At 39.6% G+C, this 144,179-nt stretch overlaps 3 protein-coding genes and 1 pseudogene across 3 annotated transcripts; 2 read left to right on the top strand and 2 right to left on the bottom strand.

Moving 5' to 3' along the window:
- Nucleotides 1-9,257: 9,257 nt before the first annotated feature.
- Nucleotides 9,258-10,104, top strand: LOC110123886 (nuclear transport factor 2). The gene has a single exon (XM_070462311.1). The coding sequence runs from the start codon at nucleotides 9,309-9,311 to the stop codon at nucleotides 9,690-9,692; it is 384 nt and encodes a 127-aa protein (XP_070318412.1). The 5' UTR covers nucleotides 9,258-9,308; the 3' UTR covers nucleotides 9,693-10,104.
- A 35,740-nt stretch (nucleotides 10,105-45,844) lies between these two features.
- LOC139033337 (NADH dehydrogenase [ubiquinone] 1 beta subcomplex subunit 1 pseudogene) lies at nucleotides 45,845-46,019 on the bottom strand (annotated as a pseudogene).
- Nucleotides 46,020-50,007: 3,988 nt separating this feature from the next.
- On the top strand, nucleotides 50,008-61,350 carry FRMD7 (FERM domain containing 7). Its single transcript, XM_020872177.2, has 7 exons — nucleotides 50,008-50,144; nucleotides 50,689-50,836; nucleotides 54,823-54,918; nucleotides 56,251-56,414; nucleotides 57,806-57,874; nucleotides 57,993-58,068; nucleotides 59,144-61,350. Exons 1-7 carry the CDS (start codon nucleotides 50,008-50,010, stop codon nucleotides 60,236-60,238), a joined length of 1,785 nt encoding a protein of 594 aa, XP_020727836.2. The 3' UTR covers nucleotides 60,239-61,350.
- An 839-nt stretch (nucleotides 61,351-62,189) lies between these two features.
- Nucleotides 62,190-129,208, bottom strand: STK26 (serine/threonine kinase 26). The gene is made up of 12 exons (XM_020872181.2): nucleotides 129,103-129,208; nucleotides 128,853-129,000; nucleotides 84,487-84,717; nucleotides 74,295-74,351; nucleotides 69,439-69,547; nucleotides 69,191-69,348; nucleotides 68,152-68,337; nucleotides 66,899-67,047; nucleotides 65,732-65,825; nucleotides 65,273-65,335; nucleotides 65,054-65,190; nucleotides 62,190-63,970 (listed from the first exon to the last, which is right to left on the bottom strand). The coding sequence occupies exons 2-12, from the start codon at nucleotides 128,892-128,894 to the stop codon at nucleotides 63,946-63,948; spliced, it is 1,251 nt and encodes a 416-aa protein (XP_020727840.1). The 5' UTR covers nucleotides 128,895-129,000; nucleotides 129,103-129,208; the 3' UTR covers nucleotides 62,190-63,945.
- Nucleotides 129,209-144,179: the final 14,971 nt, after the last annotated feature.

The following is a 144,179-nucleotide window of genomic DNA, read 5'->3' as shown; positions in this document are numbered from 1 at the left end:
GAAAACCTGTGGGGTTTCAGGGGGTGGGGGGTGGTGGGTAGAATTATGCAGTCGTAATGAGAACTTCAGGAAGTAATGACAAGTATAAAAGAGAAAAATAGGATAAGAGACTATTTAGTTTGATTTAGTACTTATAGTTCAGGGTTCTTCATATAATTCCTAGCTACATGATGATTGCGTACAATTATACCTCATCTCTTCAAGAAAGAACAAATGTATTAAGCACATCATTTGGGGCTCATCTTCCAGTATCTTAAGAGATGTACATTTTGGTGTCAGAATTTATGTATGAGCATTTGGAAATGTTCTACAATTTTATTGGAATCAAAGCCGCTATTTGCTCTGATATTTACATTAGCTACTAACAAGGAACAAATAGTTCACTTTCTTTGAAATTCCTACAAAATGTTGGCTGTTTTCTTTTATATATTACGTGACAACTGCTGTTGGGTGTGGGGGTAACCCATTTTTCAAATAAGTATTTCATTTTTATTTGAATCATGTGCTTTGTGGGTGATGGTTGCATGGTTTCAGCTGCTGTTTGGCTGTCTCTTCCTTTCACTTTTATTTGCAAAAGGCATTTCTAAGTCCATGGACCTGAATGATTTGTTTTTGTAGCAAATAGCTTCCATTAGAGGTATGAGGCATTTCCTATTCTTTCTTGGAACCATATTTAAGGGGTGGAAAATGTCTTTTGAGTAGTTTATCCATTTGCAGGCTGGTGGTGTATGCTTGCAGTGCTCTGGTACCTGAATTAGGGAGCTGGGGATTCAAAAGACACTGCTTTAGGCTAAGTTTTTAATAATAGATACTTCAAGCAACTCAAAGAGAAATCTTTGACAAAAAGTGACAGAAGGCCTTTCTGAATGTACAGTTCAAATGCAGATCCAGTTAAATGGGGGTGAGGGGTGGGAGGCACAGTACTATAGTGTCACAAAATTCACCTTCCGAGGAGCTGGTTCTAGCAACTTGAAGCCAGCATGATTTGGCTTGAAGTCAGACTGTCTCTTTCCAGCTGCAACACATTGTGCTCCTTGGGAAGATAATGGCAGAGATTTGATACCCGGCAATTCGGGTGTCACAACATCTGATCCTGTTCGCTCTGTGGCGGGTTCCTCTGTAAGTAGCAATCGTGGCGTTACCGAGAGTGGCAGTAGCACTAACGGCAGTCCCTCGGGCAGCTTTGTCTTGAGGGAAATGGAGCCTTCAGTCAGCTTCCAGCCATCCAACAGGATCTCTCTCCTTAACAATAGTAGACTGACAATGAAAATGATGATGATGATGGTAGCAGTAGTAGTGGGTCCTCAATGAATGCCACTTTAAAATTTAAAAAGCAATTTCACCTCCATTAGTTCATTTGATCCTCCATTCCACCCTGTGAGTGAAAGTAGGCAAAAGATGAATCTTTTCCAATTTTGCAAATTAAGAGAAAGGGGCTCAGGGAGCTCAAGTGACGCGGGCAGGATTACATAGCATAGAAATGCAGAGCCGGGGCTTCAATCCAGGGCTCTTCCTATGAGCCCACGTACAACTGGATCTGAAGACTCATCTGTCAGTAGCTCTCTGTTGTTGTTGTTTGGTCACTCAGCCATGTCTGACTCTTTGCGATCCCACGGACTGCATCCCACTAGGCTCCTCTGTCCATAGGATTTCCTCAGGCAAGAATCCTGGAGCAGGTTGCCATTTCCTACTCCAGGGGATCTTTCTGATCCAGGGATCGAATCTGCATCTCCTGTGGGTTCTTTAACACTGAGCCACCTAGGAAGTCCCAGCTGTTCTCTAGTCCTGTAATATTGCCATTGCATGTTAGTTTCCATGGCCCTTAAAGGGCATAGAATTTGGCATACAATGAGCCTTTGATAATTGTTACCAACCAACTGGTAGATCCTTATTTCTTTGCCCATAGATGAGGAGCTACATGAGAAAACGATTCCTAGAGCTCAGGGAGACCATGGCATGAATCTTTTAATTGATTCAAAAGTTCACAAAGCAACCTAAACCTGTTATCTTTTATGAGTATCCTAGGATGAAAAAAATGCTTGGAACCATAGTGACAAGAACCGTTAGCAGGTAAGGATAGCCACATGGAGGGGCTTTTGATACAAAAATTGACTGAAGCCTCAAGAGGCATGGGTCAGTCCCAGGGACAATTGTTCTTCAAGATAAAATTTAAGAAAATAATTGGCTTCATGGTGGCGGGGGAGGGGGGGGGGAGTGATGGCATCTTGGGCATTAGTGTTGATTTTATAGAAAGTACAGTAGTAGAAATATGAAAAGCACACATGATCAGATAGAATAAGGTCACCTGGATTAGACTAATTGACATCCAGAAGCCTTTATTCCACTCTTACTAGCATCATCTATATGAATTTGCTGGTGTCTAGGATCTGGCCCTGAACTACAGCCTCAGGAGCCTTATTTGTCAGCACTCCACAAGATCTGAAGTCAGACAACGATATTTTAAAATCAGGAGGCCAGTGTTACCATTTATGGTAGGATTTGGAACACTAGGGTCCTATCATCAATTACATAAGATGCTTAAGGACAGAAGAGTCAGATTTAAAGGAACTGGATTTATGATCTAGTTTGATGGCTTGATAATGAATCCATCTCCACAAAGGCCCTGTCATTGACACCTTTTAGTCACTTATTCATTCGTTTAGTCATTTCATTAACGAATTACTGTTGAGGTTCTAGTATGTTCCAGGCCCTGTTCTGGGCACAGTCGACTCTACAATATGAGCAAGGGAACACTCTCGCCTGGGCAGTGCTGGCTGGGAGCTGCCAACTTGAGCTTCACTGATTCCTCCTCCTTTCATTGCATGGTTGAAAAACTCCTTTTGTGATTGACCTGTTTTTAATTTGCTAATGCCTTCAATTAGATTACTGGGAAGAGTGTCTGGTCCCTGAAATGTCCTGGTTTTTTGAAGTTTGTTTGCATATGTGTAATCTGAGACACTGGGTGTTGATATTTATAGATGAACACTGAGATTATTAGTCAACCTTTTCCTTTCTGAATTTCCAAGAGTGTTTAGGGGATGCAGGATAGATATGGGATTCCAGAATTGCTGGAATGTGCCCACTAAAGTTTAATCCAATGAAGAAAATGTATTTAGTAAAAACCTCATTTTACTTTTCTAGCCAATATATTTGATAAAACTGACCATTGTTAAATAGCAACAGCATGTTTAGTCCAGAATGATGATGGGATTGGGTAAACAGGAGGATAAACAGAATAAGGTAATGATTTTAGAAATAATTGACGATTTTAGTATAAATTCAGTTTGCCTCTTCAACATGGGGACTATGACTTTTCTGGATAGAAAAAGGGAAGATAAGACCAAAGCTAGGGCTTTTGAGCTCTCAGAAAGAATAGAAGGTCAGGTTTCTAGCTTGACTAGGAACCCTCCTAATACTCACACATACCAGTAGCAGTAATGAGTGTCCTCGAAGAGTGATCTCATTTTAAGCCTGAACTGTTTGCTTATATGAGGTTTAGATAGAGTTTTCAAAACAATAATCCAGTCACCATAGTTGACACAGTTCTGTCTGATATGCCCCCTGCTTGCTGCAGTTCTCTCTTTGTAAAAGCATAGTGAAGGGGAAGAACAGCTGTTGTTTGTGAATTTCCAAAAGTACATTTTACTTTGATGGTTTTTGGAAGCTAAAGTCAAAATAAGCCATTTGAAACATCTCAAGTCTTACACTTACCTGACTTACACTGCCAGTACAGTGAGCGTACTGGCCAGCACAGTGGGTACCTAGTGGCTTCTCGGTGGGAGAACATAGTGAGCCAGTTCACTCCATGCCCCTGGGAGCCCAGCATAGAGGCCACCAGGCCTCATTTTCTGAAAGACGCAGAGGGGAAGCGTTGCCAGGACTGAGCCAGGACTGCCAGGACTCCTATTCAAGCTAAATAAGCAAGCCAAGAATCGCCTACTGATTTGTTCTTATTGGTAGTGGTATTTACACTTGGGATATTTGTCCAGGAGCTGTTTTTTGCAATTTGTAATGAGGAGGGAGCTTTTGTAGTTTTGTCAAGAACAAACTAGATACCCCTCCCCTTCATAAAGCAAAGCTCTTCTAACACGAATGGAATGGAATTGCTCTAGTGTAGTAAAATGTACCTGGATTTGGGGTTACAGAAACTGCCCCACTTTAGGTGTGTGATCTTGGGACAGTCACTTAACCCCTTATCTCCCAGAGTTGTTGTGAGGAGTGATATAAATGATATATATCTGGAGTCCGATATAGCAAGGCAAATTTTGACTCTGCTGCTTACAAGCTGTGTGAACTTGGGCAAGTCGCTTAGCATCTCAGGCTTAGTTCTGTCAACTCTAAAAACTTGGACTTGGGGTATCAGGAAAAACTTTCCAAAGAATATACCATTTAAGTTGCTGAGTAGGAACTAAGGAGGTGAAGAATGGGAGCTAGGGGGAAGGGGGTTGTATGGTGGTTATACAAAAGAAAGATTGAAGACCAATGTGCAAAAGAGAACATGGCCCTTTCATAGAAAAAAAAAAGGTCTCTGTGAGCAAAGAATGGAGTGTGGACAGAAAGATGGGTAGTAGCTTAAATTCAAGTTGAAGCAGAGGTAGTCAGCAGCTAGATCATTTGGGTCAAGTAATATATATATATATGAAGTTTGAGCTTTATCTTGAAGATGATAGAGAATCAACAAAGAGTTTAAGAAACTCAAAATGGGGCTATTAGCATCTGATAACTCACTAATTTGTGCATTTCCTTGCTCATATAATATTTAATGAAATATGTTCTAAGTGTTGGAGATGCCAGGTAGAATTGTAGTACTAATTTCAAGTTCAGTGGCTCCAATTTTAGATAACCAACCTCTGTCCTAAAACATGTGCCCAAACATCAAAATTCTGGCCTGATAAGGAATTGTGGAGACAGGAAGGATGGATACAAAAGACATTAATGACATAGAATTACTAGAAGCATTTGATGTCAGCCTGGATACAGGAGATGAGTTGAGGAGTCTAGATGACATCCAAATTTCTGGCTCAGATAATGGTTTGAATGAGTGGCCCTCATCCACCAAGAAAGAGAACAGAATAAAAGGAGAAAGTTTAGGATGGGCAAGAAGTTTTGGATTTATTCATGGGAATATTCATGGGAATAGGGAAAGAGAAATATATCTGGAGCTGCACAGATCTGAGTTCTAGTCTTTGCTCTAACAATTGTAAAATTTGTTCTAATTGTAAAAAAAGATTTTATTGAAGTCTAGTTGATTTATAATGTTGTATTAATTTCTGCTGTACAGCAAGTGATTCACATGTATATATATATGTATATATATGCATATATACATATATATATACACACATATATATTCTTTTTCATTTCTTTTCCATTATGGCTTATTACAGATATTGATTATAGTTCACTCTGCTATACAGTAGGACCTTGTTATTTATCCATCCTATATATAATAATTTGCATCTGCTAATCCCAAACTCTCAATCTATCCCTCCCCAACCTGTCTCCCCCTAAGCAACCCCAAGTTTGTTTTCTAAGTCTGTCTGTTTCTATTTCGTAGACAAGTTCCTTTGTGTCATATTTTAGTTTCCACATATAACTGACATCATATGCTATTTGTCTTTCTCATACTTTGCTTAGTATGACAGTATCTAGGTCCATTCACATTGCTACAAATGGTATTATTTCATTCTTTTTTATGACTGAGTAGTATTCCTCTGTGTATATATCATATCTCTTTTATCCATTCATCTGTTGATGAACATTTAGGTTGTTTGCATGTCTTGCCAGCTCTAACAGTTTTAAGATGTGGAACATCATGAGTCACTTCACCCCCCTAAGTCTGTGTACTTAGCACCAAAATTGTAATAATCATAGCATGTACCTCATAAATGCATTGTAAAGATGAATGAAATACCAGAAGTAAGGTTCCTGACACAATAATGTGCTCAGAGCATGTTAATTCCTCTCTCCCTTGCTTTCAGAGCTCTTCATTTCTATGCTTTGCAAACCAACAGAGAACAGTCTTTCATTCCCAACTTGAAGTTTCTTTTGCTAAAACTTGTTGCAGCCAACCTCCAGGCAAAATAGAATTGTGTTTCACGTGGTTTGCTCTTCCTCCGTGGCTTCCTGAGGTTATTATCCTGCTTTTCTGAGCAGTTTTCCCTTTTCTTAGTCAGCATCCCCAGGAGATTTGTTCTTCCCCCTTGGAGTCATTAATCCTATGAGGGTCCATGAAAACTGTCTAAAGTTACCTAAAATAATGGTGGGTTTCCTTTAAGGAAGCAGATGGAAACAGCTAAGTCCTTTATCTTTAATGACATTTAAAAAACATTTTTTAATTTGATACTTTAAAAAAAATTTGAGGTCCATTTTTAAATTAAGGCATAGTTGATTTACAGTATTATAGTTTCACATGTACAGCAGTGATTCAAAATTTTATAGATTATACTCCATTTAGAGTTATTATAAATATTGGCTATATTCCCTGTGCTTTACAATATATCCTTGTTGCTTATTTTATACACAGAAGTTTGTGCCTCTTAATCCCCTACCCCGTCTTGCCCCTCATCCTCTTCCTCTCCCCACTGGTAACCACTAGCTTGTTCTCTGTATCTGTGTCTGTATCTCTTGTGTTATATTCATTAGTTTGCTTTCATTTCTAGATTCTACATACAAGTGATAGCATATAGTATTTGTTTTCTCTCTGACTTATTTCACTAAGCATAATGCCTTCCAGGTCTATCCATGTTGCTACAAATGGCAAAATTTCATTCTTTTTCTTCTACCTGAGTGGTATTCTATTTGTGTGTGTGTGTGTGTGTGTGTGTACGTGTGTGTGTGTGTGTGTACACACCACATCTTCTTTATCCATTCATCTGTTGATGGACACTTAGGTTGCTTCCATATCTTGGCTATTGTAAATAATGCTGCTATGAACATTGGGGTGCATATGTCTTTTCAAATTAGTGTTTTTGTTTTCTTTGGATGTATACCCAGGAATGGATTTGATGGATCATGTTCTATATTTAGTTATTTGAGACACCTCAGTGTTTTTCATAATGGTTTCATCAATTTACATTCCCACCAACAATGTTCAACTGTTTCCTTTTCTCAATATCCTTGCCAACATCTGCTATTTCTATTCTTTGTGATGACAGCCATTCTGACAGGTATGAGGTGATATATTTTTTATTTTTCAGTTGCTAAGTCATGTCTGACTCTTTGCAACCCCATGGACTGCAGCATGCCAGGCTTCCCTGTCCTTCACTATCTCCTGGAGTTTGCTCAAATTCATGTCCATTGAGTCAGTGATGCTGTCTAACCCATCTCATCCTCTGCTGCCCTCTTCTCCTTTTGCCTTCAATCTTTCCCAGCATCAGGGTCTTTTCCAATAAGTTGGCTCTTCACATCAGGTGGCCAAAGTATTGGAACTTCAGCTTCAGCATCAGTCCTTCCAATGAACATTCAGGGTTGATTTCCTTTAGGATGGACTGGTTTGATCTCCTTGCAGTCCAAGGGAACTCTCAAGAATCTTCTCCAGCACCATAGTTTGAAAGCATCAATTCTTTGGCGCTCAGCCTTCTTTCTGGTCCAACTCTCACATCCATACATGACTACTGGAAAAGCCATAGCTTTGACTATACAGACCTTTGTGGCAAAGTGATGTCTCTGCTTTTTAATACACTGTCTAGGTTTGTCATAACTTTCCTTCTAAGGAGCAAACATCTTTTAATTTCATGGCTGCAGTCACCATCTGTAGTGATTTTATTGGTTTTTTAAATGTTTTTTGATGAAGTTTAGTTAATTTATAGTGTTGTGTTACTTTCAGGTATACAGCAAAGTGATTCAGTTATACACACACACACATATATATATATATATTCTTTTGGCTTCTTTACCATTATAAATTATTATAAGATATTGAATATAGTTTTCTATAAGTAGGTCCTTGTTGGTTATCTATTTTATATATTTTATATATAGTAGTGTGTATATGTTAATCCCAAATTCCTAACTTGTCCCTCTCCCAACTTCACCTTTGGTAACCATAAGTTTATTTTCTATGTCTGAGTCTGCTTCTGTTTTGTAAATAAGTTCATTTGTATAATTTTTTTAGATTCCACATATAAGTGATATCATATGATATTTGTCTTTGTCAGTGTATCTCATTGCTATTTTTTTATTTTTATTTTTGCTTTTATTTCTTTTATCTTAGGAGACTGATCTAAGAAAATATTGAAATGATTTATGTCAGAGCATTTTTGCCTATATTCACTTCTACAAGTTTTACAGTTTCATGTCTTATATTTCCAGTCATTGTGAGTTAATTTTTGTATGATTCAGCAATTCCACTCTTGGGCATATATCTAGAAAAGAAGAAAACTCTAATTTGAAAAGATGCATGCACCCCAACATTCACAGCAGCACCATGCACAACAGACAATACATGGAAGCAACCCAAATGTCCATCAACAGATGAATGGAGAAAGTTGTGGTATGTCTACACAGTGGAACATTACTCAGCCATAAAAAAGATGAAATAATGCCATTTGAAACAACATGGATGGACCTAGAGAATATCATACTAAGCAAAGTAAGTCAGCCAGAGAAAGACAAACATCATATAATACCACCCATATGTGGAAGCTAAAAAAGGATACAAACTAACTTATTTATAAAACAGAAACAGACCACAGACATATAAAACATGATAACTTCCATGTTATCAAAGGGGAACAGGGGAAGGATAAATTAGGAGCTTGGGATTAACAGATACACACTACTATATATAAATAGATAAACAACAAGATCCTACTATATAGCACAAGGAACTATATTCAATATTTTGTAATAATCTATAATGGAAAAGAATATGAAAAAATTTTTATATATATATGTATATATATACATATATTTATATACACACATATCACTCTGGTGTACAGCAGAAATTCACACTGTAAATCAACCATGTGCATGCATGTTAAGTAATTTCAGTCATGTCCAACTCTTTGCAACCCTCTGCACTGTAGCCCGCCAGGCTCCTCTGTCCATGGGACTCTCCAGGCAAGAATACTGGAGTGGGCTGTCATGTCTTCCTCCAGGGGATCTTCCCGACCCAGGGACTGAATACTTGGTTCTTATGTCTCCCGCATTGGCAGGCGGGTTCTTTACCACTAGCGCCACCTTAATGTGCACAGTTAATATATTCAGTAACCCATGAGAGATTAGAAAACTTCAGTCCAGGCCACCGCTGCCACCATTGTGCCAGCCCCTTGGGTCTCAACGAGGCCGGGTGACGCTCCAGAATGGGAGACAAGCCAATTTGGGAGCAGATTGGATCCAGCTTCATTCAACATTACTACCAGTTATTTGATAATGACAGAACTCAACTAGGCGCAATTTATATTGATGCATCATGCCTTACGTGGGAAGGACAGCAATTCCAGGGGAAAGCTGCCATTGTGGAGAAATTGTCTAGCCTTCCATTCCAGAAAATCCAGCACAGCATCACGGCGCAGGACCATCAGCCCACACCAGACAGCTGCATCATCAGCATGGTTGTGGGCCAGCTCAAGGCCGATGAAGACCCCATCATGGGGTTCCACCAGATGTTCCTATTAAAGAACATCAACGATGCTTGGGTTTGCACCAATGACATGTTCAGGCTTGCCCTGCACAACTTTGGCTGACCTCCTCCCAGCCAGGCACTCATGCTGTTTCCTCCTCCCTCCTCTTCCCGATACTATTCACACTCCTCCAGATGCTCCAAATATCATTCACAAATGAGCAGGGCCGCGGTGGGCGTGGGCGCAGTGCGCTGCTGCTACCGAGGTGTTGTGCATGATGTTTGGACGCTAGACTAGTTGCATCTGACAGGAGAAGTTTGTGTTGTACCAGCGCATGCCTTGGAAAGACTTAAGTAATGCAAAAGGTTGTCTTTTTTTTTTTTTTTTTAATCTACTGACAAGTTGCTCTAGTAACCCAAAGAAGTGAAGGAGAAAGCAGCTGCCTCACCGCCCAGATATTGATTTGTTCAGATGTTTCAATGCCTCATGATACAATAAAACCACGAAAATTTTCTTAAAAAAAAAAAAAAGAAAACTTCAGTCCATTTGGAAAGGTAAAAAATGAAAAATGCAAGTGTCTCTGCCAAAGGAGAGACTTTTTCTACATACTGTATTTAGGAATTCTTTTTACATCTACATTTAAATTTCCTTCATTGTGGAAAAGAGTTGCACAGTATTAAGTGAACTTAACTAGAATTAGCTTTAACTGAACATATTTGCCCATGCACAGGTCTCAGTGTATGTAAGTCTAGCTCAGACTTTCACAGATTCAGGATTACGAAACCCCTTTAAGCCCCTAAATTGTAACACCCCATGCTCTCAGTTGTGATTTTAATTTCAATCCACTTTGCAAAGTGTCCTCATTGCTGTTTTGATTAGCATTTCCCTGATGATTAGCAATGTTGAGCATCTCTTACATGCCTGTTGGCCATCTTTACATCTTCTTTAGTAAAATGTCTATTCAGGTCTTCTGCCTATTTTAAAAATTGGGTTGTTTGATTGACTTATATTAAGCTGTATGAATCATTTGTATTTTTTGAATATTAATCCCATATGGCCAAATCATTTACAAATATGATTTTGCATTTTCTTTTATTCTGAATTTCATTTTGTCCCTGGTTTCCTTTGCTGTGCAAAGAACTTTCAAATTTAACTGGTCCCACTTGCTTACTTATTGTTTTGTTTCCTTTTCCTGAGGAGACAGATCAAAAAAATATTGCTACAATTTATGTCAAAGAGTATTCTGTATGTTTTTGTCTAGCTAGGAGTTTTATGGTTTCCTATCTTACATTTAGGTCTTTAATCCATTTTGAGATTATTTTTGTATATGGTCTTAGAGAATGTTCTAACTTTATCCTGTCATATAGCTGTCCAGTTTCCCCAGCACCCCTTATTGAAGAGACGATCTTTTCTCCCTGAAGTAGGAAATGGCAACCCACTCCAGCATTATTGCTTGGAAAATTTCCATGGACAGAGGAGCCTGACAAGCTACAGTCCATGGGGTCGCAAAGAGTTGGACATGACTGAATGGCTGAGCACACACACACCCATCTTTTCTCCATTGTATATTCTTGCCTCCTTTGTTGTAGATTAATTGACCATAAGTGTGTGGGTTTATTTCTGGGCTCTCTATTCTGTTCCATTGATCTATGTGTCTGTTTTTGTTTTTGTTTGTTTGTTTTTCGCTAGTACCATACTGTTTTGATTATTGTGACTTTGTAGTATAGTCTGAAGCCAGGGGAGCATGATACCTCCAGCTCTGCTCTTCTGACTCAATCTCGTTTTGGCTATTTGGGGTCCTTTATGTTTCCATACAAATTTTCAAAATTATTCGTTCTAGTTCTGTACAAAATGCTATTAGCATTTTGATAGAGGTTGCATTGCATCTGTATGTTGCCTTGGATAGTATGGTCATTTTAACAATATTATCTTTTCCAATCCAAGAACGTGGTAAATCTTTCCATCCATTTTTGCAGTCAACAGTATTGTTCATCAGTGTCTCATAGGTTTCTAAGAATAGGTCTTTTACCTATAGGTAAGTTTGTTGTTTTGGTGCAGTCATAAATGTGATTGTTTCATTACTTTTCCTAATATTTTGTTGTTAGTGTTAGAAATGCAACTTTATGGGTAAAGTTCATTGACAAGTTTTAATAGTTTTTTGGTGGCATCTTTAGGATTTTCTATGTATAGTACCATGTCATCTGCACACAGTGTGTCTTGATGTGGGCCTCTTTGAATTGATCATGTTCGGGGCTCTGTGTTTCCTTACATCTGTTTCCTTTCCTATGTTAGGGAAGTTTTCAGCTATTATATCTTCAAATATGTTCTCTGCCTCTTTCTCTCTCTCTTCTTCTGGAACCCTTATAATGTGAATGTTAGTATACCTGATGTTGTTTTAGAGGTCTCTGAAACTGTCCTCATTTCTTTTCATCTTTTTTCTTCTCAGCTTCAATGATTCTCTTTCTTCCAGCTCACTGATCCATTCCTCTGTATCATTTAATCTACTAGTATTTCCTCACAGTTTATTTTTTATTTCAGTTATTGTATTCTTAATCTCTATTTGGTTGTTCTTAATATTTTCTAACTCTGTTAAAAACTCTTAACTTCTTGATGTTCATCCATTTTTCTTCTGAGTTCTTTGATCATCTTTATAATTACCTTGAACTTTTTCTTGGATAGATTGTCCATTACCACTCCAGTTAGTGCTTCTTCTGGAATTTTGTCTTGTTCCCTCATTTGAGACATGTTCCTCTGTTACCTCATTTTGCTAACTTGCTCTTTATTTCTATGTATCTGATAGGTTGGTTATGTTTCCTGATCTTGGAGAAGTGCCTTTTATAGGAAACATCCTTTTCATCCAAGCAGTGTGCTCCTCTCTAGTCACCAGAGCTATATGCTCTAGGGGTGCCCCCATGTGGCTGCATGCATCCTGCTGTTGTGACAGGTTGACTATGATGGATAGTCTGGTAGGTGTGGCTAGGCCTCAGTCTGGTTCGTTGCCAGGCTTTGCCTTGTGTGGAGGCTACTGTTTGCTAGCTGGTGGGGCCAGATCATAAGATGGCTGGCTATGGAAGCCCTGGGGCCCCAAAGCTAGTGCTGGCTCACTAGAGTCAGGGTCCAGGAGATCCTAGGGCTGGTGCCTGCCCAGCCAGATCCTGGGGCTAGTGCTGGCCCACTGGTAGGCAGAGCTGAGTCCTGGGGTCTAACTGCAGGGTCCAGGGCTCCCAGAGCTGGTGTTGGCCTACTGCTAATTAAGGCCTGGGCCCATTTGGTTGTAGCACTACTGCTGGTCTGTTGGTGGGTGAGCTGTGTTGACAGGCTGTGGGGCTACGGTTGTCTGTCTGCTCTTAGTGGGTGCTACTGGTCCCAAGGCTAGAACTGGCTTGCTCAGGGCTGATGACCCTGAAGTTGGTGCCTGCCCCACTGGTGGGTGTGGAGCTGGGTCCTGGGGTCTCTGGCTGCAGGGCTCAGAGGGTCTCAGGTCTAGTACCTGTGCACTGGTCTGTGAGGCTGAGTCCTGGGCTCTCTGGTTGATAGGGCCATATCCAGGGGTGGCTGTGGTCTCAGCTTGCTTGTTGGTGAGTGGGGCTGTGTCCCCACCCAGCTAGTTGCTTGGCCTGAGGCATCCCAGTACTGGTGTCTACAGGTTGGTGGGAGTGGGCAGGGCTGGGTCCTGAGGCTAACAAGCCAGAGGGAGGATTTCTAAATGGCATTTGCCAGCACCGGTGTCATGTAGTAGGAGGACTTCCCAAAACATGGATGCTGGTAGTATCTATGTCCCCAGGGTGAGCTCCAGTTGCCTCCTGCCTCTCTGGAGACTCTCCAAGATCAGCAGGTGGGTCTGACCCAGGCTCCTTTCACATTACTGCTTCTGCCCCAGGATTCAGAGCATGTGAGATTTTGTGTGCACCCTTTAAGAGTGGAGTCTATTTCCCACAGCCCTATACTTAGTGAAGTGAAGTCGCTCAGTCGTGTCCGACTCTTTGTGACCCCACAGACTGTAGCCTACCAGGCTCCTCCGTCCATGGAATTTTCCAGGCAAGAGTACTGGAGTGGGTTGCCATTTCCTTCTCCAGGGGATCTTCCGACCCAGGGATCGAACCCAGGTCTCCCACATTGCAGGCAGATGCTTTACCATCTGAGCCACCAGGGAAGCCCTACGGCTCTCCTGAAAGTAAGTTCTGCTGGCCTTCAGAGCCAAATGTTCTGGGGGTTTGTATTTCCAGCCCAGAACCCCAGGGCTGGAGACTCCAAAGTGGGACTCAGACCCTTGGCTTCTTGGGGAGAACCTCTTCAATTGTAATTATCCTTATGTTGGCGGGTTGCCCATTTAAGGGTATTGGTCTTGACTATGTTGTGACTCTACACTTCCTATCTGTTTCAGTATGGTTCCTTCTTTATATCTTTAGTTATAGAAGATCTTTTCTGGTAGGTTCCAGTCATTTTCATCAATAGTTGTTCTATAAATAGTTGTAATTTTGGTGTGCTCATGAGAGGAGGTGAGCTCAAGGTCTTTCTACTCCACCATCTTGGCCTCTAGACCAGTCTGTTTAACTACATTTTTAATTACTCTGTGGTAACTACTCATAATAACACTAACACAGTTAATAATAATGATAGTGATAATACTACTGACTAATAATCATAGATAGTATTTATCAAGAGCATATGTTCTAGGTGAATTTTTCATGCACTATTTCATGTAACATTCACACAAATCAACTGAGTGGGAAAAAATCAAATGAGTGTCACTATCTAGGGTAGTTCCATTATCTGTCTATGTCCTGGGCTTTCTCATCTACTAAATGGAAATAGTATTAGTATCCACTCTATAAGATTTTTAGAAAGGTTAAATGAATTAATATGTAAAACACTTAGAACAGTGCTACTAAGTGCTATGAAGGTGTTTGCTATTCTGATGCTTTGTAGAATTTAGCTCCAAATTTAGGTGGTGAATACACATTCCTGATGCTTATGTCCAAGCAGCAATATCCCAAGCTGATGAGGCCTAAAATATTGTTTTTATCTTTATTTTACAGGCATGTAAACCATGGTGCAGAGAGATTGAGTTATCCAAGTTTACATTACTGTTTCAATTAATGAGTGAGCTGGGGTTCAAGCCCTAGTCTGTCTAGTTTCAAAACCTAGCTGAACAGAAACAAATTCACAGACATAGAAAACAAGTTTATGGTTCAGTTTAGTTTAGTTCATTCGCTCAGTTGCATCCAACTCTTTGCGACCCCATTGGACTGCAGCACACCAGACTTCCCTGTCCATCACCAACTCCTGGAGTTTGCTCAAACTCATGTCCATTGAGTTGGTGATGCCATCCAACCATCTCATCCTCTGTCATCCCCTTCTCCTTCTGCCTTCAATCTTTCCCAGCATCAGGGTCTTTTCCAATGAGTCAGTTCTTCGCATCAGGTGGCCAAAGTATTGAGTTTCAGCTTCAGCATCAGTCCTTCCAATGAATATTCAGGACTGATTTCCTTTAGGATTGACTGGTTTGATCTCCTTGCATCAAAGGGGAAAGGCGAGAGGAGGGATAAATTAGGAGTTTGGGATTAACATATATACACTACTATATATAAAATAGATAAACAACAAGGACCTACTGTATAGCACAGGGAACTATATTCAATATCTTGTAATAACCTATAATGAAAAAGAATCTGAAAAAGAATATATATATATATAACTATGCTTTGATTTGTTAAAAAATAAAAAAAGAATTGTTTGAAATTATGCATTTAAAACTTTAGGTTTGTATTGTTAATTATTAAATATATATATATATATATATATATATATATATATATATATAACACACATTTTGGAATAAATTCACACTTTGCAAAAAAATTAAAAACCCTGACTGGTCACTGGTTTGGTAGTAGGCTTGTGACTTGAGGGATTGCTATAATGTGTTGTGAAGCTTCCTAGTTTTCTAGGACATGATAACATATCCTCCAATTCCAAGCTGTCTGCCCCACACTAGGTTGCTCAATCACTGTGGGATGACAGACTGACCAACAGACTGACCATACCAACTCATCCCCACCCCTCTGCCTGTGCAAAGTACTCCAAGCAAAGGAGCTTCTGAACCACATCAGAAAAGAAACATCCTGGAATCATAATGTCCAAGGCTAGCCAATGTTGGCCATTTCTTTGCCAGGGATTTATTTGTCATTGCAGGGGGCCCCCCTGTCTGATGAATGCCTTTGTTTAAATTCCTGAGTTTGCTTTGCCCCTCACAGCCTAAGGTTTGTTGATTCAGAGAATAAATTGAAGTGAGAAAGAAAGAAAGTGCTTGTTCTTTGTCTGGCCAGTGGCCAGATGGAGCAGTGGGCCAAATGTGGTTTAGGTGTCACCTGTCACACCTTCTAGGGGCCTTATATCTTCATGGTCGTCTGGCTGCCAGGCTGCCCTCCTGATGCTTGAGATCAGAGAAGAGGCCTGGACTCAAGCCTTCCTTCACTCCACCCCTCTCATTCCCTTTCTCTTCCCAGCCCCACAGCTGACAGGAAGAAGGAGTCTGAAGCCAAGAACATTCGAGGTGCTGGGGGAGGGGACTGGGGAACTGTCTTTGGAGCCGGGTGGGAGGCAGTTGGGTCTTAGTTCAAGTCTGCACTCGCGGGAATCTCTGTGAAGAGTTTCAGGTAGCTGGGGCCTTGCCACCCCTTCAGCTGAGGCTCCCTACCCTGGAGCTAGAGCTCTCTGCAGAGCTTCTCTCGGAATGAAACTTGCTTGAGGGCAAGATTCTTCTGGATTGTACAGGAGTTTCTCTCTCTCTCTTTTTTTAAAATTTAATGTTTTATTTTGTATTGGGGTACAGCCAATTAACAATGTTGTGATAGTTTCAGGTGAACAGCAAAGGGACTCAGCCATACATATACATGTATCCATTCTCCCTCAAACCCCCCTCCCATCCAGGCTGCCACATAACATTGAGCAGAGTTCCCTGTGCTATACAGTAGGTTCTTGTTGGTTATCCATTTTAAATATAGCAGTGTGTATATGTCCATCCCAAAACGAATTTCTCTCTTTTTATTAAATGTCATTTACTCTGTATTTGCATCCTTATTTGACCTGTCACAAATACAATATATTACAGTAATAAGAGATTGTGGTTTAAGACAGTGAAGTCCGATTGCAACTTAGAGACTAAGAAATTCTTTAAACTGGCTGAGCTGAGTCCAGTGTCTTGGGGTCAAAAGGGCTTGACTTGAGGGGCAGAGCCACCCAGGAGGTGGCCGGACTGACCCAGCAATTTCCTAAAAGGACCCAGAGCATGTTATCCCAACAGCAGAGAGCAAGGCTGGCCTTTGTGATTCTGGGTGCCACTAAGCAATTGTGTGCCAAACTGTCAGAAGTGGAAAAACATTTGGTTAGACCAGTTCTACTGCGGAGAGATCCACCCTGAACAGATCACTGGCACCACAGGAGGTAGGGAGGAATTGGCCAATGAGATGCCAGGACAAGGCACCACAGGGAAGATCTGCTGACGGTTGCAGAGCTCAGGAAGGATGGAAAGTGACAGGCGTCCAAGGCAGAGCTAGTCTGGGGGCTGTTGAACTCTGTTGTATAGCTTGTCTGTTCTAAACACAGCTGCTGTGCAAAAGCTACAATTATTACCCCCACAGAATCTTACTGCAGCCTTCTTTTCTTTATTCCCTGTCTTTCTCCTTACCCAATTCCTCCTTGACTTCTGGGTCCAAGGTGTGGGGCCAGAGAGGGGAGGTCTGTCTGGGCGAGCTGACCCCAGGCCCTGGAAGCACTTAGGCATGGCGCCTTACCACTAATCGCTGGGCTTAGCTGTCTTAAACAAGAGGTCCTTTGTCCTCTGAGATTCCTTCTATGATGACGAAATTCACCTTTCAACAGACTTAAGCAAAGACAAAAGTTCTCCAGAAATTCACACTCAGAATATTTTAAATGATTTCACAAGATGGGTCACAAAGTTACTGTCAATTACCTTTTTATCGCTATGAGATACCATTTTCTGACCTCCACTCCAGAATTTCCAGTTACATTATTTCATACAATCATTAGTTAATAAGTGTGTTAAATAGGTATGACTACCCTGCTTCATTCATTCGTCACTCATTTAACAAGTTCCTATGAGCCCTCACTGCTTCCACACACTAGGTTGGCTAATGAGGATGCAAAGAAAAATAAGAAATAGTACCTGACCTCAAAGACCTCATAGTCTAGTGGAAGAATCAGAACATAAAATCATGTACACTATAGCACAATGTATACAAATAACAGTGGCAAAGAGTGTTTTAATGGCATAACAGGAGAGGGGCACCTAACCCAGACTGAAGTGTGTTGAGGGAATAGTTAGACAGCTTTTTTTTGAGGGAGATGATGTCTAACCTGAGCCCTAGTGACAGGTACTAATTATTCAGATGTGTTAGGGGAATGGAAGGGAGCAAAGTTGAAGGTTGGTCCAGACAAAGGTAGAGTTACAGGAAAAGGTCTGTGGAGATGCTCGATCTGATCAGATCTTAAAACTGAGGACAGAGAGTGCTATGAGCGAGCTGAGAGACTGAGCCATGAGATGGGAGAGATAAGCATGGGCCAAGACATAAAAGGAATTTTTTCCTTATGAAGAAATTAAGAATCAGCAAGGTTAACTATGAGTCCATGGTCATACAACTGCAAGCAAGTACTTGACTTAGGAGAGCTCCAGCTCTTTCCCTTACAGCCTGCTGCCTCCAGGCTTCTGATATCCAGTAGGAAAAACCTTTCACTGCTTTCCCAAGCAAGGCCCATCACTGTCATGAATCTTTTCCATGATATTTGTCTGTATTTCAGTATTTAATTCTGATTTCACACAGAAATAAAACATCTTAGTATTTAATTAAAAGTCTCAAACAACTGGCAGTACAACCTAAATAAGCTAAGGGGTTCAATTTTGGGAAAAACTTATCCTAAGGAAATGATTAAGGTTGTGTACAAAGATGGATGTACATCTTTGTGTACTAAGCTGTTTATCTTAGTGTTGTTTGCAGTAGCTCAAAGGAGAAAACAATTTACATCCCATAAGGTAGTTTCCCATACACTAACAAATGATAATGTAAATAATATAATACTAAGTTTTTTTTAAATTGGTCACCCAAAATGTGGCTGTGTGTTGAGAACTATCTCAATAATTCTTTATCTCAATAAAGCTTTACCCTAAGGTTCTAATACTGTCTGTCTCTTGATAGATGGGATTATAAGCACTTTAATTCTTTTTCTTGCTTTTCTGTCTCTTTTTTACCCTGATTTTTCAATGAGCATACTTAACTTTCTGAATGAGGGTTAAAGCTCAGAAACAAAACAGTGAAAGAAATTTCACTTAAAAATGGCTGCCATATAAGCAGTCAAAATAGAGGCTCCTCTCAAAATGGTGCCTGTTCTCAAATATCAACTCCATTGCCCACTATCCCACAATTACTACTCAATTCCATTCCAACCTAAACAGCAACGATAATAGCTAACATATATCAAAAGAATGTTTATCATTTACTAGGCACTAATATGGGCCTTCGCCCATGGCTCAGCAGTAAAGAATCTGCCTGCAGTGAAGGAGATGCTGGAGATGTGAGTTTGATCCTTGGGTTGGGACGATCCCCTGGAGGAGTGCATGACAACTCGCTCCAGTATTCTTGCCTGGGAAATTCAATGGACAGAGGAGCCTGGTGGGTTATAGTCCATGGGGTCGCAAAGAGTTGGACATGACTGAGTGAGCACACAGGCATTAAAATAAATTTCACATGTACTAATTCATTGAAACCCTCAATGAAGTAGGTGCCATCACTATCCCCATTTGACAGATTAGCAAACTGGGCAGAGAAATGAAGTAACTTGCCCAAAGTCACAGAGTAGTAAGTGGTAGAAACAGGATTTGAATGGGGCACTGTGAGTTAAAAGCCCATGTGCTCGACCACTATAAGCTCTTTAAGGCTTGTTTTTCAAAAGCCACTGTTTTGGAGTCATCTTGGCATTTCACATTTTATCAGTTAGCTCTTGTGTGTGTTGGGAGTGGTAATGAAGAAAACAGGGTTGGCTGTTTCAGGGAAAAACTGACTTTGGGTGAAGAGGACTTGTGAGAGCTGTTGGGGAGCTTTCAGGGGACAAATGAACAATGGAAACAGTTCAGAGACATGGACGGGGTTAGAAAGATAAGATATAGAGCATCTGCGAATTGCATGAGGCCAAAAAAGATAGGTCACTCTTTGGGGCTCAATGTGGAGTGGGAGATATACACCCAAAAGGACACAATAGGTTCTTCTAATTCAGTGATATCAGTGACAGTCTATGTGGTCTGTAGTACAGTTAACCTAATACATAGTAGATTCTCAATAACTATCTGTTGAAGCAATGAAGAATGAATTCTCTTATTTACAGCACCAGGCAGCTAATCCTTGCTCCAAGGAGTTAGCTACTAAAATATCCATTAGCCAATAAGACATTCTAGGAAGTAAAGTCTTAAGTCAAGGGGGATGTGGCACAAACAATGCATATATTACTGTAACAAAGTTTCCCTGGACCAGCACTGCACCCAAGTAAAACTGTGTGGTCACAGTAAGCCCTCACTGACTGAAATGGGGTTGCCAGAGATGAGAAATGTCCTGATCAGGCTCTCCCAAGGTTCAACAAAGGAGAGGTTTACTCCACCCCTAGTATCCTACAAAGGCTCCCCAAGTCGGTCTGTGGGTGCCACCATAAACATGTTTGTTCATTTTTGTATTGGGAGGAATGTGGATTAGAGCCTCATAACCTGGGACAAGCAAATATCAAATTCAACATTCAGAAAAGAGGAATATCTTTGGTTTTGATTTATAAATAACAATGAGTCAGTTTAACCAGATCCTTCTGCACAAATAATTCCACCTAAGCAATTAAAGGAGAAAGGTATTGGAAAACTTGCTCTGGGAATGTGCAACTAATTTTAAGACACAAAGGTTAGTATCTCTTGGAACCAATTTCCCACTGAAGATGGCTAGTAAGTCACAATTCCTGCCACTCCGCCCTTCTCCAGTGCCCACAATTCTACATTTTGCACATTATACCAGGCCTTCTGTTTCTTTTTTCTACATTAGAATTTTTTGATATGCAGTATTTAGTAAAACATATGAATTAAAAATTTCTCTGGGCTTGGTTATCCTTGTCCCTCAGTACAGCTAGAGAATCGCAGACAACTGTTTTGAGTTACACACCCTAACCATAGATCAGCCATATTAAAGTAGCCTTGTGGAGGGCAGGAGGATGTCAGAGTTCTATAAACCTGGGATCGATCAGCCCCAGACTAAGCCAGGCTGAAAGATGTATGTGACTCTTAGGCTTTGGGTTATAGAGCCCAGGTTACCCTAAGGCCCACCGGAGTGAGTTAGCACTCAGGACTTGCATGACTGTACGCCAGGGTAGCTGGGAAGAAAGGGGTAAAAGGCTCCATGGACACCCAGGAGTTAAGTTATATTGCTAAACCACAGTTCATGAAGCACCTATGGTGTGCACAGCAGAGGTAGTGACCAGTTGAGGGGAGAACAGAGCTTAGTGGAGTCTAGCCTGTGGCCATTGTCACTCCAAATCAGCACCAAATAGTGGGAACCCAAGTAGAGACTCCATGAACAAGGGTCAAGAACTCAGGCAGATGTCTGCATAGGGAAAGAGGAATGAAATCACAAGTCCTAAGTGACTTCTGCGAGTGGAGCTTGGCAAGAAGCCAAATTGAGTGTCAGCCTCTTATAGACTTCTTGCTGCGGGGCAGAGCTGGTCCCTTAACCTAGTCCACAGGTGTTGACAAGCATGCACACCTGGCTAACCGAGGGGGTGTTGAAAGGGTAGGGGAATGAGACACTTCAGACAGGCAGATTAGCCTGAGTGATGGCTCACATGACCACTCATTTTGCTACTCAAAAGTCCTTTAGAGGTGCATTTTTTCCCCAAAAATTTGATGCTTCGGTTCTTTTTTAAAATTGAAGTGTAGTTGATTGAAAATGTTGTTGTAATTACCACTGTACAGCAAGCAAAGTGATTCAGTTACACATATACTCTTTTTTTTTATATTCTTTTCCATTATGGTTTATCATAGGATATTGAATATAGTTCCCTGTGCTATACAGTAGGACCTTGTTGTTTATCCATTCTATATATAAAAGCTTACATCTGCTAACCCCAACCTCCCACTCCATCCCTCCCCCAACCCCCTCCCCTTGGCAACCACAGTCTGTTCTCTACGTCCTGAGTCTGTTTCTGTTTCATAGATAGGTTCATTTGTGTCATATTTTAGATTCCGCAATAAGTGATATCATATGGTATTTGTCTTTCTCAAGTTTTTTTTTCCAATTTTCAAATTCAGCTTCCATTATATGATAGAATATAAATTCATTAGAATATTCTGGTAAGCAAAAAGAAGAAAATAAAATGCAAGGGTGATCTCATCATCCAGACTTTTAACATTTTGGTGTATATTTTATACATTGAAGTATTTCTTATGGAATCCTAAGCTCCACATGTGTCTCTTGATCCAATTTAACTTGGGATAGTTTCTGAAATATTTTTCTAAAAGATTTTCTGTCCAGCCAACACATTCACTACAGTAACCCTGATACACTGGGTTTCATGGCCTCCTATTAAGTAGCCCTTTTAAAAGGCTTTATTATTCTTTAATGGGTTCTTTATAGAGTTTCTGTGAAATTCACAACCTGTCCGAACAGAATGACCTCCAATGTGCTCACAGTCTTGCTGGGCAACATAGTGAACACTTTATAAATGAAGCAAAACTGATTCTAGAAAGAAGAGGCAGGAATGTAGAACAATCAAGGAAAGGGAAACTAAAGAAGGAGAAACATTGGAGTAATAAGCAGAAGGAGAGAGAAGTGAATTAGTGCTACAGTTAGAAGGTGAGAAAAGATGATAAAGAAAATAACAGTAAACATGAAAGGAAAGAGTGACTCAAAGGAACAAGTTTAGGTGTTCATCTCTTTCTTGTCCTCCATACACCTAGACATTAGTTTTCCCTTTATATTTAAGTAAAGATGTCTGCTGTGATGAAATGAGCCCGTTACTGGAGGCCAGAAGACCTGGGTTCCAATCCCAGATCTGCTATTAACCTGCGGGAAGACCTTTGGACAAGTCTCTTCCCTTGTCCGGATCTCAGTCTCCCCACTTGTTAAAATGAAGGGCCCGGATTATGTGACATCAAATGATCTCTGTTGTGTCCCCAATGTCTCAGATTGTTAGATATGCACAGAATGTTTCATCAACCTGAAGTTTAAAAGAAAATTCAAACTACCATTTGGAATCCAGTTGTGCATCAGGCACAGCACGTGGATTTAGTACTAAAGCATTACGTGGAAACAAACAATTATAATTGTTTTAATTATCCGAGTAGCTAGTAATTTCGACAGGACTTGGAAGCACTGTCTTGAGAATGCTGTTATTACACTGTCACTTTTGAACACCCTTTCCAATATAGGCACAGTAATTTCAATGTCCCAGGAGTTGGTGCAAGATTGCTATTAGGGAGGTAATCTTGTTTTTTTTTCCCCCTTTCCTTTGTATGAAGAGTAATCCTGAGCAATGAGAGTCTCTTAGACACCATCCAGCAAAGAGTATGAATCAGATGCAACATGTCCAGGTCACTGCCAGGCCAACCTAAGGCCTCAGGCAGTGACACATAATTCCCTTAGAGCTTGAAAAGGGTGTCTTCTAGGTAGTATCATCTATCAGGGCCTAGATGAGCTCTCTGAGTCCAGAGTTCCCTTCTGAACATAGGTTAGTCAGTATCAACACGGCTGCAGGTAAAGAGGGTGATATACAGGTATAACTGAATCACTTCACAGAACTGCAGAAATTAACACAACATCGGAAATCAGCTATACTTCAATAGAAAAAAAAGAGAGTAGTGGTTAGGCAACTGCTCAGGTTGATTCTTCTAGGACCCCCCTAGGATAGCCACGTGGGCCGGAAATCTTTCTGAGCAGTTAATCTCAAGCAACTTTAAACCTTCCATCGATCACACAGGCAGTACTTTGAACTACTTTATGTTTTCAGAAATAAAATAAAAACCAGTTGTAATTTGGTGTGAATTTCACACGTGCACACACAACTACAAGGCTTGTTCTCTCTGCTTACCACCATCAGGAAACCTTAAGTACCCATTTAAACTGTGCTTCCCTCCAGGGTTTATTGCTGAGTCCTCTGGGCTCTGGGGAAAGGGCCTCCGATGACTTCCTACTTATTCTTTGTTCTTTGATGTGTCTGACTGCACCTTGCTCTCCACCAGATGCTGAAAAACTAGACCGCCTGCAGAGAGGGCTCCATTTTAGAATGAACTGCAGCTACCTGGTAATTAGCCTCTCACCACTCTCAGCAGTTCTCTTTTTACCAGGAGTTCAACCCTCCAGGAAGGTTATAGCTTGGCCAATAATTTCTTCTGCCCTGCCCCGAAGGAGCTCTGTTTCCTAGTTTCCCAGGTGGTTTACACAGTGTAAGTTTGGAAAATCTGTTCAACTTAATTTTTAGAAACTGGTTGCGTCTGACTGTATTGGTAGATGTATATGATATGGGTTTCATTTTTCTGTTGCTTGTTGCAATGTCAGAATATTTGCATTTTAAATGAAAAGTGAAACAGCCCTTTGAAAGGAGCAGTCCCAGAGTTTAACCCCTAAAGGCTTCTGAGGTTTCTGGATGTAGCCTGCAGATAATAGGGAAGGAGAAAGACTTACCTTCCTTGGGAAGGGTCCAAACTCTGTAAAGGGGGTGCGCACCTATTGTTGCTTACAGAGAGCTGGATGGAGGTGAGGGAATGTAGACCAAGATGCAGAACACGATTCCCTTATATTGCTGAAATTAAATCAGGATCACTGAAAACAGATTTGCCTGGGAATTCACCAAATAGTCCCCAAATGCAGAAACATTGCCAAATTTACTATTCTGCTCAGCACAAGTCAGATCTTCTCACTGGACCACTCCACTTGATTCTGAGCTCCAAAATGCCATTCAGGATTCAGAGTGTGAAGAGCAAAAGGAGAGATGGAAATTAAACATCAGGGTGGCTGGAAGGGACTAGTTCACTATTGTCTCCATAAAGATGCTGAGTGGCAATGTGCTTAGGCTTCTGGATGAACTGACTCTGGGCCAGCGCCAGGTGGGGGGTGGGGGTGGTGATTGGGGTAAGTTGCCGATGGGATAATACATGGCAAAGCTCTCAGCTGCACCATAAAAGACTGAAAGTAATTTCCAGGTAGGTGACTCTAAAAGGAATCCAGGAACACATCAGAGATGGGGTGTCAAAAAGATAATTTATATGTTTATGTCAGCAGAAAGCTCTTGATCTGACAAGCTGTGGTTTTCTTTCCAAAGGGTAGGAAGTGTCAAAGGAGAGGCTCAAGCTTGTCGTCATGGGTGAGGAATGTTCCCAGCATCCCCCCTCTCAAAGAGGTGGGTAAGGGAAGAATGCAGTAACAAGGGACGGTGGAAAGGGAGTGAGGCAAGCGAAGCCCAGCTTATCATGTCACGTTGTAAAGTTATCATTCTGTAAGGATGCTTCTCACTGCCAGTGGAGCCTTCTTATGCTGTCCTTGTTGTACATGTGGTTGGTCAGCCAATTAGTAAACAAACAATATGTGAACGCTGACTCCGCCTAAAGGCAAAAGGGGGGCCAGCAAAGAGAGCACCTGGATATGCAGGCCTCTTCCTCTCTGTGACCTTTCAGCTTCAACTGCTCTTATTACCCTGGACACATGTCTCCCATCTCGCCTCTTTCTCATCTCACAATCACTGCCCTGGTCCATGCGACCATCTTCTCCACCTGAACGGCTGCAGCAGCCCTGGTTTTGCCCCCTCCTCCATCCACTCCTTCCACTTTTGTTCCTCCGAGGATAGTCCTTAGACCTGCAGCACTGGTCTCCCCTGGAGCCTGTGAGAAACGTAGTTTCTCAGGCCCCACCCCACACTTACTGAGTCTGAATCTGCGTTTTTAACAAGAGCTCCAGGTGATTCATATGCGCTTTCCGGTTTGGGATGCTCTGCCCTAACTACTGCCAGGATGGTGTCTCCAAAACAGAACTCTGACCCTATGAATCCCCTGCTGAAATTCATTCAGCTACTCCACCCGAGCCTTGCCTTCTGGTATACTGCTTCACCTGGCCCAAGGAGCCCGTCTTGGTGAGGTTCCTGCTCACTTCCCCAGTTCTGCACTTCCCTTGCTCCTTTAGGAATGCCACACTGCTAACAGCCTCATTGTTCACAGCAGGTTTTCTAATCTCTTCTGCCTCTGACAGCCTTCTCTCACCCTCCTCTTCACCTGGCTAACTCCAACTCTTGCTTCCTGTTTTGGATGAAGTGTCCCCTCTGTGAAGAATCCATTATGCTACCCCCTCACCTGCCGCTCTGGGTTAGCTACCTTCTAGGTGTGATGTCACATTGCCCCCTGCATACATCCTTGATGAGCCCCAATCACAGTGATCACCTGCTGATGCGCCTGCCTTGCCTGCCAGCCTATGTATTCCTTGGTGGTAATGCCTGGGTCTTGCTCACCTCAGTATCCCTGGAGTCCAGGAAAGTACCTGGCACAGAATAGGCACTCAATAAGGTGTGTTGAACTGAAAGAGTAATAGAAAAGGGTCACAAAAGAGTAAAGGCATATGGAGCAGGAAAAGGGCGAATGCATCAAAAGTAAGCCTGGAGTCTCGGCTGGGGGAAATTACAACAGGAAAATGAAAGGAGCGAAAACAGACAGTAAAGAATGGAGAAAAACAAGCTCAGGGAGAGGTGAGGGACTGACTTTTAAAGTGTTTAGTAGTGAAAAGGTTAAGACTGGAGAGGCAGTTCTCTCTGTCCCTGGCTTTTTGTGTGGTTGTTACGGTTGAGCTCTACCTATAAAATGTGGAATCAGGGTAAAAATGGCTGAAAGGCAACTCATTCACTTGCTACGGGAGGAATGATCATCAGACATGGGTGTCTTTGTGGGTAAACTAATAGTCATCTTTGTGATTCTTAATATTCCTGATTTTGAATATTCAGATAAATGCTGCCCTCGTCAAAACAGACCCAAAGCTGTCCAAATGCAAATAGCTAGGTGACCATCCCTCAGAGTTTGCCCAGGACAGTGTTTGTCCAGTCCTGGTTTACAACTTTTGTGACAATATAATAATTACTAGCGCCCCATCAACCCTCAAAAGTGTCCCAATTTGGATGATAAATTACATAGTCAACATGTAAACAGTCAACATTTCTTGAGCTCTTCCTTTGGACCAGATATTGTATAAGGTATTTGACATGAATAGTTTCATCATTAATAGATGCTTGTTGTGATCCTTCTTTAACATAAAGATGCAATGCACAGGCCAGAAAATTTACCCTGTAAAACTCAGTGTTTTTTAATATATTCATTCTGTTGTACAACCATCACAACTATCTAATTCCAGGATATCATCATCCTTCCCAAAAGAAAACCCCAAACTAATTAGTAGTCACTCCCCGTTCCACTCTCCCATCTTTGGCAACCACCAATCTGTCTCTATGGATTTGCCTGTTCTAGACATTTCATATAAATAGAATCATACAATATGTGGCCCTTTTGGTTTGATTTCTGGCAGTACTGTTTTGCAACTGAGGAAGTGAAGGCTCAGAGAGATTAAATAGTCTGCCTAAGATCACCCCTCTAACAGGAAGAGGATCAGACCTAGATCCAGGTGTGACTGGCTTCAGGGTCCACATTCTTGTGCTGCCCACCATGGCGTGCTGCCTCCTCCTATATGCAGGTATTCAGGACATTTTTGGAACTCCTTTTTGGCCTTCTTTCCAAAATGACTCACAGATCTTCATAAGTTGAGAGTGGATTTAATGTTTGGAAAAAGTACAAAGTCATAAAGAGCAAGTATGGCAACAAAAGTGGGTTATCAGATTGGCTCATTGTTATGAACTGAAATATGTCCCCCCCCCCCCCACCAGATTCATATCAGTTCAGTTCAGTTCAGTTCAGTTCAGGACGTCCCTGGTAGCTCAGATGGTAAAGAATCTGCCTGCAATGTGGGAGACCCAGGTTCGATCCCTGGGTTGGGAAGATCCCCTGGAGAAGGAAATGGCAACCCACTCCAGTATTCTTGCCTGGAGAATTCCATGGACAGACCATGGGATTGCAAAAAGTCAGACACGACTGAGCAACTAACACTTTTGCTTTCAGTTCAGTTCAGTCACTCAGTCATGTTCAACTCTTTGCAACCCCATGGATTGCAGCATGCCAGGCTTCCCTGTCCATCACCAACTCCCAGAGCTTGCTCAAACTCATGTCCATCAAGTTGGTGATGCCATCCAACCATCTCATCCTCTGTTGTCCCCTTCTCCTCCTGCCTTCAATCTTTCCCAGCATCAGGGTCTTTTCTAGTGAGTCAGTTCTTCATATCAGGTGGCCAAAGTATTGACGCTTCAGCTTCAGCATAAGTCCTTCCAATGAATATTCAGGACTGATTTCCTTTAAGATTGACTGGTTTGATCTGCTTGCAGTCCAAGGAGTCTTCTAAACACAAGAGTCTTCTCCAACACCACAGTTCAAAAGTATCAGTTCTTCGGCGCTCAGCTTTCTTTATGGTCCAACTCTCTCATCCATACAAGACTACTGGAAGAACCACAGTTTTGACTAAATGGATCTTTGTCGGCAATGTCCCTACTTTTTAATATGCTGTCTAGGTTGGTCATAGCTTTTCTTCCAAGAAGCAAACATCTTTTAATTTCATGGCTGTAGTCACCATCTGCAGTGATTTTGGAGCCCAAGAAAATAAAGTCTGTCACTGTTTCCATTGTTTCCCCATCTATTTGCCATGAAGTGATGGGACTGGATGCCATGATCTTTGTTTTTTGAATATTGAGTTTTAAGCCAGCTTTTTCACTCTCCTCTTTCACTTTCATTAAGAGGCTGTTTAGTTCCTCTTCACTTTCTGCAATAAGGGTGGTGTCATCTGCATATCTGAGGTTTTTGATATTTCTCCTGGTAATCTTGATTCATATGTTGAACGGTTAACCCTGATCCCCACGTGACTAAGGTGACTGTATTTTGAGATGGGGCTTTTAGGAAGTAATTAAGGTTAAATGAAGTTATAAGGGTGGGGCCCTAATATAGGATTGATGGCTTTATAGAAAGAGGAAGAGACAGGTCTCTGTCTGTCTCTGTCAAGTGAGGACACAGAGAGAAGGCAACCATCTGCAAATCAGAAAAGGCGGTCTCACCACAACCTGACCATGCAGGCACCCTGATCTCAGACTTTCAGCCTCTAGAACCGTGAGAAATAAATCCCCGTTGTCTAAGCCCCCCAGACTGTGCTGTTTTGTTTTAGCTGCTTGAACTAGTATGGTCATATTTTGGGATTAAAAAATGAGGCATAACCATAAAGTCAGAAGAGTGAGTGATTATTCTCTGTGACTTCAAGAACAATTTCCTGAGGGGAGCATGAGAAGTATTTTGAATGTGGGAATCAGCACTGGAAACATGAGAAGCATCTATAAAACTCTTTGTATGGCATTGTGTATAATGTGTATAGTATTTCTCTGGAAAGTGTAACACGTATAAGGAAAAATTAAAATGACCTATTATGCTACTGTTAATAATATGCTCTATTTTGTTCCAGTTTATCCTTCTCTGAAGCCTTAACTGTATAGCCTATATTCTTTTGAAGTAAACAATCAATATGTGGGTACATTAGATAGAATCTATTATCTAATGTAGTCAAAGGTGGTTGTTGGTCAGTTAACTGATAAAATATGCCAAAGCAGGAATCACAATAAATATGTATATTTGCACACAAACACCTTAAACTTTTTAGTTTGACATAAAACATATATATTTATATTCATATGCCAAGTTTTTGATGCAGGATCAAGGGTTTTGGAGGAAGGGCTTCTGATTGGTGTTTCTATTTTTCTTCTCTGACACCCACTCATAATGTATCATCTATGATTGCCAGTATTTGTTCATTAAACATAGAAAAATTTGACTACAGAATCCTTCCAGATTTTTATCCCTCAATATTTTACTTCTGTCATGCCCCAAACTAATTTGACAGCATATTGGGGTGGATTCCCCCCTAACTGATTTTTTTTTTTTGCAAAGTGATCAACTTAGTTTTCATAGAAACCCCTTTTGTCATTGTGATCCTAATTCTTGTGATATACATACAATTTAATTAAATTGTGTAATTACAATTTAAGTAGAATTGTCAAAAATATATTCTACAAAATAATTATTAGTAAGCCTGAGACTCAGTCAATGGATATAGAAGTGCAAAGTCATATCAGAGTAGCCTACTAGCCATGATCTTTCATCACGACATAAGCATTTGTCAATGTTTTGAAGGGGGAATAGAAAGCATCTTCTGTGCATTGTTGAGTTAAAGTTGATTAAGATAGTTTCTTCAATCCTAAAGCATGACAGTGCCAAAGAATGTTCAAACTACCCAATATTTGTGCTCATTTTATGTGCTAGTAAGGTTATGCTCAAAATCCTTCAAGCTAGGCTTCAGCAGTATGTGAACTGAGAACTTCCAGATGTACAAGCTGGGTTTAGAAAAGGCAGAGGAACCAGAGATCAAATTGCCAACATTTGTTGGATCATAGAGAAAGCAAGGGAATTCCAGAAAAACATCTGCTTCATTGACTAAAAGCCTTTGACTGTGTGGATCACAACAAGCTGTGGAAAATTCTTAAAGAGAATGGAAACACCAGACCACCTTACCTGTCTCCTGAGAAATCTGTATACAGGTCAAGAAGCAACAGCTAGAACCTTACATGGAACAAAGAACTGGTTCAAAATTGGGAAAGGAGTACGACAAGGCTGTATATTGTCACCCTGCTTATTTAATGTATATGCAGAGTACATCATGCGAAATGCCAGGCTGGATGAATCACAAGCTGGAATCAAGATTGCCGGGAAAAATATCAACAACCTCAGATATGCAGATGATACCACTCTAATGGCAGAAAGTGAAGAGAAACTAAAGAGCCTCTTGATGAAGGTGAAAGAGAGTGAAAAAGCTGGCTTAAAACTCAGCATTCAAAAAACTAAGATCATGGCATCCAGTCCCATCACTTCATGGCAAATAGAAGGGGAAAAAGTGGAAGCAGTGACAGATTTTATTTTCTTGGACTCCAAAATCACTGCAGACAGTGACTGCAGCCATGAAATTAAAAGACGTTTGCTCCTTGGAAGGAAAGCTATGACAAACCTAGACAGCATATTAAAAACAGAGACATCACTTTGCTGACAAAAGTCCATATAGTCAAAGCTATGGTTTTCCCAGTAGTCATATATGGATGTGAGAGTTGGACCATAAAGAAGGCTGAGCACCGAAGAATTGATGCTTTCAAATTGTGGTGCTGGAGAAGACTCTTGAGAGTCCCTTGGACAGCAAGGAGATCAAACCTAAAGGAAATAAACCCTGAATATTCATTGGAAGGACTGATGCTGAAGCTGAAACTCCAATACTTTGGCCACCTGATGCAAAGAGCCAATTCATTGGAAAAGAACTTGATCCTGGGAAAGATGGAGGGCAGGAAGAGAAGGGGACAACAGAAGTATTTAAGATGGTTGGATGGCATCACTGACTCAATGGACATGAGTCTGAGCAAACTCCAGGAGATAGTGAAGGACAGGGAAGTCTGGTGTGCTGCAGTCCATGGGGTTGCAGAGTCGGACACGACTTAAAGACTGAACAACAACAAGAGACTTTCTACTGTCCCTGCTTACTTAAGAAAAATCTAAATATGTACAAACTAAAGAGTGAAGTTCCCTTTAATCTAATCCCCTCTCCAGAAATAGTGCTATTAACAGTTTGGTATGTATTCTTCCAGACTCTTCTATCTATCTATCTATCTATCTATTTACATTACTTACTGCTTGCTATGTGCCAAGCACTATACTAAGCCCTTGATGTGAATTATCTTGATTAATCCACACAACAATTCTGTAAAATAATACTATTATCTCCATTTTACAGATGAGTAAACCGAGGCTCGGGAAGGTTCAGTAATTTGCCCTAGGTCACATAGTGACTAATTTGTTCTTCCTCTTGGGAGGACTGTTGTGCTAATGCAGACGAATCAAGTTAAATGTTTGGATCTATTCATCTATTTACTCAGGAAGCATTTATTTAATGTCCTCTCTTTGCCAGTCACTCTATAGAATGCCAGCTACTCAGACACATGCCTTCTGTCTTCAGTTACCTGAATGAGGGAGATCAATCTGTGAGCTAAAAGATTTGCCCCAATTCAAAAACTTAGTCAATAGGTAGAGCAGGATTACAGTCCAGGCTTGTTTAACCACCTGTTCTTTGCCCTATGTGCAAAGAAGCTTTGGTAGACTTGTTTTTTGGAGAGAGACAACACCACTTGAATAATATCGTTTGCATGAGAAAATGAGTTTGGATCCCCAAGAAATCAGGGTCCAATGCTTAAGACCAAGTTTCTAGACTGGAGATTATAAATACACGTTCTGAAAAGTTTTAAATTATATTATATGTGTGTGTGTGTGTGTATGATTTTTCTTAAGGCAAATACTGCTCTGCTCTAATCCAAGGGAGATGAAAGTAAGGCAGCGTTCAAAATTGGAGTTTCTATTTCTTGAGTGGGAGGGCTGGTGATAAAGTATTTAGATCCTAAGGAGCTTGATTAGAATGTTGAAAAGTGTCAGCTTAAAGAAGAGCAAGCAATGGAAAAGAGAATCAGAAGTCCAGAAAAAATAGGAAAGTTGTAAACAGATATTATGAGAAAATAATAACATAAAGATTGAAGAATTGGTTGAAAACAAGTGAAGGCTGCATGTTAAGACAGAACCAAGACCTTGCCTATTGTGCAACACATTCCACTAGGCTGGCCAATTTCAATGTACACTATGGAGGGTTGAAGGGAAATGCCTCTCCCAGAGATGGGGCTGGAGAACTTGAGCCACGTGAGCCGCTGACCTCTGAGTGCACAAATGCCAAAGGCTTTTAGAGCCAGTTGGCAAGATATACAGGGGTGGACGAATCAGGGGCTTATTCTTATAAACATGGTATGGAATCTTACAGAAGGGAGCAAAAAGGCAGCCTGGATTGGAAACCTTACAGGAACGGCTATATATTCTTTGTGACTGCAGAAACATTTAAATATACAAACACATGGAATGTGGCAGCATTGATGCGGAGGATTAAGCACCCCAATGGAAAAAGAAAAAAGAAAAAAAAAATGAGACGGAAAAAGGAAAATCTTGAGTTTCTTAAATTGTTTGCAAAGAAACTGGAGTCTATGACGGAATTTAGTCCCCATGACTGAAATGTTTCTTTGGTGTTGGAAAAAGTCTTACTCTCTCTCTCTTTAGAATTTTTTTTATTCATAATAAAAATCCTGTGGCAGCTCCTTGTCTGGAGGACTTTAAAAATAGGAGCGATTTCATCTGTCTGGAATGGTCTGTGTCAGCACTTGCCCTAGGCAAGGTTGCCACATAGGCAAAAACACCCCCTCCCGCCTCCCTCCCAGACACCCCTCCCCCACTGCCCCCCAATGCCTTTCAAGCCCCCAAACCACCTCTCCTCTGTGGGCTGGCCCCCGTTTCCCAGACCACAGCCCCAGTGAGACCTCCCACATAAAATCAAACCCCCTTGTCTTCAGCTCTCTCTCCAGGTGCTAAGGAGGCAGAAACTTTCACCCTTTGCGGCCTACTTGCATTTAAAACCAGGACCCTGGTTAACCCTCATGAATCTCAAGTTGGTGGAGATTTGGACAATGTAACCCAGCGGAGAGAGGTCCAAACTAGAGGGGAGTGTTTTGAGTCCTGGGGGGAAGGGGGTGGGCGATGTTGCCTTCCTGGAAGCTATTAAATCCCAGATGTGAGTTCTGTTCAGTGTGAGACTGCCTTGAGGGAGAGTGTTGTGAGGGGGGAGGGTGTCTGGACTCTCTGACCTCTCAAGGTTGGCATTAATTCTATGGGTCGGTGATTTCCAACTATATTCCTGAGCCCGGCTTCCTTTGCAGCACTAGAGGCGCCTCGTGACTTGGCTTTAACTAGGGGTTTTCAACAGCGTGTCTTTGTGCCTATCAGCCAGGGCCCAATTTTCCCATCACTGTCCTCCCCGCCACTGCAACCCTCAGCTTCAGCGATGGTGGCTGAAGATCAGCCCCAGCCCCACTCCGCTCAGATTTTCAGCTCTACACAGCTCCCGTTCTCAGAGAAGCCTGAGAAAGGGACTGTTGCGTGCTCACAGTGTGAGGTGACTTTATGAAGAAAGAAATAATACGTGTGGCCTTGCGTGAAACGAGTGTGCTAGATGCAGATTTGGTGGAGAAAACTGCAAAATGAAATCTCCCGGCGGAGCTCAGAGGAGGAAGTTGGTCAATTTCATGTTGGAATAACCCACATTCAAGAGCCCCTAGTATGTGCCAGGCTCTGAGTTAGATCCGGTGAGTAACAAGAAAATTAAAGCAAGGCCCCTGGTATGAAGGAATTCAGTCTAACAAGGAAGATAGACATCCCATGTGAGAAATGTCATGTTTGCGGTAAGCAAGAGTGTCTAGGAGCATGGAGGGTGCCCTTAGCTCCACCTGCTCCTGTAGGGATCAGAGAATGCTCTCCTGGGGAGATGCCATCTGAGCTGAGTAGGAGGAAGCCAAAGCCAAGACAGGTGGGAAGGGCGTTCTGTGTAGAAGGAATGACAGGAGCAGGGGCATGGAGGCATGAAACTACTTGACATGTGTGGGGAGCCAGGAGCAGGCTGCGATTAGTAGAAAGTGGCGGGCAGGAGGAAGGGCAAGAGATGAAGTTGGAGGGGCAGGCGGGGCCACCAGAGGGAGAGGAGGGCCCAGCCGCCCTGCTCGGGAGTACAGACTTTATCCTGATGGGAGTCACTGAAGGATTTTAAACAGGTCAGAGTTGCATCTTGATTAAACTATCTGTCAATTTGGGGAAAATCCTTCAAATTACCTGTGGAATGAACTGATGAAAGAATTCCATTGAAAGGGTAGATTTGTAGATCCAGCCCAAGTAATTAAGGGTGAGGCTGTCTTTTCCAAGAGGGTTTCTCATTCATCTGAGGCTTTTTAAAAGGTACCTCTAAAACGATCTACAGATAGATGCCTGTATATGGATGTAAAATTCAACCTCATTTGGGAGGGTACCAGAAAACTGTGCTTAAAGGAAACTGAATGAAGTCTAGGTGCTTCTCCCCTTCCCCAACCCAACCTGCCCCACCCCCAAACTGCAGTAACAGTATCAGCCCTAGAATGGAAAACTGCTATGATCTCTTTGTTTTGTTTAGCAAAAGTCATCCGGGAAGGCGCTGTTTAACTTGAGCTGCAGCCATCTAAATCTTGCTGAAAAGGAGTATTTTGGATTAGAATTCTGTAGCCATTCTGGAAATAATGTAAGTTGCTTTCATTATAGGGTTCTTTGTGTCTAGAATTGCTTCTAAATGCAGCTTGCAGCTAGGTATGTAGGGCTCAAACCCCTGATTGCAAAATGAAAAACCATGTAAACCCTTGAAAAATGACAGGATTTAATCACTATTTCTCCTTCTTGGCTATTAAAAGTCACTTCAGTTTGCCAAACACAAACTCTTCCACCCGCTGCTCCTCTTTTGTGTCTTCACTGTGTGAAGAGCTGTCTGTGCTTGATTCCGATTTTCCAGAGGCTGGAACTCAGCCTCCAGAATAAAGACTCCTAACCTCACCAAGGAGTGTTCAGGGCACTCTCCCTGGCCCTCACTCATGTCCTACCACTCCCAATGTTCTCCCTGATGTGTCCTGCCTTGGCGGATCTCGTATCTGGCCCCTTCCCAGAAAGGCTCATTATGACTACTAAACTGGCATTTGGAGGCTGTGGGATTCAAGTATGGAGCCAAACGCCTTCATTAGTCTTTGCAGCCACTAATAAGCCTGGCATATGACACCTCCCTCACCCCTCTGTGGCAGGGGAGCAGTGATTCAAATGTCACCAGCCAAGAGTTTATAGATCAACAATCTGCACCGTCATTGGGAAAATACAAGGGCGCAGACTGAGGTTGGGGCAGGCACGGCATCTCTTTGACATTGCTGTCCCTTACTATCTTTAGAAGTCTCAAGAGTCTTGATATTTGTTTGCTTCATGTTGACTTTAATATGTTATAAAAAAAAAAAGATGCACTCAATGCCCTGTTCTACCAATTCTTTCATTAATGTTATTACAGGTCTGGTTGGAACTGCTGAAGCCCATTACAAAGCAGGTAAAAAGTAAGTATGGAAAATCACTTAAGGAATAGAATTCCTAGTTATAACTTGAAAATATTTCAACAATACCACACTATTCCACACCTTAATATAAGCCGAGAAAAGGGCTTTGATGTATTATTTTAATCCTTCCTCACCCAGTAAATTTACCAATTTTGAAAAATCATTTTAAATTTGCCTGAGATGAAGAAAATCAGGCTGCTAGGTTTTTGAGTAAATTTAGAGAATTCTGTGGATTGGCCCTAGGAATAATACACCTGTGACTCTAGCCCTGTAAATCTTTGAGCATCCTTGATGTCAATCAGCCATGCCATTCACGGTGTTCCAGAAGGTGTTTCAGTTTCATTGTGTCACAGACATTGTCCATTCATTTCAGTTCACATGTGAGTGCCTACTATGTATGAAATAATCCCCCTACCCCATGTGTTACAATCTAGTGTGGTGGCTCTCCAATTTCACTGTGTATTAGGGTCACTGTGAGGTGGGCAGGCAGGGTCTTGTTAAAATGTAGATTCCTGCCCTCACCCCCACGTTGGGGGCCAGGAATCTGCATTTTTAACAACCTCCATAGGTGTTTCTTCTTGCAGGTTGATTTCAGTCCACACTTTGAGGAAAGCTGTCTTCGTGCATCTTCCTCTGCCTGCTCTCTGCATGTTGGTGCTTCCCACTGTATGATGTGGGGCTTCTCAGGTGGTGCTAGTAGTCAAGAACACACCTGCCAAAGCAGGGGATGTAAGAGACGTGGGTTCGATCCCTGAGTCAGGAAGACCCCCTGGAGAAGGGAGTGGCAACCCACTCCATTATTTTTGCTTTGAGAAATCCATGAAGAGAGGAGCATGGTGGGCTATATAGTCCATGGGGTCGCAAAGAAGCAGACATGACTGAAGTGACTTAGCACGCACTATACGATGATAATCTGTCACATGATTCCAACAGCTTCCCAACTGACCCCCCCCACACCTCACCCCCACAATCCATCTTGTGCACTACTCCCAAAGGAACTATTGCAAATAGAAACCTTACCACATCACTCTCCTGCTTAAAATGTTTCCACGACTCCCTGTGGCCCTTAGAATAAAGTCCAAACCCTTTTGCACGATCCACAAAGCACTGAATTCTGACTGGCTTTTTAGCCTTTACCTCTGCCTCAGACCACTTTGTACTCCTCTCTCTCCTGACTTTAACAAAACTAGCCTCAGGTGTAGGCTTCTCGGATAAAATAGAAAATGCCCAACTAAATTAGAATTTCAGAACAATGAAGACTAATTTTCTTAGTGTAAGTACATCCCATGCAATCATTTTTATCTGAAATCCAAATTTAACTGAGAATCCTGTCTTTTTATCTGCTAAATCTGGTGGCCCTACTGAGGTGTCAGCTCCTCCAGGAAGCCTTCCTTGACTTCTTCCAAACTCTTTTCTCCCTCTTGGGCTTATAACACTTTGTGGTGCTGTATTTGTCAGTCTAGAAGTCTGCCTCTTCTACCAGCCTTTGAATGCTTAATTGTATTTTTATTTCCAGGACCTGCTAGTACAATGCTTAGCATACAACAGACACTCAACAAATATTTACTGAATGAATGGTGTTAGTGCTGCATGTGTACACTTGCTTTTGATGCAAAAAGTTTCTTATTTTTAAATGTAAGTAGGAGTGAAGGCAAGTAGATACAGATTTTTTAAGCAATTAGTTTTGCAGTAAGTCCTTGTTGGTTATCTGTTTTACATATAGCAGTGTGTACATGTCAATCCCAATCTCCAAAGATGTTTTCTTAATGTAGAATTGATGACACACAGAGGTCTCAGTCCCTACTACTAGGTCCCTTTATGAATCTTTGAGCCAGCTGAAATTCACCTGCCTCTATAGTAGGGCCCTTCTCTCAGCCAGGAATGCAGAATCCCAAGTAGCAAGTGGTATATTTTTCTAAATGCAACACTTCTTAAGAGAGGTCACAGTAGGCCCCAAATGGGGCACATCTTTACAAAAAGAAACTCAGAGAGAGACAGAGAGAGAGAGAGAGAGAGAGAGAGAGTAGGAAGAGGGTCACGAGGACTTTCCCGATTGCTGTCCACAGAGAGGCACTGTCCAGAATAGCAGCATCTCACAAATGTGAAAAAATGAAATTTCAGTGAAAAGTCCATGGGAAGGAGTGATGAGGAGAGGAGGGGAGGGGAGAGGGGAGTGTGTGCGTGTGCGTGTGCATATGTGTGTGTGTTTCTGAAGACCCGTAACTGTTGAAATAAAACTTATGGAGATATTGTGTTTTAAGATCCTAAGGAAGTTGTTTTCAAATTTATGGTGAAATTTTTCCCAGTGGACCCTGGACATCTGCGAGAAGAGCTGACAAGGTATAGTACTTGTATGATGTTATTTAATCATTATCCTTTTATCAGGGAACAGGCTTCTAGCCTTCTTTGGATGGCTTGGATCATAGTCTCTTTCTGGGAGATGGTGAGGAGTTGGTGAGCAGGAAGGCCTGGCTGGTCCCCAAAGTGTTAATCTTTCAAAGGATAGGGACTTGGGGGAGAAGGAGGGGTGGTGTTCTAAAAGCGGTAACCAGCCTGGGTGCCCACTTGAGGGATATGCCATTAACTGCTAAACAGTAAGAGCATTTGCCTTCATTGTTGTCTGTGTTCCAATCAGGGGGCAGCTTGGCAGCACAAGTATGATGCCAGCTAAGTTCCCTGCATATTGAAAATGGTTGTGTGCGCGTGTGTGTGTATCCCATAGGTAGGAAGTGATAATGACTCATAAAACCTTTCTAAAGTAGAAAAGTCAAAAATATAAAAATAAATTGTAATAAATTATTTATTTTGCACAATTATAAATGATTGACATTTAAGTACAATATTAATATTGTATAATATTAAGTACAATATTAATAATTGTGATTATTAATTTTATATAAGTAAAATATTTGTATACTTATAAAAATTTAAAAGATATAAAGTATGAAATGTTAAAGATTTTTTATATTTGTAAAAATGCCCTTTAAAATGACAATGTAAACTTACTTCTTCGTGTCAACATAGAAAAAAAATGAAAGTGTCACTTGCTAGGTTGTGTCCAGCTTTTTGCTACTGCATGGACTGTGGCCCTCCAGGCTCCTCTGTCCGTGGAATTCTCCAGGAAAAAATACTGGAATGAGTCGCCATATCCTTCTTCAAAAGACCTTCCTGACCCAGGGATTGAACCTGGGTCTCCTGCATTGTGGGTAGATTCTTTACCATCTGAGCCACCAGGGAAACACTCTCCTAAACCTTACTCTGCTTTCTAGACTTTAGACTCTAGACTTTTACATATAAAAGGGATATAAGGAAACAGGTCCTGGGAACTAGAGTGACTTGACCAAGGTCATGGGATGTTAGAGGGTATTTCACCTGAAATATTCCCCAACATTATTCATGGCCAGTTTTTCTTTACAGTTTTTCTTGTAAGGGGCCTTCTTTTCTGAGAGGTCTTTGTAGAAGTCAGTCTTTTCACATAGCAGTCTCTCTCTCCAAATCCTCTCGAAATCTGTGAGTTTTAGGCCCCTTTGCCAGATAACTTGGTATCTCTATCAATTTGCCTTTGCTTACTCATTTCAGTCGAGTCTCAAATTGTAACCAATTCTGATGGAGATAAACTTTTTCTCGGAAAAAAATAAAGAATGAGAGAATCAATGTGATGATAAATGATTCATCAGCTGTTCGGAGAAACGATTTGGTATTTGCAGCAGGCAGCAGCCTCCTAAACAGCAAGGAATGTGTCAAATGAGAAGTTTACTTTCTTTCTTGTTAGGAGTAAAATGAAATTCACCTCCCCTTTAGCAATTGAGGCTGATTATTCTCATTTACATCTATATTTGGAAGCAGGCAATGGCAAAGTTTAGACTTCCTTTATTTTTTCCCCATTGGTCCATTTGAGAATACTTAACTGTAGTTGACTTTACAAGGAAGCCTCGTTTGAGGCCAATACCTGAGCTTCGCAGAGTGGCATTCAAATATAACTTTCTAATTAAATCATTTCTAATCCATTAGGGGAGCATCACTTTTCACTTTCATAATGAACCCTTTTGTAAAGTGAATAATCATCTACTAATTTATCTGTTTTCTCCCAGTCTGTATTTTCATCTATCACCTGCAGTTAATTTTGATTCACCACATTGCCTTCAAGTCTTAACTGGTTTTAAAAAATCTAGATAGAATGTTATTTAGAAAATTATCAATTACATCTTATATAGGGAAATGCTTATAGTAGATACTCAATAAATGTTTTAATGTCTAAAATAAAATATTGGAAACAGTTTTGGACCAAGAAGGGACACAGTCAGCAGTAGAATCTTAATTATACACATCTTTTTGAAATTTGATTGCCTTTGATAAGGGCTTAAAAGTATGGAACAAATGCTCTCTGTTCGGCAAAGCTCTGGATGCCAACATGCACTTTATGGTCCCTGATTATCGGTGGGGGGCTTCCCAGGTGGCACTAGTGGTAAAGAGTCACCTTCTCCTACCAGTACAGGAGATGCAAGAGACACAGGTTCAATCCCCAGGTCAGGAAGATCCCCTGGAGGAGGGCACGGTAACCCACTCCAGTATTCTTGCCGGGAAATCCCATGGACAGAGGAGCTTGGTGGGCTACAGTCCATGGGGTCGCAAAGACTCAAACACAGCTGAAGAGACTTAGCACGAATGATTACAGCTGGGGAAAAGGGCAGCCTGGCTTCATTCCATTCGGGACACAGTAATTTCATACCTGTTCTGTGCAAAGCGCTGGGCTGGGCCCAGGTGATACAGAGATGGGGGTCCACGTGAAGGGGCAGAAGCGTGTCCTCAAGTTCTTGATTTCTGAAATACTGTCTTTTGGGTAGAAGCCAGCCTAAACTGGATGGCAGACCTGAGATCTGGCCACAGTTTCACTCTGTCGGGGTGATAGGACTTTGCCAAGATCACCTAACCTCTGTCTTTCCATAATTGGAACATGGGGGGATGGTGCCAACTTTCTAAGTTGTTACCATAGTGAGGACTTGAGAGCATTTCGTGAACAGAGCAGCCCTGGCCTCCTGCACAGGCTTATTCTTGCTGAATCTCCCTTTCTCTCTGGCGGGGTATGTGGCTTTGCTACGTGGCAGAAACCACCAGAGGATGGTTGGCCAACTCCCTTGAGTTGGCGGGAGGATTTGGCCAGGGTGATTCCTAACGGCTGTGGGGCCTGCCAAAGCGCTGGCTCAGCCGAGTCGTGGTCTAACTGCTGGTTAGGGGCTGAAGCGAAGCCTATGCATTACTCACCACCCCCAACAGGCATCTCCCTGACTGGGGGCACTGTGTCTTTCTTGAAACATCTTGGGTCTGGGCGAAGGGAAATGCTTCTGTCTTGTTCCTGGTTTCTTTCTCAAGAGATTTCCCCCCCACTTCTTTGCAGGTACCTTTTTACTCTTCAAATAAAGAAGGATTTGGCTCTGGGAAGACTGCCATGCAGTGACAATTGTACGGCGTTGATGGTATCCCACATCTTACAATGTAAGTAGCAAATGTCGGCTTTGGGGCCTAGCAATTAGCTAGAGAACCGAGCAAAGGAGCTGAGCACCCTCAATGTCCCCACCATTGTGCTGGGACCTTCCTGTGGAGGAGAGAGAGCAGGGATGAGATAGATGGAAATGACATGGTCTAGTAGAAAGGGGCTGGTCACTGTAATCATTGAGATTTGGATGCAAATCCTATCTCTGCATTCGAACTGTTGTAGCCTGGGGTGAAGTGCCCTCGTCTGTCTCTGCCTGAGTTCCCTCGTCTTTAAAATAGTGACAAGAATGCCTTCTCACAGAGTGCTTATGTAGATTAAAAGTAAATGCTGATTTCCTTCTATCTGCGTTTAACCTTGCCCTCCCACTGCCCCCAGCGTGCTCACCAGGAGCTGGGCTGGACTAATCCAGGCACGGACTTTGCTAGGCAGGCCCCTACTCCTTCTGCTTGCCCCAGGAGCCATTTGTGGTACGTGCTCTCTGCGGCACATTGTCACGTTTAATGTGATTTCCGAGTTGCTCTTTATCATGATTCCAGAGAACAAAGCACAGACTCCAGCAGGTGGAGAGAGGCTAAAAGGGAAAAAGGCCCCAGGCGTCTATTAGAGGTCCCCAGATCCTAGCAGCCAAGCCCGGTGGATGAGGCTGAGAAAGGAAGGCAGGGAACAGTGGGGCCTTGCCTGGGAGGGGATGAAGCTGGGCAGGTCAGCCTGCTCCTCATCCCCAAGGGTAGGGTTGAGGCAGCTGGAAATAATCATTATGATTGTTTTAATTTCATGTGTATAATCTATAATATTTGTTCAGAGGAGAATAGGCTGTTCCTTACTATTCCTGCAGGATCATAACTTCATTGTTTTTGTTTCATTTTTTGACCTCTATCCATTGCCTCCCTGACAGTCCAGAAATGGTCGATTTCTGATTTCAGTGGGAACTCCAGGATGAAGGGCTTGGATAGAGACAGTATCTGAGTCATTGTTTACCAAGTGACTTGTAGCTGAGATGGAGTGACAGCCCAGGCTCTCAGGAAGGCAGTGAGCAGTGACAGCAATAGTTATCAGAGAAGGCGTATGGAGGAGGTGGCTTTTGTACTGCGCTTTAAAGGGATGCATAGGAATTGGATATGTAATGATAAGCAGAGAAAAAAGCAAAAAAAAAGGGGGGGGGTGATGGTACAAGAAGGAAGTATATACAGAGGATGCAGCTTAAGTACAGCTCGATCATAGAGTCTGTTTAGGGGAGGTGGCCAAAAACTAAGCATCATTTTGAAGGGCCTTGAATGCCAAGGACACTAACTACATGTCCAGTATTGTGCTTGGGGCGGGGTCAGGAAATGGGGTATGGCAAATGGAGAAAACAGTATTGGAAGACTTATCCTTCTCCACTTTATCTGCCTGCTAAATCAGCAGTCAGAGGATTGGGGCTCCCCAGACAGCCTTTGATGGAGCCCAATTTCATTCTTAATGGTTCAGCATTATGGATTTGAGCATTCCCTAGTGGCCATTTCAGGCATAGCACAGAACACTTCAGCTTTTCTAGAGGGTATTTTGTTTGCCAATAGAAGCTCTTTCCACAGAAAAAAGCTGAAGTTTCAAGGAGTCAGCTCTTCACAATCCATGCAGGTCAGATTATTTCACTGGATGCTAGATGGTGTGCTGAACCCAACCAGGCTGCTGATTCATTTGCTCATTTATTGATTCATTTAATATGTATGTTCCAGGCATTCAAGGGCCTCCACATTCTGACCTTGTAGTCGGCTTAAATCTCTCTTACACACCCCTCTGGCTCTAGCCAGACTTCCTCCCAAACACAATTTGCACATTCCAAACAAGCCTTCTATTTATGAATACCCTTAGTAACTCTTCTTTGTCATTCATTCAGCAAAAATTTATTGAGTACCTACCACATGCCAGGTACTGGGAACATAGCGGTGAAATAAACAACAAAAATCCTTGCTCTCATGTAGCTTACATTTTGGCAGTGGAAGACAATCAGACCAAAATAAGGAAACATATAATGTATTAATATGTTTGTAGGTGATAAGTGCACTGGAGGCCATGAAGTATGGAAGGGAGAGAAGGAAATTCAGGGGGCAGGTACTGAATTTTTTTAAAAGGTGGTCAGGGTAGGCGTCACTGTGAAGGTAACAGCTGAACAAAGACTTGGAGGAAGTAAAAGACCAAGCCATGCAAAAAAAAAAAAAAAAAAGACCAAGCCATGCAGAAATTGGGTGGAAGATAGTTTCAGTCAGGGAACATCCAGTGCAAAGGGCCTGAGGTGGGAACATGCTGAGAATATACAAGAAATATTAAGTAGACTTTATGGCTGGCCGGAACTGAGGAAAACAGGGAGACAGTAATCATGAAGAGTCTTAAAAATGTGTGAAAATCGACTTCCCTGGCAGTCCAGTGGCTAAGACACTGTGCTCCCAATGCAGGGGGCCCCGGTTTGATCCCTGGTCGAGAAACTAGATCCCACATGCTGCAACTAAAGATCCCGCAGGCTGCAACTGAGACCCAGTGTAGGCAAATAAATATATAAAAATAAAATATTTTAAAAAGCATATTCAAGACATAGGATATTACTCTAAATGGGATGGGAAGCCATTATAGCATTTGAAGCAGAGGAGTGAGATGACCTGAATTAGGTTTTAACTACATCATGCTGGCTGCAGTGGTGAAAACAGAAACTTGTAGCAAGTCATAAATAAGCCATAGTGATCTAATGTAAAGTATAATGAATATAGACTGTAATATTGTATTATAATTATGTAATGTGATGAATATCACTACAACAGCAATCATATTGCCACTTATAAGTGTATCAAAGTAACACAATGTTATAGTCAAATTGATTCAATTGAAAAAAGAGAGGAAATAGACCTTATGAGGGATGGTGGAAGTGGCGAGACCAGATAACAGGCGATGGCAGGAGAGAGACAGGGTGGTAGTTTGGACCAGCATGCTCATAGTGAAGGTGCTGATGCTCTTGTGCTGCCTTCTATCATTAATGATATTTACCTATTTGTACATCATAGGTCTCTTCCTAGATTATCAAGAGAAAAAAAAGCATGGTCTTATATGTTCCTATGTTTTCCTTAGAGTCAGCATAGGGCTTGTGCTTAATATACAGAAAGATTGGTGTGTGATGTGTGTATGTGTCTAATTTATTTTTTTAAAACAGCTCAATTGTGGTATAATTTGCATACTATAAAATTCACTCATTTTTAAGCCTGTAACTCAATGGTATTTTGTAAATTTACAGAGTTGTGCAACCTTTACCACAACCCAGTTTTCAAACATTTCCATCATGCCAAAAGAGATCTCTCATGACCATTTGCCCATGCTCAGCCCAGCAACCACTAATTTATTTTCTGTTTCTGTGGATTTGCCTTTTCTGGACATTTCATGGAATCACAATGACAAAATATGTGGTCTTTGGCATTGGGCTTTTCTTACCAAGCATAATGTTTTTGAAATTCATGCATGTTCTTCTAACATGAATCACAGCAGTCTGTTCCTTTCTACTGCTGAGTAGTATTCCATTTTATGGGTGTACCACATTTTGTTTATTTACCCGATCAGGGATGTCTGGACTGTTTCCAGTTTAGCTATTATGAATAATATTATGAATATTCATGTACAAGTCTTTGTGTGGACATGTGTGTTCATTTCTCTTGGGCAGATTCCTAAGCATGTAATTGTCTCGTCTTAAGGTAAATTTAGGGCTTCCCAGGTGGCGCTGCTGCTGCTGCTGCTAAGTCGCTTCAAGTTGTGTCTGACTTTGTGTGATCCCATAGACGGCAGCCCACCAGGCTCCCCCGTCCCTGGGATTCTCCAGGCAAGAACCCTGGAGTGGGTTGCCATTTCCTTCTCCAATGCATGAAAGTGAAAAGTGAAAGTGAAGTCGCTCAGTCGTGTCCGACTCTTCGCGACCCCATGGACTGTAGCCTACCAGGCTCCTCCGTCCATGGGATTTTCCAGGCAAGAGTACTGGAGTGGGGTGCCGTTGCCTTCTCCGCCAGGTGGCGCTAGTGGTAAAGACTCCACCTGCCAATGCAGGAGACAGAAGAGACGTGGGTTTGATCCTTGGATAGGGAATCTCCTCCGGAGGAAAGCATGGCAACCCACTCCAGTACTCTTGCCTGAGAATGCCATGCATGGTCAGAGGAGCCTGGTGCGCTACAGTCCCTGGAGTCGCAAACAGGCAGACCTGACTTAGGATCTGAGCATGCGTGCACAATGACTGTGAATATTGAGTGCCTTCTCATCTGTTTTGTTAACCATGCCTATGTTTTCTTTGGTAAAATACCTATTCAAATCTTTTGCCAATTTTAAAATATGTTGTCTTATTGGACTTTAAGAGATTTTTATATATTCTTATAAAAATCCTTTATGAGCTATGTAATTTGTGAAAATTTCTTCCAATCTGTGGCTTGACTCTTCATTTTCTTTGTGTATGTGTGTGTGCATTCTCTCTCTCTCTCTTAAAATAATGAATATGTTTTTATTTCTCTTACAATTTAAAAAATGTGAACATTCTGTGATTCAGTCACAGCCTTTACTTCCAGGTGACTTCTTCATTGGATTTCAATGCCTTTTTATATAACAGACTCCTGTTCTGGAAGGCAGGTTAGCTTTTCATCATTATTTTTGTCTAGATAACATCCAAAGGCAAATTCCATAGGGACAAGTATATGTACCCAGTGGTCATGCACAACCTGAAGTAAATTCATTATCAATGTTGCAGACTTGGAGCCAACAAAAACCCCATGACCAAGGGCAGCAGTGAGCCCAGCCACTGGCGCCAGCTTGTTCTCTTTTTTAAAATTGAAGTAGAGTTGATTTATAATGCTGTGTTACTTTCAGGTGCATAGCAAAGTGATTCAGATATACATTGTGGTTGTTGAGTTGCTAAGTCGTATCCAACTCTTTGCGACCCCATGGACTGCAGCATGCCAGGCCTCCCTGTCCCTCACTATCTCCTGGAGTTTGCCCAAACTCATGTCCATTGAGTTGGTGATGCCATCCAACCATCTCATCCTCTGCCACCTTCTCCTTTTGCCTTCAACCTTTCCCAGCATCAGGGTCTTTTCCAATGAGTCAGCTGTTCACATATATACAAGTATATGTACTATATACATATATACACATATAGATATACACTCATAATATACTTTTTCAGATTCTTTTCTAAGTTACTACAAAATATTGAATATAGTTCCCTGTGCTTTAAGTAGGTCCTTGTTGTTTATCTATTTTATATATATATATATATATATATATTAATGGCAGTATATTCCTGTTAATCTCATACTTCCAAGCTATCCATCCCTCCTCCCAACTCCTAATTTCCTTAATTCTGTCTTTTGGAGTGTGAGAATTTTTAATTTTGATGGGCTTTCACTTTCCTAAGATGTTTTAGTCCATCATGTTTTTTGATGTTTTGTCTAAGAACTTTTCGCCTAACCTAAAATCAAAAGAACTTTTCTCTCAGTTTTCTTCTAGAACTGTTTTAGGGTTTATCCCTTGGGTTTAGGCCTATGATCCAGTTTGAATTTTTTTGTATGTTTGCATGGCATATGATTGTGAAGCAGGAATTCAACTTCTTTTTTTTTTTTTTTGGCGTGAGGATGTCCATTTCTCCCACTTGTTGAAAACACAATTATTTCCCCATTGAATTGTCTTGTCATCTTTGTCAAAAACCCAACTGACCATAAATGTAAGGGCTTATTTCTAGATTGTCAACTATATTCCATTGACATATGTGTGCTTATGCTATTACCACACTGTATCATTTACTGTAGCTTTGTATTCAGCTTTGAAATAGAGAAGTATATATTCTCCAGCTTTGTTCTTTTTCCAAATTGTTTTGGTTGTTTTGCATCCTGTGCATTTCCATGTTCATTTTAAGATCACTGGTCAGTTTCTACCCCCAAATTTGGTGAGACTTACACTGAATTTATAGATCAGTTTTGACAGAATTACCATCTGATAAATATTGAGTCTTCTAATCCTTGAATCTGAAATGTTTCTCCATTTATATAGACCTTTGAAAAATGTCAGCAATATTTTGTAATTTTCAGCCCACAAGTTTTACACATCTTTTGTTAAATTTATTGGTCTTTTCTTCTTTACGTGCTATTGTAAATAGAATTATTTTTCTAGTTTTCTTTCTTCATTGTGCTTTGCCAGAACATGTAAATCCAAAAACTTTGTATATTGAGCTTCTATCTTGCTACCTTGCTGAACTCATCTATTACTTCTAGTAGCTTTTTGTTGATACCTTAGGATTTTTTATGCATAGGACCATGTTGATTACAAGGAAAGACAGTTTTATCTCTTCTTTTTCAGTGAAAATTCTTTATATTCTTCCTGTCTGATTGCACTGACGAATCACTGGTAGAATGTTGGACAGAAGTGGCAAGAGCAGATATTTTTGTCTTTTTCCTGGTTTTAGGGGGAAGCACTCAGTCTCTCACCATTTAGTATTAGCTGTAGGCGTTCCATAAATAACTTTGTCAGGTTGAAGATGTTTTGTTCAGTTTTCTGTTTGTTGAATGTTTTTATCATGAATTGATGTTGGATTTTGCCCAGTGCTTTTGCTGTATCTATTGAGATGATAATGAGTTTTTTGGTCCTTTATTCTGTTAACATAGCATATTACATAAATTAACCTTCACACGTTGAACTAACCTCTCACTCTTAGAATAAATCCCACTTACTCATGATGTATAATTCTTTTTATATGTTGCTGGATTCAGTTGACTAGTATCTTGTTGAGGATTTTTTCCCTCTGAATTCATGAGAGATAGTAATCTGCAGTTTTCTTGTGATGTCTGTGTCTGGTGTTGGTATCAGAGTAATACTGGCTCATGAATGAGTTGGTAAGTGTTCCTCACTCTATTTTCTGGAAGAATCTGTGAAAAATTGGTATTTGTATCTTATTTGAATATGTGATAGAATTAACTAGTGAAACCATATGGGTGGACCTGATTAAATTTGAACGAGATTCGTACATTTTCCAATGTGGGCAAAACAGAAATAGGTAAAAGAGCCATCAATTTGGTCTTTTTAAAAAAGCTTGTTATATAGAGATTTTCATTCTAATGTGGTTTTTTTAAATATACAAGCGTGCCTCATCTGTCTAAAAATGAGCATGCCATCTGTCTAAAACACAATAGAAAACCAAGACAAAAGAAAAATAACTCTCTAGTACTCAAAATTGATGCCCCATGTCCATGAATTTTACTCAATAGGAGAGCACCACATTATCCCATGGAGAGTCTATTTACTCTTATAGTTCATAAAATCCTAATAGGTTTGTATATCTGGATTAACTTTTTTCTTTTTCATTTAAAATGTGAATTTTAATTGTAAAAACTGTTTTGGGTTCCCATTTTATGGTAGATTAGAAGTAATTATTTGGAACCAAGTAGAGACTTCTTCAGGGGAAGTCAATGACAAGAAAGTGATTCTTATGACTCTGACACAGAGTGAAAAGGCCTAAAAATTATAAAGAACATGTAAGAATTCAAAAACCAAAACAGGAGACTTCCCTGGTGGTCCAGTGGTTAAGACTCTGGGCTTCCAATGCAGGGGGCATGGGTTCAATCCCTGATCAGGGAACTAAGATCCCACATGCTGCATGGTGTGGCCAAAAAATAAATAAATAACAACGTCAAGCCATTTACTGTAGGGGCAGTAAATATCTACCTCAATTGTATTTGTAGGCACAGTGTTATAATAGACGTTTATAACAATAAATTGGATACATTTAGAATAGAATGTTATGAGCAGGAATAAACTTCCAGTGATTTGGAAAAACAAGAATGATTTCCAGAATGATTCACCTACTGGGGATTCCATATGGTGGGGTTTTACTAGATTCCCAATGTACAGAGTGATGAATGGCTGTGACTGGCTTACATTGTAGTTGGGATTTATAGTCTCCTTAATAATGTCGGAGCAATGCAGAGTGAGGTTAGGGGGCTGTCTTAGTTTGCCAGGGTTACCATAACAAACAATAACAGACTAGGCGACTTAAATGACAGAAATTTATTTTCTCACAGTTCTGGAGGCTACACATCAAAGATTGAAGAGTCAGCAGTTTTAGTTTCTTCTGAGGCCTCCCACCTTGGCTTGCAGATGGCTGCCTTCCTGACGCATCCTTACGCAGTCTTTCCTCTTGTACCTGCATTCTTGGTGTCTGGCTGTGTGTCCAAATTTCCTCTTCTTAGAAGGACACCAGTCAAATTGGATTAGGGCCCACTCTACTGTCCCATTTTAACATAAGAATTCCTTTATATGCCCTGTCTTTAAACACAGTCATATTCTGAGGTAATGGGAGTTTAGGAATTCAACATACGACTTTGAGAGGGAGGACACAATTCAACTCACAACAGGGACTGATCAGGAATAGAAGAGATCATAAACAGAATGTGGGAGAAGAAAATAACATTCATCTATGATCCTGGAGCCTCTAAGACCTACACTGTGTCTGTGACTTCCTATGTTGAGACTTCATAAAAGCCCACTGCTTCTGATTTGAAGGAGAACCAGTTAGTTCTTCCCCCACTACTCATATCCTAAAACAAAACAAACACACATCAAGTGTGTGTGGTGGGAGGTCTAGGGCTTCACTGGCTGCCAAGAAAGGGCTGGGGGAGGTCAGAGGGTCTGTTGGGTGCTCCATTTCTTAACTCATCAATGGTAATGTGCAAAATGTCACTTTTCTGTCATGCAGCAGAACTGGGAGACTTTCATGAAGAAACAGATAGGAAACATTTGGCACAAACCCGGTACTTACCAAACCAAGATGATTTAGAGAGCAAGATTGTGCACTTCCATCAGAAGCACATGTAAGTTCTTTCACTGGCACCTGTTTCCACCTGTTCCCCTGGCGGGAAAGACTGAAGCCAGGGACAGACTCTTAAAAGCAAGCTTTTAAGTCAGAGAAGCTTGGTTTAGTTCAGTTCAGTTGCTCAGTCGTGCCCAATTCTGCCACCCCAAGGACTGCAGCATGCCAGGCCTCCCTGTCCATCACCAACTCCCAGAGCTTGCTCAAACTCATGTCCTTTGAGTCAGTGATGCCATCCAACCATCTCATCCTCTGTCGTCCCCTTTTCCTCCTGCCTTCAATTTTTCCCAGCATCAGGGTCTTTTCCAATGAGTCAGTTCTTTGCATCAGGTGGCCAGAGTATTGGAGCTTCAGCTTCAGCATCAGTCCTTCCAATGAATATTGAGGACTGATCTCCTTTAGGATGGACTGGTTGGGTCTCCTTGCCGTCCAAGGGACTCTCAAGAGTCTTCTCTAACACCACAGGCTCAAGAAAACGTTGAGTTCCTCTTGGAACTCTCGGGGTGGAGGTGTCATTCTTGCTCATAAATTCTTTCCCCTTGCAGTGGCAGGAGCCCAGCTGAGTCTGACATTCTGCTACTGGACATAGCGAGGAAGCTGGACATGTATGGCATCAGGCCACACCCCGCCAGCGATGGTGAAGGGATGCAGATCCAGCTGGCTGTTACTCACATGGGTGTACTGGTGTTACGGGTAACAGCTCCTTTCCTTTCAAGTCCTCAGCTTTGGGGGTTATCTTGGCTCAGACTTGAGTGTCCATTCTCAAGGTGACCCCTCCCCTGAATTTTCCCACCAGCCAGAAAGGGAGGCAGTGCTTGGAAGAGTTTGAGGTAAGCTCCCTCCCCTTGATGCAATGTTTTCCTTTTGCAACCTAGAACTGACTGTTTTCTCAGAAGCTCACATGTTAGATCAAGCCAGCATGGTGGAGAGATGAAGTCAAGAGGCTCTTCAGAACTTTTAGACCCTAACCAAGAATACAGATTTTGGCATCCTAAAAGCCCAGCTTGTGACATAAAGTGCATTCAGCCTGTCCAAATCTGCCAGAAACAGCCCAAAGAGTTTCCCACTCAGTTACTAGTTAAGTTGGAGGTGCCCGGTGCTAACAAGTAGGGCATTAGCGCCCAACCCTGCAAGAAATCTTTACTGTTAACAGACTCATCCTTTCCCCAGGATTCTGTTTGCCAGGTTAGAAACCAACTCAGAACTCTCTGGTCCTCCATCATCATTAATCCTCATGCCGAGGAATGGGGCCAGAGGCTATTTTCAACAGTTTTTCATTCTGTTTAGACTTCTATATCTGTGAGTATTCAATGAATTCAGATCCAAAGTTAAAGTTTAAGAACCTTCAGAATGATAGGCAGATGCCTGGACAGGTTTGGGAGTGAACCCCCTTGTGAGAAAGCAAGGGATGGCTTCAGACCCACTGTCCTCCAGGACCGAATTATAGCACTGAAATAAGTCACAGAGCAGGTCAGGTACAGACTTGGCTACGAAAATCTTCACTTTTTAATTTATTTGGTTGTAAACTTTACAGCCTGAGACTCACATTGATGGCCAGAAGACCCAATGGACCACAGGCATATCTGTTCACCCAGGAGGGAATTTTTACCCAGCCCATGCTAATGCTGATTCATTTTTTTAAAAGATAAGCAACAAGGATATATTATACAGCTCAGGGAAATATAACCACGATCCTGTAATAACTATCTCAGCTTTTTATTTAATGTTGAAGTGTGGTTGATCAACAGTGTTGTGTTAGTTTCAAGTATACAGCAAAGTGATTCAGTTTTACATATACATGGATCATTCTTGCTGATCCTGATTCTTGCTCTTTCCTGTTGCATGAGAGAAGTGGGTGAGGGGAGGGGAGCAAGATCATCATGTTGGTTGTGATCTCTTTCAGTGTGACTACTTCTGTGGACAGTTGGGAACAATACAGATGGTCTATTTTGTCCTCCATGAAATCTAGTCAAAGAATAGTCATGTACTGAGTGCCTTCTATATGTATTATTGTATTATTTTCTTTAAAAACAGTTTCATTGAGCTGTAATTTGCATACCATGAAATTCATCTGTTTTAATGGTACAATTCAATGAGTTTGAGTATATTTATAGTTGGGAAGGAATCCATTCATCTTTCTATCACTATATTTATTGTATATTCACTCTGTGCCAGGCACTAGAGCTACAGAGGTAAATAGGAATGATCCTGACTTCATAGAACTTAAATTCCAGTAGGAGGAAGACAGTTAAGCAAGTAATTATAAAAAATGTGATATGCTTTGTGCTAGAAGAAACACAGGATGATATGGTAACACGTGCGAAAGGGACTTAACATTTAAGCAAGACTAAAGAGATAGGTTGGCAGATGGAGGAGGGTGTTCCAGGGAAAGGGCACATGGGCAAAGGCCCTGAAAAGGATAAAGCAAAGTCGCTCAGTCGTGTCCGACTCTTTGTGACCCCATGGACTGTAGCCCACCAGGCTCCTCTGTCCATGGAATTTTCCAGGCAAGAATATTGGAGTGGGTTGCCATTTCCTTCTCCAGGGGATCTTTCCAACCCAGGGATCGAACCCAGGTCTCCTGCATTGCAGGCAGACGCTTTACCATCTGAGCCACCTGAACTGTGGTGAAAAGGATAAAGGATGACATAATTAAGAAGCTAACATTAAGCATGACACATGGCTCCTGTCATTAAGATAGATAGTCACAATTTATTTTGAAAGACCAGAGAAATAATGGTCAATAGCAGACAATAAATAATCAAAAGCTAATCTATCATATTTACTTTAGTTGCACAAGTAATACACACAACAGAATAATGTGGTTACCTGTAGAGAAAGATTAGATGGGGACAGAGATAGGAGTGACACTGGTGGGAGTGAGACTTCTCAATATATATATTGTTGTACCTCCTTTGATTTTGGACCATGTGAATAAAAACCCAAAGAGTTAATCTGTTCGGATAGTCCAGGAGAGCTAAAGGAATTCAGAGGAGTTGGAAATGTGTGTGGGTTGTGACAGTGATATAGAATATCCTAGACGAGGTGCTACCAGAGCTGGCAAGGCTTGCCATGGGGAAGTCATTCTGGTAGGAGAGTGAGGAGACCCATGGGGGCAGTGGGAAAGGTACAGTTGGATGGAAAGGTGCTTTCTGGGAGTAATGGGATCAAAGTTATAGTCAGTATAAGGGCAAGAAGATCCAGCCAAAAGAGTTTCGAGTTGATGCAGGCCGTGAGTGAGGAGCTATTGAAGGTCTTGGAGTAAATGAGGTGGCAGGATAAATGGGATTTTTTAAAGCAGTTCAATCTGGACATACAGGAAGGAGTGATATTAGAGAAGCTATTCAGTTCAGTTCAGTCATTCAGTCGTGTCTGACTCTTTGTGACCACATGGACTGCAGGCACGCCAGGCTTCCCTGTCCATCACCAACTCCTGGAGCCTGCTCAAACTCATGTCCATCGAGTCGGTGATGCCATCCAACATCTCATCCTCTGTCGTCCCCTTCTCCTCCTGCCTTCAATCTTTCCCAGCATTAGGGTCTTTTCCAATGAGAAGCTATTGAAATGCAGGTTTCCCCTGCTTTGAAGGTAGAGCGTTCCTATGAAAGCTTTCCTAGCTGACATGGTGTAAAGTGAAGAAGCATTAACCTGAGGACACACCTTCCTAACGGATGCACAAGATAAATCGAGATAAAGTACTGACTGGATGCTGAGCTGCCGAGTGGAGTGTAGTTCCTGGGGAAGGAGCATAGAGATGCCACTCTTACTTCTTGAAATGTGCACTACTTTATAACACCTTGATGCAAAACAAATGCTGATTTTTATTTTTGCCTTTTTTTTTTTTTTTGTAAGAGCAAAATTCCTCTTTGGATTTCTTTCAGTCAGTGAAAACAGGTAATAATGTGGGTTTTTCGTGTAATAAAAGCAAACTTTTTAAAAGCAGGGAACCCCTCAGCTCAGTTCAGTCCCTCAGTCGTGTCTGACTTTTTGTGACCCCATGGACTATAGCACACCAGGCTTCCCTGTCCATCACCAACTCCCAGAGCTTACTCAAACTCATGTCCATTGAGTCAGTGATGCCATCCAACCATCTCATCCTCTGTCATCCCCTTCTCCTCCTGCCTTCAATCTTTCCCAGGCATCAGGGTCTTTTCCAATGAGTTGGCTCTTCGCATCAGGTGGCCAAAGTACTGGAGCTTCAGCTTCAGCATCAGTCCTTCCAATGAATATTCAGGGTTGATTTCCTTTAGGATGGACTGGTTGGATCTCCTTGCCATCCAAGGGACTCTCAAGAGTCTTCTCCAACACCACAGTTCAAAAGCATCAATTCTTCAGCGCTCAGTTTCTTTATAGTCCAACTCTTACATCCATACATGACTACTGGAAAAACCATAGCTTTGACTAGACAGACCTTAGTTGCCAAAGTAGTTTTTTCTGTGAGCTCCCTATTCTGGTTAGAAACCTTACCCTTTTTACTTGCATTTCAGAGCAGGTTTGTGTCCCACCTAGAATGCCTTCTCTGGCCATAGCTTCTACCTAATACAACTGGATCAATCTATACAAGAGATAGATCAAGGATAGCCCTGTTCATGTGATGCATTTTCCAACAGGTTCACATTGTCTTACAAACCAGCCTGTGCTGATATTCATCCTGAAATCTGCCATGTGTTTCTTTATAGGGAAATACAAAGATCAATACTTTCAACTGGGCTAAAATCCGAAAATTGAGTTTTAAGAGAAAGCATTTTCTCATCAAACTTCATGCCAACATCTTGGTAAGTAGCTTTTGAATAAATTCTTTTACTTTCTACTCACTTGAGATTTCTTGGTTGTTTCTGCAAATGGTTGGATTGTGAGTGGTGAAAGCTGGCTGGCCCCAACCGGTGATGTGCTTCCTCTTTTGCCTCTATATAAATAAACCAGAGCTTTGGTCAGATTTTCACTAAAGGCAAAACACTAAGAAATCCTATTGGCAGTGCAGAATGAGTAAAGCGATAGGAAAATGGGGTGGCTGGGATGAAAGACAAGCCTCTTTGACATCATTTTTTCAGGGATTTGATAAGTCAAATGAGGGTGCCCAGATCTAAGACTGTGTCCATATTCATTCAAAGTTATTTGCTTGATTTTATATTTTCATCTTTCCTAAAGCAAAAAAAAAAAAAAAGAACACCTACTATGTGCCAAATAACTGAACACCTACTCTTTCCCAAAGCAGGATGTGGGGATTGGGTATATATTAAGCCAAAGAAGCAATTATTGGGCAAGGCTGCATTGTACAGGGTGAGACAAAGGGGCTAGAAAGAATTTTTGTGACTATAAAGGAAATGGAAGATATGTATTGGCTACTTTTTTGACCTAAAGATAAGTCATGCTCCGGATCTTAGCCTTGGATAAAAATATTCATGTGAGCAGTTCAGAAGACTGAATCTAGTGTGAAGCTTGTGGAGAATCCCAGGGCTGTATCCAGAGACCTGGAGAGGAATGGGAGAAGGGGAGGAGCAAAGTGTATTGGGGATATATAGTAAGTCAGGGGATGGGGCAAACTTGTACTTTAGGTCTGTAAGACCAAGCTCCTCTGCAACAGACTAGGAGATGCTAAATGAGCATCACAGAGCATCATAGAACAAGGCAGCATAAAGAGGGAGAAATGTTTCTAGCTGGTATGTTACAAAGACTCGTGTATATGCAGTCATCCTATAAAGCCTACCATTTGTAAGAAAAATCTCCTCCCTCCCCCTTTCCTGTTGGTCATTTATAACTTCTTGTCACCTTGAAAGGGTGCCCTTTGATGTTCATTTTAACCTAATTTACAACTTCATAAAATGTTCCTGGCAGAGAAGAGGGGGCAAAAGGGGGTGTGAGGTGAGGAGGGTGTGCAGAGTAAGGCTTGCTTCATAGAGAAGGCTCTGTTTTTGAGCAGTGGCCCTGTCTGTTCCTCGGAAGGTTGCCAATCATTTGATTTCAGTAGGTGTGAAGCCTAAAGGGAGCCAAGTGGAAAATCAGAAGCTGGATGTGGACCCTGGACCAACAGTTTGGCAGGCGTTGGGATTTGAAGGTCTTTGATATTCTTGAAGGATGTTTTGCTTGATGGAAATTGGTTTATACAGGTGCTGTGCAAAGATACTTTGGAGTTCACCATGGCCAGCCGAGATGCCTGCAAGGCTTTCTGGAAAACCTGTGTGGAGTACCACGCTTTCTTCAGACTTTCTGAAGAGCCCAAATCAAAGCCCAAAACCCTGCTCTGCAGCAAGGGTTCCAGTTTCCGCTACAGGTAATTAAATGTTGCACATAAGCAAACTAAACACACAACTTCTTTTCAGTAACAGGGAAGGCAGTAGGAACAGCTTGAATTCTAGAAGCAATAAAGAATCCATTTCAATCACATAAAGGATGATATCCTTAACTGGTCATTCTCTGGGTAACTCATTAAGCCAATATTTTCTAACAGAGAGGCAAGGGGAGGAGTGCACCCCACTTAAGGGGTTAGATTAGAATTTCTGCAAGGATAGAGGGGCATATACTGTGGAGAAAATGTAGTGATGAACCGATTGTTTTCCTTATGTGCAACTTACATGCTAGCCATGGGAGGGCTAGTTCAACAACATCCTTTTGGTTATGGTTAGGCAAAAGCTAGGGTGAGAAAGCCCTGTAGGGCCTAAGGGATTAGAGAAGTTGGACAATATAGTAGTAGAGGCTCCATACTACATGTTAACACCCTGGAGAAAAGGAAGTGAGATTGAAATAAGAACTTGTTTTTACTTGAACCCACCAGCCTAGGAATTCTTTGAAAGACACTTTCAAACTCTTACTAAGAGTTCTAATTCAATGCTTCCCGTAAAGGATTTTTCAAGTAGTAGAAGCCTGCCTCAGTAAAAAGTGGGATTTTTACAACGTATATATTTTTATGGAATCGTTCCAAAATGTATTCTACAAATCGCTGTCTTCTTAAACAGATGCTACGAAGCATGTTTCGCCCTTTTCTTAATGACCTGAGTTATTATCAACAGTGCTTATAATCCTCAGCCAGCAGCTGCGATACAGCAGCGACCTCAGGGCCGGGGTAGCATGTCAGAGCCTGCACCAGAGTGATAAATGGCCCTGACTTTGGGGGTTTTATTATGTTCATGATGTCTTTTTTGGTTCTTGTGTTTCTCCCAGCAGTCAGCTGGTTTTCTTTGTTAGTGTATGTCTGACTGGAGCAACTTTCTTCTACTGTTTAGTTAGGTGTTTTTCTCCTGTCATGGGTAGGGAAACCAGACACATAGCCTCAATAGCAACTACGTGTAAATTTGGAGGAAGGGGAAAGGCCTTTAAAGGAAAGTATATTAGTTTTCAAGGCCAGAGTTTGTACCTGTTAAATAGGCCTGTTCAGACGCTTTTAAAAATTTTCTGGCTTCTGAGTAGTTGAGGTTGCTCTGCCCGATTCTCGGATAAATGAGTATTAATCACATGCTGGTCTGGCACGCTACAGTCCATGGGGTCGCAAAGAATCACACATGACTGAGCTGCTAAGCGCAGCACAGTAACGAGGTCAGAGATTCATGACATATGTCACTCATCCAGACTCTTTTGGTTTCAACAATAAATGATGCTTTTGAGTTTTCGTAGCCTACTGGCTTATGAAGAGCATTCATAAACTAGTTTATCTCATTTTTCTCACAGTGGAAGAACCCAAAGGCAACTTTTGGAATATGGAAAAAAAGGGAGGTTGAAGAGCTTGCCATTTGAAAGGTAACCTGGTTTTGTTTCTCTCTGTGATGATAATTTTTTCAGTTGAATTTAGAGTGTTAGAGGGGTCCTGTATTCATATGAAGACTATTTCAGTTCCTTCTCTGTTTGGGGATTTCAGGAAACATTACCCATCCCAGTACCATGAACGACAGTGCAGGTCCTCCCCAGACCTCCTCTCTGATGTGTCAAAACAAGTAAGGTTTTTGAAAATTTCTTCTTCTTTACGTAAGTGTAATGCATCCACATTTCAAATGCTTCCAAGAATTTACTGTGCCAGAATCTCCCAGTATGTAAAAAGGTTACTGTGATCAAATAGGCTAACTTCCTGGGGTCTGTGAGCTAAATATCTCCAGCCAATAGAAGACTGTTGGGTACACTGCTGTGTGTACTGTATGGACTGACAAGATCTGGTACAACTTCATATTGCAACCTGTATTGCTAACATCTTGCAAAATGCAGATCCAAATGAATTTCTATGGCTTTGTATTTTTGAAACTAAAAGCTTTGCCTTTTTACCTATGAAAATCTTAAGGCTTAGAGGAAGCTATGAGATCTTGGGTTAAGATTTTAAAGTACTTTTGCTATGTAATTTTGTTAATTTAAGAACAAAGTGCTATTCTCTTGGAACTGTGAAATGATGGCTTCATTTGAGTTTTATAGTATGAACTATGTTCATTTTTCTTTTGCTCTCCCTAAAAAAAAAAAATCTAATTAGAGGTCTCATAAACTCTGTCTTCATTCAAGTCAGAGGCAGTTTTTATCTGAAAGGCATCACAGAGTTATAATGCTGGAAGGTCCATCAAATGTTTAATCGTCTCCTGCCATTCACAGCCCTCCTCCCCACCGTTTTACAGAAGGGAGGGAGGAGGCTGGAACAGGGAGGTTAGGAGACTTACTTGAGGTCACAAAGCAAGTAAAGACAGAGCCAAGCCAAGACCAAAAGGCAGAACTCCTGGCTGGAGAATATAGCTACTCAGCCATACTGCTTGAAGTACAATGCTGGGGCTCAAGTAGATAGAGAATGTGGAGGCTGGGAGTGTGATGGTGTTGAGAAAGAGTAATGTTGCATCTATTTTGCAGCACATATATTGGGATGCGGTCCAAGTTAGAACCTTTTATGTATGTATTTATCAACCCTGGCAGAGAACATGGGTTGAAATGACTTTGTGAAAAACTACCTTTGCAAAGTCAAAGGCTGATTTAGATCCCTGTCCCCGCCCCAACCAAATGACTCTTTCCTTCTTTCACCCGCCTGTCCTTTCTCTCAAGGTGGAAGATCTGAGACTAGGCTACGGCAGTGGGTACTGCAGAGCTGTGAATGGAGTGCACGCCTCTGAGCCTGTGCTGGATAGCAGGAGGAGAAACTCCGCAGTGGAGGTGACGTTTGCAGCTGAGCTGGAGCATTCCAAACCAGAGGCAGATCCCATATCATTACAGCAGTCCCAAAGCAGTTCCTCTTTCCCTTTTATTTATACAGACCCAGTCTTTACCACTGACCCTGATCCTGACACTGATCCCAGAGACTACTTTGAGGAAAGGAGTCCTCTAAGCTCCTTCCAAACAAGCTCTAAGTTTGCTGACAATCCCATGAGCACATCTTCTGGCCTTACAAGCAAAGTGAGTCCAGCAAGGCAGCTTACTTACACAGATGTGCCCTATATTCCTTGTACTGGTCAGCAGGTTGATATTATGCCTCCCCAAGTCTTCTTTTATGTGGACAGACCACCCCAGGTGCCCAGACGGTCTCCAATCATGGCAGAGGAAAGGGAAGGACCAGACAGCTGTCTACAGTCTACTGCAGTGAAGTCAGCCAAAAGAAGCCCAAGGAACATCAGAATGAAGAGCTTTCAGCAAGACTTTCAAGAACTCCAAGAAGCTATGGCCAGGACTACTGGTAGGAGCAATGTGAATGTAGACCCAGAAGAGCAAGATCCAACTATAGGAGATGCATTTGCATATAACATTCAAGAGCCAACCCCTAAACGTTCCCAGAGCCAGTCAGACATGAAAACGATCCGATTTCCTTTTGGGTCAGAATTTAGACCCTTAGGGCCTTGTCCTGCTCTCAGTCGTAAAGCTGACCTGTTTACATATATGTTTGCAGAGCAGGAGTTTCCAACAGTTTTAATGGATCAGGGAGCTACAGAAAGGTATGTGCCTAGTGAATCCAGTGACTCTGAGTCAGAGATTCTTAAACCAGACTACTACTCTTTATATGACAAAGGAATAAGGTCACCCATGGCCAGAATTCGCTTGTCTTCTGGTAGTCTACAGCTAGATGAAGAAGATGAAGATGTTTCTTTTGACACATCAACTACTGAAGATAGGACTTTGCAAAAACCATGTAATTACTTTTTAGCCTAAAATGTGAACCCTATGAACATGTCCAGACCAGTTCCATGTTACTCACTTAGGTGAAACATAAGGCACTTTCTGCAAAAAACATTTTCTTTGTTACTGTTCACTAGTATTAAGGGAATCTTCTAAGCTTGGGCACCTAGCTTATGAAAGATCCAGCTACTGCCTCGTTCCTCAAGCCTCTCTTCTATTCCCTCTGAATCATTCTGGAACATGCCCTTTTCTCACCAGCCCTGAGGCAGAGTGAGGTGGGTATTTGTCATCTCTATTATACATTTCCCCATAGAGACATTATAAATGAAGGTCAGGTTCCTCAACACCGAAGAACAATAACAGTTAACAGTATGGACTGGCATACAAAATTGGCTTCTGATATAATTTAGTGATAACAGACTGTGGCTGTGTTGATCATTCTGTTCTTAAACAATACCGCAACTAAAGGTTTCAGTCCTCATTATTTGTGTGGGGCCCAGTAAGAATGGTTCTGTTTTATGTTAAAAGATGTCAATTTTTATAACATATACTAGGGGGAGCATGGCCCTCTTGTACTTCAGGAACAGAAGGAACATAGATCCTTTCAACAGAATACAAGTTTATAGTTTATCTAGGACTTGGCAGAATTCTAAACCTTGGAAATTCATGAACTGATCAGTTTCTAAAACCAGGCATCTGCTGATGAGGACAATATGATGTTTGACTTATTCTCTATTCTTAACTAGCTATAATATGTAGTGAAAGATAAAAGTTAACATGTTGGTCTGTTAATCTAATTTCTTCTGCAAGAATTTATTTTTTTCCCATATCTTGTTGCATGCATGTAGGCAAGGAAATGAGATGAATAGCATTTTAATAAAGAGTGATGGAAACCCATTTACTTAAAAAACAAGTTGTAAGTATGAACTTCCTTTGGTTTTAATCAATTTCAGAAGTGATTGGCTCTAGCCTATAATTAAGGGAAGGAACAGTTAGAGAACAAGGAAAAGGAGGGAAGCAGGTGAAAATGTATAGTCAGGGATGGAGAAGTGGAAGAAATGGGGTTTAAAAGAAAAAGGATAATACTCCACACTGAGTTAATGAACCAAAATTCTATTCTTGACCCATTCGGGATTTCTCTATTATTCCCCCTTGGAAGGTATAGCATTCTATTTGAGAACTTTATCTTCTTTTTTTTTGTTTTAATGGTAAATGCAACATATTTACAAGATAATGTTAGGTAGTGACATCAAAGAAATGATGCAATTATATAAGCAAGTTATTTTTATATAGGACTGAATGGATAAAAGGTAGATGGAATAGTTTTCTTACTCTCCTAGTCCTTACACCAGAAAAATCCCTTTTAATAAACCTCACTCTACTGCTTTTCAACATTCCAGCACTTTCCTTCCTGCTCCTGGAACCAAATTCAATAACTCACAAGTCTACAATAGCTATTTCATAATAAGAATATTTGAAGCCCAATCACTTATGTATTAATCATATAGATACTCAAAGCTACATTAAGTTCATCTCTGACCTTTTCTATAGGAAAAACCCAAACTCCTTTATGATCATATGTTGTTTCTCGTCTCAATTTCCAGAAATCTTTGCACAATTTGTTTCCCCCAGAGAAATACAGGGTTCAAATCTGTATAAGATTTCCTAATAAAACTATATTAGGGTGACCATAAAATTTACTGTCTAACCTAATAAGGACATTGTTGAGTAAAAGAGGACTCTATTAATAATTTTGTCAGGACAGGAGGCAGAAATCATGACAGATATTCAAGCAGGACAGAAATCAGATATTCAGATTATAGTCCATTGGAGCTATAATAAATGCATAATAAAATTGTAAAGAATATCTTCTAGTTTCCAATGGAAACTCTGATGTTAAAGTTCCAACAATAAATGAAAGGAGAAAGAAGAAATAATTTGAAACAATTAAAATACCATACCCCTCAAAAAAACAAACATTAAGGACCATGAAATTTAAATATTTATTTTTAAATCCCTCTAAAACACTGAAGTATGCTTACCCACAAACAGTTTACAGGACTAATAACTAAAATGAATAAGCAATACGATTTTCTATTCATAATGCAGCTGTGCTGAAAGTTTCAAATAATCAATTTAAAAATTTGTTGATTTTACTTTTATAAAAATATTCATTTAATACATGATATGAGTTGCAAAATTATTACCAGGCCTCTACAAATTATAAACTGTGATTGAGTTTCAGTTAGTTAGCAGGTGAAAATTTTCACTGAACTATTACTTCAAAATACAATGTGTTAAAAGTAATTATTACAGTATAGGCACCAATGAAAACATTTTCTTGGCATATGACACAACAACAACTTATTCAAGTGTCTGTATTATTACAAAAGAGGAGGAGGTAATGGCCACTTTGACTAAAAACTTATTCTTCACTTGAAGAACATCTTCTAATATTTGGCAATTATTGAGCTTTATTAAAATGACTTTTGTGCAAAACCCAAATTGTGCAGACTCAAACAATAAAACATAAACTATCAAAACTAATTAATAATTCTACAACTACTGAAATACAGCCCCACTTCAGAACTTAGGCAGGCATAATGTATATACTGGGCTTATAAGAAAAGGGTATTACCCACGTAACAGTACCATAAATATAACTGGAAATTAACTGTACAATCTAAATTACCTTTGTATGGACAGAAATCATCCGGTACTATGATTATTTTCATATGAATTAGAAAATGCTTATTTAAATACCCTATCAAAAATGAAAAAATGATGCTTATGTATTGGATAGTTATGAAGAACAAAAATGTATAAATAGTTTATAGGACATTTTAAGACCATGACAAAAATATGCTGGTGTAAATTATATTCATACCTATTGACCAGGTATTTATAATCACATGATAATCAGCTTCTTTTAAGCTCCCCAAATTCACTCATATAATATGCGATTTGAGTTGATTTTTTCAATGAATCCTTATTCTTCCAGTATTACCAAAAATCCATCCTTGGTTAATTGGTATTGCTTTAACTTCCCAAGCATGTTAAATAAGGATCAACCATCTCTTCTATAAGAGAAAGTAAATACTGCACACAAGAGGTACCTCTGTTGCTACATGTTGCCTTTAAACACTACAGACGCAGGGCTCTCAAATGTAATCATTATTGAGCTGCCTGGAATATCATACCCACTTCGTAGAAACATCAATACTTTTCCAGGTTTCATTTCGAAGAGCTTATCAAAAACTTCTGTTTTAAGAATGTATGACTTGTTTCTGCTTCCCCACCAACAGTCATTTTTAGAATATGCTGTGTTTAAAAAAAAAAAAGCTTTTTGAAGCTTGATGATTATAAAAGTTGAATATTTACGATGACTTTGAACAACCTGTATGTTTCATGAGTGTACAGTTAACTAAAGATCAAAAGATGAAACGTATTCGTCCTAGTAACTTAAGTAATAATGATACCTAAAAGCAAAACTGTCTCAACATTTACTAGAATACAGGTGAAACTATAGTATTAAAAGTTACTCCTTACAAAATAATCTCTTTAAAATAGAAAATAATAAACACCATCACAAAATAGTTGAATAGCTTCTTCCAAATCTTCAATGTTGCAAAGATCCAAAAGGCACATGGAGCTCATGAGTTAAGCATTGTTAAGCTTGAAGTAGCTTTGGTGGGTTTCTCTGGGTCCATATGAAATAGAAGCCAATAACGAGAAGTTTCTTAGGGGGATTCATCTGTTGAACACCTATAAAATTAGGAAACATTTAAATGATGTATAAGTATGCATGTGTCTATCTTATATCTGTATGAACTCTCCAGTGAAGGAAGTGATTCAGCAGACAAAACTGTATTGGGTCTCATCATACAGATGCTAAAATATAAGGAAGTTAAAAAAAAAATCCCTTCTGTGTCCGATTTTACAACTTCCAATTGATCTGTTTGCAAATTGGAAAAGAGAAGGGAGGTTGTCATTAAAAATTAAGGGATTTTAATTAGCCTCCAATTAAAATAAATAAATTAATTTAAGAAAAACTAAGGGATTTTAAGAGGGGTTTTAGTTGATGAATATAAATAGGCTTTATCAGCTAAAAAGATCTAGGAGAGTATGTTTTACAGCCGTATAGTTTGTTCCAACTTGATCCCAGCAGCATCACAAATACAAAGAAATATAAAGATACACTGAGAAGCCATATAATGGGATTAAGGCTAAGATTAGTATTGCTTTATAACCTACTTGAGCTAAGAAGTTGTGTTTGTATATGCATTTTAAAAGGGAATTGAACAATTAAATGTAAGAACTTTACTGAGTGTGAACAAAGTTAAAGCAACAGTTCAAGAGACAGTATAGAAACTGAAATCAACCATAAGAACTTTTCAGAATCTTCATTTGAGTTTCTCTACCTAAAATCCTTTCCTTAACTTTTCCTATGGGGGTTAAACTTAATGAACTATAGCACTGAAACTGTGAATAGCACTGTGATAAGAATAGCGGCAAGAATGAAAGCATTCCTAAATGGTATTTACAAGGGTCCAAATAAGAATATGCCCCCTCACCTTTTGTTTATACTCCTACTTAAAAAAAAAAAAAGGAGAAAAACAACCAGGCCATTTCATTCAGTGGAAAACTACCTTGTAATGTGTGCAGATAATTTCAAAAGCTAATATTTCAGATGGGCAGCAAACAAAACAGTTTTCAATTATATGACTATTAAGAATTGACTTTGTTAGGAATAACCAAAATAAGTAGGTAATCATATTATCACATCATAAATGAACATCCAATAGAAAATGTCAAAATCGTTTTTTAAAAATGACATTTCAAGCTTACTTTTGAAATTTTTCAATTAATTTCTTCACCATTTTATCTGTAATGCCAGGACAGGCAGCTTCGGCCACGGCAATACTTTTCTCCAGTTCTTCGATTGCCTGATTCCTGCTTGCATTATTCTCATCCTGCTGTTTAAGCTGAGAAAGGTCAATAGCTATAACATTTAAAATTACTAAACTTCTTAAAATAGATAGCCAAAGCTGATGAATCTGTACTTACTTCAGCAAATGCAGGTGTGATTATCATAGACAAACAGCTCAGGGTTTGTACAAGATCTTGCTCCTTTGAACAAATATTATAGATTATATACATGAAATTAAAATAATCACTCATGTGCATTCATTGGAGTCCTCCCCAAAAAAGACCCAATACAAGGCAAGTCTCCATACTTTCTTCTCATCACTCATTCCCATCCATTGTCCAGAGGCCTCTAACTTCTAGGATTACAATTGATATGCACAATTCTATTTTAAAACATACCAATGGTCACTTAAATGACTTCTATGACCTTTTCTTAATTAGTTTGAAATGAATGGCAAATGAAACATACTGTGGACCACAGTGAGGTAGGCAAGCATTTAGGGGTATTAAATTCTAACAATTTCTGGCCATCACACTGTCGCATTTTAAAGTTCGAACAAGTCTCCCAAAAGGACGTGATCATCTCAGTATACATACGGCCCCATTCTGCAGTTTCTTAGGATCAGGCTTCTTTCGCACAGTGGTAAAGCTCCATTCAGGATGAGTATTATTTTCCCTGCTGCTGGACTCCCTACAGAGATTGCCAAAGATATTTCTATAAGTTCCCAAATGATACAGCTTGGGGAAAATACCAAATCAGTGCAGACAGGTTCTGAATGGATAATTGTCCCAATGTATAAAAAATCATTTGATCTCAGTCTCAAATACACACTGCTTTCTGCCAAAGAGCAGCAATGGTACCCAGCTCTAAGTGTATATCAGAATCACATGTGAAGGTCTCTTGCTATATATAAAGCCCTGGCCCAATCCCTTCCCACTGACTAGATCAAGATCTCCTGTAGTGTGGCTTGTGTTTTTTTCTTTTCCATCTTATTTTATATTGGAGATAGTTAATTTACATTTTTAAAGGCTCTATGAGTGACTAATGGGCAGCAAAGGCCAACAACCACTAGAACCGAGCAAAGACAACTACCCTGGTACTTTTTAGACCTTTCAGAAGTTGGACAATTTCTCATAAATGCAGATATTATCTGAAGAGATTTGGTGTTGCCTTTGTGTCAATTCAGCTAGCAGAGGAGTAAATTCTGGTGTAGCCTACAGACTCTGTAGTCTAAATTAAGTTAAGGAGTTAGAAGCTCACATGTTAGTATAAATGCTGCAGTTAAAAAATAATGCAACTTTTTAGGGGGTACAATTCAGATATAAATGAATATTTCAATGTACCAGTCTGATCACAGTTTGGTACATGGCCAGGAGGTGAGAAATGTTAGTTTTCAAGAGGGGTTTTGCAGGTTCCCAGCAAAGTATGAGAAGACATTGCTCTTTATCACTTTGGGCAAGCTAATAAAACACCTTAAATGCAATCTTGTTCCAAAATTTTGTAATATACTCAAGTATCCACTAGGGGTTAGACTGAGACCATTTAAAACTAAAGAAATTCACTTCTGAGGAGGAAAAAAAAAACATGTTTCCAAATTCATTGTACTTCATAGACCATGATTTTAAAAGATTTTCACAATTTCTAAAGTCACATTTTAGAATAAGGTTTATATTTTATGTGAGAGAAAGCATATCAGCTCACAATAAAAGATATGAAATATTGAAATGGGCTATCTACATAAAAAGTAAACAATTGGTACATACGAATCAGATCCGTCAGAATCAGATTCATCATCGCTGTGTCCTTCTGCCTTCCATCTCTTAAATCGATCTATCAGTTCAGTCAGATAAGAAGTCTTCTTTGAATTTTTTACAATGAATTTATGTTTCAGAAGTTCTTTAGCTGTAGGACGCTAAGGAACAAAAAAGGAAGGATGCACCAATATTTCTAGGCTTTTTATGATTGCAAAGAGTGATATGAAATCATTATCAATTATTAAACTGAAAGGTATAAAAGTCTGTCTATAGATATGAAGATAACTAAAATGCCATAGGATAATAGCTAATTCTGTTTCCGAAGTGGCTCAAGGCAACCAAATTAAATTCACTACTTTGGTATCAATTTGCTAAAATCCAGTGGGCAAAAGGTGGCTTAGGTACCAGCAGACAGGCAGGCAAGGCTTCCTTCAAAGCAGAGAAACACATGACAGGACTTGGATAATTAAGTAAAAATTTTAAAACAAAATCGTGCTTTAAAACACTTTTATTATCTTTACTGTAAATTGGGAAAAAAAAAGGATGAAAACTAGCAAGGCTATAACTTTCTTATTATCTGCACGCATCATATGACCCCCACATTAATTCCTTCTCCATCACACATTAATTCATATTGCATCTAAATAAAAATACCGTGTGTTGTGGGGGATATTTCCTCCCTAATATTTTATTAATATTCATTAGCAACCTACGATAGTTACATCCAATTGAGATAGTTCTTGTGTATTTCTAGTTTCTCACAGTTATCAGGCAGCTTTATTTTAAAAACAAAAAAACAACTGTAATCAAATTTGCCAACTCAATGAACGGAGCTCACTAGACTTCAGGAAAAGTATACAACTTCATGTTGGAATTTCTGAACATTAAATAAAAAATCGTGAAACACCAACAACTTTTCATGAAAAATGAAAACAGTTGAATAAAAATCATTGTACATAGTTATACTTTCTTAATGACATCCTAGAAAATGAACTTTATTTCCCCTTGAAATAGGAAACGATCAACAGAATGAGGAAGGTGCTAGGGAACATAGCAAAAAGAGAAGAGGCAGAGGAAGGAGAGAAGGAACTACAGATCTTGTCAACAACTGAAAAACATTAACACCACCGATGGGACAGTCAGGTTCCTGGATGGTCTGTAGACAGTTTCCACAGGCATTGTATTCCTTACTGTTGAACAAACCACATTGGCTCTATGTATATCTGATCACAGAAAACAACGGTCATAGCACATATACTCACAAATGATGGATCTTTGTTCAGGCAAGCATCAATAAACTCCTTAAAGGATTTAGTAAAGTCTCCGACAAGAGTTGGAGGATTGTTTTTTGGAATAAGAAACAGAACTCTCATTGGATGCATGTCGGAGTTAGGTGGCTCTCCCTTGGCTAGTTCAATAGCAGTAATTCCCAGTGACCAAATGTCAGCCTAAGGTAAGGAGGAAAGAATAATTACCTTGAAATTCCATTCTAACATTCTGCCACAAAGTAACTTGTGGAGTCTAATGGTCATACAATATTAAAATGTCTCAAGAAATGTGTTAATAAATTTTTGATAGAATTCATTTTTTAGAAAATTATCAAATTCCCTACTTTGTGCCAGGCACTGCATTCCAAGCACCGAGAATTCAGATGGTGACTAAACCAGACAAAAATTCCTGCTCTCAAGAGGCTTATGTTCTAGTAGAAGAAAAAGATAAATGAATAAACAATAGGATATCAGATGGTATTAAGTTCTGTGAAGAAAACACAAAATCAGGATAATGGAAAAATGAATGATAAGGTAAAAGGGCTGCAAATTTACATGGGATGGCGAGGGAAGACTATTCTGTGTCAGTAATGTTTAAGCAGAGACCTGATTGAGAGGAAAGTTATTCCAGTTAGAGGGAGAGGCAAGTGCAAAGGTCCTGAGGCCAGAGGGGATTTGCTGTTTTTACGGACCAGTAAAGAGGCCACTGTGGCTGACATGGGTAGAAAATGGAGGAGAGTGGTAGGAGATGAGGCAGAGGTAGACAAGGGCCAGACAGCAGAGAGCCATGTATGTGACAGTAAGGACTTTGGATTGTATTCCAAGTAGGATGGAAGGTCATTGAAGGGAAGAAGATCCAAATATTCAGTATTACCAGCATCTAGGGAACTTATGATTTAGCAGCAAAACTTGACATGACTCTAGTTTTAGAAATACTCTTAAGAGGAAGAAGAATTACGCCAGTTTATTAAATAGAATAGGATGCTATGTAAAAGAATATTAAAAACAAAATAGTTTATAGGTAACACTTCACTTTTGAGTCATAAGCTGACTGCTGGATAACTTCAGGAGCCATCCAAAATGGTGTTCCCACAAAGGTATTTCTTTTAATTTGTGTATCCGTCAGCTGGCCAGCCACTCCAAAGTCAGCAAGTTTCACATCTCCTTGCTCTGAGAGCAAGACGTTGGCAGCTAGGAGGGAAAAGGAAACAAACAAACAAAACCCTCAGCTTCCTCAGAATGCATCTATTTTTCTCAGGTTCATATTAGACTTCTGTATACCTTTTATGTCTCGGTGAATTTTCTTTTCAGAATGCAGGTAGTCCAGACCTTTCAAAATTTCCTTTAGCATGGTAGCGATCTGGAACTCATCAAATGGACCAGCTCGCAGCTTAGGGGGAAAACACACACACACATACACATGTAAAAGTTTGGAACAATAAAGTTCAAACTTAACATTATCTTTGAAATAAAGATAACATTATCTTTGAAATATATATTGCTTACATATAATGAAGCAGTTCTATTTATTAAGCCAGTATTTAAACAATGAGAAAATTCTTAAGGGTGAAGAGAGTTAAGTCAAAGGGCTAAAAGGGTTTGCAATTATTAGATTTTAATGATTAGATTTAATCTTGAGAGATAATATAACTATATATTAGCTTCAAATCTTGAGGTTCTTAAATATTTACATTAAAGATCTAAGGAACATGCTTAAGTAATGACAGATAGGAAAAATATATCAACTACTTAAATTTTGGCATTTGCTGTTTAAAACATTAAATATTTACACTGAACTGAGTTCTAGATCAGATGGTCCATAAGATTTCTGCAGCAACCCAATCTGATCATATGGGTCAGCTGTAGCACAGTTCTTAACATTTACATATTTCAAAAACACTGTAAAGCACAGAGGCTTTCTGGAGACTCAGATTTAAGTTTTAGCTAGGAATATAATAATTAAACTATTCAAACTTTCATTGTAAAAAGAAATTCAAATCATGGAGGGATACAGTTTTTCAAATAAACGGAACACATTTCCCTTTCTTCCCCCATCCCTGTACTAAAGCCAGTGGTTTCAACTGCAACACAAGGAAAGCAATGATTAAGTTTCAGGAGAATTTGTAATGGAATATCTGAAAATCTCTCTTTAAAATAAATGGTTATTTTAAAATTCTGGTACCTCATAAAGCACAAACAGTGGACTGTATAATGTTATTACAGGAAAGGGTGGGAATCTAAAGTCAGAGCTGAGGTCGAGTTCTGTTTGCTGGAAGGAGGGAAGAGGTGGTGAAAATCAAATATTGCCCACTCTGCCTCACACTGGGAGGGATTCACAGCTCTTTGGCACCTTCTGTATTTCATCTTTCATGAATGCCATATTTATTCTGAATAAAGGGCACTTTCATGTTGAAATTTAACAGCTTAAAATAGAACCCATACTTCGGTCTCACTATTTAATATTAACTATGCCCTGGATATATAGTATACTTTAGGGATGTTTATAGTTCAGTAGGTGCCTTTCCTAGGTAACATTATCTATTTACTTTCAAATGTATCAACTTCCACCCCAAAGTATCTATTTAAACACCAGTGATTAAAGGTGAAAATGGCATATTATTTTATTGATTGCTGGTAATGAAATTCTGAGGTACTACCAAACAACTTAAAGATAAATGTCAAGTAATACTACTTAAGACTAGTACTTTAGTATCACTGATTATAATGTTGACAGGGCCAGAGGAGGTATATTCTCAGTCATTTAGAAAATAGGGCAAGGTCCATATAAAAGGTACTAGCTATCATTCTGAAGGATTTCTAAAAGTGGTCTGAATAATATAGAATTTTAAAAATATACTTAAGTAAAAACAAATGGAAAAGTGGTCCTACAGACACATTAGCTTATCTGGTATACTTAGGTCCAGTTTAAAATTAAATGCACTCTCACTTAACTGGGTACTGGAGGAGGATGGGAAGGGCATTTCCGTGGCAGGGAAATGGGAGTAGGGTGGTGGCAGAGTTGGGTTTTTCTTGTTCATGTCAGACAGAAAACTATCCCAAACCTTGTGGTTATAATGTTTCCTTAGCCATGATGATAATGATCAGAAAAGGAGAAAAAAGGGAGCTGGAAAGAGAAGGAAAGTAAATAGATGGAATAAAGGTTGCTTTTTAAAAATTTCCAATGCAGCCTTGGGAGAGATGATGCCAAGATCTTGGTCCACTGTCCTTGGAGCGCACAATGGAGCTTCTCTCCAAAGACTGAAGGCGTTACCATGTCTCTAATAGCTAACACGTCTACCCCAGGGCAGGGTGCTGGTGTTGTCTGATTTGCCTTTGTTGTCACTGAGGATATTCAAGAGAGGGACATCTGCAGGCTTGGGGGTGTTCTCCCACGCTCCTTTGACTTCCAGCCAGTCCCTAATGCAGCATGTTTTGCTATGCTTTCTCTTACAGTTAGCATATTGTTTCCAACTTTTTCCCCTGGTGCTCATGTTTTATTCTCTTAACCTTATTATATATGTTTTTGTTGTAAGCCACTTCAATTTTTATTGGAAGCAAGTAAGGTTTAATCAATTCAATAAAATAATGTACAGTATGCTCAAAGTCTGTTCACACACAACTAGTTTTTTTTTAAGAATGGGAGGGAATCTTGAGGTATATATTGTTGTTTTCAGTTGCTAAGGCGTGTCTTATTCTTTGCAACCCCATGGACTGCAGCCTGCCAGACTCCTCTGTCCATGGGATTGATTCTCCAGGCAAGAATACTGGAGTAGGTTGCTATTTCTTCACCAGGGAATCTTCCTGACTCAGGGATTGAACTTGTATCTCTTGTATCTTCTATATTGGCAGGCTGGTTCTTTACCAGCTAAGCCTTTGGGGAAAGTCCATATACTATATAGTGTTGAACTTAATTACTGGTCATAATCATACTACACTAGTCAGGCACCAGTTTAATGGGATGAACACTTTTTGCCCAGCATTCCTTTTAATTTCTCTTGTCCCTGGTAGCAGTGCCCTCCTCTAATCCTGATCCTTTCTTAGATTCCTCCAAACAATAGCATTCTCCTAAATGAAGACTAGTACATTCTCATCATTTGCTCTCCCTACAAAGTCAAGTCAATGAGGTTTATAATTAAATCACAATAGTATTAAGTGTTAAGGCTAGAAAAAGAAAACTAGAGAGATTACTCATCTGATTTCTTATTTGAACATTTGAGGCACAGGTTAAATAGTCTGCCCAATATTAGCCAGCTAGTCAATGGCAGAACTGGGAATAGGATCTAGGTCTCTTGATTTTTAGCCACTACACAGCCAAGAACATCTTAAGTTCATTGAATTTATGCTAATTGTTATTTTTTGACTTAGGCAGAGCTTAGAATGAGATTAAGATCTCACAATCACTTCATTCAGAGGTTTCATAAAATTGCCCCAACTACTCTTGGGGGATACAGATTGTATTAGGTAGGGCTGGGCCATTGTCCAATGCTTCCCGTTGCTATCAGAGATTCTGATGAAGGCAGTGCACTTATCTTGCCAATGCCTACAAAACAGGGAAGTGACATGGTAAACATTTTGGGGGGCCAGTTAAGGTAACTGTGATAAATTTGGAAATGACTCTTAATATTTAAAAAGTAGGAGGAGGCTCCTAGAGCAATTGTCAGGCTTCTTGTGGAACTAATGAATGAATAAACTATTGTTTAATCAAACTACATGACAAGACAAATAGAGTTGAGATCATTTAATAGCGAGAATGAGACCTGACTCCATATGCATGAAGGACTATTAGCCAAAGAAACACCAGTTATGTTCTCTCACTAGACAGGAGCGAGAAAGAAAAAAAAAATGAAATGGAGCTTTAGGATGTAAGAATTAGATTAGACATAAAGAAGGATGGCCTAACTCAGCAACTGATTAAGCTGAGATGAATTCCTAGAAGATAAGGCTCTCCATCAAGTTTAATTACCATTTCTTTTGAATGGTTTAAATATGGTGCTGTCTAAAGGAAAGAAAAATCGCTTATGGTCATTTCTGTTCATAGGATTATTTGAAACTTTGGACATACTGGCAGTCAATATTAAAGTCTTTAAAAAATATTTGATCAGTCAGAAAAATTCATCTCTACTTTTAAAAAAATAAGAATTAAAACATTACTCGGTGATCTTAATCATCAAAACATTTTATTTTTAGAAACAGCAGACTCCAATTTCAAAGGCAGAGGACATTATATAAAAGTCATATAATATTAAAGATGGAAGAAAACTTAGTGCAACTTCTTTGTTTTATAGGATGTCAAAGCCCAAGGAATTTATGTGTCTGGCTTACAGTCACAGACTTAGTCATAAACAGAGGCAGCCCTAGAAACTCAAACTCCCATAGGCCAGCCCAGCAGTCATTCTATTACACAAAGTTGTCTCTAGTCATTCATATTGCATTTTAAATACAATGTCATATTAATAAAATGTAAAGGGGGAGGGACAACACTGATAGAATCACACCACGTGGGGTAATAAAATGTAAAGGGGGAGGGACAACACTGATAGAATCACACCATGTGGGGGAAAACAACCAGTGTTTCTCAATAACATTTTGTGCACAAACACATCTTCATTGATTAGAACTTTTCCCTCACACTGCAGGATTTTAGCAGCCTGGTCTGCTAAAATGGCTGTGGCATTTCCAAGTCATTGTGAGAAAAATGCCATCACATTTCCAAGTCACCTATAGAGAGGCAGAGAGAACTCTGCAGAGATCTGGGTCTGTAGGGCTTCTTGGTCAAAACCCAAGAACCACATTTAGAAACAGTTATCTGGATGATATCTCTTCAACAATCTAAGGACATTCAGTCTTCTCAGGGATAAGCATGTAAAGAAAAACATGAAACTGATGGCAACTCTCACACACTCATTCCTCATTTGGGGGGAGTTTTATTAAGCTGTTTGCATTTCTTATATACTTTAAGAATGCCAGCAATGTGCAGAACCTGCAATACAGCTGGATCTACGTTAAGAGTAGCAGTCCTGAAGATAGAGTGAACATATTAACTAAACAACCACCTAGCTTGCCCCAAAGCCAATGCTCACTCCAATTAAAAAAGTGAAAGTATGGATGTGTGTGTGTAATTGTTTAAAGATACTTACAAGATCCAGCGCTGAACCGCCACCCAGGTATTCCATTATTATCCATAATTTTGAACCCTGTGAAAACCATGAAGTAGTTTAATAATTATAAACTTGAGACAAATAACATACTAGCATAAATGTTCACTCTGACATACTAATGTACTAGTTCTAAAATGTAGGTTTAAAATTAGTTGCTTGGAACTCAATGTATTTTTCCAAAGAATATCAAGTCCTACATCTTGACTCTCCCTGAAACCTGTTGAATGTATGATAGCTAAATACTATGAATGACACATTATTGTTGCTTATTGTTGAACTATTAGCAACTTTAATAAAAGTTAGGAAAAAACCATAGCTTTAAATTATTATTTGAATGATGATACTGAAAGGAAATTAATGAGGAGGTAAATGGAGACTTGTAGAAATTTTGAATGGGGCTTCTGAGTGCTTCCCATGTGATTTGAGAGTTTGAGGACACTGGATACTGTACCTTATTTTGGCTTTTGGTTTCTGTTTTAATCTACTTTACAACTTTTATCAGCCATGATTAATGGGCACTTTTTTGTACAAATGTAGAAACTAGTAAGAACACTGTAACCCCTCTCCCCCAAGGTAAATGGATAAGAGAAGGAATGTGTAGCTTGAAAAGCATGATGATTAATCCAGGTAGAATTAACTTCACTGTAAGTTGTACAAGAGGAAATGGAGCTCATAGAGAGAACACAGATATTTGAATTACAAAACAGGTGTGTACACACACAGTATTCAGCTGTATCAGACAAAATTTGGAAAATTTTCTTTCAGCTACAGTTTGAAATACTGGAGACATCTCCCTCTCTCCATACATTTCATGAGTGGTATTCTCTAAATTTTTAGGACCACAGAATTGACTGGAAGCATAATGGTTGGTTTTATTATACTGGCAAATAGCCAAGCTGTGAATGGATTGTATTCTAAAAGTCCATTTTTTTAAGAAACATGTTTGGGATTTGGAAAGCAAGCATTTTGCCATAAAAATAATGCCTAGGTTCCTGGAGCTGCCGCTGCTGCTGCTAAATCACGTCAGTCGTGTCTGACTCTGTGTGACCCCAGAGACGGCAGCCCACCAGGCTCCCCCGTCCCTGGGATTCTCCAGGCAAGAACACTGGAGTGGGTTGCCATTTCCTTCTCCAATGCATGAAAGTGAAAAGTGAAAGTGAAGTCGCTCAGTCGTGTCTGACTCTTAGTGACCCCATGGACTGCAGCCCACCAGGCTCCTCCGTCCATGGGATTTTCCAGGCAAGAGTACTGGAGTGGGGTGCCATTGCCTTCTCCTGTTTCCTAGAGCAGTCCCCTCCAAAAGACAATTTAACACAAAGGTAGCCAGAGTATACCTGAAAGAACACTAGAGAAACTCCTTTTTATACCATAACAATGTTTCTAGGGGGAAAATGGATTCAGCGTCGTGCTTCATGCTGGGATTCCGGGAACACATTTCTCACCTTTACAGTCCCAGCTGCAGGATAAAGATTCTCAAGCTATTGCTGGTAGTCCTGAAACTCTAAAATCCTTGGGAAGTAGGAGTTCCATTCAAAATTTCCAAGTGTCTCTGTGAGGCTGGGGCTTTATGATGGCAGAGAATGGACTCCAGTAAAATGATGATGGGTGTTTAGGGGACACTGTAGTGGGGGAAATAGGCTGGGGCCAAGAGTTAGGGACTGAGGAGGGAAGGTTCAGTTAAATTAAGATGCTGACAGGATGTCCAAGAGAGAGAGGAACAATGCCCTCCACCCATCTTGACACCCGCTCTCTCCTGTCACAACAAGCCAGCTTGAGCTTAGGAGAGAGAGTGGCATCTATAGTAGGAACGAGAGAAAATAAATCCCCATAACAGTGAGAGGGCAGAAGAGTTCCAGTACAGAAATTAGACACTCAGAACATGAGAACTGTGAGCTGTTCCTCACAATGCCATACAGCCTCAGAAGCTTGTCTTTTGCCACAGTTTGTTTCTAATAAGTACTATATTCTACTTCATGAATTCAGAATGCTTTCCATGCACGTGACATTTCAAAGAAAAATTAAAAGATCTTACAAAACATGTTTATCTGTTTTGCAGTTCTGCACGAATGAGAGCACCTGTTTTCCAAATTAAAAACAATGTGTGGCTTTTTTTTTTTTTTTGGTACCAACTGAAAACAGAAACTTAGCAACTGTCTGTTCGTCACTAAAAAGTATTCATAGAAAGCTTAAAAATGTCATTAACGTTATGACTAAGCAACTTCCAGGTCTGAAAATGCTTCCTCTTTGCAAGCGAGCTATTTGGTGGAACTAGGACTCTTCCGAAACAGGCAGGGAACCAGAGCTGTCTGATAGGTTTCCTGGGTGCTTCCTTCTGACCATCACTTCTGCAGACAAGTGTCGCTGGAGGACGGTTATATGTCTGGACATTCAGACAACTGTGAGGCAGGCAGAGGAACTGAAGCAAAGTGCGACTGGGATGGCAAGCTGGAATGGCAAGCTGGCGGGGCTCCTGCCTACTCACAGATGCTTAATCCACACAGGCTCTTACTCGTTCCTTGTCCACAGTGGGTCTTAATGAAAACACCAATCACAAACCAAACCCGACCAAAAATCCCAGATCTTGTGTTTGTATTCTTTTGGGGAACTACAACTATTACCTTTGATTTCTGGTAAAAAATATTTGCGTTTGAGAATGCAAATATTTGGTCTATTCTTAAATAATTTAAAAGCCTAAGATGATATCTACATAGTGGTTTACAAATCCAAAAGAGGCAAGTGGCTCTAAACCATAACCATATATCCGGCACATTTAAGCATAGGAAGACCCTGCAGGGAAAATGCCACTTTTCTAATTATAAAACGACCCACACATTTTAGCAATGGGTTGGAAAGAGTAAGTGTAAAGTCCTGCATCAACATGGGTGGTAAATTAGGGGTCAGGAAATGGCTCTCTGTTTCAAATTGTGGAAAACCTAAAGAGTAAGTACTTCAGAGTTATACTGTTTACCAGGGAGAAGTTGGAGTCTAGTTTTAACAAATCACTGGTATCTGGCGTATCAACTCCATCACCCCATGTGACCTTTGAGCCCACTGTGTGCCACTAAAGCAGACATTTGGCCAAAGGGGGCAGAAATGCTACTGTGGACCTTGGGATTCATTTGTTCACAGAAAAACAAAAATTTAAAAGAAAAGAACATGTAAAATACCCATGATATGTATTTTCAAGATAAGAGATCATAGATCAAGTTCATATACATGAACATAGATCAAGTATATGTTGAATTAAGCAGGTTGGTCTATGAAGCAAATAGCCAAATAGAACACTGACCACATAAACCAGCATATGCAAGTAAGATAAACAAGTCACCACTGGGCAAATGTTGTATGAGCCCACTGATCTGACGAGTCTAGGGTAGGGAAACCAAAGACAGAAATTAGAATGATGGTTACCAAGGACTATGGTGAGGAGAGAATGGGGAGTTACAGATTAACGGGTACAGAGTTTCGGTTGAGGAAGGTGAAAGCATTCTGGAGATGAATGGTAGAGATGGCTGCACAGTCACTTGAGTTTATGAAATGCCACAGAACTGTACATTTAAAAGGGTTAAAATGATTGCTTTTGTGATGCATATTCTACTACAGTAAAAAAAAAGAGACAGAACATAAAATTTTATAGAACTGCAAGGAATAGTAGAGATCACCGTGCCAGAACTTAACCACCTGAGAATAATTTTTTTCCAGTCAAGAATGCCTTGTCTATACCCTAGTCTCATATCCCAGTTCAGTTCAGTTGCTCAGTCATGTCCGACTCTTTGCAACTCCATGGACTGCAGCACGCCAGGCTTCCCTGTCCATCACCAACTCCCAGAGCCTACTCAAACTCATGTCCATTGAGTCGGTGATGCCATCCAACCATCTCATCCTCTGTCATCCCCTTCTCCTCCCGCCTTCAATCTTTCCCAGCATCAGGGTCTTTTCCAATGAATCAGTTCTTTGCATCAGGTGGACCAAAGTATTGGAGTTTCAGCTTCAGCATCAGTCCTTCCAATGAATATTCAGGACTGATTTCCTTTAGGATAGATTTATGCGATCTCCTTGTTGTCCAAGGGACTCTCAAGAGTCTTCTCCAACACCACAGTTCAAAAGCATCAATTCTTCTGCACTCAGCTTTCTTTATAGTCCAACTCTCACATCCATATGTGACTACTGGAAAAACCAAAGCTTTGACTAGATGGACCTTTGTTGGAAAAGTAATGTCTCTGCTTTTTAATATGCTGTCTAGGTTAGTCATAACTTTTCTTCCAAGGAGCAAGCATCTTTTAATTTCATGGCTGTAATCACCATCTGCAGTGATTTTGGAGCCCAAAAAAATAGTCTGTCACTGTTTCCATTGTTTCCTCATCTATTTGCCATGAAGTGATGGGACCAGATGCCATGATCTTCATTTTCTGAATGTTGAGTTTTAAGCCAACTTTTTCACTCTCCTCTTTCACTTTCATCAAGAGGCTCTTTAGTTCTTTGCTTTCTGCCATAAGGTGGTGTCATCTGCATATCTGAGGTTATTGATATTTCTCCTGGCAATCTTGATTCCAGCTTGTGCTTCATCCAGCCCAGCATTTCTCATGATGTACTCTGCATATAAGTTAAATAAGCAGGGTGACAATATAGTCTTGACATACTCCTTTCCCAGTTTGGAACCAGTCTGTTGTTTCATGTCCAGTTCTAAGTGTTGCTTCTTGACCTGCATACAGATTTCTCAGGAAGCAGGTCAAGTGGTCTGGTATTCCCATCTCTTTAAGAATTTTCCAGAGTTTGTTGTGATCCACACAGTCAAAGGCTTTGGCATAGTTAATAAAGCAGAAGTAGATGTTTTTCTGGAACTCTCTCACTTTTTGATGATCCAACAGATGTTGGCAATTTGATCTCTGGTTCCTCTGCCTTTTCTAAAACCAGCTTGAACATCTGGAAGTTCATGGTTCACATACTGTTGAAGCCTGGCTTGGAGAGGCAATTTTGAGCATTACTTTGCTAGCATGTGAGATGGGAATGGCAAATCACTTCAGTATTCTTGCCTTGAGAACCCCATGAACAGTATGAAAAGGCAAAAAGATAGGACACTGAAAGATGAACTCCCCAGGTCGGTAGGTGCCCAATATGCTACTGGAGATCAGTGGAGAAATAACTCCAGAAAGAATGAAGAGACGGAGCCAAAGCAAAAACAATGCCCAGCTGTGGATGTGACTGGTGATGGAAGTAAAGTCCGATGCTGTAAAGAACAATATTGCATAGGAACCTGGAATGTTAGGTCCATGAATCAAGGTAAATTGGAAGTGGTCAAACAGGAGATGGCAAGAGTGAATGTCAACATTTTAGGAATCAGTGAACTAAAATGGACTGGAATGGGTGAATTTAACTCAGAAGACCATTACATCTACTACTGTGGGCAAGAATCCCTTAGAAGAAATGGAGTAGCCATCATAGTCAACAAAAAGAGTCCAAAATGAAGTGCTTTGGATGCAATCTCAAAAGCAACAGAATAATCTCTGTTCATTTCCAAGGCAAACCATTCAGTATCACAGTAATCCAAGTCTATGCCCTGACCAGTAATGCTGAAGAAGCTGAACAGTTCTATGAAGACCTACAAGACCTTCTAGAACTAACACCCAAAAAAGATGTCCTTTTCATTATAGGGAATTGGAATGCAAAAGTAGGAAGTCAAGAAATACCTGGAGTAACAGGCAAATTTGGCCTTGGAGTACAGAATGAAGCAGGGCAAAGGCTAATAGAGTTTTGCCAAGAGAACACACTGGTCATAGCAAACACCCTCTTCCAACAACACAAGAGAAGACTCTACACATGGACATCACCAGATGGTCAATACCGAAATCAGATTGATTATATTCTCATATCCCATATTCAAGACCCATTTTAAATGCTACTCCCCAGTTTGGGGGTTAGTGTACTTGATAAACCTACTCACAGATAAGTGGGAGATTTGAGGGAAGTAAGATCCACCTATCTGGAGCTAAGGAGAGAGGCTGAAACCAGAGACAGGAATTTAAAAACTGTCAGAATAAAGTAGATGAGACATACAAGGGTGAACATGCAGAGTGAGAGGAAGACACAGAGGAGGTATCCAATAAATAAATATCTGCTGCAATCTAATATGAGGCTTCTTATAGGTGTATTATAGGAAATTTAAAGCAATTCTTATTTTGAGAGAAAAAAAAAACACTGAAAAAGGAGGAAATATTTCCCTCTCAATTTCCTTCAACTTGCACAAAAAACTTAATTTAGAAAATTCCAGAAATATTCTAGAAATATTCACCATACATTGGAAATAAGCACACACAAAAGTCTCAGGAAAAATAATGAAAAAGCTGCACAGATCCTATTCTGGAATGTTTTACTTCAATCACTCAATTCTTTTTTAAAAAATAAATATCAGGAGTTGTGGTATATGGAGGGGGGCATATATCCTCAACATAAACAGAAATCTAAAAGCAATTTTCGGCAGCACATAAAGGCATGATTCAAATTTTACTCAATGCCTGAGTGACCTTCATTTTAAGATTTACATCGAACTAGAAAAATATTTAAAGATTATAAAAGATTCTTCCAATATTATGAGATCAGAAGGGAAGGGTTTGCTTATTTTAGCACTCTTCATAAAGACTAACTTTGTCTGTCAAGAAAATCTGCACTGAACTAAAATTAAAGGAAAATACTGTGGTCATACTGATGTGTTTATCTGGTTTTTACTCTTGTTTTTAAAAACAAAGTTATACAGTGAGCTCAGTCAAAATGAATACCCAGTACATTTTTGCAAGTCTCAAGAAAAGCACTACAACTATATACAGTTTCAGAGAGCATATAATTTTCTCTCAAATGCAATAACTTTTCCTCCAGCTTACAGTGAGGTCCTGGTTATATCCTGTATTAGGACAACCTGAGAAGAACTCAATATACTACTTTACTCAACTAGCTTGACCCACAAAATCCCCTATGTTATCTGAAATGCAAGGATGGGCCACCATAAGAACAGAAGTCAATTGATGATGCAGATCTCTGATGGTCCTTAGAGGATGTAGCCTTGAGTTACACTGACTGCACCAAGCCAAACCCTTTTATATTTGATGCGATTTTAGTTAAAAAAAGGAAGCCTGAAAAGTCACACTATGTTTTAATATAAATGGAAAATAAACAAGGGGTTGATTTAAGAAAGTAATTTAAATATGCAGTATTAAAGAGTTATAAAATTATATTTCTTTTTCTCTCTACGTATATACGCATGCCCATATTGAGACAGTACGCGTGTATGTGTGTGTGTGTGTACAAATAATCCAGATACAAATAGTCAATATCAGCCATCTGAATTTCTACAATTTTATCATGAAGTAACATGTTCTTCAAAGTAGTCTTTCTCATAATGTACTTTAATGGTCGGTTAAAGAGAGAAAAATAATGCAGTTTAATTCTTTAAGAAGACATCTTGGATAAGAGTTCTGTATCCTCAACTGGCCTAAAAATATTCTGCAATCAAGATTTGGAGAAAACAAACTATCAATTATATTTGTTAAAAGATTAAGTATTTGGGGGATGACTGTTATGTGTATACCATGAGGGAAATTTTTTAAAATGTGAAATATTAGGAATAAATAATGCAAACAGAATTACAATTCATTTTCCATGGGAGTATTGAATACAAATAAAGGTTGTAAGCAACCAATAGGGCTTCCCTGGTAGCTCAGCTGGTAAAAATCCGCCTGCAATGCAGGAGACCCAGGTTCGATTTCTGGGTTGGAAAGATCCCCTGGAGAAGGCATGGCAACTCATTCCAGTATTCTTGCCTGGAAAATCCCATGGACAGAGGAGTCTGGTGGGCTATAATCCATGGGGAAGCAAACAGTCAGACACGATTGACTGAGTAAGCACCGCACCGCACAGCAAAAGCAACCAGTAAAAGTCAATACCGTGTCAGTACACGTTTTAAATAGGGCTTACTTAATATTTTGAGTCAGTTACCAAAAGTAGTTTATCTGGTACAGATGCCTAAAAATAGCAAGTGTTCAGATTTGCTCCAGAGTGGATCTGGAATTATAAGGATTCAATCCAGAAAGAGTAAACCAGAATGAGCGTGCGCGTGCACACACCATCACCACCACCACCAAATTTCCTGGGCTGCCTACAACCACGGGAATTAGAAGGGGGACCTAAAACTACTGAGACTGAAGGGCACCCATAGGATACTGAAAAGAGGAATCTGACCTGCTAAATAAGCTTTTTAGGAAAGAATGTGAAAGCAAAGTACACCGCAAAGAATCAAGTAATTATGTATACAGTAAAACAGAGTAATGGCTAACACTCCAAAGCATATAGGATATGAGTTACTAGCAGTATTACTTCCTCCTGTAAGTCTTTCCTTCATACCATAATGAGAAAAAAATGATAGAAGTGACCATTTGCTTATTTATGCAAATGGTACCTTGTACCTTGTATGCATTCAATCACAAAATCTACACCACTGTAGTGCAAAATGGGATTGTAAGCTCTTGAAGGCAGGAGCTGTTCACTTTTACATCTCTATAACCTAGTAGTGTGACACACAGTGACTTGCTATTTAGTGATTCATTCTACTATGTGTTAATTCCACAGTCACCTAATTTACATACTCTTAGACTAAATTAGCCTCTGTTGGGAATTCCCTGGCAGTTCAGTGGTTAGGACTCTGCACTTCGACTGACAGGGGCTGGGGTACAATCCTGCAAGCCACACAGCTTGGCCAAAAACAAAAAAAAAACAGGCTCTATAAAAAGCCAGGGAAATTAATAATGAATATCTATATGAGTATTAACTAATACTCATTAATATTAATACTAATATATCCTAATATACTAATTAATACTAAGAATCCCAGGATATATTTGATCAGCAGAACGTAAAAGGATAAAAAAACAGCATTAACTTTTGTTCTTTTTTTTAGCATTAACTTTTGTGCAGGCCAACAGCCTAATGGGTTATAAACACACCCTTCTGAGAGAATTGGCATTGAAACATGTATATTATCACGTGTGAAACAGATCGCCAGTCCAGGTTGGATGCATGAGACAAGTGCTCAGGGCTGGTGCACTGGGAAGACCCAGAGGGATGGGGTGGGGAGGGAGGTGGGAGGGGGGATCAGGGATGGGGAACATATGTAAATCCATGGCTGATTCATGTCAGTGTATGGCAAAAACCACTACAATACTGTAAAGTAATCAGCCTGCAACTAATAAAAATAAATTAAAAAAAAAAAACCACATCCTTCTGGCCTAGAGATAGACAAGCAAATAAACAAAAAAAACCCTTCCCTCTTGTAAGCCCTGAAAATCAAAGATTTAACTAATACTGCCTTCCTTTGAAAAATATCAATATGGGGATACATTTTTAAATTTTAAAATAATTTAAACTCTAATCTAAGCTAGATTTTTCTAATTATTTATTGTTTATATTTCAATAGACACAAATCTTGACTCTTAACTCTGGAACCCAAGAACTCTTAGGTCATAGCCACCAAAGAGTTTTCTGTGATGCAGGAATACCTCCATCTGCTGGAACTTTAGGTGTCTGTTAACTGTATAATCCTGGAAACTAAAAATCCAACTTTTTTTGGTGGTGGGGTTAGATACTCTTCTTTTTAATTACATTTCAATAAATACTTATCATGTGCTTAAGATGTACCATGCCCTGTGCTATGTGATGTGAAAACCATGACAGGTTGAACTAAACTCCCTGACATCAAGAAGCTCACAATCTAGAGGGAGGGAGAGATGTGTAAATAACCACCATAACTCAAGGGAACAAGTGACATACTTACAATACATATGCCATCATTTCTGAGGTTGAGACAGACCGGGCCATTAAGAATAATGTGTGAAAGTCCAGGAAGAAAGCTCTTTCCTGACAAAGGTTATGTGTCAAGGCTCAGCTGCCTTTCTGCTCTTCCATCAACCCAAAAGTTCAGGTGTGGAAAAATGGTACAGCTGAGTATTGGATGCATTCAGGATACAGCTGCTAAATCTAAATCTATTTTGGCCCTACTAATGGAGCTGGATTTCGCCTGAAGGCTGCCAAATTCTAATTTAAGACATTGCCTTTCAAAAAACAGAATTTTAAAAAATACTCATAATGAAAGTACCTTATGACCTAAATGATCCAGTGCACACATTACCTTTAAATATGATCCATAGTATTTCGTTACATATGAGCTGTCACACTGACTCAAAACCGTTATTTCTTGCTGAATGTCTTCAATTTCATCTTCGGCTTCCTCGAGGTCTATGATTTTAATAGCAACCACTTGCTGGGTACGGTTATCAATTCCTTTGAAAACTTCTCCAAAGGAGCCTTTTCCAATACGTTCTAATTTCGTGAAGAGCTCTTCTGGATCGGCTATATTATTCTGAGGGGGCAGGGAGAGAAGAAAGGGAAGAACACAAACATTTTGTATCGAGGTTTTAAATGAAGGAAAATAAATCACGTAAGACAATACCACATCTCTCTAAAAGAAAGCATACAAATTCCCTTGACTCTCCACATGTGCTTTGTTAGAACAACTGTAACCCAAACGGTCAGCTAGTCCATATTCTATTGGATCACCCACATTAAATGGGCTTAGCTGATCCTGCTATCAGAAACAATCTCATACAGCAAATGTTGTCTCTGGTGCATGCCAAAGGGCCAGACTCTTTTTAGAATAAAGCAGCTGACTATACACAATTTGCACATTAGTGCAATGGTAGTGATAGTGAGAGAATACCTAACCTACTGTAGGTAGGTGCGTCATTAAAATTCTTACATTCCACCGGCAAAATATTACCTTTAAACTCTCCGACTTGGACAACCCAATCACAGCACCTGTACTTGAAAACCACCCTGTAAACAGCACAGAACACAAAAGACCCAAGAAGTCTTTTTTTTTCTTCTTCTTCTTTATTTGGGATCCTATCTGTATGTGTGGCTCAGATGGTAAAGAATCTGCCTGCAACGCAGAAGGTCTGGGTTTAATTCCTGGGTCAGGCAGATCCCCTGGAGAAGGGAATGGCTACCTACTTCAGTATTCTTGCCTGGAACATCCCATGGACAGAGAAGCCTGGTGGGCTATAGTCCATGGGGTTGTATAGAGTAGGATATATGACTGAGCAACTGACACTTTCAACTTTCATCTGTATGTAATGCTCTCATCAATGGCTGAAAGTAAAATTTCAGAATAAGTCAATATTTTGCTACAGCAAAATCTGAATCAAGCATAACTTTTTCGGTTAACAAATGTATTGGTGAGACTTAGATTTTATAACTTCACTGTCCTTCCTTGACTCAGAAATATCCTTTATCTAATAGTGTACAATTTTTATTTCAAATTTGACTCCCACAGGATAACCCTTAACCTTCCTTAAATTCATATTGCTGAATATATACTGCTGATCAAGTAGAAAAAAGGATTTTCAAACCTTACTTCCAAACCAAAGGGCATGTTACTAAGTAACTTTACTTTTTCATGGAAGGGCATTTTATTTTAAATATAATAGCAGTGTATACATGTCAATCTAATTTATACTTAACTGCCTTATTAGTCTACATCTAAAACTTTACTTTGAGTTCCTTCAAAATATAGAAGAATGTAATATAGTTCTAACTTGTCTATATTTAATTTGTTAATTGCACCTAGATTATCTGTTCATTTATTACAATTTAACCTGGTCATCAATTTCAGGAGGCAAATTATAGTTATTAGCATATTCCCCTAATATCTTTTTTATTAGACAAATAGATCATTAACATTATTTTTCTCTCAAGTTCATTGTACCATCATCACCAAATAGACCCAGTAAACTGCCTGCTTTTGAGTAACTTAAAAACTTATGACTGATTTTATTTTATTTATTTTTTCATTTATTTTTATTAGTTGGAGGCTAATTACTTTACAATATTGTTGTGGTTTTTGCCATACATTGACATCAATCAGCCATGGATTTACATATGACTGATTTTAAAGAATTTCACCAATTTTTCTCTTTTCAACCTGCCTAAAAGACAGTTTACACATGACCTGCTTAATTTATAAGCTTCCCCATTCTCCTTGGTTGGACTTTTTACATTTTTAAAAAACAACTTTCCATGTATGCCACAGTCTCTTTGGTACGGCAAGCTACTTGTTATTTCCACCCATCTCCAGTACTCACATGGGATAAATACATCTTCGGCTGCCCATATGGGCTTTAAAAAATAGTTTATACTTCTGTAAAGTGCAAAAGTTTCTTTAATGCCAACATTTTGTTATAATATCTTCTACAAAACTTGAGTACCATCATCACTGATTAACTTGGTGCTTAATTTCTTACCAAGACAATGTGATTACTATCACATAATAGCTAACCCACAAGTTACTTCTTCCTACTTTTGGTAATGTTTCTTTTCTTTCTAGTAGCTTGTGGCAAAAATACTCACCAAATAGCTCAGTGATAGGTTCATCACCTTACAGTTTCCTAAATTCAGTGAATTTGGAAAAATAAAAAGAGCAAATCTTTCAGGTTTTCTGATGTAACTACAAAATACTCTAAAAGTTATAAATATACCATTGGTTACAAAGTAGACAATATGTACTTTCTGATAACACATTCTGGACTACAAGGTATATTAACTGCATAATGAGATTTTTTTTTGTTCTTGGAAGAAACAAAGATTAAATCCTAATCTTCCTAATTCATGTTTTAAAAGGATTTGACTGAAACAACCACCCCGAGGGAGAACACAGCTGTTCTTGCTTTCTATAATAAATGGGTTCCTGAAAGTATGTAAATCAAAGATTTAAAAATCAAGTCACATTTTGAATTTTAAACATGCTCTGAAGTGAATCCTAATTCATCAGTGTAATTTAAGAATTTAAATCAAGGAATACAAAGTTGGAAAAAGAGAAAGATCTATCATTTATACAACATTTGCATTTCCCAATCTTTCATTGGGGGACTAAAATATTATTGTTTGGGGGTTTTCTCATACAAAACCCCAACTTTCAGAGTGAAGGAAATCTTGAAAACAAGTTTTCACTAGTTATAACCTGACCTCCCTGACTTCCTAAATCTGGAATAGACAATACCCAAGTTCTAATTCCCCATTCACCACATCACCAGCTTCTTAAACCAAAGTATCCTAAGTCTTTATTAAGACATATTTCTTTCCGGCTTTTCATGCAAGGGCAAAAGTCAAGTAAATAAATGGTAAACACTGCAAGCAATGTAATTTTAAAACCACCTTATAAAGATGGGCTGGTTTGCCCAATCATTCACATTCACTCTTCTTTAGAGCCTCTAAGAAAATCAAGTCAGCTCCCTCTCAACCCAAATCAAATATTCTTTTAAGAATATTAAAATGTTTAAATCTATCTCTACTGCATTTATTGCAATATCTGTGTTTGCATTGCCTTCTCAAAGCCATAGCCCAGGAAGAAGCTCTAAGTTCTGCAACAGCAAAAAGGATGAATGGCTAAATTCATGTCACATTTACTCACAACTAATGGTAGGTGATTTATACATGCTGCACAAAAATGGGTCTGTGAAAATGGAACACCTCAGAGACCCACCTCAGGACATTCTCGTTATTCCCTGACCTTCATCACCAGTCCTTTGCTTGGAGTTGAACTCTCCAGCTATAGGTACATTGTTGCAAATTGAAGTCTTAGACAGAGGATATGATCACCACTAAAACAACAATGATAACAACAACCTTTTACTATGGAAATATTCTTAGAAAGTCCAAAGGGAAAAAATGGAGGATGATCATCTTGTCTCTCATGGAAAGTCAGGGGCAGATGGGTGGGAGATCAAGATGGCAGAGCATGAGGATGCTGAGTTCACCTTCTTCCACGAACACATCGAAAGACATCTGCACGTGAAACAACTCTTGTTGAACACAACCTGGAACCTTTATGGCTCTTCTACAACCAAGGTTACAAACAAAGAATGCACAGAGTTGGGTAGGAAGGGAGGAAAGGCAATCTGGCCAGGACAAGCGCCTAGAGTAAGGGACACACAAGAGGAGGGGGATTTCACAGTCTCAGGGATCCTCCCTGGGGAATGATGGGTTAAAGACACATGTTGGGCATGACTCTGGGAAGACAATCCCCTTAGCTGGTTTGAAAGCCACTGGGACTTACCAGAGGGCTGCAAGAAACCAACACTCTGCTCGTGAAGCACATGCACACACTTGCTTACTCTCAGGGAACAAGGCAGAGGAAACAGACTGAAAACTGCCTGGGCTGCTGGCTTGTTTCCCACAACTGCCACAGCCTGTTCCCCGGCCTGGCCGGGTGCCCGCCCCAGCTCCTCTCGCTCCAGCGCAATGCACTGCTGCCAAGGCTGCCGCCGCCCTCTTAGACAGAAGGAAGCTGCCTTGGGCACATCCCTGCCTCTGAACAGGGAGAAGGAAGCCATCACCAGCATGCACGCCAGGAAACAGCCTGAAAATTGCCTGGGGCTCTGACGAGCTTGCGAGGACGGTCTCGGCACTTACCCTGGCCTGTCCTGCAGGCCTCTGCTAGCCCCCGTTGTTCCACTGCTGCTCCCCACTAGGGCAGAGGCGCCACTGCCAGGGGGGACGCACACACTGGAAACGGAATCAGCTAGGACCTCATCCTCAGGGCTTCTGCTCCAGTACCTTGAGCACCAACTCTGCCCCCAGTGGGGTGGTGATGGCCATTGAGCGTAGGAGAACTGGCTTCAATCTACTTCTCCCGCCGCGAAAAAAAAAAGGCGGGAGAAGCCCCGGCAGAATTGAAGCTTAAAAATGTAGGTATTTTAGAATGCGGTTGACCTTATATGACTACCAGTTTAAAACAAGTAGGTATAGTAATAGGTCAACATATAGGAACCTGATGGTAACCACCTATCAAAAATCTACCCCAGATAAAAAAAAACTAAAAAGAAAGGACCATACCACTAAAGAAAATCATCAATCAACAAGGGAAGAAACAGAAGAAATGAACAGATAACCACCAAAACAACTGGAAAAGAAGTAATAAAACAGAATAACAACATACCTATAAATAATTACTTTAAATGCCAACAGAATAAATGCTCCAATCAAATAGGGTGCCTACTGAATAGCACAGGGAACTCTTCTCAATACTCTGTAAGGACCTATATGGGGAAAAAATCTAGAGCGGGTATTTATTTATACATAACTAATTCACTTTGCCATACAGCAGAAACTAACACAACATGGCAAATCAACTAGACTCCAGTAAAAAAAAAGATAAAGAGTAGCTGACTGGATAAGATAACGAGACCCATACATATGCTCTACAAGAGACTCACTTCAGAGCTAAAGACACACACAGATTGAAAGTAGAGGGTAGAAAAAGATATTTCTTGCAAACGGAAACGACAAGAAAGGAAGGATAGCAATACTCACATCAGACAAATAGACTTTAAAACAAAGCCTATAACAAAAGATAAAGAAGGGCATTATATAATGATAAATAGATCAATACAAGAAGATATTATATTCATTTAGATATATGTACCCAATAGAGGAGAACCTAAATATATAAAGCAAATATTAACAGACTTAAAAGGAGAAACTGATAGTAATACAACAATAGTAGGGAAATTTTGACATTGCACTTACATCAATGAACATATCATCCAGACAAAAAATCAATAAGGCAACAATAGTCTTAAATGACACAACAGACAAGTTGGATTTAATAGGTATTGACTTATAGGACATGCCATCCCCAGACAGCAGAAAACACATACTTTTCAAGTGTACAGGAAACATTCTCCAGGATAGATCACAAGGCCACAAAACAAGTCTCTCAACAAATTTAAGAGAATAGAAACTGCATTAAGCATTTTTTTCCAATTACAATGGTATAAAACTAGGAATGAACTACAAAAGAAAAATGGGAAAAGCACAAACAGGTGGAGACTAAACAATACACTATTAAAAGACCAATGGATCAATGAAGAAATCAAAAAGGAAATCAGAAAATACTTCAAGACAAATGAAAATGGAAACGCAACTTTCAAAAATCTATGGGAAGCAGCAAATGCAGGTCTAAGAGGGAAGTTTACAGTGATACAGGCTTCCCTCAAGAAAAACATCTCAAACAGAGTAACCTACTGTCTAAAGAAACAGAAAAAGAACAAAGCTGAGAGTCACCAGAAGGAAGGAAATAATAAAGATCAGAGAAGAAATAGAGACTAAAGAACAATAGAAAAAAATCAATGAAACCAGGACTTGTTTTTTGAAAGCATAAACAAAACTGAAAACCTCTAAATAGGCTCACCAAGAAGAAAGAGGACCCAAAAGAACAAATAAGAAATGAAAGAGGAGAAATTACAAGCAATATCACAAAGATACAAAAAAAAAAAAACTTAAACAGAGTACTACAAACAATTATATGCCAATAAATTGGATACCTAGAAGAAATGGACAAATTTTTAGAAACATGCAACCTGCAAAGACTGAATTAAGAAGAAATAGATAATTAACAGCCTGATCACCACTAATGAAACTGAATTTGTAATAATAATAATAATAAAAATTTCCAGCAAAAAACAATCCAGGACTGCATGGCTTCACAGGGGAATTCAACCAAACATATAAAGAAGAGCTAATGCCTGTCTTCAAACTATTCCAAAAAACTGTAGAGAATGGAACACTCCTAAATTCATTCTGTAAGGTCTCCACTACTGTGATAGCAAAACCAGACAAATATACTGCAAGAAAATAAAATTACAGGCCAATATCTTTGATGAATATAGACACAAAAATTCTCAACAAAATATTAGCAAACTTCATACACCACGATCAAGTAGGATTTATTCCAGGGATGCAAGATTGGTTCAACAGTCACAAATCAATCACTTAATATACCACATTAACAGTAGGAATGATAAAAATCACATGATCAACAGATGCAGAAAAAGCTTTTGACAAAGTTCAACATCCATTTATGATAAAAACTCTCATCAAAGGTGATACAGAGGGAACACATATCAACATAATAAGGGTTATTTATGACAAGCTTATGGCTAAAATCATACTCAATGATAAAAGGTTCAAAATTTTTCCTCCAAAATTGGGAATCAATTCAGTTCAGTCGCTCAGTCATGTCCGACTCTTTGCAACCCCATAGACTGCAGCATACATACCTGGCTTCCCTGTCCATTAGCAACTCCTGGAGCTTGCTCAAACTCATGTCCATCAAGTTGGTGATGCCATACAACTATCTAGGATATTCACTCTCACCACTTCTATTTAACATAATATTGGAAGTCCTAGCCACAGCAATCAAATAAGAAAAAGAAATAAAAGGCATCCAAATTGGAAAGGAAGAAGTAAAACTGTTACTATTTGCAAATGACATGATACTATATATGGAAAACCCTAAAGTCTCCACCAAAAAAAGAGAATAAATAACACAGTAAAGTTACAGGATACACGATTATGTACAGAAATCTGTTGTTTTCATTTTTAAGCTAATTTTATTTTTTAATTGGTTGAAAATTGCTTTACAACATTGTCTTCATTTCTGCTGTACAACAATGTAAATCTGTCATAATTACATTACACTACTAATGAACTATCAAAAAAGAAAATTTAAAATATCATTTAAAATTGGAGCAAAAAGAATAAAATATCCCAGAATAAATTTAACCAAGGAAGTGAAACGTCTATACTCTGAAAACTATAAAACACTGAAGGAAACTGAAGATGATACAAACAAATGGAAAGTTATCACTCATGTTCATGGGTTGGAAGAATTGATATTATTAAAAATGTCTATATCACCAAAAGCAATCTACAGATTTACTACAATCCCTATAAAAATATCCACGACTTTTTATAGAACTAGAACAAATAATTGTAAGCTTTATGTGGAACCATGAAAGACCCTGAATAGCCAAGGCAATCTTGAGAAATAAAAACAAAGCTGGAGGTATGCTACCTGACTTCAAACTACTACAAGTCTATAGTAATCAAACCAGTTTGGTACTGGCACAAAAACAGACACACAGGTCAATGAACAGAATAGAGGGCTCAGAAATAGGCTTCCCCATTTATGGTCAATTAGTCTAGGCCAAAGGTCAGTTTTCATTCCAATCCCAAAGAAAGGCAATGCCAAAGAATGCTCAAACTACTGCACAATTGCACTCATCTCACACGCTAGTAAAGTAATGCTCAAAATTCTCCAAGCCAGGCTTCAGCAATACGTGAACCATGAACTTCCAGATGTTCAAGCTGGTTTTAGAAAAGGCAGAGAGGAACCAGAGATCAAATTGCCAACATCTGCTGGATCATTGAAAAAGCAAGAGAGTTCCAGAAAAACATCTACTTCTGCTTTATTGACTATGCCAAAGCCTTTGACTGTGTGGATCACAATAAACTGGAAAATTCTGAAAGAGATGGGAATACCAGACCACCTGACCTGCCTCTTGAGAAACCTATATGTAGGTCAGGAAGCAACAGTTAGAACTGGACATGGAACAACAGACTGATTCCAAATAGGAAAAGGAGTATGTCAAGTACTCAAGTATGTATATTGTCCCCCTGCTTATTTAACTTATATGCAGAGTATGTCATGAGAAATGCTGGGCTGGAAGAAGCACAAGCTGGAATCAAGATTTCCAGGAGAAATATCAATAACCTCAGATATGCAGATGACACCACCCTTATGGCAGAAAGTGAAGAGGAACTAAAAAGCCTCTTGATGAAAGTGAAAGAGGAGAGTGAAAAAGTTGGCTTCAAGCTCAACATTCAGAAAACTAAGATCATGGCATCTGGTTCCATCACTTCATATGAAATAGATGGGAAAACAGTGGAAACAGTGTCAGACTTTATTTTTGGGGGCTCCAAAATCACTGCAGATGGTGACTGCAGCCATGAAATTAAAAGACGCTTACTCCTTGGAAGGAAAGTTATGACCAACCTAGACAGCATATTAAAAAGCAGAGACATTACTTTGCCAACAAAGGTCTGTCTAGTCAAGGCTATGGTTTTTCCAGTGGTCATGTATGGATGTGAGAGTTGGACTGTGAAGAAAGCTGAGCGCTAAAGAATTGATGCTTTTGAACTGTGGTGTTGGAGAAAACTCTTGAGAGTCCCTTGGACTGCAAGGAGATCCAACCAGTCCATACTGAAGGAGATCAGTCCTGGGTGTTCACTGGAAGGACTGATGCTGAAGCTGAAACTCCATACTTTGGCCACCTCATGCAAAGAGTTGACTCATTGGAAAAGACCCTGATGCTGGCAGGGATTGGGGGCAGGAGGAGAAGGGGATGACAGAGGATGAGATGGTTTGATGGCATCACTGACTCGATGGACATGAGTTTGAGTAAACTCCGGGAGTTGGTGATGGACAGGGAGGCCTGGCGTGCTGCAATTCATGGGGTCACAAAGAGTTGGACACGACTGAGCAACTGAACTGACTGACTGACTGAATCTATGCCAAAAGAGGCAAAAATATACAATGAAGAAAAGACAGTCCCTTCAATAAGTGGTGCTGGGAAAATTGGACAGTCACATGTAAAACAGTGAAATTAGGAGAACAAGATGGCAGAGAAGTAGGTGGACATGGAGTACATCTCTCTCCACAGATACATCAGGAATACACCTTCAGACACAGAAGTGCATGCAGAACACCAGCTGAGAGCAGACAGGAGTACTGACCAGTGGAAAAGAATATATAGAACCATGCAAAAACTTGGTAGGATGAAGGAACTAGGGGGAAAACAGGAGTGTTAGTAGGACTGGACCTGCCCTCGGTGGGTGGGGAACTGAAGCAGGGGTCCAATCCCCACAGTGGGGCAATTGTCTGAGTCAGAGGAGAAACACTTAAGGCTGAGAGTGAAACAGCTGATCTGTGGCAGCCTAAATGGAATGAGAATCAGACAGTCCTTGCCGCAGCCATACATACCCTGGACAGGGACGCAGGTCCCCTAGAAGGCGCAGCAGCTGGGAGCTGGAGTTTAGGACTGTGGAGCAATCCCAGGGTGAGGGCTGCTGTTGACTGTGGAGAGACGGATCGAGGGGATGTGAGGGAGGAGACTGTGGTGGGAAATGCCTGTGGAGGAAAGCTAGGCAGCCATGGAAGCAAGGCGATACTGCTGAGTCACATGTAGGGGGTGGAGCCATCACCATAGCCTCTCTCCCCCACACGCCAGCATCCGCAGCTGAACAATAGAGAGGCTGGCCCATCAAGTATACCTGATGCACTGAACTACAGAGCAGGACCCCAGCCAGGGTGCCCCTTTAAGTGACTGATGCACTGATCTACAGAGTAGGACCCCAGCCAGGGGGGCCCCTCTATGTGCCTGACGTGCCAAACAACAGAGAAGGACCCCAGGCAAGGGAGCCCTCTAAGTGCCTGAACGGGCAGAGCTATGGAGAAAGACTAGCCAAAGAGGCCTTCAGACGCCAGCTACCAGAAGCTCACAAAAAGGCTCTGATAGGGCCGTAACTCCTGCAGCTGAGGCGGTCTGTGTCCCTCCACACGTGGTGCCCCCAGGGTCCCCACAAGCCCAGCAGCTGAGCCACGTTCACACTCATCCGTCACTGGGGAAGAGCTCCCACAGGGAAAAAGTCTTGCATCTATGCACGCAGGGTCACTTCGGTCGTGTCCAACTTTTTGTGACCCTGTGGACTGTGGCCTGCCAGGCTTCTCTGTCAGGGGGCTTCTCCAGGCAAGAATACTGGAGCATATTGGCCAATACTGGTTGCCATACCCTTCTAGAGCACTATATTTCCTGCTGCCCTAGCTGCCAACTCCCCTGAGTACCTGGTGCTGCCAGAACCCCTGTGATCCAACCAACTGTACCACCTCCGCGCCTGGCCCTCACTGGGGCAAACCCAAGTCCTCCAGGGCAGCCTCAGGAGCAAACCCCAGTGGACGACCCACATGCAGAGGTGGAAATAAAACCATGATTGAAACCCAGGGGCAGTGTGACTAAGGAAGAAGATCCAAAACCTTCCCACCAGCTGTACAAGCTGCAGATTAAATCCACATGATCAACTAGGCAGACTCTGTGTCTATGGAATATATAAAAGGACACTGAGAGCTCCCACAAAAGAAAACGCACTAGTTCTGATAGCTGTGGACATTGGAGGCAAGAACACACAGGAGTAGGACCAGATTAGAATCTGAGCTGCCCCCACAGCAGGTCCAGAGACCAGCACAGTGTTGGAGGGCATCCTAGGGAGGTGAGGTGGACTGTGACTCCCAGCGAGGGAAAGGACTCTGACAGCAGTGACTCAAGAAAAACATTTATTATTCTTATGTTTTGACTTGTTCTGTAGATTCTTTTGGATTTTTTTCTCCCCTTTTTCCCCCTCTGTTGTAGTTGTTGATTTTATTGGCACTATGAAATCTAACTAAGCTTTTGAGCTTTTTTAAAATCACACTCTTTATTGTTGTTACAAACCTCTGCCTCTTTTCTTCTCTTTTTTTAATATTAATTTTTAACTTTTTTAAACCTATTATTTTTTTTACATTTATTCCTTTCTTTGCTTTCCCTATTGTTCTTTTCCCCTTCTAGTTAATATTTAATGTATATAAATCTTCTTTATCTACCTCTATTTAACTTTGCATATCTATTCTTTCTTTCTTTCCTTTCCTCTCAACATATTTGTTAGTTTTGTTTTCATTGCTTTATTCCCCACTTGGCACCTTGCTTTAGTTTTGTTTTCCAGTTTGTGCTTTAGTTAGTTTTGTTCTTAACTGGTAGATATAATTTTTGGTTTCCTTTGTTCACTGGGTCAATCTATTGTACTTTATTTTTGTTGGACTGTTTTGATTTTGCTTATGGGTGTATATGTGTATATTCTGTTATTTTAATTATTATTTGCCTGATCTTGTAACTGCCATTTGTCTGGGGTTTGTCTTTAGTTTCTCATTTTTGGGTATTTGTTTTAATCTCACTTAATGCCATAACAAACCACTTGTGGAATCTTTGTTCCTGACCAGAGATCAAGCCCTGAGCCTTTGGAGTGGGAGCACTGACTCCAAGACCCTAGACTACCAGAGAACTAACCCTAGGGAGTATCAAATAGTGAGAACTCACACAAAGGAAACCACTGAATACAAGACCTGGCATCACCTAACCACCAGTAGCACCCTCCAGTAGCACCACCAGTAGCAACCACCAGTAGTACCAGTAGCAGGATGCCTCATCCAAACAACAAAGAAAACAAAAATATAAACCCAATCATCAGAAGACAGGATTACCACTTCACTCAGGTTTGCCCATCAGAGGAAAGAACAAAAGAAAACTCAGCACAAATCTCACCCTATATGAAGCTTACACAAACCACTGCACCAATCTTAGGAGGGCAGAAACCAAAAGGAAAGAATTCAACCTTGAAGCCTGGGAAAAGGAGACCTCAAACACAATAAGTTAAAAAAATAATGAAAAGGCAGAGAAATACTGCACAAATGAAGGAACAAACTAGAAACACAGAAGTCCAAATAAATGAAGAGGAAATAGGCAAACTACCTGAAAAAGAATTCAGAATAATGATAGTAAAGATGATCAAAAACCTTGAAAACAAAATGGAGAAAATGCAAGAATCAATTAACAAAGACCTAGAAGAATTAAAGAATAAACATACAGAGACAAACAACACAATTACTGAAATTAAAAATACTCTAGAAGGAATCAATAGCAGAATATCTGAAGCAGAAGAACAAATCAGTGAGCTGGAAGATAAAATGGTGGAAATAACTTCTGAAGAGCAGAATAAAGTAAAAAGAATGAAAAGAACTGAGGATAGTTCTCAGAGACCTCTGGGACAATATCAAACACACCAACATTCGAATTATAGGGGTCCCAGAAGAAGAAGAGAAAAAGAAAGGGTATGAGAAAATTTTTGAAGAGATTATAGTTGAAAATTTCCCCAACATGGAAAAGAAAATAGTCAATCAAGTCCAAGAGGCACAAAGAGTCCCATACAGGATAAACCCAAGGAGAAACACGCCAAGACACATACTAATCAAACTAACAAAGACTAAACACAAAGAAAAAAATATTAAAAGCAGCAAGGGAAAAGCAACAAGTAACATACAAGGGAAAGCCCATACGTTTAACAGCTGATCTTTCAGCAGAAACTCTACAGGCCAGAAGGGAATGGCAGGATACATTTAAAGTAATGAAAGGGAAAAATCTACAACCAAGATTACTGTACCCAGCAAGGATCTCATTCAAAATTGATGGAGAAATCAAAAGCTTTTCAGACAAGCAAAAGTTAAGAGAATTCAGTACCACCAAACCAGCTTTACAACAAATGTTAAAGGGACTTATACAGTCAAGAAATACAAGAGAAGAAAAAGATCTACAAAATCAAATCCCAAACAATTAAGAAAATGGCAATAGGAACATATATATCAATAATTACTTTAAATGTAAATGGATTAAATGCTGAACCAAAAGACACAGACTGGCTGAATGGATACAAAAACAAGACCCATATATATATATGCCATCTATAAGAAACCCACTTCAGACCTTAAGACACATACAGACTGAAAGTGAGAGCATGGAAAAATATATTCCATGCAAATGGGAAGCAAAAGAAATCTGGAGTAGCAATCCTCATATCAGAAAAAATAGACCTTAAAATAAAGAATATTACAAGAGATAAGGAAGGATACTACATAATGATCAAGGAATCAATCCAAGAAGAAGACATAACAATTGTAAATATACATGCACCCAACATAGGAGCACCTCAATACATAAGACAAACACTATCAGACATAAAAGGAGAAATTGACAGTAATACAGTAATAGTAGGAGACTTTAACACCCCACTCACACCAATGGACAGATCATCAAAACAGAAAATTAATAAGGAAACACAAGTCTTAAATGATACATTAGATGAGATGGATCTCATTGATATCTTCAGGACATTCCATCCAAATGCAGAAGAATACACCTTCTTCTCAAGTGCACATGGAACATTCTCCAGGATAGACCACATCTTGGGTCACAAATCAAACCTCAGTAAATTTAAGAAAATTGAAATCATATCAAGCATCTTCTCTGACCACAACACTATGAGACTAGATATCAATTACAAGAAAAAAACTGTAAGAAACAAAAGCACATGGAAATTAAACAATACATTTCTAAATAACCAACAGGTTACTGAAGAAATCAAAAGGGAAATCAAAAAATTTCTAGAAACAAATGACAATGAAAACATGACAACTCAAAACCTATGGGATGCAGCAAAAGCAGTTCTAAGAGGGAAGTTTATAGCAATACAATCCTACTTCAAGAAACAAGAAAAACATCAAATAACAACCTAACTTTACACCTAAAACAACTGGAAAAAGAAGAACAAAAAAAAAAAACCAAAATTAGTAGAAGGAAAGAAATCATAAAGATCTGAGCAGAAATAAATGAAAAAGAAATGAAAGAAACAATAGTAAAGATTAATAAAACTAAAAGCTGGTTCTTTGAGAAATAAACAAAATTGACAAACCTTTAGCCAGACTCATCAAGAAAAAAAGAGAGAAGAATCAAATCAACAAAATTAGAAATGAAAAAGGAGAGGTTACAACAGACAATGCAGAAATACAAAGGATTATAAAGACTATTATGAACAACTATATGGCAATAAAATGGATAACCTGGAAGAAATGGACAGATTCTTAGAAAAGTTCAATCTTCCAAGATTGAACCAGGAAGAAATAGAAATTATGAACAACCCAGTTACAAGCACTGAAATTGAAGCTGTAATAAAAAATCTCCCAAAAAACAAAAGCCCAGGACCAGATGACTTCACAGGAGAATTCTATCAAACATTTAGAGAAGAGCTAATGCCTATCCTTCTAAAACTCTTTCAAAAAACTGCAGAGGAAGGAACACTTCCAAACTCATTCTACGAGGCCACCATCACCCTGATACCAAAACCAGACAAAGACAACACAAAAAAAGAAAACTACAGGCCAATATCACTGATAAACATAGATGCAAAAATCATCAACAAAATTTTAGCAAACAGAATTCAACAACACATTAAAAAGCTCATGCACCATGATACAAGTTGGGTTTATCCCAGGAATGCAAGGATTCTTCAATAAACGGAAATCAATGTGATATACTATATTAACAAATTGAAAGATAAAAACCATATGATAATCTCAATAGATGCAGAAAAAAGTCTTTGACAAAATTCAGCACCCATTTATTATTAAAACTCTTCAAAAAATGGGCATAGAAGGAACCTACCTCAACATAGTAAAAGCCATATATGATAAGCCTACAGCAAACATTATTCTCAAGGTGAAAAACAGAAAGCATTCCTCCTAAGATCAGGAACAAGACAAGGGTGTCCACTTGTCACCACTATTACTCAACATAGTTTTGGAAGTCCTAGCTACAGCAATCAGAGAAGAAAAATAAATAAAAGGAATCCAGATCAGAAAAGAAGAAGTAAAGCTCTCACTGTTTGCAGATGACATGATACTGTACATAGAAAACCCTAAAGATACTATCAGAAAATTACTAGAGCTAATCAGTGAATTTAGCAAAGTTGCAGGATACAAAATCAATACACAGAAATCACTTGCATTTCTATACACTAACAATGAAAAATCAGAAAGAGAAATTAAGGAATCAATCCCATTCACCACTGCAACAAAAAGAATTAAATATCTAGGAATAAACTTACCTAAGGAGACAAAAGAACTGTACACAGAAAATTATAAGACACTGATGAAAGAAATCAAAGATGACATAAACAGATGGAGAGATATTCCATGTTCCTGGGTAGGAAGAATCAATACTGTGAAAATGACTATACTACCAAATGCAATCTACAGATTTAGTGGGATCCCCATTAAATCTTTTGGCACTTTTCACAGAACTAGAAGAAAAAATTTCACAATTCATATGGAAACACAAAAGACCCTGAATAGCCAAAGCAGTCTTGAGAAAGAAGAATGGAGCTGGAGGAATCAACCTTCCTGACTTCAGATTATACTACAAAGCTACAGTCATCAAGACAGTATGGTACTGGCACAAAACAGAAATACAGACCAATGGAACAAGATAGAAAGCCCAGAAATAAACCCATGCACCTATGGGTACCTTATTTTTGACAAAGGAGGCAAGAATATACAATGGGCAAAGACAGCCTCTTCAATAAATGGTGCTGGGAAAACTGGACAGCTACATGTAAAAGAATGAAATTAGAACACTTCCTAACACCATACACAAAGATAAACTCAAAATGGATTAAAGACCTAAATGTAAGACCAGAAATTATAAAACTCTTATTAGAGGAAAACATAGGCTGAGCATTTTGATGACACAAATCAAATCCTCTATGACCCACCTCCTAGTGTAATGGAAATAAAAACAAAAGTAAACAAGTGGGACCTGATTAAACTTGAAAGCTTTTGCACAGCAAAGAAAACTATAAGTGAGATGAAAAGACAACCCTCAGAATGGGAGAAAATAATAGCAAATGAAACAACTGACAAAGGATTAATTTCCAAAATATACAAGCAGCTCATACAACTCAATACCAGAAAAACAAACAACCCAATCAAAAAGTGGGAAAAAGACCTAAACAGACATTTCTCCAAAGAAGACATACAGATGGCTAACAAACACATGAAAAGATGCTCAACATCGCTCATTATTAGAGAAATGCAAATCAAAACTACAGTGAGATATCACCTCACACCAGTCAGAATGGCCATCATTAAAAAGTCTACAAACAATAAATGCTAGAGAGGGTGTGGAGAAAAGGGAACACTCTTGCACTGTTGGTGGGAATGTAAATTGATACAGCCACTATGGAAGATGGTATGGAGATTCCTTAAAAAACTAGGAATAAAACCACCATATGACCCAGCAATCCCACTCCTAGGCATATACCCTGAGGAAACCAAAATTGAAAAAGACACATGTATCCCATTGTTCATTGCAGCACTATTTACAATAGCTAGAACATGGAAGCAACCTAGATGCCCATTGACAGATGAATGGATAAAGAAGTTATGGTACATATACACAATGGAATATTACTCAGCCATAAAAAGGAATGCATTTGAGTCAGTTCTAATGAGGTGGATGAACCTAGAGCCTATTACACAGAATGAAGTAAGTCAGAAAGAGAAAGATAAATATCATATACTAACGCATATATATGGAATCTAGAAAAACAGTGAAAGTGAAAGTCACTCAGTCACGTCTGACTCTTTGCGACTCCACGGACTATACAGTCCATGGAATTCTCCAGGCCAGAATACTGGAGTGGGTAGCTTTTCCCTTCTCCAGGGATCTTCCCAACCCAGGGATCGAACCCAGGTCTCCCGCATTGCAGGCGGATTCTTTACCAGCTGAGCCACAAGGGAAGCCCAAGAATACTAGAGTGGGTAGCCTATCCCTTCTCCAGTGGATCTTCCCAACCCAGGAATCGAACCGGGGTCTCCTGCATTGCAGGTGGATTCTTTACCAACTGAGCTATTAGGGAAGCCCAGAAAAATGGTACTGAAGAATTTATTTGCAGGGCAGCAATGGAGAAACAGACATAGAAATAGACTTATGGACATGGGGAGAGGGGAGGAGAGGGTGAGATGCATGGAGAGAGTAACATGGAAATTTACAATATGTAAAATAGACAGCCAATGGGAATTTGCTGTATGTCTCAAGAAACTCAAATAGGGGTTCTGTATTAACCTAGAGGGGTGAGGTGGGGAGGGAGATGGGAGGGAGGTTCAAAAGGGAAGGAATATATGTATACCTATGGCTGATTCATGTTGAGGTTTGACAGAAAACAACAGAATTCTGTAAAGCAATTACCCTTCTCTTAAAAAATAAATAAATTTTAAAAAAGAATGAAATTAGAACATTTTCTCACACCATATACAAAAAGAAACTCAAAATGGATTAAATACCTAAATATAAGACTGGAAACCATAAAACTCACAGAAGAAAATATAGCAGATAACTCTTTGACACAAATGTAGCAATAGTTTTTTTAGATCTGTCTCCTTGGGCAAAGACAATAAAAGCAAAAAATAAATAAACATGACATAATTAAATTTAAAAGCTTTAGCCCAGCAAAGGAAACCACTGACAAAACGAAAAGGTGATCTACTAAGTGGGAGAAAATACCTGTAAATGATATACCTGATAAGCGGTTGGTATCCAAAATATATCAACAGCTCATCAACTCAATGTAAAAAAAGCAAACAATTTAATTTAAAAATGGGCAGAGGACCTGAATAGACATTTTTCCAAAGAAGACATACAGATGGCCAACAGGTACATGAAAAGATGTTCAACATCACTAATCATCAGGGAAATGCAAATCAAAACTACAATGAGATATTACCTCACACCTGTCAGAATGGCTACCGTCAAAAAACCCACAAATAACAAATGTTGGGCAGGATATTGAGAAAATGGAACCCTTGTACAATGTTGATGGGAATGTAAACTGGTGCAGCCACTATGGAAATAGTATGGAGGTTCCTTCAAAAAACTAAAAATAGAACTACCATATGATCCAGCAATCCCACTCTTGAGTATATATCCAAAGATAATGAAGACATCAATTGAAAAAAGGTATGTGTACCCCATAGTTCACAGCAGCTTTATTTAAAATAGCCAAAATATGGAAACAACCCAAGTATCCATCAATAGATAAATGGATAAAGAAGAAGTGGTATATGTATACTATGGAATATTACTTGGCCATCAAAGAGTGAAGCTTTTCCATTTGCAACAACATGGATGAACCTGAAGGTATATGCTTAGTGAAATAAGTCAGAGAAAGATAAATAGTATATTATCACTTATATGTGAAATATAAAATACAAAACAAATCAATATATATAACAAAACAGAAACAGACTCAAAGATATAGAGAACAAACAGTGAGGAGATGGGCTTGGGACAGGCAAGATAAGGCTAGGGGGTTAATAAGTACAAACTACTTTGGGACAGGCAAGATAAGTCTAGGGGATTAATAAGTACAAACTACTATGTATAAGCAACAAAGATATATTGTATAGTGCAGGGAATTATAGCCATTATCTTGTATTAACTTTAAATGGGGTACAGTCTATAAAAATAGTGGGTCACCATGTTGTATATCTGAATCTAATATACTATTGTAATTAACTATAATTTAAGTAAAGAAAAACAGGCAAGTCAGGGGCAAATGAAAGGCTTCTTACATACTTAAATCACAGAATTAAGAGGGCTGGAAGAACTCTCTTAAAGTCTTGATAAGTGATCTCCAGTCCTCGCTACACATTAGAATCATGAGTAAAACTTTTAAAATGCAGATACACAGGCCTCATCCTCAAATTACTGATTCAGAATCTCTGAGACTGGGGCCCAGGAATCAGTATTTTTTTAAAAAACCACTCCAAACTATTACCTATGTAGTTATTTTGCCACCAATCTTAAAATGAGCATCCAGGAACCACTGAGCAAACAGATCTGAAAATGGTATCCTTCATTATAGGGAACTCATTTCCCCTATTTTTCCCAGGCAAGCATATAGCGCTCTTCTAACTCTGCACACTAAAAGTGGACAACTTGGAGCTTAAAATAAAACCAAGAGATCTTTGGTATTTATATATACATACCTATATTTTAAAAACTGAGTCTGTTATACTTCTTCTAAGGAAGGACACTTCAAATAAGACTATAAATGTAATATTCAGCAAAACACATGCAACATATCCCATATTCCTTATGTATTCCTGAACAATTTGTACCCAGTACAGTCTATGTAATAGTAGGATACATAATAAGATTTAATTGATGACTGTTTTGAACCAACAGTCAACACTGACAAAGAGTAAAAGTTTAGCTCTAGGTAGCTTATAGAAAATGGGTACAAACTGTGCAGTGGGGTGCAGGGGCAAAAAAAAAAAACATTTTCTCTCAGTCCTGGTAGGGTCTCTGGCTAGCTTTAAAAATTAAACCAAGACAGATAAACAGAAGAAATGAATGTAATTTTATAAGTTTTAACCTCCATGAGGAGGTTAAAAGATTGAAAGAAATGGCTAAACTTGTGCGGTTTTATGCTAAGTTTGATGAAGAGTGGAGAGTGGAGCATCATGGAAAGAGTGATTGGGCAAAGGGTATGTGCTCAACACAACAAACTGTGGGAAACTTAGTAACACCTGTTTGTTCTGATGCTTTTTGGCATCCCATTGTCTTTGGAGATAAAGATGCCCCTTCCATCTGGGTATGGGGAGAGGACCTCTCCCCATCTTTAAGGCAGCAGGGGAGGGGGAGTCTTTCTGCAAGTCCTTCAAGTTAAAATATTCAACATGTCAAGGTGCTATATTTTGGGGTTACTGTGCCCTGAACACCATCAGGGGACATTAGGTGATTAGAAGGAACAAGAAAACTGCAGGCAGAATTAAAATTTGTCTTGGAGCTCTAGAAGTATGAAGATCTGGAAAGCCAAAGGTGGGTAAGAACCACAGCTGAAGAATCTAGTTTCTTTAAATCTGATGTAGCTACGTGAGCACTCCAGTCTGGAACTGAAAGTGAAAACATAACAGATTTAGGAAAATGAAGATACATTTCTCCGAAGATTTGACCAGGAAGGGTTGAGTTCAGGTGAATGAACCTTCAGAAACCAAGAAGTAAGCAAGGCTGACCTCAAACTATGCTTTGCACTTGCCTCCCAACCTTAGTAAAATCCATACTATGAGTATTCTTGGCTATAAGATACTTCTTGCACTTTACAAAGAAAGATCTGTGTGTAGGCTTGCCGGTGACTCACTAATGAGGAGGGGTACACAGGAAATTATGCAAAGAATGTGCTAACGCTATCCAGGCTTAGAAAGGAGTATCTCTTACTCTCTTCAACTTCTGGAGTGGTAACAACCAGAAGGAATGGGCAGTGAATCACAAAGAGTAACTAAAAACATTAACAATGTACTAAAAACTGGAGATACACTCTTTGAATTGCTCAGATTAGTTCTCCTAAGCTAAAGAGGAAATATTTTTCAAGATTACTTTCACATCTATACTATTACATGTCGTTTAACAATACAGAATGCACAGAAATCTAAGTCTTTCTCTAGGGGTTCCAAAAGCCTCAAATTCAATTTGTTTTATTATTATGATGTTAAGATTTTTCAATTGCCCTATGAACGCTGCTTCAAAAGTTTGTTGTATGCTTCCTAAACAAGAATTTGTTTATTTTGACCACATTTAAAAACTTTCAGTTGCATTTAAAATGGATAAACAATAAATTCCTAATGTATAGCACATGGAACTATTCAATACATTCAATATTTTGTGATAAATTATAACAGAAAAGAATACAAATAAAGAATGTATGTATATGTATGACAGGGTTACTTTGTTATACAGCAGAAATTGGCATAAAATTGTTAATCAATGATACTTCTATAAAATTTTTTTAAATAAAAAAGATATTGCCAGAAAAAAAAAGGACATCATTTGTTTTAAGTGCTATAATGATCTAAGCACAATAGACTTCTCTTTGGATAGAACTATAACAGTCACGGGCTTTTAGAGCTGGAAGGAAATGGTCATTTAATGCAACTCCTTATCACCACTATCAGCAACAAGCAATTATTTTATGCCTTCTGTGTCCTAGGTTAATACCACCAAACAGAAGACATGAAATTTAAGGCCATTTATGTCAAAATGATGGTAGACATGCACTGTGTTAAGTCGCTTTCAGTCTGTCCGACTCTTTGCAACCCCACGGACTGTAGCCCACCAGGCTCCTCTGTCCATGGGATTTTCCAGGCAAGAATACTGGAGTGGGTTGCATTTCCTTCTCCAGGGGATCTTCCCAACCCAGGGATTGAACCCGAGTCTCTTATGTCTCCTGCATTGGCAGATGGGTTCTTTATCACTAGCACCACCTGGGAAGTCACAATGGTAGACATAGGGAGAGGTTAAAAAAGGAAACAAATCCTGGAATTAAAAGAATTATAGAATCTCTGGGATGAACAGGAATTTGGCAAGGAAGGAATTTAGCAAGATAAAAGGAATTTAGAGTGATCCAAAATGTATTTTTACGGGGAGAAAAACTGTAGTCTAGTGAGGTTATATATTGTTCAATGACATAAGGCAATTAACTAGTGGCAAAGCTCAAACTTGAAGTCAAGTCCCCTGATTCTTAAGTATAAGGTTCTTTCACTACAGCTTGGATTAATTTGTAACCTAAACTCTATTCTTTGGCTATAAAACCAATTTTTTTTTCCATCATGCACAGATCACACAACTATCCAATATCTGCATAGTAATTTCCCTACATTCAAAGAATTTGAAAAAAAACATTTTAATCTTAAAAGAATTTGAAAATCTTAAAATAGAACTTTCCTATTCTTTGAGACAAGACTTCTTAAAAGGTCTGAACCACTGTGCAACTGATTGATCTCTGTATATATGCACAATTACCAAACAGTTCATATTACAATCTTTCAGAGATGTGTCTCATATGTAATCTTGACTTTCTGGCCCATTTTTTTTCCAAGTCAGTAACTAGCCTTTAAAGTGTGGGAGGCAAGGTAGCGAAGGTATGCCATACCATGATTCCCAGAGGACCCAATGTCTGGAAGCCAACAACTCCAATTCCAGCTTTATCAGTGATTTATTGTAGACTTCAGTAACCATTAGCACTATGTTTTTCAGCTCTGTTCAGTGTGTGAGACCCTCAAATTGATGAAATTATCTAAGAATAAAGACAATACTTTTGTGCTAGGCTTTATACAGGCATAGAATTGTTCAAATGACCATGTGAGTACTCAGATTATTTTAATAATGAGAAGAATAAAACAAGTTCCTCATAAATTTTTCTTAATTTCTGAAGAATGTGATGTTAGCAGAGTACTTCTCTATCTTATCTCAGGTTCATATTACAAGTACCTGATAAAATTTTATGGAATTCTTGAGACCTCTGTGATTTATATTTCTGAAGTAAAATATTTAGCTTCACTACATTTTGCATATAACAGAATAAGAACTAAGATAAAAAAAATTAAGTATGTCTGTATTGTTTCAAATTGAACATGAAGAATTGGGCTTGAAGTCAAATCTCTTGAGGTGGTCAGTCATTTGAGTTTGTATTTCCATAGTTGTGAGAGCTCAAAATACGAAGTGCATAAGGGAGAATGTTTTTAGTTAACCTATTTTTATGGAATATTCACATCTTTCAAAGGTAATTATAACCTGCTTTTGCAACATAAACTAGAAGTAAAATTGTTCAATTTTATGTATATATAATGACAATTGAACTGTAGTCAGCGATATAGTTAAAACAACCCTGGGCTTCCTTGTGGTCATCAGACCACATTTTATATACTCACAGTTGAGTTCCTGTCTTTAGTCACCCACTTAAAAGGCAGTTTTGAGATGGATGAGGTAGCAACAAGGCAGTCCTGGTCTTAATAGCAAAGCACAAAGTCAAAAAGTCTCACACAGTATTATTTTGTACTCTTAAGGCAACAATTTAAACTTTCAGCCATACTGTGCACAGCAACAAGAAAAATATGTTCATAAGGCAAAAATAAAGTTAAATTTATAAGTACTTTTTCATCTTCCCTTTATTTTATTGTTTTACTTTTAAGTGTACCTCATTAGTGAAAATACTTGGAATGCAAATATTTTAGTAAAGGATAACTTTGTTAAAATTATTACAAAAGATTTTGACACAACTGTATGAATAACATAGCAGTTTGAGGAGTTTCTTCTGATTAATAATTCTGAGTCTACTTCATCTTTAAGAACAAAAGCATAATTGACAATATTCCTTCATCTTAATTCCTCCTACTCAAGAGAGGATAAGAGAAGAGCTTCCTCTGCCTCCTAACTTGCATTCTTTTCACCCAAGCTCAGATCAGAGGAAAAGAACAATGAAGAAAGCGGGACACATTTTGGGATTTGAAGAATGCAGTTCTTTACATCTGTTTGTAAGACAGTTTAATTTATATTGAGTAAAGAAGAATGAAACATTTCTTTGATTCTATTGTCACTTTACCACATGCCACATTTTTCTTAAGAAAACTGAACTACAGAAAGAAGGAGAAGAAATTTAATTATAACTTCTCCCATCTTATAAATCCTCAAGTAAGAAACAAAGTCATAACAAGCAGCACATTTATTAGCTCCATTTCCCAGACCTTTAAATTCTTATTATTTTAATTGAGAGTGGAAATGTCAGATTATTTTGTTCAGCCAGGTAAATCATCTTTGGATCTAAGATCTCTTAAATTAAAGGAAATAATTAATCTTGTCTTTTTTACTAGCTCTGTGGGAGTGGAAGTTCCCTAAATCTTTAACTACATCCATAGGTAAAGGGAAGGAAACATCCTGCAAACAATCACATTCTTCTTTCAATAACCAAAAGTCAAGGCTGTCATCATAATAAATGCTGGATGCAGATTCCACTGCATCATTTAGCTCATTTCTCTCTGATGTTACAGCCATTCTAAGGGGAAAAAAGATCTGGTTTCTTAGAAGTATTACAGAGGTAAAGAGCAGAGAGGTCAGGCAAAATTGGCATAATTGTGCTTACCCCAGAAATTACAAGAAATCGGCAATTAAATGTCAGCTTCACCATCTGTATAATGAGAGAGAGGTGGGCCCAGTGATTGGTAAGTCCCTACTGTTCTGACACTAAATTAGTGACGTTGTAGAAGCCAAATCCCTTTGTTCCCCTCTTCTATCACTTACAGCTCCCAACTCTAAATTTTTTTTAAAAAAATTTAAATTTTATTTATTTACTATTTATTTATTCTCTGCCGTGCTGGGTCTTCATTGCTGTGTGAAGGCTTTCTCTAGTTGCAGAGAGCAGAGGCTACTCTCTAGTTGTGGTGCTTGGGCTTCCCACTGCAGTGGCTTCTCTTGTTATGGAGCATGGGCTCTAGGCACGTGGGCTTCAGTAGCTGCGGCATATGGGCTCTAGAGCGCGAGCTGTGTAGGTGTGGCATACAGGCTTAGTTGCCCCCTGGTATGTGGAGTTTTAGTTCCCCGACCAGGGATCAAACCCACGTCCCCTGTATTAGCAGGCAGATTCTTTACCACTGAACCACCTGGAAAGTCTCCCAACTCTACTTTTGAAGCAATCATTAAAGTAAGGGATGAACTAGCATTGGCCACATGGCCAATTCTACAGTAATATACTCAACTGAAAAGTATAAACTATCCCATTGTGGCAGTAGGAAATTCAGAATTACTAGTAGGCTGCATTCAAATTCCAACGCTCTGATACTATAATGAAGCAGGCTCAGAAGCCAAGGATGGATGGACAAAGAGTAGCAGAGTGAACTGCTCTCCAGACTGACCTCCCACCCCCTCACACTAGCAGTGCTGACTAGCGGTGTGACTAGCGGTGTGACTTAGTGGTGCTGACTAGCGGTGTGACTAGCGGTGTGACTTAGCGGTGCTGACTAGCGGTGTGACTAGCGGTGTGACTTAGCGGTGCTGACTAGCGGTGTGACTAGCGGTGCTGACTAGCGGTGTGACTAGCGGTGCTGACTAGCGGTGTGACTTAGCGGTGTGACTAGCGGTGTGACTAGCGGTGCTGACTAGCGGTGTGACTAGCGGTGCTGACTAGCGGTGTGACCAGCGGTGTGACTAGCGGTGCTGACTAGCGGTGTGACTAGCGGTGCTGACTAGCGGTGTGACTAGCGGTGTGACTAGCGGTGCTGACTAGCGGTGCTGACTAGCGGTGTGACTTAGCGGTGCTGACTAGCGGTGTGACTAGCGGTGCTGACTAGCGGTGTGACCAGCGGTGTGACTAGCGGTGCTGACTAGCGGTGTGACTAGCGGTGCTGACTAGCGGTGTGACTAGCGGTGTGACTAGCGGTGCTGACTAGCGGTGCTGACTAGCGGTGTGACTTAGCGGTGCTGACTAGCGGTGTGACTGCTCCAAGGAAGTGAAGGGGAACCAGGAGTTCAGCTCATACAGGACCTAAGGTTATATTAGTCTTCCTCTCTTTTCATTGTAAGTTTATTCAGAAAGTAAAGAAGCATACAGAAACTAATGAAATTATTTATATCTGCCCATACACAGAATTAGAACATCCAGCAAAAGTAAATCCCCAAAGGGGAACAATTCTATTAATACTTTCTAACATTTGAGCCTTTGAGCCATGCCATTTTCACAGTCAACAATACCCTAACCTCTCCTCTGGATATCTGAATCTCTAAATTAAAACAAACAAACAAACAAAGAGCAAACTACATTCCAAACTCTCCAGGGGAATCTGATCACCCAAACCGAATCAATTGTCTCACTGTCCGCCCTCCCACAGCCCTTGGCTTCAGCCGCCGTTACAGCAGCATTTCATCATCTTTGCATTCTCCTTCGTTGCCATGACCTTTCTAGTTTCTAACGAGTGAGCACATGAAGGACAGGGCTCCGTCTCACTAAGCACCAGGTGCCGTCACAGCATCCAGAAGAGTATTTTGTATACTGAAGCTCTTGGATGTTTTCAGGGTGCTTACCTGGGGGCCCTCCTAAGATGAAATCTTTGGCAGGGAGTTATCCTCCCATTTGTATTTGATTTCTGACTTTTAGCACAAGAAGATTACATTTACTCAACTGAAGGATGTTAAAGCAGGTACGAGATTTTAAGTCAATTCCCATTCCCACATGTGACTGACACGACAAAAACTTTGCAAAGTTACAACTTTTGAGTTTTTTCCTTTCTACTGGGGAGCTCTTTGGGTAGCAAAAAAAGCAATTCTTAAAATAATATGGAACTGTACTCAAAGGAAAGTTGTCAGGAACCATACACAAAAGGATGCATACCAGTGGCATATGCAAATCTGATTCTGGAAGCACATCTGTAATCACTATCAAACGGAGTCACAGGACTACTGTCTGTCCTGGAGAGTCTCACATGATACCATACATTAATGTAAAGATTAGAGGCCTCAAAGAGCCACAGTCTGTGTCTCATTCTGCTGAACACTGCTTTTAATTTAGTTGGGCTGAACACATATAGAAAGAAATGCACAATTCAGTCAAGGATCAGGTTTAACCATAAGCATTAAGATTAAAACTAAAGAGATTATTACTGAATAGACAGTATGTTATATAAATATGGTCTGGGATTGATAACAAGCTCTAACTATAAAATATTCACTTGGAAAGGGGGACCAGGCCATACAGTGAAAAGAAGACAAAGATTCTGCTAATATATAAATGATAAAACAGGGCATTATTTAATCAAATCCGCACAGGGCACTTTAACATGATGAACACTGAGAGCCTCATTTTATGCTATCCACACTGGAGGCAAAATTAAAGGATGTCATTCTAGCACTTTCAGAAATAGACACTTTGGGATAGAATCTAAGGTAGAGGCCCCTTAGAGCAAATATCGAACTACCATGGATAATGTTACGGTGAATCTTCAACACACTTATTAAAATGCAATGGATTAAAATAAAATTGATTTGCTCACTGTCTATCTTCCTTCTTGATGCAGAACTCCAATTAAAATCAATAGGTTTGAAGCTTGTAAGCACAGCACTAAATTATTAATACCATGAGTTCTTTTAGAAAATTAACACTGATTGAAAAAGTGTAATTTTACATAGACTTACCTTTTCATTCTTAATGAGAAAGTGGCTGCAGTATAATTTCCCTCCAACATTTCTCTCTTTAATCAAACCTATACTTTGAACGAATTTAATCAAATAGTATTTGCAAGGAGTTACCCAGCGGAATCTTAGGGCTAAGGAAATTTATCTCTTGGGTCCTACTGGCTTTAACATTCTTTGATCCCAAGAAAATGATACCAATGGCATGCTGGTGTCAAGAGCAAACAATTTTAATCTTGTCAAACCCTATGAATGGACCAGAGAGGAGATTATAGAATACTCTAAAAGAATGGTCTCCAGGTTTTCAACAATTCATTTCCCACTTTTCATTTCCCCAAAGTGAAAAATATCATGGTGTGTGTTTATGTGTGTGTGTGGGGGGGTGGGTGCATGGCTAAAAGAATAATGTTTATTGTTTTTTATGTCCCATCTACTTCTTTAAAATAATTGTAGCAGTGTATTAATAAATAGGAATACACTCAAAACCAAGTAAATTTGGATGTGTGGGTGTAACAGTTATACCTGAAAACCTAAGCTAAGAAAAAAGTGACATTCACTCAGTCATGTCTGACTCTTTGCAGTCCATGGACTGTTAGCCTGCCAAGCCCTTCTGTCCATGGAAATTCTCCATGCAAGAATACTGGAGTATGTAGCCATTCCCTTCTCCAGGGGATCGTCCCAATCCAGGGACTGAACCCGGGTCTCCTGCATTGCTCCCTGGGGGCTCAGAGGGTAAAGAATTTGTGTGCAATGCAGGAGATACAGGTTCAATCCCTGGATCAGGAAGATCCCCTGGTGGAAGCATGGCAACCCACTCCAGTATTCTTCCCTGGAGAATTCCATGGACAGAGGAGCCTGGTGGGCTACAGTCCATGGGATTGCAAAGAGTTGGACATGACTGAGTGACTAATACTTTCACTTTCTCCTACACTGCAGGCAGATTCTTTACCGTCTGAGCCACTGGAGAAGCCCAAACTACCATAAATGAGCATAAAAGTGAGCCCTGTGCCTCGCACCATGATACACTCAACATATATAAGAAATCAGCTTGCATCACCAAATTTGTTACATTAACAAAACAGGGGCTAGATTTCAATATCCTCACTGATGATGATTTTATTATCATTATTCCCTTTCCTCTGTATAGGAAGTACCAGCTTATTTGGAAAAAACAAAAAAAATAAAGCCCTACATGTTGCCATATTTCCATTTTCCCAAAGAATTTCAGCTTAGAGAACTCATCTTCTTTTTGTTATAAATTAGTATCTTCTCAAAGTTAAGCAGCTTTCCCTGAACTAAAGTTTCTCAACCCAACCTCTATCCTGCCCCACTGTCAACAGCATTTGTGAATGTTCTAATCCCTACCCCTAAAGGTACAGATTCACCAGTCAGTTTTTAATCCCCATTGATCTGTGCTGACGTTACTGAAATCTATTCATGTTACCAAAGCACAATATTAGAAAAAATAATTTTCAAATAAAGGGGTAAATGCTACTGAAATCATGAGATATCTACTAATATGAGTTGAATTTTTTAATTTTTAAGAAATATTACTACAAATATAAGGCTGTTTACATATTCTCCATACCACTACAGCAAGGATAATATATTTTATTAGTTGAAACATATGGTCCTGTTCATTTTGCAATCAACAAAACTGTAATTCTCCAACAAAGATAATCAGCATCCAGTACGAAGTCTGAATACATGTATGAAATATGCATACATGTACAAAATCAGATTTTTTTTCCTCCAAAAAAATACACTATGTGATCTTTTTAGGAACTTTAGAGGATCACAGGATTTTAGAACTGAAAGTGATCTTTATAAAATACTTGTCTTTATTACTTTATAATGAGAGTTTTCTAGCTGGGGATGGGGTGGGGAGGGCAATGATAAACAAGTAACCTCAGGATGGAGACAAATGGCAACGTTCTTTAATTAGTTTTTGAATTGCCATAGCCAAAATAAGCTTGATGAGCAATTCAAAGTAATTAAAATGCTTTGAACAGTACGCTACCCGAAAAGATCTGTGATCTACAACTTGAGCTGACTTGTACCCTATCATTTTACAGCCCTAACCAGAGATAAAGTACCATTCACCAAACAAATCTTCACCGCCCACCCCAAAAGGACACATAAAAGATTTTGAAAAACACAACCTTAGAAGTTCCTTTGTCTTTTCTTGTCTTGTCTAATTTCATTTCCTTCCTTTCTTTCCCTTCTTGCCATCCAGTCTTAAAGCAAGCTCAGCCACCCAGTAAAGTTGTTCCTGATCATCCCAGCAGCCTCGTTTGACTCACCCATCCTGGGAATTTCTGAGCAGGTTAGCAGTGAGCTACAGAACGCATTCAGCAGATGAGTTAAAAAATAAAGTCTGTGTTTCAGGTAGTTCCATTATGTCTGCACACTGCCTCAAGTGTACTTAGTGACAAGAGGCCAGGATGGCTTGATAAAAGAAGGGATGATGTCTGACATTTTCCAAGAAAAAAACACTGCTTAGAACTTCACGACTAACTGAATACGGGGATAAAGGAAATCAGCAGCGAATTACAAAGAATGCCTGCTGGTCTTTTTCTCCCTTAGTAATTTTGTGATTTACCAATATATGTTTTATGGCTGATGGCACCTCCCCCACTAAATCAAGTAGTTAAGTGGCATTTGGGGCAGCCTGATTATTTCATATGCTATGATCTAATAATTTGAATGCATTTTTGATTAAGTACTATTCTTCTTACTACTGACAAGGTACCTGAGATGTTAATTGTAGGGTGAAGACACTTATTCAGTACAAGGAGGAAACAAATGTGATTATATCTGACACTTAACACTCTCTATTCACTTTCCTTCTCTAATAGATATAGCCCCTTAATTTAAAATAGTGATAAAAGCAATCAATGCCTTCTCTTATAGTCCTTTAAAATTCACTTGTATTTCTTGTAGAAACTAAGAAAAACACTAAAATATATTTGTATATACACATACATAATTTATTATTCATTATTGTTTCCAACACAACTTTCCACATCATTCAACTATTAAATATAATTTTTGTCTAGAAAACAAGAACACATCTCCCTATTTACTATGATCTGGAGTCCTTCCTTGACTTAAGCATTATAGTAATGGGACCAATATACAAGTCAGTTACGTCAACAAAGAGAAACTTTCCTAATATCTTACTGTATCCCTAATCCCAGAGAAAGTACTATAAATTGCTTCCTTCCAGCAATTCTCAATGAGGTTCCGTGCCCTGAGACAGGGTTTGGCAAACTTTTTCTATAAAGGACCATGTCGTAAATATCTTAAAATTTGTGGGCTAGGTACAGTCTGTGATCTCTGTCACATATTCTTTTTAAAGAACTCTTTAAAATGTAAAAAAGAATCTTTTTTAGCCTTCAGCCTACACACAAACAGACTGCACTCAGGATTTGGCCCTTGGCTATAGTTTACAACTGGTGCTCTACCAAATCTACTGTGTGTAATAAATAAACTCCTCTCTAGTGCATCTAGGAAGGTTCGAGTTGTGTCCTTCTTGGAAGAATTGAGAAAACATTCGCTCATATCATTGTCTCTGTTTTATGGTTCAGAATGACAGTCCCAATGGAGAAAGGTTGCATTAGATTAACAAAACTCTAAAAACACTACTGGAAGAAAGTGATCATTATTATTGTTTTAAAAATACAGGCATTCAAAAATATTTACAAGGGAGAGTGAAAAATCCACAATTTCAAGGAAACTTCGTTTTGTACAAAACAGAAGTCAAACATTATAGCCCCGCTCGCTACCTCTTACAAATTTAATTACACATAGTACAAAAGTAACTACACATTAGTTGCCTCAGTAGAAAATTAATTACATCCAATTCAGAATTTGCTTGGATTGAATACATGATCTCATATCTTTTATAAATAATAACCTAGTCCAGACTCCTGAGCAGAATCCACAAGGCTCACAGTTTTACATTTGAGAAGATGCATGCAGGCATTATTTCATGCTATAAAGGAACAGAACATACCATACTCTTCATTCTAGTAGTTAGAAAACAATTTAGTGTCCTACTAGAAAAAAGGAATTAAATTCTCAAGCTCTGGTATCACGTGGCCATATTAAATAAGAATATCCTTTCACAATATATGGATCATCTTTTGAGCTACAGGGGTTTTTAAAAAAATCATCTACAACTGTGCTTGCTCTTTCAATCAGGAACATACCTGCACTCTGACGGTACGATGCACTATTAAAAAATAACACCCAGAAGTAATCATATCAAAATGCTTCTATTCATACAGATGGAATCTCCCCAAACACCCAGGCACGTGGATGGACAAGGGAAAGCTGCCTCCAACCTGAATGTGGGGAGGGGCCTGCAATCTCTGGGCAGAATAGAATGTTTTTGTTTTGTTTTTTAAGTATGAAGACATTTATACCTTTTAAGTTACTGGAGAGTTAAAAGGCAACAATAACGCAGTATTTGGTATCCATAAGTCTTCTCAGAAAAAAGTAATGGACTACATGCTTCTCTAGAAATCTTCTCTCAGCCAAGACATAAATCAACTGGTGCTAAAAAGTCATTAGGCAAACTTATTTTAAAGTAAATCTGAGATGCTACACAGCCTTGAAATGCTCCCCCCAAAAACTGTTTTAATCATTCCCTAAGGGAGAATCTTAAGGTCAGAACCCACTGGAGAAGTAACAATAATATCAATTCCAGTCATTGGAAAGAAAGGTTTCTTCTCTTCAGCCTCCCCTCCCCCACCCCCAAATAACAGCCCAGATTAGTCAAACAGAATCCACTGATAAGCTAGCACTTTTCCTTGTTAATGAAAAGTATTCATTTTGCCTTCAGAGGTGGGAAAAGGCCACCCAAAATTACTCCAAGTGTCTAGAAACAATTTATTGGCCCAGTACGCACGTCACCAAAATTGCACATCTTAAACAGAAAAGCAGCTGAAACCACCATCCCTATGATGTCAGCTCTTTCCCCTGATCTTTCACAAGCTCTCTCCCAACCAAAAGACTCTTTACATTTCTTGCCATAACAAATCAATTATGTAAATGTAACTTTTATCACAGAACTCATAAGCAACAAGAAAGAAATGAATTACTATTACCTCCCCAATTTCCTTTTCTGATAGCTTTTTCTCCTCTCTGCAGAAAGTAGAGAAATTTCCCATTCTAAAAAATATAGAGAGAATTCTCAATCTTTAAAGCAAAAGACTACTTTTTCCCTTCCTAGGAAATACTGTTTCTCTTCTTCCAGAGTCCAACACCTTTTCCCTCACCTACATTTTCTGTTTGCTCATGAGGCAGCAGTAATCCTCTGGTATTATGAAATTCTACCTTCCCTAAGCAGGGTTTACACTGCAGCCTCCAAAACGATGCCTGAACCTCAGCAGATAGAAGATCCATAGCAACAGCGGTAATAGTTTTTTTCACTTGCTATTACCAGAAATCACAGTCCAAAATGACGACGATGGAGGTGTCACCTATGCTAAAACCTCAAAATTGATTCATTATTTAACTAGTCAAATCCCACGTTTTCATTTTATGTGCCCTTTGGAAAGCCTGTGACAGAGAACCAAAAAAAAAGATCTTTCAGTGACAGTCACCATTTTCATGAAGAGATAGTTTTTTTTTTTTTTAAAGCAGCTCTCCTATACAAGATTTTGTCACTGAAACAGAATTCAATGCCCTATCCCCTCCATTCCCTATCACCCTAAAATCTAATGTAAAGTACCATAACAATTATAACTTCAAAATAAGAGCTTAGACAAAGATCACAAGTTCCTGTTAACCAGAAGTTATTTGTATACTACTCACATGCCTCTGATTTTACTAATAGGCAAACAGATTTATATTTATCAGAAGCAGTTCCTTTGATGCAATGATTCTTTGCAAGCCTACTCTATAGGGGAAATTAAGCAGAGAATTGAGAATCTTGATAATACCATCCTACGTAATGTTCAATTCAATTCTAATTCACTAAAACAGATTAACATTGGTACTAAATTTCTTTAAAAGTTGTTTACCATGATCTGTTTCCTGTATGGAGTAGACCGCTGTGAGTCCATTTTCTTTAAGAACATTAATAGTTTAAATATTAAATACAGCAAAAAGAACTAGTCATGATAAAACTGAAACATGTGCAGAATCCTGGTAACCCTGTTGTGTGTGTAGACATAGGTACATATAGACATATGTATTATTTTTATAAATCTTTTTAAAGGTGATAAAGAATTCTATATAGTTTCTATATAATAAAAATACTTAGCAACTCCATGGATACTGTAATTTCTACTGAGTACATACATTTTACATCAGTTTTACTGAATTTCTTTTATATGCAGACTGTCTTACATGACATTGCCAAATCATAATTTTCTGCTTCTTGAACTTAGTGACCATCCTTTTACTCATTTTTATTTTGATAATGCACTTTTGTACTTTAAATAGTTATGTCTAAAATTGGTACAGATGACTAAATACTGGCCAAAGTTGAACCTTATTTTCTTGAACAGATTTTGAAGATTTTTCAAACACAAAATATACTCCACATATGATATACATTGCATGTGCATATACACACGGCCCCCACAAATTTTTCCCAATAAAAACATAATTTACCATCCAGAGTAATGAAAAATGGATCACAAAAGCAATTAAGTATCCTGGAAAAGAAACAGCTACCCCATAAGAGATGTGAGGAATAAGGTACACCTAGAATTTTAAACTCAAACAAATTATATTCCTTAAAGGGAGAGAGAGCCCCTAGGAACTTATTTTAATGGTAACTAAACATCACCTAAAATGTGTTTGTTTAAAGGCTCATTTCTACACTTTTTTGAACATCCTCATTGGTGTCAAATCTTTGATTCTCAAGGATAATTTTGGTTTGGTTGGTTGTGTGTTCATTTTAGATATTGAAAACTGACTTAGGTCCAAAGCTGGTGAATGAAGTCGGGGATCAAGTTTGCTCACATTGTTTGGTGTTGGCAAACTCATTAAATAGGCTTATTTGCTTCTCTTATTTTCAGCTCTAATCCTTTGTCTGTAGCTCAGTCAGTAAAGAATCTGCCTGCAGTGCAGGAGACCTGGGTTCGATCCCTGGGTTGGGAAGATCCCCTGGAGAAGGAAATGACAACCCACTCCAGTATCCTTGCCTGGAAAATCTCATGGACAGAGGAGCCTGGTGGGCTGCAGTCCATGGGGTCGCAAAGAGTCGGGCACGACTGAGCAATACTTACTTACTTACTTAATCCTTTGTTTAAACTGAGCTCTAGGCTTTCCTGCAGGATACCTGTTGGCAGATAGTAACAGATTAATCTGACAGGTATAGAGAATATTTTAGAGGGTAGAAGATGGAGTCAGAAAGGCCGTTTAGGAAGCGGTTTGATATTTCCTTAATGATTCTGAAGTAACTTCCTCTCCCCTCCAAGAATTTCCATATGTAAACACAAGTTGGCTTTGGAATGTGATGACTGAATGGGTATTTTTGACATAATAGCAGCTCAGAGTTAATATTTCCAGGTTTTTTTTTGGGGGGGGGAGGTGGGGTAGGGGTGGATAGTACAGAGTGAGGGAAAGGAGTTCTGTACAAAAAAGATGATGAGGTGTATAAAAATTGGAAAGAGTTTTTTAAATGTCTATCTTTGGGGTAAATAGTGCCACTTACTGGCATTTAGGAAAGTGGCATTTTATTTCTCTTTAGCCAATTTGCATTTTGACAAGTATAAACATAAATAGATTTCATGTACTTAAGAGAAGTGCTTACATTTGAAGGTAAGAGCATTTACTGAACTGTCAAACCTACCTGGATCAAGGGACATGGAAGTGATGGGCGACAGTGAGATTTTGGAAGCTATAAAAATTAATACAAAATTGAGTTCAGCTTCTTGGAAAGATGACTGAAAATCATGTTCTTTTGATTTCTCACAATTTCGTCCTCTCTCTCTCTCTCCAGGTAGCACTCGCATCATCCTCTTCATTCCTGAACTAACCTGTTACTACTTGCTTCTGCTTGGTTGTGTGGCCAGCGCTACAAATTCAACAGTTTTAAAAACAAACCCATTTTCTCCCAAACTCAGCCATATCTTTGAGTCTTTACTGTCACATTTTCCCCATTCCCATGTCTAATCAATCACCAAGGTCTGGCAGTCTTCCTTGAATGGTACTCAGAGTGGTCTCCAGACCAGCAGAGCAGCTGGGATCTCATTAGAAATGCAAACTCGTGGCCACTGCAGACCTACTTGAATCAGAAACACTGGAACTGGGGCCTGGCAATCTGTGTTTTAAAAAGCCTCCAGGTAGTTCTGCTACATGCTCAAGCTTGACCATCACTGCCCTAGATCACACCCTTAACAACTAAAGCCTGGGCTATTACAATATCCACTTATTATATCTAGCCTTTCTCCAACCCAGCCTGTTAGGTTACAAGCCTAATCTTCCAAAACCAAACAATAAACCACTGCCTTGTTCAATTCACTTTCTTGATTAAAAACAAAAAAAGAACACCTTGTTGTAGATTGAGTTAAAAATAACTGGCTCAGTCAGGCATGCAAAGAAAGTGAAAGTTGCTCAGTCATGTCCAATTTTCTGCGACCCCATGGAATTCTCCAGGCCAGAACACTGGAGTGGGGTAGCCCTTCCCTTTTCCAGGGGATCTTCCCATCCCAGGGATCGAACTAAGGTCTCCCACACTGCAGGTGGATTCTTTACCAGTTGAACCAGGGAAGCCCTCTGGCATCCAAAGCCTTTCATGACTTGGTCTTGACATAGTTCATGGCAACCTCTGTTATAGAAGGAACTTTGTATGTGCCCCTTTAGGCCTGTTCTCCTGCCAGTCTCCCACTCTCCCTTAAGGGTCTGTTCAGGGCTGCTTTGCCTAGAAGCAATGTAGTGCAGTGGCAAAAACACATGTGCCTAGCATAAAGGCGCTATAGAAATGATAGTTCCCTTCCTTAATTTGATATTCCTTGGAGTGCTACTATGTCCATTTCTATCTCATTTGGGATTCATAACTACTGCCTGGAGAATTCCAAGGACAGAGGAGCCTGGCAGGCTATAATCCATGGGGTCACAAAGAGTGGGACATGACCGAGCAACTAACACTATGACTATATGACTGACTATTGCTCTGCACTGTTAGATCTTTAGATGTGCAGATGTCTAATCTTTTAAGTTACGGGATAAACTTCTTGACTTCTTTACACTTCGTGTGTCTCAGAGATAGGCATCAAGCACTACGTCCTACATCACACAGGCCTTCCAAACTTTGCGGCTAATAATTTTCCAGCTTAAATCACCCCTTGGTGTTTCATGAAGACTAAGCGTGTAAAAACATTAAACCTGGATCACCAGTATCCAACTTGGGAAGTCTACTATGTTACCATTAACTGACAGAGGAGCACATCAGAAGGCTCAGAGCAAAGTTCAGAGGATCTGAGATAAGGCTACAGAAACAAACAGGACCCTAAATAATGAATTTGCTAACTCTTCTTCTCATGGGGTCAGAAGCACTTAAAAAGCACACAGTTGAAGTACACTTCTTTCCCCGAGGCCGCTAGACACACAGACTATAACCCCATTAACCACAAGAGGTCAAAGTTCTATTTTCTATCCCTATACTTTGTAGTGTATGTGCTCGCTTTGCTGATTGGTTTCTTTTATGCTTCTACTTAAAGTTAAGACAGGCAGCAGGAAATTGTGACCAGGGGGTCCAGACACTTTTCCAGCTCTAGGGGGCAACAATCATGATGAACTAGGTTCTGGGAAGAAATTATGACCTCATGGTTTCTACTGGCTCAGCTGCCCCAACTTTTCTTGCATTAAAACCAACTTATGCCCCACCTGATTATCTATGTTGCCCATCCCTTCTCCGCCACCCACTGCTGTGTTATTTATACTGTAGTGCAGCAAGCAGTTAAATCCTAGCTTAATATAACATACTGTAAAGTGATATGTCCCAAAGCCAATGGTTTAATGGAAAGCTGGGGGAGGGGGGTAAAAAGGCACTCACAGAGCTACGCAAAAATGCATTTTCAAAGAAAAATCTGGATGCATCTAGATGTCCTTGAAGTCTTTCCTCCACCTGCCAAAAATTCACTCCTTGGATTGTGTTACCAGACTCTACTGAAATCTGGTAGAGTAATTCACTAGTGTGCTTAGAAATTCCCTAACATATCTACTGTGGTATGGATTTCAAATCCAGTAAGCAATTTCCATGATTCAAAGCAACTGTTATTCTTCAGCTACACACACCATTGTTCTGTAATAAACAAATTTTTCAGTCCTTTGCATTTTAAATTGATAAGGTTTTACAGATTTTTCCTCACTTAAAAAAAAAAGTGAAAGGGGGAGAGGGGGAAAATACCACTAAGAACACTATCTCTTGTTACAAGGATCTTACGAAACATTGAAAAGGTTTTTTTCTGTAAATGTTTTCCATGAGAAAAAGATAAAAACACAGTGCCTTGGATCTCCTCAGCAGTGCATTCATGAAATTACTTGATCACAAAGGAAAAAGGGGACGTTTAAAAAAAAGATAATTAGAATATTTTTAACTTGTAGACCTAAGCTGTCTACAATTTTGTTTACTCTAGTCCCCAGGAAGGGGGAACCACGGTTTTGTTCATATTTTGCTAGAATATCCAAAGCTGTTGTACCAATGGCTAATCTGGTATTTTAGGATGTGGGTCATTCTACTCCATGACCATATGATAAATGAAGGGAAAAGAAAGCTCAGTGGGTCACTGTCAGATATGCTGGAATGAGTCCAGAAGAGGCTGACAGGGGGTACAGCTCTATTCTTGGGGAGAGGTGACGGGGAGAGACAAGCAGGAACAGAGGAGAAGGATGGGATCTGCTTGGCCCCAGGTCTCCTGGCTTCTCTGAATGTGCGTTTCAGAAGATCTGCTGGAATTATATGGGATTTGGGGGAGGGACAACATCCATGGGAGAAGTCACACAGTGAGCCATTAATCAAAGACACCTCACTATCAGTGAAATGTATCAGATTCTTTCTAATATGACAGCTGGGACAGAGAAGTAAAGAGGTTTTATTTATTTGTTTGTATTTGGGGGGGGGGACACAGGCAAGGGACAAGAGGTTATTTTTCTCAAAGACATAAATTTGTCTGAAATCAGCCCTAGTTAATTACTAGGAGAGCAATCAGGGCTCCTCTTTCTGTCAAAGGTCTTGGAAGATGAGAATAAGAGTTGCAGTGTGTGGACAGCTGATTAGTTACCAGTATATTTTGTTAGACCGATCATGTATAATGCATTTTAGTAAGTAGAAAATGTCTTCAGTGTGCACACATAAATTAGCCTTCCCGATCTAAAAGAATTCAAGCATCACACAACATATTTACAAAAACAGAATGGAAAAAGTCAGAAACTTCTAGTCTATATGTACTGTACTCACTAACCAACACTTTTACACAGAATTCATACCTAATGTAAAAGAGAAGTAAAATAGATGGTCCCTGCCTTTAAGAAATTTACAACCTAGTTTGAGAGACAAGTATAACATATATAATTAGGAAAAACCTAAGGCAGTATATAAACCAAGGACTGGACTGTCTGCTGCTGACAAGGGATATAATAGGTGCTGGAAAATGGGAGTGATTACAGTAGTCTGGAATGTTCAGAGAAAGTTCATGGAGAAAGTAAGATGGAGACCTTGAAAATCAGGTAGGGTCTGGCCATTTAGTGATTACTGAATTGTAACTGGCATGGTAGAACAAAACAGATTTCTTGTTGGGGAGTAGAAATAACTAAGTATAGATCTGTAGAGAGGAGCCAGATAACAGGAAGTCTGCAAAGCTGAGCAGAAGACTTCAGGTCTGGTGGTCGTAGTATTTGTGTGGGTGTTTGGGGGTGGGAGACTGGATTTCAGTAGGAAAACACAGGTTTCCAAACAGGAGTGAGGAGAGATAATGACAGTGTTTTCATGTGATTAGCCTAGCATTGTTTTGCAGAATGAACTGCCCATATACATCATAACACCTTTGATGAAGGAGTTCAAAATATACTCCATAGATGATAGTTAATTCATTCTAATAACATCTCATTGAGGCAAAGGAAACACAGCTTTTATTATTCCCCATTTTGTAGATGATGTGCTCAAGGTCACTGAATAAACGAAAGGCAGAATAAAAAAAAACACAGTATCACAATATTCAATGGTTTCTAGGTACCAGCTAAATTATATTCTCTTATTTGCTATGACTCAGGCAACGGAGGTACATGATGGACCTTTGTCCTCTTGTGCCATTTTTAGACCCTCCTAGTGTTCAAGGCACATGTCCTACCATGAGCAATTCCTGTTTACTCACTGTTCAGCCCCTAGCCTGCTTACCCCACACCTTGCAACGACCTCCAACTCTCCCAGCTAAGAACTGTCTTTGATCATTCTGATTCAGCTGGTCTTCTCCCAGCATCAGTAACATATTCAACATCTCTGTATCAATCACCTACCAACCAGGACAAAGGTTTGGGTTTACGTATTAGTGCAAGCACTGCTTTCTACCTCTTTCTATCTCAAATTACAAACCTGATTAGTCCCTTCAGAAGATGGAAGGAAGGTAAGAATCTACATACTAGATTCTGACACCAAGCTGAATTCCTTCTCCAATTTAGGTTTCATGATGAGAGTTAAATAAAGAATTCCTCCCCCATCCCCAGTTAACTCCTTCCTGATCCTGACGCATTTTCTCATCCCCGCATGCATCTTAAGTCACCATTCCTTTTCTTCCAAGCCAATCCTCCACCTTAGCTTCCTGCCTCATGAGGGCCCTCACTCCAACATGCTGACATCATGTCCTCGCCCTCCTTCGTGGCTCCCATCCTTTGGTTTCAAGTAAAGAAATCGGCCAAAAGTAAATGCTCAGTAAATGTCTTATGAATGACTAAAGCTCCAGATCTATATCTTCAAGTATTCGCTGGACATTTTTAAAACTGGCTTTACTGAGACATGCTGACATACAAAAAATTGTACATACTTAATGTATACAATTTGATGTGTTTGCACATATACATACACCTTTGAAACCATCACCACAGTCAATACAGCTCTACATTTTGGTCATCCCGCTGTTACCTCAAACTTCTCAAGCCAACAACAGAAATCATTAATATTCTACCAGATGTGGCTCTTCTCCCTAACTTTCCAGCTTTTTTTGGATGTACCATAATTGTCCTAGTTCCCCATATTTGACATCACAATGGCTTCAATGCTTTCTTCTGTAACTGGCTAATTTTAAGTCTAGTAATTATATTTTCTACCTCATAGTACAAGGCATATGGAAGGCAATCAGTCAATGCAAGGTCCATTGCATCTGTACAGGTATGACTGCCTCATTGAAGTAGCCTCAGTTGATCAAACTACCTGAAGTCTCTCAATCCTCCACTTCATCCATTCATCCAATCTTAAGATTTCTCGTCCGATATATAACTTTGTTCATTAAGCCTTCCTTACTTAGCAATAGTGGATAGTCGGGAAGGCCAAACCCTTCCCCAGCATCCAAGAACTGCCACAATCTGGACCCAATCAAGTCTCCTAATCTTACCCCCTTCTATTTCTCTATTGCAATTCCTCATCATAAGCCAAGTGATTTTTACCCCATGAACCAAGATTGTGTGCATACACACACTTGCTCAGGGTATTTCCCTGCTTGGAAATACCCTTCAAATATGGACCCTAACAATCTTTTGGGGGCAAGACTTCAACTCTTCCAGTCAAAAACCTCTATTACAGAGTAAGTATCATAGATTTTGCATTATTTCATGTTTCATGTACTAGATTTAATTCCCCAACATTTTAATATCTTTAAGGGCAGACATTATGTAGTATACTTCTGTATTCTTCCCAGAACCCAGTAACTAGGTTTACCAACGCCAGGAAAAGTCTTCCACTTCTTGGATAAACGTCTTCAATAACGTGTTCATTAAGCCTTACCCTTCATTTCCACCTCAGATCTCAAAGAACAACCATTTAAAAACTGTACCACCTTGATCATATTTAAAGATACATGAAGGCTAATGTTTAAATTCTTTAGCAGGAAATTTAAAAAAATTCTTTCACAAGAGGCATAACATAATAACACTTAGTACTCTAATTCAACATTTCACTTCATTCTCTCACCCACACTTTATGAAAGATTTAATACCCAATTTAGAACACTTGTCTTCATAAATACTCATGCAGTTTCTAAGGGGAAATATCTTAAACTTAAGTATGATTTACAACTGTGAACTTCAAAGAAAAAAACATGTTTTAAATCATTAAAGAGTAAATATTTGAGTGGAAAGAAACAGGTTTATTGGTTTATTTTGTTTAAGTTGTGCTTTAAATATTTTTCCAAGAGTTCAGCTTCTGGTATGGAAAACTCCTTTAGTGATATACTACAAAAGTAAGCACAAATTAAGCATCAAAAAATTCATATCCTTCACATTTGGTGTAATATGGTAAAAATTTCATTACCACAATATTAAGAAATATCAACAATACGAGTCTGAATAACTAATTCATAAGGAAGGGTTTTAACTGAACCAAATCCTGGGTTTTCTTTCATCACTCCAAGTTTCTTTTCTATTTTAAACTAGAGGCAACAGAAATTTCTTTGTTTCCAGGAATGCTGGAAATCTTAAGTGATAGAACAGGTAGTTCGACTTCACGTCTCTCCTCAGGGGGAGAAAAACACTGTGGATAAAGTAATTTTGTTTTTATTTCTGGAAAAATCATTTTTCCATCAATCTTCATAATTCCCTAAAATAAACTGTTAAAAAGTTACTGGCCGGTTGACCACTTCACCCTGATTTGTGGAAATACTATACATTAATTTCAGGAACACATGGCTAACTCAAGTTTTCTCACTACTGTGAAGATCTAAAAGTTGCTCCTGACTCTTGCAGAAAACTCGAGGAAAAATTTACAAGCTCATGATATATTCCTGCATCTCATCTTCACTACTTTTAAACAAAAGAATAGTCACAGTAGTCTAGGCACAAGAGTCATGCGGCAAATCATCAAATTTGTTTTTAGGATACCCCACAATTTTAACTGTGGAAAACTTTTTTGTTGACCCAAATGCTTAAGAACCACATCTACAGAGAGGATGGAAATAAGAAGGTAAGAATTTACCATTTCATTCAGAGACAGTGACAAGTATTCCTCTCTTCTTTGCTAATTATGAGATGACTGCCCTTCCCCAAGTCATCACAACTTCGGGTAGGCATAAAGTGAAAGGCATAATTTATCATTTAAAATACGAGACTCATATTCTAATCCACCTTAATGAAGATTTAAAAAAATTTAAAAATTCAAAAGATAGGGAACTCAGATAATGAAACAAAGCAAGGAGCCAGAAGAAATACTGAACAGGCAGGAGTTCCTAAAGCATGTAAATCAAATAAAGACAAGTCAAATAAGGACCAGAAACCATATAAATCAAATAAAGTCAAGACAAATGAAATAAAGACCAGAAACCATTTTCTCCTCAGCACGCAGGGTTGCCCAAAATCAAACTTGATCGGGAGCTGCTCACTCTGCACACGCCCGCACGCACGCAGCGCGTGCACACAAAGGAACGAGGAGTACTGAGCCACTCCGAGACGAACTTCACACGCGGACTGCTCTACTCTCCGACGGAAAGGAGAGCACGGTGGGAAAGTCTTCCCACTTTCTTCCCCATCAGACAGAGCAAAACTGTAGTTGATAAGGCAAACTACTAATTCTCTGGATTTAATCAAAGGCAGAGCTGAATGAACGGGGTGAGGGGCAGTGGCTGGGGGGAAGGAGGGGGTGGCGTGAGAAGAAGGAAGTTTGAGGCATTTTGTAAAGCTTGAATGGATTAACCTTTTAAAAGGCCCTAATGTCTCGCATTTCCCTTTTGCTTCCCTTTCTTTCTTTTTTTATTAACTACACATCGATTTCCTGGGACTCAACCCAGACTTGTCCTATATTTAGCTGAAAGGCCTGGTGCTTAGGACACACAGGAGTCCTAGGTTAGATATATGTCCGATACAAACATTCCTTAGGGGGGAAAGCATTTTAAAAATCACTTTTTTCGTGTGATCATGCATCAAATATGACCAACTGTTTTTTTTAAAAAGATGAATTCCATGCATTATTTAGTAAGTTGAGGCCCCAACCCATGGCGCTTTGATTTCTACTAGCAACATAAGCTATTTAGTAAACATCTTTTCTGAACTTAGAAAACGTTTGCTTTCACATTTTTAGAAGATAATGAGGCTTAAGTGTTTCTAGTCTTTTACCTGTTCATAAGTGTGGTTGTTTCGGCTGTCTAGCAAAGGAATAAAAAAAATAAAACGTGAATGCTTAAAAGCTACTCAACTTGGATAACAGTAGATAGCTTGAAATGCACCGATTTCAAAACTTAACAATGTAGAAAGTTTGTGGACATAGCTTGTTTCTTCTTTAATAAAATGAAAATGTAAGGGGGGAGAGCTGTTAAGATGTAAAAGGTAAAAAGTTGGGTCCCAGGCCGTAATATCTTGTCCAGGACAAAAAGCTTTGCAACGACCACACTGCCACAGCCCTCCGGTGGGAAAGGCAGGGGGCGGGGGCGGGGGCGGGAGCGTCATCACCTCCGCTGCTCTAACTTAGGACCCTGCGTTTCTCACACCCCACTGCGGGCTGGGCCCGGTGAGGGGAGCGAGACACAACTTGGCCCCGAAGCAGCAGCCCCAAAAGGGGGAAAAAGTCACCTCGCTCTTTGCTCTACGCACACAGGAAGAGCCCAATTCAAAGCCGCCACCACCGACACCCCCTTGCCTTGCTCCGCCCCAACTTGTGTCGTGTGTGTGTGTGTGTGTGTGTGTGTGTGTGTGTGTGTGTGTGTGAGAGTGTGTGTGTGTGTGCCCAGCGCGGAGCGCGCCCCGGGTTCCCGGGCAGTCACGTGGCCGGCGGGGGCGGCCCGGGCGTCCTCACCTGCATCCCTGGCACTTGGACCGCCACCGGTGAGTGGGCCATGAAGGCGAAAGCGGCTCCGCGCGGCGGCGGCGACGGCGCCTCGGGCTCCGACTGGCTCCTCCTCCGGGGGTAGGTCGGCGGCCCGCTCAGGCTCTTCGACCGGGGCCTGGAAGGACACACACGAGTGGGCTGACGGGGCGGGGGGCGCGCGCGGCCCGGGGCCGGGAGGTGGGCGGGCCGCCGCGAGGCTCCCCGGGACTCAGTCTACCTTTCCGGCGCCCGCCCGCCGCTCTGGCCGCCGCCTCCGCTGCCGCTGCTGTTGCTCCTGAGCGCCGGGCGCCGTGTGTGGCAGTGGCCGGGACCTGGGCTCCAGTGATGCCGCTCGGCTGCGCCTCGCCGCTTTAGGAAGAGGAGGTGGAGGCGCCCCAGCCACCCGCCCGCTCGCCGGGCCGGGGAGGCGGTTGGGGGCGGTTCCGCCGCTGGCCCTGCCCCCGCCCCGCCGCCGGGCGGTGTCAGGGGAGCTAGGGCTCCGCGCTGGGAAGGGGCTCGGCTGGGGCTCCGGGAGCCCGGGAAGACGGAGGCTCTCCTGACCCACGGAGAGGAGAACTCGGGGACTGGGGGGCGTGGAGCACGACCCGGCCTGGAGAGAGAAGGGAAGAGTCCGGTGACCCGCGGGGTCCGAGGGCGTCCCGGACGCGGCCACGTTGCAGGCAGGCGCGCGAGGGCACAGGCGGCGCAGCCTCGGAGAAGGGTTGAGTTGAAACTTGGCGGGTGTCGGAATTCCTTCTCGAGTCCTCGACGTGGTCGAGGGCGGGGGCGCAGAGAGCCGCCGAGTCCGAGTCGGCGGACCCCCGCTCTCTCCTGCGGTCCGGTGTCCCCGCTGGGCGGGGGCCGTGGCCGCTCTCCTCTTTCCAGGTTCCCCGCCCCCCGTCAGGCTTCAGGTGTCCTAGAACTGGGGTTACCCCTACCTCTTGGGCTACCAGTTGGGGGGTTGTGGGGGAGGGCGACCAGACTGGGGCTTCTCCTCATCACAAGCACGTGTAAGAGAGACGGGAGCTGGAAAACAGATGGCACCTCGGCAGAAAAATGAATGAGGAAATAGAGGCCTGGGAAATGAGATTGGGTCATTATTGAACTCAGCATACACGGCAGTGGTTTCCGCAAGTCCCTGCCTCCACCCCATTTAAAGTTCCACTCCAGCAGGGAGGCAGGCTCTTCAGAAAGTAACCTAACAGTAACGAGGTTAAAAATAATAGCAGTTGCAGTCATCTCATTAGGAAGGCACCTTTGGGAAACCACAAGTGCCAATTTAAAATGAGGATGGAGTTCCCTAACTTGCAGGTTATTGTAGGACTGTACCCACCATGGTGTTGGGGCTCTGGCAGACGAGAAATGTTTGTCTTGTTCCCTTTGAATCTGCTCAAAAGATAGCATATCATTGTTATCAATATATTTAGCTATCGTTAATGAGTTCCATTTTCTTTCTGTCAGGGACCTCTAAGTGATATATATGTATATATGTTACCTTACTGAATCTTTACAAGGGCCCTCTGAGGTCATATTACTTTTCTTCCATTTTACTGAAATGCAAAAAAGGCTCAGTGAGCTTGAATAATTTGACCCAAATGTCACATAATTAAGAAGTGGGAGGGCTGGGAATTCAAACTCAGGTCCTTCTGACTTTTAAGATCTGCTCTCTTAGCAACTGTCAAGTATACAAAACAGTATTGTTAACTATAAGTCACCATGCCATACAACACATCCCCAGAATGTAACAATTTTCTAACTGGAAATTTGAGCCCTTTGACTACCTTCACCTGTTTCCCCCATCACCCTCCCCTGGCTACCACCAATCTACCCTCTGTTTCTGTAAGTTTGGTATTTTTTTTAGATTCCCCATATAAGTGAGGTCATATAGTATTTGTCTTTCTCTGTCTGACATTTCACTTAGCATAACGCCCTCAAATCCATCCACATTGTCACAAATGGCAGGATTTCCTTCTTCTTATAGCTAGATAATATTCCTTTGCATGTATACACAGCACATTTTCTTTATCCATTCAGATGATAAAGGATATCCTCAATTCCAGGCCCTCAGTACTTCCAAGCTAAGGATAGGCCTCAATCCAGTCTGTATTTCCCACCAGCCCAGTTCACACTTAATGCCAGCCTCACCAGAAACCTACAGTGCCATGTAAACCTCAGTGTCCATAGCAGTTCCCTGGGATTCTTTTTAAAGTGCAGATTTTGATTTAGCAAGCTTGGAGTGGGTCCAAGATTCTGCATTGCTAACGCGTCCCTGGGTGCTACGATAGTGCTGATTCTTAGACCACACCTTGAGTAGCAAGGGTCTGAATCAAGCTCCATCATTTGAGTCTCATCTCATGTCCCACCCCCACTGATTCTTTCGCATTGCTTCAAGCCTTCCTTCAGACTTCCTATTGCATGTTGGTGGGAGCAGCACTCACATTGTAGTTCTTTTCTCTTATATCATGCATTTCATTTGCTTCTCTTACATAAGAATTACTTGGATAGAATGTCAGCTTTTTGAGGGCAAGATTTTTGTTGGTTATGTTCATTGCTGTATCCTCAGAGCCTAGAACAATGTATGGCACACAGGAAACCCTCAGCAGATATTCATTGAATGAATGAATGGATGGATTCTTCACTGAGTTTGATATAGTGCTAGTTGGTATAGTGTTTTATTGATAGCCTGGTTCAACTCTTTCATTTTTCTGTCTCCTAAATTCTTTTCTGTTACTTTAATTTCACAACTACTTAAGAGGGCAAGTTGTATAATTTTAATAAATAAGGTAAACATATCTAAGAAGTGACTTTTCCTGACATGATTTTGTCCTAGAGTTATGTAACCATGTGGAAGACTAAATGCTACATTTTGAGACCTGAACTATTGAGACATTTCCTTAAAAACACTGCAGTTTGAGATCTTGCTGAACTTTCTACCTTTCTGTAGCTTTTGTGCTATTAAATAAACTATTGTTATTATTATTGATAGAAACCTCTTGGGTTTTTACATGGAGTTACTTGTAATTTGCTTATGCTTTTTCTTGTGTCTATTTCTTAATTTAAACAAAATGACAAGAAATTCAAGGATGCTTTTGTTATCCCCCACACAAAAGGGCACTTCAGTATTTTTTACTCCAAAATGTCAGCCTAGAATCTAATAATATATTGCAGTGTGTTCCCACAGCTTGAAGGGAGATACCATATCTTACGTTCTGAGTAGCCCTAGAGGGTGTGACATAGTGTCTGAGATCGGATTTGGTACATGCTTGATTGATGTGATCTGAGTGGCTATGAATACTTAATAGCCATATAAATAAAGTAAAATTATATACTAATTATATGCTTAATTATATATTAAGCAAAGTCAGTGAATTCCAAGTTAGACTGTGTCCTTGAGCCCAACAGAAGTTAATAATTAAAATTAACAACCTGTGGCCTCAGTTTCTTGACATTTGTCATGCCCCCAATATTAAATATTTGACTTTTCCTATGTTTATAAATATTTACTGAGTGGACTGGGCCCATAGCTAAAGTGGAGATAGACAAAAGTGGCCAAACTTTAATGCAGGCAATAATGGGGTCAGGCATTAGGACCATGGCTGTCAACCAGGGGAAAATTTGCTTCTTTGGAGACGTTTTTGGTTGTCAGAAATTAGGGGGTGGGAAAGGTGCTACTGGTAGCAGGTAGAGGTCAGAGACGCTGCTAACCATAGTCTGATGCACAGGACTGCCCTTATAACTCAGGATTAGCCAGCCCTAAATGTCAATGGTGCCTGCATTTGAAACACCATGCTCTATACTCTTTGCATTAGGGGTTACTAACCAGATAATAGACCTAAGAATCCCTATTCCCTGAATATTTCAGTTCAGTGTGGTGGGTGGGTTAAAACAAACAAACAATCCCACACGATACTGGGCCACATCAAGGGAGTACTGGAAAAAAAGCAGTATTTTTAAGCTACCTTTGTATAAACTATAGATCATCTGCCACCAACGAGTGACTACTGCTTAATGAAAACTACTATTGAACAGAAAGTAACCTTAGGAAAAATTTAATGATTTGTGTTTTAAAAATTTTATCATGGGTCATGTTATAATGTACAAGGCAATACCTGGAAGCCTTCAAATATATTACCTCATTGAGATAAATTTGATCTCTTATGCTACTTTATCAAATTTAAAGGCAGGGTTTCACATTGTGGACTATCACATTTTGAGACTAATGACTATATTAAAATGGATAAAGTTCATATGTGTCTGAAGTGTAAGAGAAGTTGATACAAGTATCTGAATTTCTTTCAATTATCTGAGTATTTGAAACTACAGGAAATTATCTGGGTAATTCTAGAACCTCGCCATCCAGTGATAGGAATATTTTGATGTAAGCTACTAGACTCTATTAATATTTGGAAATATACCATTCACTGGTTCTTTTTCTTTTTTTGTAAAAGTTTACGTGATACCGTAACCCTCTTTACTCTCTGTGGGTATCAAATTGGAAACCACAAAATAATAATAGTTCTTGCAGATGTTGTAACCTTGCTATTGTTCCAGCAAAGCATCCCAATGAAAAACTTACTGAATCAATTCTTGGTCAAGGGGAATTAACCTGTGTAATTGCTTAATTCTCCTGAATAACCTTGCACTTTTGGGGGCTCACACAGTACTCTGCCGTAGTAATAGCTCAGCTGACTTTTCTTGCTAGCTTTACTTCCTGATGCTACTGAGGGGAGTAGAGCAACAGAGGAGGTGGGTGGAAGCAGATGCTGTTTAAGCGGTTTCCTGCTTAGAACATTTCTTTACATATACGCTTCGAAATATTTGCATTTAGATATGAAAAGAATTGAGCTCATCACTTCTTGCCTTTACCAATTGGTTCCAAAACTGAGAGGGAGACGTGGCCCGAACAATTTTATTCACATGTAGAGATAGAAGTCGAAAGATAGAAGGATAAGAAATAACTTCCTGGTTCCAGTTTTGCTGCCTGCCTAAAATCAACACGGTCTCACTGTTAATCATCAGAGGCCTTGGACCAAGGTGAAAGGCCTCAGAAGTTTGCCACCCTTCACTTACTGTCTCCTGAATGATGCCAGACCACTGCTTGCTGTACCATTCATCCTATAATTGTGTTTTGTATTGCTATAGGGTACATGAGGAGACTGGGGAGTTTCTTAGAAGAGATTCTTTGGGAGACTAGGCTCTTTGTAATGAAGTCAGGTAACTTCTTTGTACTCTCCAGAGTGCATATTTTAGTCACAGGCGAACCATTCATGGGTTACCATGTAACGATGCTAGACAACCAATTTGGGTGATACTTTCCCCCTTGGAATTAACTTTTTTTGAAATGTATTGAATTGACCACTTGTTCTTTAATTTGTAGGCTTCTTGAGAAAACAGTTCTAGTCAAAGGTGGCAGTTAAAAACAGAAAAAAAAAAAAGCTGGCAGTTGAGACCGAATAGGAAGTGACTATGCCATCAGCTCACGCTGAGGAAAAGGAAGTTGTCGCCAGGACCTCTAAGAAAGGCAGCTGTGTAAAAATTACCCTTCAACTTGCTCACTGAGGTTCTGTCAACCTGTGGTAGAAGCTGCCATGGTATTATTGCTTCTGTACTCAGAGAACATGAACAGAACTGGAGAATAGCAGGCAGTCTTTACAGGACCGTTATCAGGGACTACCAGTAATTTCTGGGGCAGAAACTCAACATTGTAGACAAGCAAAGCTCCCACTCTACTCATTTGTTTTTCTGTACCAAATCGATATTTTAAGATTAGTTAGAATTTAGTATGTTCCACCATGAGGTGCATTACAAGAGTCCAACTATAGACTGCAACAGGGGATTTTCGCTGAGAAATGGAAGATGGAAAATTTTTTTTATATACTTTCACTTGGGCCCCAGAGCCAGTCTAGGCTACACCATCTTTCCCTTTTTCCTTTCTCTTCTCTTCCCTTCTTTGCTTTCTCACATACTTCTTGAGCACAATGCCAGTAACTGTGCTAAGTGCTTGGAGTAGAAAGAAATGCAGAGTTTGCTTTCTTTCAAGAAATACCACACACGCACACACAAAAAACAAGGAAAACTCAGTAACCTTTAAAAAGTGTGTAAAATACTTAAATGTAAAAAAAAAAAACCCAAGGAGCACTCAAAGTGATACAGAATGATAGTAGCAATTAATTTCAAAAAGGTTACAGCAACAGGCACCAGAGAGCAATTCATTTAATTTGTGTAGATCCTGGAAGGCTTCTCAAAAAAGGTGATATTTGCATTATGCCTTGAAAAATGGATAGGAGGTAGCTATGTAGAGAAATAGGGAAAGGGAGTGGAGAAGAAAGAGCATTCCAGATAGAAGGAACAGCATGAGCAAATGCCTGAGTGAGGCGTGTGTATTCCCATCACCTGGTGACCTAGTTATATTACAGATACTGGGCTCTCTTTGTACAGATTTTGATTTTGTAGGTTTGGGATGAAGAAAGGGTATTTGTATTTTATTTAAAAAAAAACACAACACTCCCAAAGTAAGATTATGATGTATCCTCTTGGTTATAAACCACTAGCTCAGAGGAATGACAAGCTCTCTTTGAGGACGATCTGGTAGTTTGGTTTAACAGGCAGAGGCCTGTTACATGAGACATCCCAGCAATGAGGTTGGGAGGAGGAGTGAGGGGCAGACTGTGAGCCTCATCTGCCATGCCAAAACTTTGGATTTGATCCCATAGGCTCCTAGGAGCACTGAGTGGTTTCAGGGAAGAGGGGAATTTGCTCCAGATTTGTATTTTCGAGAAAAAAAAAAAATAACCACGCTCTATTTAGTATATATAGGATAAACTGGATATAGGAGACACTGGAAGCAGAGGGACCTATTATAAGTCTATTAGGAAGCCATTGTAAAGGTACAGGAGAAGGACTGAACTAAATTAGTGGCTGTGAGAGTGAAGAGGAGGGGATAGATTCCAGTAGCAATTTGGAGGTGAAACCAACAGCATTTGGTTGATTGGATGTAGACAAGACCAGAAGGAGAATTTTAAAATGCCAAAGAAAAAAGAAAACTACAGGCCAATATCACTGATGAACATAGATGCAAAAATCCTTAACAAAATTCTAGCAAACAGAATCCAACAACATATTAAAAAGATCATACATCATGACCAAGTGGGCTTTATCCCAGGGATGCAAGGATTCTTCAATATCTGCAAATCAATCAATGTAATACACCACATTAACAAATTGAAAAATAAAAACCATATGATTATCTCAATAGATGCAGAGAAAGCCTTTGACAAAATTCAACATCCATTTATGATAAAAGCCCTCCAGAAAGCAGGAATAGAAGGAACATACCTCAACATAATAAAAGCTATATATGACAAACCCACAGCAAACATTATCCTCAATGGGGAAAAATTGAAAGCATTTCCCCTAAAGTCAGGAACAAGACAAGGGTGCCCACTCTCACCACTACTATTCAGCATAGTTTTGGAAGTTTTGGCCACAGCAGTCAGAGCAGAAAAAGAAATAAAAGGAATCCAGATTGGAAAAGAAGAAATAAAACTCTCACTGTTTGCAGATGACATGATCCTCTACATAGAAAACCCTAAAGACTCCACCAGAAAATTACTAGAGCTAATTAATGAATATAGTAAAGTTGCAGGATATAAAATTAACACACAGAAATCCTTGCATTCCTAACACTAACAATGAGAAAACAGAAAGAGAAATTAAGGAAACAATTCCATTCACCATTGCAATGAAAAGAATAAAATACTTAGGAATATATCTACCTAAAGAAACAAAAGACCTATATATAGAAAACTATAAAACACTGGTGAAAGAAATCAGAGGACACAAATAGATGGAGAAATATACCGTGTTCATGGATCAGAAGAATCAATATAGTGAAAATTAGTATCCTACCCAAAGCAATCTATAGATTCAATGCAGTCCCTATCAAGCTATAGAACTTCACAGAACTAGAACAAATAATTTCACAATTTGTATGGAAATAAAAAAAAAAACCTTGAATAGCCACCTTTACCATATGTGAAGGTAAGCATTCAAGTGGCCAAATGCCAACTTGAGCAAGAAGAATGGAACTGGAGGAATAAACCTACCTGACTTCAGTCTCTACTACGAAACCACAGTCATCAAGACAGTATGGTACTGGCACAAAGACAGAAATATAGATCAATGGAATAGAATAGAAAGCCCAGAGATAAATCCACGAACCTATGGACACCTTATCTTCGACAAAGGAGGCAAGAATATACAATGGAAAAAAGATAATCTGTTTAACAAGTGGTGCTGGGAAAACTGGTCAACTACTTGTAAAAGAATGAAACTAGAACACTTTCTAACACCATACACAAAAGTAAACTCAAAATGGATTAAAGATCTAAATGTAAGACCAGAAACTATAAAACTCCTAGAGGAAAACATAGGCAAAACACTCTCCGACATAAATCACAGCAGGATCCTCTATGACACACCTCCCAGAATAATGGAAATAAAAGCAAAAATAAACAAATGGGACCTAATTAAAATTAAAAGCTTTTGCACAACAAAGGAAACTATAAGCAAGGTGAAAAGACAGCCTTCAGAATGGGAGAAAATAATAGCAAATGAAGCAACTGACAAAGAATTAATCTCAAAAATATACAAACAACTCCTGCAGCTCAATTCCAGAAAAATAAATGACCCAATCAAAAAATGGGCCAAAGAACTAAACAGATATTTCTCCAAAGAAGACATACAGATGGCTAACAAACACATGAAAAGATGCTCAACATCACTCTTTATCAGAGAAATGCAAATCAGAACCACAATGAGATACAATTTCACGCCAGTCAGAATGGCTCCTATCCAAAAGTCCACAAGCAATAAATGCTAGAGAGGGTGCGGAGAAAAGGGAACCGTCTTACACTGTCTGGTGGGAATGCAAACTAGTATAGCCACTATGGAGAACAGTGTGGAGATTCCTTAAAAAGCTGGAAATAGAACTGCCATCCACCCCAGCAATCCCACTGCTGGACATACACACCGAGGAAGCCAGAATTGAAAGAGACAAGTGCACCCCAATGTTCATCGCAGCACTGTTTATAATAGCCAGGACATGGAAGCAACCTAGATGCCCATCAGCAGATAAATGGATAAGGAAGCTGTGGTACATATACACAATGGAATATTACTCAGCCATTAAAAAGAATGCATTTGAATCAGTTCTAATGAGGTGGATGAAACTGTAGCCTATTATACAGAGTGAAGTAAGCCAGAGAGAAAAACACCAATACAGTATACTAATGCATATATATGGAATTTAGAAAGATGGTAACAATAACCCTGTATGCGAGACAGCAAAAGAGACACAGATGTATAGAACAGTCTTTTGGACTCTGTGGGAGAGGGCAAGGGTGGGATGATTTGGGAGAATGGCATTGAAACATGTATATTATCATATGTGAAACGAATCGCCAGTCCAGGTTCGATGCATGAGACAGGGTGCTCAGGGCTGGTGCACTGGGATGACCCAGAGGGAAGGGATGGGGAGGGAGGTGGGAGGAGGTTCAGGATGGGGAACACATGTATACCCGTGGCAGATTCATGTCAATGTATGACAAAACCAATACAATATTGTAAAGTAATTAGCCTCCAATTAAAATAAATTTCTATAAAATAGTAATAAAATAAAATGCCCGAGACATCAAGCTTAGGGAAATGGGTAAATGTTGATGCCTGAAACTGAGCCAGGGCATCCAGCAGGAGGACCAGGTTTGAAGGAAAGATAAAGATTTTAGTTTGGGGACACTGAATTTGAGGTGCCTGTATGACGTCTAAGTGGAGATGTCTAGAAGGCAGTTGAAAATAACAAGAGGTCAGATTGCAGATACACATCTGAGAATTGCAAAGAGAAATGCTTTGTAAGCTCATGGCAAGAAGTCAATACAGAGTATAAAAAATAGAAATCAAGTTGGGACCATTCACTTCCTATTTAGAAAATCACTTCTTGAATAATTATTCTATGTTTTGGTCCAGTCAAATGCTGTCATGCCTACTGACATAATATCTATCTGAAAAAACTATACACTTTTCTTCAAAGTAATGATTGTTAATCTCATGTCCATAAGATGATATTACTAAATATTTCTGCTGTGTCCCTGCATACATAGATTGCCCTTTGAATGCATGATAGTGACAATAAAGAAAGGAATGAGCAAAGGACAGAAATGATGTGAAGAGATCTGAATGCTATGTTGCCAGGTTTTCTGGGATGGTTTTCTTGCATGCAACTGTAAAATAGATTATTGTGCGCCAGAACAGTTTGTATTATATTTCCCCTCCTACACTCAAAAGAAAATGAGGTGGGAGATGACATGCATGCCTGGTTTCATGAAGCCAAGTTAGTGTCTTCTACAATAAAAAGAAAAACAGGAACAATTTATTGCAATCTAAAGCACAGATTACTGGCAAAATCATGATGTTTGCCTGCTGTGAAAGTGCACAGCAACTTTAGTTAATATTTCTTCAATTTTTCAGAATCATTCATACCATTCTGGTTCTTCCATTTTTTTCTGTGCTATTGACTTTTTATGAAACTTCACACATCCCTATAGTTTACCATATGTGAAGGTAAGCATTCAAGTGGCCAAATGCCAACTTGAAATTAACACAGATAAATCATGCTTTTCATATAAATTGTGAAAATAGTGGTAGACATTTACAATCTGAGATCATGAAAGCAGATACAAATAGATTACATTTTAAATGTTTTGTACAATGCATTTTATTATGTGTTTGGGTTTTTCTCAGGTGTTACAAGAAACTGAAATATACCAGCTCTTAAATTTTAAAGTAACTTTTGCATCAACAGTATACAGAATCCTTCTATGCAAATATGGAGAAATGAGTGCTGAGTATGTTGTGAAGGATGGATTTAGTTCATGAAACATATGCTAAAAAGAGATTATTTTTTCTTTTTTTACCAGACTCTCGAAACATAAAAGGTTACTGCTGTATGGAAAGGTCATTAGTATGAACAATAACAGAAGAAACCGTCTCTGGTTTGTAAAATGCTGGGCTATTTATTGAATATGTTTCCTAGTTAAGAAAAGAGTAAGGTATTCAGTGTGAGTATGCATAACAATATACTTCAGGATCACTCTTCTACTTTGGTTCTGCACATAGTAAATTATGTATAAAGTAGTTCTTTCATTGTCCTTTTTAAAGCAAGAAGCTCAAGTCAAACTCATATTAATGTAAATAGAGGAATCAAATCTATTATTTATATAGTGCTTACTTTGTGTCAGGCATGGTTGCAATTAACATTTATCCTTACCACAATCCATGAGCTAGGTACTACTATCATAATATCGTTCCCATTTTACAGTTGAAGAAACTGAGGCACAGAGAGATTAGGTAACTCATCCAAGGTAGGGTTGCCAGATAAATTACAGGATGCCCTATTGAATTTAAATTTTAATAAGCGATGAATAATTCTACATGAGACATATACTTTTCAAATATTGTTTTCTGAAATTCAGATTTGACTGACTGTCCAGCATTTTTATTTGCTAAATCTGACAACCCTACAAGCAAAGGTCATATAGTTATTAAGAAGTGGAGCGAGAATTTGAACCCAGGGAGTGTGACATGAGAATTCATGCTTGTATTGACATGCATACACTATCATATGTAAAATAGATAGCTGGTGAGAAGTTGCTATATAACACAGGGAGCCAGCCTGGTGCTCTGTGATGACCTTGAGAGGTGGGATGGGTTGAGGGGAGGGAGGTTCAAGAGGGAGCTGATATAAGTGTAATTATGATTACACATTTGCATTGTTGTATAGCATCTGCATTGTTGTATAGCAGAAAGCAACACAACATTGTAATCTTCCTCCAATTAAAAAAAATAAAAACATAAAAAAAGAATTCATGCTTGTAACCACTCTGCTTCTACTGATTATAAGGAACAAAGGGTAGAGTGCTTTATTACCTATATATGGAATATTGAAAAATATTATGACTCTTGAATACCTCATGGACAGTATAGATTTATAAGTTTGAATTTATTTAATTTACTCTCATTTGTACTATTGTTTGAACACAGTATTTATAGTGAGAATTTTTGTTTTAAAACTAATAAGATCCATAACATTTTTGAACTAATTTTTTTCTTCAGTGCTCTCTAAGGAAAGAGACTAAAGAAAAAGTGTGATTCAATGTGATGAGTGGAATTAACTGATCAGTATTATTGTCCCAAACACCTTTCTCATCCTTCAAAAAGCAGTTTTGTGTTGTGTATTAAGAGTTAAGAGCATTCTCTTAGTAAGCGCTTTTTAAAAGAAAAATATGTCATATATTTACTCACACCATTTTCTTCTCTCTTTATTTGATAGTTTTACTTGAGAACAGGCAAAGGGACATCAGCTTTTTGAAAGGTAATGGAATGGAATGGAAAAATATGAGCTTTGGAGCCAGACAGAGCTTATTAATGGTGTGAACTTGTCTGAGCCTCATTTTCCTCGTCTACAAAATGGGGATTATGAATGCCTCTTACCAATGGTGATGATAAAGATTAAACTTCTCTAATGTGATCCAATACAGAACTGACACTTGCACAAATAGTGGTAGTTCCTCCCTCCTGTACATTTGCCCCTTCCCCTGGGCCTCCAGTACTCTTCAGCAACCCTCGTAAATCTTTGAAAATCTTCCGCTTCTTTATGAAAGTCTTTTGACTTGCCCAGAGGTTACATAGCAATCAGAGGTAGAGTCAGTTGGAATCCTGAGTGCCTAAGATGTTTTTCTTCCTTTTGTGATTTTTTTTGGAATCCCTAAAATGTTTAGGTTAAAACAGAAAACCGCAGTGTGATTTCTGCTCTTAGAGATTAGTTGTGAGGATTTGGGAGGTGTTTTGTTCCCCCTACATTGAGAATGTTCTTAGAATCTCAGGTAGGGGTTTATATACTTAAATTTCATGGGGAAAGTCACCATGGATATTTCTGAGGGACATAGAAAGGCACAAAAAGAAATGGCAAAAACAGGGATATTATGTCATTAAAGCATTTTCCTGCATATATGTGTGTGCATGTGCATGTATGTTGTTGAAGCAAGAGGTGGTGATGTATGATGAGGGAAAATACAAAAGTTACTATAATAAAATAAAATGCAGTTATGGTCAAATACAAAGTCATTATATTAGAAAGCAAATAACTTTTGCTATTGAAAAAAAATCAATCCAGGAAAGTGCTATATAGTGTACTAAGTAAGAACATGGACTGTGGAGTCAGACTGCTGCTGCTGCTGCTAAGTCACTTCAGTCGTGTCCAACTCCATGTGATCCCATAGACGGCAGCCCACCAGGCTCCCCCATCCCTGGGATTCTCCAGGCAAGAACACTGGAGTGGGTTGCCATTTCCTTCTCCAATGCGAAATTGAAAGTGAAGTCGCTCAGCCGTGTCCAACTCTTTGTGACCCCGTGGACTGCAGCCTACCAGGCTCCTCCATCCATGGGATTTTCCAGGCAAGAGTACTGGAGTGGGGTGCCATTGCCTTCTCCGGTGGAGTCAGACTACTTAAGTTCAAATCCTAGTCTTGTTTACATACTAGCTCTGTGATCATCAGTAAGTTCTTTAGTTCTCTGTATTTCAGTTTCCTCATCTGTCAAATGTGGGTAATAATAATAATACCTATCTAATTGAGTTGACTTAAGGTCCATAATATATGTTATTTTTTCCTTTAAATTTTATTGAAGTATGCCATACATACAGAAAGTTACACAGATCATGTGCCAAACAGCTCAGTGAATTTCACAAAATTAGCACATTCCTGTATGTCACCCCAATCAAGAAACAGAACACTGCTTACACCCCAGAAGTCTTCTTGATGCCCTCATCCAGTCATTACCTCCTCCAGCCCAAACACATCCACTTCTTGTCTTTGAGCACTGTGGATTCCTGTTGTCTACCTTTGAACTTTAAATGAAAATCTATGTGATATGCTTAGAACAGTGCCTAGTGCTAGTGCTTAGTTGCTTTCAGTCGTGTCCAACTCTTTGCAAGCCCATGGACTGTAGCCCACCAGGCTCTTCTGTCCATGGTGTTTCCAGGCAAGAATACAGGAGTGGGTTGCCATTTCCTTCTCCAGGGGATCTTCCCGACCCAGGGATCAAACCCACGTCTCTTATGTCTCCTGCATTGGCAGGCGAGTTCTTTACCACTAGCGCCACCTGGGAAGGAAGCCCTGGCACACAGTAACACAATATAAGCTGTCTGAAGTGATTTTAACTATAACAAGAAAGAAGGTATGTTTGGGGAGTAGAATTCTTAATAAGAATAATGCAATTAAAAGCAATTCTGTGAGCTAAAAGAAATGCCAATGATTAAATATTAGACATTAACCTTCTCTTAAAAATATTAGAGTTCTTGAGAACATTTTGTTTCTATAAATTATATTTATTGTATATTCCCTGGTAAGAAAAATACACTCCATTTGAGACATCAGAGAAAACATATGCCCAAATATTTTAACACAATCTAGATAAGCATTTTATTCAAATTGTTAAAAGACTAATAAATGAAAAATTAGTTTGGCAGGAGCCTTTTCAGGCCTCAGTTTCCTCATTGTAAAATGGAGAGAATTGGCCCATCTCTAAGGTTCCTTCCAGCACTGACATTTAATGATTAAAAAAAATTTCTTAAAAAGCAAAATCTGGAAATCTCTGAGTCATTGTTTTATAGCCAAATAATAAATCTAGAGTCACAGTCAAACATGACCTTTTGGAAGAAAGACAGCAGGGTTTCTGTGAGAGAAAATCATGCCTGACTAATCTATTAGTAAATAACATATTGACAAAGAGAAACCAGGAGATAGAGTTTACATAGACTTTTAAAAAAGCTTTTGACAAGCTTACATACTGTTGACATTTTTGTTGCTGTTAAATGAGTTGTTATGGGACTTGGGGAAACATTTTGCCATGAAAGGTGAGCTAACTTACAGAATGAAATGGAAAATCGGAAAAAGTGGGTGCTTCTCTGGATAGAGAGGTGTCAGCATTAAGATTCCCATGGTCCCTGCCTTACTTAAATGTTATATGTCGTGTAAAATAAGGTATACACAGTGATGTTTTTGTGTTTGTAGCTGGCACTAAGCTCTTCTCAGTAATGAAGTGGTAAGCTGGCACAGGATAAATTGCAAGCAAACCTCTCAAAATTGAGGAAGTAGGGCAAAGGTACAATACATTACCTCAGCAAGGTAAAACATTTATCTAAAAAAAATCCTACTATACAATACCTATAATAAGATCTGTTGTTACTTATGGCTCTGGAAA

Source organism: Odocoileus virginianus, unplaced genomic scaffold (genome assembly GCF_023699985.2).
Source record: "Odocoileus virginianus isolate 20LAN1187 ecotype Illinois unplaced genomic scaffold, Ovbor_1.2 Unplaced_Scaffold_2, whole genome shotgun sequence".
Lineage (NCBI taxonomy): Eukaryota > Metazoa > Chordata > Mammalia > Artiodactyla > Cervidae > Odocoileus > Odocoileus virginianus.
Note: the sequence above shows the minus strand (reverse complement) of the source record. Positions and strands in the feature narration are given on the sequence as shown.

Bases quoted from the DNA above. Each gene is read 5' to 3' on its own strand.
- STK26 (XM_020872181.2), bottom strand. From the start codon at position 128,894: ATGGCCCACTCACCGGTGGCGGTCCAAGTGCCAGGGATGCAG. The intron at 68,338-69,190 runs GTGAAGTGTTAC...TCCTTACCTTAG, and splicing joins AGTCAGCTTATGACTCAAAA to GCTGACATTTGGTCACTGGG. The intron at 63,971-65,053 runs GTAAGCTTGAAA...CTAATTTTATAG, and splicing joins TTAATTGAAAAATTTCAAAA to GTGTTCAACAGATGAATCCC.
- FRMD7 (XM_020872177.2), top strand. From the start codon at position 50,008: ATGTCACTTTTCTGTCATGCAGCAGAACTGGGAGACTTTCATGAAGAA. The intron at 50,837-54,822 runs GTAACAGCTCCT...GTTTCTTTATAG, and splicing joins TGGGTGTACTGGTGTTACGG to GGAAATACAAAGATCAATAC. The intron at 57,875-57,992 runs GTAACCTGGTTT...TGGGGATTTCAG, and splicing joins AAGAGCTTGCCATTTGAAAG to GAAACATTACCCATCCCAGT.
- LOC110123886 (XM_070462311.1), top strand. From the start codon at position 9,309: ATGGGAGACAAGCCAATTTGGGAGCAGATTGGATCCAGCTTCATTCAA.